The following is a 144,179-nucleotide window of genomic DNA, read 5'->3' as shown; positions in this document are numbered from 1 at the left end:
AACACAAGTTGACTTGGACTAGAAAACCTCAGTCTGCGACTACAGGTGTGCCCAGGAGTTTTTGGCATTATTTGTTCCTGTTCTGGTAACAAGTAATTACCTGATGTTTCCAAATTATTATTTTTACCTTTTCCCCAATGAAGTCTACATTGTTCACTTTTTCTTAACACACATGACATTATTAAACACACAATAATAATGAACAAAAATGATGATATTACCTGTTTGTGGCGCATAGCACACACTCATTGGAATATGTTCTTCCATCTGTTCCACAAACTGGATTAAAATCTTTTGTACACCCTGGCAACTGATATAAGTAGCATTTTGGCTAGTGTAAAAAAAAAAATTAAAAGTAGAACGATTAAACAACTCAAGCTCATTATATACATTTTCCTTTAACAGAAATTACATGAAAGAAAGGCTTATGATTATTTTAATATTATTAAGAAAGGGCCAGCTACAACTGGTATGAGTAGAATGGATTTGGCTGCAAAATAGGGACACTAACCCTATATTTTTTATTTCACTTTTGTGTTTCTCTAATGTAAATATTAAGGGATTAAAATATAACATTATTTATGTTATAGCGTTATTGTCAATCTTGACGTGTGCTAAACCTTTCACAATACAATACCTAGGGGGCATGACCTACTGGCTATGGTATGTGTGATGTGATTGGGGGTGGATTATGACATTATTGTGGATGTAGACAGGTCCAAAAAAAATATGACAGAGAGCAGGTAGTAGACACAATACCGACTTTGTCCACATCCTGTCTAAGGGCACAGCACAAAACTAGTATATACATGCCTAGAATATACATTTCCCTGTTCTAGGTTCAATTAAACAAATTAAATGTTTGAGGTTACAGTGCCTTTAGGGCTTCTATGCACCATCCTAACTAAATAATATTTATAGCCTATTTGTATGACATACCGTATTTCCCCATGTATAAGACGCACCTTTTTCCCCAAAATTTTGGGTCTAAAAACTGGGTGCGTCTTATACAGGGGTAGTAGCACTTAGCCTGTCAGATGACTCCTCTGTCCGGTAAAGTCTTCTTTCTTCTGTCCGTCTGATCCTGATGCTGGAAAGCCGCTTAAGGTCCTCTTCGCGATGACCGGATGCCCTTTCAGGACCTTGTCAATGACCTTTCAGGACCTTGTCAAGGTCCTGAAAGGACCTTGCAAAGGTCCTTTCAGGACATCCGGTCATCGCGAAGAGGACCTTAAGCGGCTTTCCAGCATCAGGATCAGACGGACAGAAGAAAGAAGACTTTACTGGACAGAGGAAGCATCTGACAGGGTAAGGTAGAATTGACTATAGCGTTGTCTCTCCTCTGTATATGCTGCACAATTACTCTGTGAAAAAATTGAGGATAATGTTTATCCTCAATTTTTTCACATGATTTATATAGGTGCGTCTTATACAGTGGAGCGTCATATACATGGGGAAATACGGTAATTTATCTTGCAAATATTTGTCGCAATGTAATAGGTGGCAAACAGTGGTGGGGCAAGTTGTTCTGATTATCAAAGGCAAAATAGACCACATTTGTCTTAATCCCACACTTACACCAAGCAAGTGAGCCCTATTATTTCCACAGTGCTCAATGCTACACAATATAAGAACTCAGTGACATTGTCTTTATGCTGATGTCTTTCTGGCTAGTGTGCCACATACATAAAGGAGATGGATGTGCCCTAAGTAGCTACATTTAATCCTTTGGGATGACCTTAGTGCCAAACAAGTTAACAAAAAAGACAAAGAACAAAATGGGACCTTTAGAAAGGGGACACAATGAGAAAACAATAAAAAGCACACTTCAGCTTAAAATAGTATTGGAACACTAGATATAATACAGCCTTTCATCTTTTTTTCCGTTTACCTTCCTCCACCCCGTAAACATCACAAATAAATAGAGAAGTAACCAATATCAATTAAATCAATGTAAAAATGGGATACATATTCACAATATGTAAGCATTGCGTATTTATTAGCACTCCACATAAAAGCAGGGACAACAGGCTGCATAATTTTACAACTGTAAACCAAAAATAATAATGGAATTTAAAACAGTTTCAACTTTGTAAAACAACCAGATTTAACATTTTAATTAGGGCAAACAGTCTGCCAAGCAACGATCTGTTTTGACCAATAGAAATAAATGTCTTTTAAATGCAAGAAAGGCCTCTATGCAAGGCATGTAGAATGGAGCCAAAAGTAATTGCTGTACTAGTTACTATTACATCTAATTTGCACTGGATTAATGCTGAGTCTTAGTTCACTCTTTATGGCATATACTGGTATAAACTAAATACAAAAAAAAACAAAAACTAAATTGCAAAGTTAAAAGTAAAAAACAAAAACACAAGACACACCATAGCTCAAAGATTGGGGATCACTTTCTGGGGTTACGCTAACTAAATCAGGAATTTAAAGCGGCAATGTTCGGTTAAGTGTTTAACCACTTGCCGCCTTAAATTTAGCTTGACACACGTCGCGATGATGTCAGGTAGCAGAGGCGGTCAGTTCTCAAATCGGAAAGCCCTCCTTTCATTATGCTGCTGTCTTCGGTGATCTCCAGCATCATCTTCAAGGTAAGTCTAATAATTTTCAAGTCGATTTTCTATTCTTTCAGGTTTTTTTTTGGAGGCATGACAGGTGTCGGAATTACCAGCATAGTTTTATCGTACCCCACCCGTCTGCCGTACAGTAGTCACACACAAATTCCCAACCAACAGCTACAATTATTATTCCGCTATCTTATTAATCAAGTGTTCCCCACATCTCTTATTTTTTCCTATAATTGTATGTTTGTGTCATGATCCCCTGAATGTACACAGCTGAGAAATATGTCAGTATGTAACAAATAAAGGATAATAATATTATTAATAAAAATAACAATAACAAATGACACAACACGAGAATAAAGTTTATGGTTGTAACAAATTAGCATTTTTCCCATCACATTTGTGTTTTTTATTCTGAGTTGTGCAATTTAAATACAATATAAATACACTGAAAGTCACTTATGAATGTGTATAAGTGTGCTCCACCAGCATATCTCGTTATGTAACATCATGGACCTATTTATATTGATAGTGCATCAGGATAGTGCCTCCTGTGGGAGTTGCATAACTAAGTTTTCATCTGCTGATATGAAGTGCAGTGCGGATCAGGATGTTTTTAGTAAAATGTGGGACAGACAAATTCATGCTCCTTATATTGAGCTGGATTCATTAAGGAAAGTTAAGCAAAAGTAAGTAAGTAAGGCAAAACCATGTTGCATTGGAGGGGAAGGTAAATTTAAAATGTGATGGCAGATTTTTAGTTGGGGTAGGGCATGTCCTATATCAACTTTAAATTTCAGTGTACACATAAGCTATCACATATTTGTGTGCTACATGAAAAAACAGCCAGTATTTTCCTTATGTACAAAATAATAAACCAATATGCACCCCTTGCATTGTAACATTGTTTTGTCCAGAAAACGTACTCATTTTTTCCTGAACTTTCCTTAATGAATCAGGCCCATTGTCCCCACATGCAAAAATAAAAATTTTTTTTTTTTGCAATACTAGAAATTCATATAAGATTCAAGGGTGGCAAAGGTGCATTAAAGAGGTGCTGCCTGTTTTGCAGGTGGCCACAGTCAGGGTCTGACTGGCCCACTGGGGGGCCGGGGTATCCCCCGGCAGGCCCCGACACTAATCGCTCCCCTCTTCATTGGTGGGGGGAGCGGGTAAAAAAAATTGAAAAAAAAAAATACTCACGTGACCGCAGCGCCGGCGCCCCTCCTCTCTGCTCCGTTCACACTGAATGTCGGGCATGATGTCGTCACACCCGACGTTCAGTGAGGAGCGGCGCAGAGAGGAGACGGCAAGAAGACAGAAGACAGAAGAGAAGGAGAGAAGAAAGAAGCCTATAGAAAAAGTAAGTGAAGGAATGAAAGCAAGGGGGAGAGCAGCATGGCAGAGAGTGAAGGGGGAGAATAGACAGCATGGCAGAGTGTGAAGGGGGAGCATAGACAGCATGGCAGAGAGTGAAGGGGGAGAATAGACAGCATGGCAGAGAGTGAAGGTGGGAATACAGACACCATGGCAGAGAGTGAAGTGGGAGCACAGACAGCATGGCAGAGAGTGAAGGGGGAGCACAGACAGCATGGCAGAGAGTGAAGGGGGAGCACAGACAGCATGGCAGAGAGTGAAGGGGGAGCACAAACAGCATGGCAGAGAGTGAAGGGTGGAGCACAGACAGCATGGCAGAGAGTGAAGGGGGAGCACAGACAGCATGGCAGAGAGTGAAGGGGGAGAAAAGGCAACATGGCAGAGAGTGAAAGGGGAGAATAGACAGCATGGCAGAGAGTGAAGGGGGAGCACAAACAGCATGGCAGAGAGTGAAGGGTGGAGCACAGACAGCATGGCAGAGAGTGAAGGGGGAGCACAGACAGCATGGCAGAGAGTGAAGGGGGAGAAAAGGCAACATGGCAGAGAGTGAAAGGGGAGAATAGACAGCATGGCAGAGAGTGAAGGGGGAGCACAAACAGCATGGCAGAGAGTGAAGGGTGGAGCACAGACAGCATGGCAGAGAGTGAAGGGGGAGCACAGACAGCATGGCAGAGAGTGAAGGGGGAGCACAGACAGCATGGCAGAGAGTGAAAGGGGAGAATAGACAGCATGGCAGAGAGTGAAGGGGGAGCACAAACAGCATGGCAGAGAGTGAAGGGTGGAGCACAGACAGCATGGCAGAGAGTGAAGGGGGAGCACAGACAGCATGGCAGAGAGTGAAGGGGGAGCACAGACAGCATGGCAGAGAGTGAAAGGGGAGAATAGACAGCATGGCAGAGAGTGAAGGGGGAGCACAAACAGCATGGCAGAGTGTGAAAGGGGGAGCACAGACAGCATGGCAGAGAGTGAAGGGGGAGCATAGACAGCATGGCAGAGAGTGAAGGGGGAGCATAGACAGCATGGCAGAGAGTGAAGGGGGAGCATAGACAGCATGGCAGAGAGTGAAGGGGGAGCATAGACAGCATGGCAGAGAGTGAAGGGGGAGAATAGACAGCATGGCAGAGAGTGAAGGGGGAGCACAGACAGCATGGCAGAGAGTGAAGGGGGAGCACAGACAGCATGGCAGAGAGTGAAGGTGGGAATACAGACACCATGGCAGAGAGTGAAGTGGGAGCACAGACAGCATGGCAGAGAGTGAAGGGGGAGCACAGACAGCATGGCAGAGAGTGAAGGGGGAGCATAGACAGCATGGCAGAGAGTGAAGGGGGAGCATAGACAGCATGGCAGAGAGTGAAGGGGGAGCATAGACAGCATGGCAGAGAGTGAAGGGGGAGCACAAACAGCATGGCAGAGAGTGAAGGGGGAGCACAGACAGCATGGCAGAGAGTGAAGGTGGGAATACAGACACCATGGCAGAGAGTGAAGTGGGAGCACAGACAGCATGGCAGAGAGTGAAGGGGGAGCACAGACAGCATGGCAGAGAGTAAAGGGGGAGCACAGACAGCATGGCAGAGAGTGAAAGGGGAGAATAGACAGCATGGCAGAGAGTGAAGGGGGAGCACAAACAGCATGGCAGAGAGTGAAGGGTGGAGCACAGACAGCATGGCAGAGAGTGAAGGGGGAGCACAGACAGCATGGCAGAGAGTGAAGGGGGAGAAAAGGCAACATGGCAGAGAGTGAAAGGGGAGAATAGACAGCATGGCAGAGAGTGAAGGGGGAGCACAAACAGCATGGCAGAGAGTGAAGGGTGGAGCACAGACAGCATGGCAGAGAGTGAAGGGGGAGCACAGACAGCATGGCAGAGAGTGAAGGGGGAGCACAGACAGCATGGCAGAGAGTGAAAGGGGAGAATGGACAGCATGGCAGAGAGTGAAGGGGGAGCACAAACAGCATGGCAGAGAGTGAAGGGTGGAGCACAGACAGCATGGCAGAGAGTGAAGGGGGAGCACAGACAGCATGGCAGAGAGTAAAGGGGGAGCACAGACAGCATGGCAGAGAGTGAAAGGGGAGAATAGACAGCATGGCAGAGAGTGAAGGGGGAGCACAAACAGCAAGGCAGAGAGTGAAGGGTGGAGCACAGACAGCATGGCAGAGAGTGAAGGGGGAGCACAGACAGCATGGCAGAGAGTGAAGGGGGAGAAAAGGCAACATGGCAGAGAGTGAAAGGGGAGAATAGACAGCATGACAGAGAGTGAAGGGGGAGCACAAACAGCATGGCAGAGAGTGAAGGGTGGAGCACAGACAGCATGACAGAGAGTGAAGGGGGAGCACAAACAGCATGGCAGAGAGTGAAGGGTGGAGCACAGACAGCATGGCAGAGAGTGAAGGGGGAGCACAAACAGCAAGGCAGAGAGTGAAGGGTGGAGCACAGACAGCATGGCAGAGAGTGAAGGGGGAGAAAAGGCAACATGGCAGAGAGTGAAAGGGGAGAATAGACAGCATGACAGAGAGTGAAGGGGGAGCACAAACAGCATGGCAGAGAGTGAAGGGTGGAGCACAGACAGCATGGCAGAGAGTGAAGGGGGAGAAAAGGCAACATGGCAGAGAGTGAAAGGGGAGAATAGACAGCATGGCAGAGAGTGAAGGGGGAGCACAGACAGCATGGCAGAGAGTGAAGGGGGAGCACAGACAGCATGGCAGAGAGTGAAAGGGGAGAATAGACAGCATGGCAGAGAGTGAAGGAGGAGCACAAACAGCATGGCAGAGAGTGAAGGGTGGAGCACAGACAGCATGGCAGAGAGTGAAGGGGGAGAAAAGGCAACATGGCAGAGCATGAAAAGGGGCAAAGGCAGCATGGTAGAGAGTGAAGGGGAGCCAAAGCAGCATGGCAGAGTGTGAAGAGGGGCGAAAGCAGAATGGCAGAGTGTGAAGGGGGCCAAAGCAGCATTGCAGACTGTGAAGGGGGGCCAAAGCAGTATGGCAGAGTGTGAAGGGGGCCAAAGCAGCATTGCAGACTGTGAAGGGGGCCAAAGCAGCATGGCAGAGGGTGAAGGTGGGCCAAAGCAGCATGGCAGACTGTGAAGGGGGGCCAAAGCAGTATGGCAGAGTGTGACGGGGGATCACAGCAGCATGGCAGAATGTGAAGGGGGGCCAAAACAGCATGGCAAAGGGTGATGAAGGGGGGCCAGGAGAAGGGGGGGAGCAAAAGCTGCATGGCAGAGGGTGAAGGTGGGCCAAAGCAGCATGGCAGACTGTGAAGGGGGGCCAAAGCAGTATGGCAGAGTGTGACGGGGGATCACAGCAGCATGGCAGAATGTGAAGGGGGGCCAAAACAGCATGGCAAAGGGTGATGAAGGGGGGCCAGGAGAAGGGGGGAGCAAAAGCAGCATGGAGGGTGCAGTGTGATCATAAGGAGGCACAGCATGGAAGGGCACAGTAATGTGTGTGTGTTGGCACAGTGGGCTTCTGGCAATGTAATGTGGGTGTAGTAGTTGGTGGCTAACTAATGGGTGCTATTTTGTTTGTGGGGTGATGGTGGGGAAATTTAATCTTATAGTGGAGACTATTAATTTAAGATGGGGTGGTTTGGGGGCTATTAATTGAATGTGGGGCTGAGTTTGAGAAGCATGAGGTCTATTTATTAAATGTGATTATGAATTATTTAATGGCAGTGACGGTTGCGGGAAATAGGTATATTTATTATACGTAAATGCTATTAATTTATTGCTAGGGCTGTCTGGAGGGAGGGAAATTTATTAAATTGGAATATTATTACTTTAATGTTGGGGCTGGAGGAAGGCCTAAGTATTAATTGTGGGTCCTTTTGATTGAACGCCGGGGCTGGTTGGAATTTTCCAAATGTACCAGGATGCAGACAAGCCGTAACTAAAGAAACCAGCAGCCACAGGTGGTGAAAGTGATATAGTAAATATATGTAATATGTAATATTAGTGTGTATGGTCTTTATTCTTGTAAAAAAAAGTACAGGCAGACCTGTCCAGTCAATCTTGTTTATAGTAATCTAAATTTAGAAGTGACGGTATGGTAAATGTAACTGAATGGATGCCTAGCTCACAAAGATTTAGGGGTTTTGATTTTAAATTAATTTTTTAATCTGATCAGACTCTACCTCAGGTTTCAAATCTTTTTATGTACTCTGACAACCACTTCCTTTCCCTTCCCATTGCTAGAGCTTTCCGTACTCCTACTGGTACACCCACAATACTACCCTAATCTAATCTCTAAACCATTTCTTGCATCATCTCTACCCTTTTTCTACTAAATTGTGAAGAGTAGGGCTCTCCCAGCCTTTTGTTTTTATGTCTGCATTTATTTTGTTTACATTGTATGTCCTTGATTTATGTATGCTCTATTTTTCCTGCTGTCCAGCACTGTGCCTTACAAATAAATAATAATAATAATAATAATAATAATAATAATAATAATAAATAATAATGTTTGTTATTAACATGGACTTGGTTTAACATGTCAAATTTGGCAAACTTCTTTATATTCCATTATGTGCAAATAATGAGATATTAAATAAACAGTGATATAATAGCACAGAGCAAGAACCTGAAATAATAAAAATAAATATATTATGTGCTGTTTGGAGACAAGTTAAAGCAGAAAACTATATGCAATGTACGTTAAATTAAAAGCTCTGCATTACCACCTAGTGGGCAAACTGTTGAAATGTGTCAGATATTTAGTAGACTAAATAATTTAGGAGACTCGGATTATGTTGTCGTAGACAACATAACTTCAATTATCTAGTTTTTGTTTCACATCAAATGCTTGTTTCACATTACCATTTTTGCATGTTGGTGTGTGCTTTATTCTCACATAGTTGCCTTATTTGCTGAACATTTAATATACATATGACATTTCTTCTCTGCTAAATGTATAATCCGAAGGTGACCACACACACAGTGATAGCAACATGATGGACCTCAACATGATCTCAGTGCCCAACAATAATAACACAAATTGTTTGGAACATTATCTGGCACATTGCAAAAAGCTGCAGCAAATTACTATTGGCTTGTGTGTGTAGTAATCTTTTGACCCAACTTCAGACAAAGGTAATCAAACAACTTGCCACCGACGCCGGACATTCACAATTTATTGAAATGAATCCTGTAAATCTGGCACGTGGACCAAGCAGCAAGATCAGCCGATATGAAGCCATCATTAGAGCTTTGAAATCTTGTACTATACTTTGTTTATAACACTACCAGAAAATATCTACATGGCCGAAAACCAAAGGGGCATAAGCTAAACCCTGAAAAACAGCCCCATACCATTATCCCTCCTCCACCAACCTTCACAGTTGGCATAACGCAGTCAGGCAGGTAACGTTCTCCCGGCATCCGCCACACCCAGACTCGCTCATCTGACTGCCAAACAGAGAAACGTGATTCGTCACTTCACCGAACAGAACACGTTTTCACAGTACAGTGTGGGTGTGCTTTACACCACCCCATCTCACGCTTGGCATTGGTCTTGGTGATGTGAGGCTTTCATGCAGCTGCTAGGCCATGGAAACCCATTCCATTAAGCTGCCAGTTTTTGTGCTAACATTAATGCCAGTGGAAGTTCGTAACTCTTCAACTAAGGAATCAGCAGAGCGTTGGTGACTTTTACGCACCATAAGCCTTAGCAGCCTTTGACCCCGCTCTGTGGTTTTACATGGTCTTCCGCTTTGTGGCTATGTTGCATAGCTCGGTGCTTGATTTTATACACCTCTGGAAACTATTGAAACACCTTTGGTGTGGCCAAATACTTTTGTCCGTATAGTGTTTATGTCGCATACCAGAAAATCAAACAAACATCCATGATCTTTGGATCATACAAGGAACTTTGTCGGGTTATACCTATCAACAACAACCAACAACAACCACCACTGTGCAGATGAGTTTCAATATAATCTGGAATCTATTAAACCTTTTTAGGGGAAGAAAAGGGCTTCCATTGAGAAGCAGAAACAGAGTGAAGAAAAGTCTCAGGTTTTGCAAACTAAAGCCCAATGAAAGGATTAGGTATAGAGTTTATACTACTTTGATGTCTATCAAAATGGCCATTGCAAGCAAGTGCTTCTGGTGCCCACTACAACTGCACGTTCAATATTATTTAATCTTTTGTCTAGCCCATTTTTGTTACAAGATAGAAAGTTGGATTGTGATGCCATCACCAGAAGAATGCCGCCACTGCTAGGGTTACAAATTGGATGTTATGTACACTTGCAACCTAATAGATGTGAATGCAGCTGGTGCTTTCAGTACAAATGTCTGCAGAGGTCAGAGAAAGAGCAAATATAGTGTGGGAATAAGGTGCACCCTGTCTAAGCTAAGGAAATCAGAATCCAGCATTGAGACAAGCAGAGAACACAATACTAAAGTAGTGAAAGGACTTTTTATATTCTAATGTAAGAGTTTTTCTCAATTTTTGTGCACTTTCTCTGAAACATATGACCTTTACAGTAACGTACAAAGAATATACTTAAGAATGAAAATGTAGTGTTAACATGCCATCCCCTATAAAACCAAAATTATGCCTTGATGAATTAAAAAAAATATAACAGATTGTAAATTAGAAAGAAAAATAATCAAAATTTATCCACCCAAAGCTGCAATGACAATGGATTTCTTTCTAAAAGTGCATATATCAATAATAATAACAATAATTAAAAAAAAAACTATAATATCATCATCAACAACATTCATTTATATTCTGCAGTGCTTTAGAATTGGGAACAAAACACGGTAATAAAACAATACTGGGTAATAGAGACAGACAGAGGGGTAATAATGCCCTGCTCACAAGCTTACAGTCTATTGGACAATGGAAGTTTGGCACATGAGATTAAATGCTATATATTGCATATTGGTACAGCCAGATTGCACTTGTAAAAGTGCTTAGTGGGGTATATGATCCAGTCACACAGCAATGCTTGTCAGTTGTCAGAGGGCAGTTGTCTTGTGTGAATTTTGTAAAGGTTGGTAGTAGGGTACCCTAGGGCGGTTAAGAGGGTGGTTGAGGAATTTTATAAGCTTGCCTGAAGAGGTGGGTTGTGTGAAGGAACGAATTCCTCAAAGTGGGTGCAGATCAAAAAAAGCCCTGTAATCGGAAATAAGAGCAGGTAATGAGTGTGGATGAGAGATGCAGATCTTGTGCAGAATGGCGGTATCGAATTGGAAAGATATTTTGAGACAATTGAAGAGATGTATGTTGGTGCAGTTTTTTGATGGACTTGTATGTTAGAAGGGCAAATCACCAACGATTTGAAAGGGAAATCAATATAGTCGATGCATGCAAATAGATTGTAGAGGTGAGAGTCCGATTCGGGGAAGGCCAGTAAGGATGGTATTGCAATAAGAAGAGTGCATGAATTTAAGTTTTTGCTGTGTCTTGTGTGAAATGTTCGTATTCTGGAAATATGTTTAGGTGTATATAACAGATTTTAAATATAGATAGGATGTGGGCAACAAAGGATAGTTCTGAGTCAAGGATCTCACTTAGTAAGTGAGCTTTTGGGGTAGGATTCATTGTCATGTTGTCAACAGAAGTAGAAATGTCAGGTTGGTAACTTCTGTTGGCTGGTGAGAATATTAATAGCTCTGTTTTTGAAAGATTGGGTTTGAGTTGGTGAGAGGACATCCAAGATGAAATTGTAGAAAGATAGTCAGTAACACGGGCCAACACAAATGGTGAGAGGTCTGGAGAGGATACATTTTATAATCATCTACATAGACGAGGATATAGGAATGAGCCTTGTTCTACTTCAACTTATAAAGGAATCAGAGAGGAGGTGGATCCAGAGAAACTAACACTGAAAGAGTAATTAGGTACTTAGGATGAGAACCAGAATAGGACAGTGTACTGAAGACCTAGGGATTGTAGCGCTAATATTAGAAGAGAGTGGTCAACAGTATCAAATGCAGCAGAGAGATCCAGAAGAATTAGAGGCGAGTAATGGCCTTTACATTCAGCAGTGATCAAATCATTGACAACCTTTGTTAGTGCAGTCTCTGTGAAGTGTTGGGAACAAAAGTTTGACTGAAGAGGGTTCAATAGAATTTGTGAGGAAAGAAAGCATGTGTAACAGTGTAGCCAATTATCTTGGGAAGTTTGCAGAGACATGGAAGCTGAAAGGTGGGATAGTAATTTGAGAACGAGTTTGAGTTGAGAGATTGGGAGTATTTTTATTTAGCAGTGTGCAGAGCATTTCAATAGGAGTGATAGATAGCAGTATATGAGAAGAAATCATTATCAATATCGGCACTTCACCCCACTGCTTGTTTAATTAACCCCCTTGGTAATCGTCATTATCACAGTATGGAGCTATTTACATAGGCCTGTATTTTGGGCTGCAGAATAATGCCTACCACCCATATTACATATCTCCCTGAATAATAAAAGGGGACACAGCCACGTCTTTTCTGAGAGAGGGGGGGTGTAGCTGCATCATGTTAGGGACATGTCACAGGTGCGGCTGGGAGAGGGATGGCCGGGGGGCACACAGGCGGCCGCATCATATGACAGGGGGTGCGGCCGCGTCATCGACGTCTGACCCCGTTGCCCCCCTGCCCCCCGGGCCAGCCCGCCCCTGCATGTACATGTCACAATGGAAACCCCTGGGGGCCTGTCTTGCATTTCTGTAGCACTAAGCCTCATCCAGCAAAATAGCTTTGAATTTCTGTGAGTTCCAGAACACCATGGACGGCAGGGACATACCTCCCAACTTCCCATGACTCAGGACAAACAAATGATATAACTCAGTCAGTAATAGAGACAAGCTCTAAACAAAGTTAATTCTACTGAAACTGAAATGCTGATGAAAAGGTCTATTTTGAAACTTCCCCTCAGCAGTGAACAAACAATGTCTGTATGTGTGTGAAATATACATTGGAATCAGGTAAAAGTAGTCTAGTTGGACATCAGACATGAATCCATAATGTGAAAATCTTACTAGATTGGAATTGATATTATGCTCTAAGAGTGCCATCAATAGTGATAGTTATAACTGGCAAACTTTTTTTTTTTGAAAGTCATAATTTCTTAAATAAATGGGTATCCTTAGATATAGGTATATGTTGATGTTTTGCTAAATTGGAAAATATTAACTTTTGGTGACAAGACCATTTAAAGGAGAACCTCCAATAAAATACAATATTTTCCGAAATTCCCTAACCCTTAGTAGAACTGTAAAGATCACATGCCGTGCTGTCTAATTCATAGACAACTATACCATGCCTATAGTTTACCCTTTTTTTCTGGCTGTCAACATGTCTGGTGATCTCCTGAACTGTTTGGATCCAAGACATGTGAAGCTTGTGGTTCTAATAGTAGGAGGGAATAACGTACTATTTGGAAGATCTAGAAAATGCTATGTGGGGTTAGTTTGATTATATTTTGTATATCCTTTAATTGAAAATTAGTAGCAAAATAACACTTACCACACTCACACCTTCAGTTTCCTGAGCTGGCCATAATACTGAAAAATAAAAGCAACTTACAACAAATCTCAAACTTTTAAATATAGGTTATGATTAAAAGTAATTTTAAGCATTGATTTGTAGTTTTGCCTCACATTGAGTTTTCGGAACTATATGATTTAGAACTATATGATTAGCAGATATGTAAATTTCATTGAAGTGCTAGCTGAAATGTAAAGTATACCTGTAGGAATAACAGGATAGGGGGTTAAATAGAGTTCATCATATAGATAATGTAATCCTACATATTATTAGCAACATACTACTAGTTGCGTTATATAAAGGGCATTGTAAAGCTCACTTTGAAAACAATGGGATAATTTATAAAAACAATGGTGGGGGGCTGTGTCCCTAGACCTGTGAAAAACACAAGCTACGTTCAAATATAGTTATAATTTAAAATGTGCCTTTGTTTTTTTGACCACATGTCAAGTGCCACTTTTCGATTCCCCAAATAGGTAAGGGTTTTGACTACTTGTTTATTGACAAAATGGGTCACCAAGACCTATAACCACTATACTGTACATTGGAAAAGTCAAACTATTTGCACTGTTGATATCTCAGATATAAGTAGAACCCTCCAAACAATAAGAGCTATGAATACATTTGTCACAATATCCCCCTTTTTTTGTTTGACCAGAGGGTTCATTATTCTTTCTTGACATATCACACAAGGTGGGGTTGGGAAGAACAATTCTGCCAGACTTAGCGTAGAGGATATAATTACTCCTATCGCCATAGAAAGAGCCAATACAGTTTGTTATATTAAACATGGCCTGAATAACATTTAAATGGCTGATACAAGATATACATTTATGAATATTACAAAACAACATTTTATTTTGGATTGATTGGATGGTTTTTTAGTTTCTATTTAAAATTAATTTTGTATCAATGCAATGCTTAATAACTGGTATTCATCTACTGTAGTATGTAGTGTGCTGCTGTATAAAGAGCATTAAACCTTAAGATAGGAGTCCTGGTCACCAGTTTCTAAACTTATTTGATGTTAAACGAGAATAACTGGAAATCAAGTTATACCAGGAAAAAAAAGTCAGTTTAAGTTTTAAATACACAATATATGTACTTGCACTTGATGGAGCTATGTTTACTATTATATAAACAAGATCAACCACCTGTCCAACTGTGTGTGAGGCATGGCTGCTACTGCCATATGTTACCCATTTATCAACTACAGGGGGTAAAAGTATTCCAGCAGGTTTGAAAAGTAGAGATGTTGCCTATAGCTACCAATCAGATTCATTTATAGTACATTCTACAAAATGATAACTAGAGTCTGATTGGCTGCTATAGGCAACATCTCCACTTTTTATACCAGCCAGAAACGCTCAGCTTGATACATTTACCCCCAGGTGTTTACTTTAGAAATGTTATTGTGACATATTATTACTGGTCACAATCCTTTTTCCTCTTCAGTGATATTGGATATTTAACAAGTAAAAAGCAGAAATAACATAATAATCCAATCCATAATGAAAATCACTAATAGCAAAAATATGAAGGCTAAAGAATAAAATAAAAGTATTTCAGAAAAAAAAATGCAGTTTAGATTAACAGAATAATTGGAAATAGAACAGTTATATTTCTATTGAATTTTTTTTCTTCTATAATTACTTAAAAAATCTACATCAAACTATCTTTATGCCATAGACTTAGTAATAGCAACAATTTATACAATTAAAAACCTTTCATATCTAATATGCAACCCCCATGAGAGCTCTCCACCCTGTTATCTTCCCTTGGTGAGGTCAATACCTGCTGCTACTATGTAAAGAAGCATGACTGATGGGAGATGCAGCTTCATTTCTTTCCTAGCGGACTGCAGTCTTTGGTGCTCAGAACCTGTGTGCTGGTGACAGCCCTGTGTTCCAGAACAGCTCTCTCCAGTATCTGCCTGCCAGCCTCATTGGTCCAGATCTCTTATGTCACAATAGAACACTGTTAGCAGTGTGTTCTCATAATGGATACTACTAGCAGTGTGTGTTCTCACTGTGGAAAGATCAAATATTTAACCAAAATTGTTCATTATTATAAGGATATATGTTTAACCTGTATGGTAAAATAAGTTTATATTAAATAGAGGGTATGTGTGTGACACTTAAGGATGCTTTATAGTAAATTAATGCAAAGGCAAATGTATGTTAAGACTGCTAAAAATGTATAGTGTTGGACCATATAACTTTGCCAGGCCATTAGAAAAAGAAAATATATTTGTTGTTCTCATAAACAGGATAAGTAACATACTACAATGGCTTTGGTTGTTATAATAATTCTATGGGTAGATTCATTTAAAAATAAAAAAATAACTTTAATTTACTACCAAAAGAAAATCCAATCTGCCCTGAAAAAAACAGCATTAAATTTGTTTGGGTAGGTTAAGAAATAACAAAAACAATTAATAATTATAAAGTATTTAAGAACTATTGAAAACTTCCACGGTTAGTAAGGCACCAACCACTTATTAATATTCAGAGTTCAAACATAACTACTGGAGAGGACTTGGGAACACTGGGACAATGTATTATCAGGGCCATTAGTTCCATGATTATGTGTTAAAAGAGCACTGCACCCAACATATAAAACCATGTGATAAGCATATTTTAATATGTTAAAGATACATATAATGTCTTACTTGTGGCTGCCTCCATCAGTCTCCAAGCTGATCCCCTGTATAATACTAATGTTTACCTTATTTAAATATGCAGAGCTGTAGTCAATGTCCCACCACTAACATAGGTGCAATTTGCATACAGCAGGGAGAAACATCAGCTACAGAGTTGCCTGATTGTATAAGGTGAGCAACAGTAGTATGCAGAACTTTCTCTTGGTAGTCTTTTTAAATATTCTTTAATTTATTAGGGTTATAAAATCTAAATTAGACAAAAGAGTATTAAAAAACAAAACACACTTTCCATGAATATATTCATCATCATTATTATAGTCTTTATTTTCGAGCAATTAGTGCACCCTAAAAAAATGTTTTAAAAAGTGTTCTCTTATTACTCCCATTTATGCTGATGCCTAATATCTGTCATGTGTGGATTTTATTGCCTATTGTTTTCTTAATTTCTATTTGTTTTCTTACTTTTATCTATTTTTATTAGAATGTCCACAACTGGGTCAGGATAGATCTTGGAGGACACACAATTATACCGTAATTTCATTTTTACATCAACAATTTGTATATATCCTTACTCGAGTTAATATTCTAGCCCAAGGTAGAGCTGAAATAACGGTTGAGTGTTTTTCGTTGTTGTTTGTTAAAAAGCTAATCAGTAGCTCTCTCTCCTGCAGGTGGGCCCTGGCTATCCTGAGTTTTGCAAAAGGGGGACTAGTTTGCTTGATATTGCAAATCGTATGAACTATTCAAATGCACTCATTGAAAATCTAGCTTTGGCAGCATCCATTGGAAGTCAAAATTCAGTTGTAGTGATTTAACTATGAGTACTGGCAAAGATATATTAGTTGTGATCTGTGTCTGTGATGCCTGACAAAATCAGACCAACGCCTGATAAAATTTCAGTATAGGTAAGGGAGCAAAGACAAGATATACACAGCAGATGTTTTATGGCGAGTTACCGCTACCTCCTAGCCTGTAATGTCACAGTTGGCACGAATTATAGCAACAAACATTTATTGTGTAAAAATAATCAGAGAGGCCACTCCTGTCTTGTTGCCTGTCTAATGATAAAGGCTGAAGATGTGAAATTGCAGTATTTAACCTGGGCTCTCGGCTTATTGTACAATGCAATCAACATGTAATAAAATTAGTCCACCAAAGCAAGTTATAGAAAAGGTAAGGCCATGTGATTGTGTCAAATGCCTAATTTGGGTCTAGGAAGAATAACATTGCTTCTTTTTTTTCTCTGTTAGGCTAGGTGAATTAGGTGTACAGTTCTCCTAATGTTATTGCTACTTGGTGCTTTGGAATGAATAGCCGAGTGAAATTTGTTATCTCATGAAAAGAACTTTTCGATGTCTATTTTTGTCACTTTCCTAAAACATTACCAAGGAGGAGTATTTGCAGTAAGTAGAAAGTCATCTTTGAGTGCATCTCAACCTCTAGAAGAATGACCTGAATGCCAAGTAAAGATTGGCTCAAACACTAGTTAAAAACATATTTTAAGAGAAGAATAGGTCTCTGTATCAAGGCTATGATCAGTCCATGGTACCAAATGGATGATGGATTGAAATACCATTGGAAAGAACCAGTGTATGGTTAATTAACAAAAATGAGTTGTGTGCATTAGAGATGTAATCCTGAGTTGTCATGTTCTGCTCCTGCTAATGATTAAACTTACCATATTCAAGAATGAGTTGCCTTCTGGCCTTATCCGATCTGAGGCTTTTCACCGTGCCGTCCAGTCTGAGTGGTGTGCCCAGACCGGGCTTTCCGTCAGGTGTGCCCAGCTTACTGTCCCAGTCGGAGACTCCTGCTCTGCTATTCCAGTCGGGGACTGCTGCTTTCCTGGGGACTCTCCAGAGACTGCTGCCCAAGTTGGGGACTCTTGAGAATCTGCTATTGAGCCAGAGCGCCCAGAGTCTGGTATTGAGCCAGAATGCCCAGAGTCTGCTATTGAGCCAGAACGCCCAGAAGATTCTTCTGAAACATCATATCCTCCTTCAGTCTTTTTTGACGGTGACCTAAAGCAATTTATTTCCATACTTCAATTTTGTATCAAACAGTTTCAAGAATGTCCGGATTACTTTATTGACCAAGTGGGTTCAATTATCATGTGTTTTAGAGGGGAGCCACAAACTTGGGCCTTTTCATTACTAAATTCACATGATCCCATTATCCATCTACAGTCAAATCTCCTAGTTATAGTTTTTCTGTTTCCATTCCGGCCTCTGTTTCAGCCCCTACACTTATTCATCTATCATCTATGCACGTTGTTTCCATTGGTCAACCTATATCTTCAAAAAATAAAAAAGAACAATAAGGAAAAACCCCTTCCCAGACTGCATCAATCACCATAAACCTTGGTTACCAGCTTCATGGGCGTATCACCATCCTATCATAAAACAAAAAGTCCCTTTCCGACTCTAGATTGGGACTCAGACTCTGATACTGAATTTGATGTTTCTAGAGACTTAGTGGATGAACTTGACAATTCTTCTTGTGCTTTCGAAGAACTGGGCGTTGTCTACAATCCATCAGAGAAGGGTTCAATTGTGTCTCCAAAAAAGTCTCAGAGGAAGAAAAAGCCTAAAAGGAACTTTTTATGGAGCATTTGGAATCCACTCCTGTAAGGCGGGGATAATGTTATGATCTGCCTCTGGAATTATTTTGGACTCTGTTGTTATATCTGTGGAACACTAGAGATGCTGCTGTTCTGTTTTTTTCCCACTACCAAGGGTTAACTAGCACAGCTAGTTAATCACCCACACCTGAGGGTCTCATATATATACCTGCCTCTTCCAACCTTCCTTGCTGGTCATGTTTATACCTTTGATTACTGCCCTGCTTCTCTGTTTCTGTGGATATCCATGCTTAGCCAGTTCCTGCTTCTTTGTACATCATTAATCAATCACCTGTATCTGTTCCTGGAGGTAACTTGACATTTGCATTACTCCTGCTATTCTGCTATACTGGAAAATCTGTTTATACTCTGACCCGGTCTGTGTTCACTGACTCACCTGGATTGTTGTTTTCTCTGCAATAAATTGTTTAATGTTTTCATGATATGCCTGGCTCTCTAGCTATAATTGCAAGACCTAGTTTGTGGAACAGTTTTGTAACATCCTAAATTTCAGTGTAAAATTAAAGTTATCAAGTATTTGTGTGCAATATGAAAAAACAGTCAGTATTTACTGATGTGCTGTCACGAGCCGCGATGGCCACGGGCACCGTCGCAACTCGCTCTCTCCTCTGCCCAGTGTCCCGGCCATCGCCATGACGACCAGGACGTCACTTCTGGTCTGTCCCCGCCGTTACCAAGGCAACGATCAGGACGCTCTTTCACAGAAGCGCCGCGTTCCGGCATCCAGGGCAGCCGGGCACGTGCGCAAAAAGAGAGAGCTAATTATACCTGCTGTGCCCCAATCATATCATTGGTCACTACCAGTATATTAGGCAGGAAGGAGCAAGCATTCCTTGCCGGTTATAGTCCCTGCTTGCTAGCATACTTCTCCTGCTTTTGTAGTTTTTGCTGTCTTCCGTATTATCGTTGCTGGATATTGACGCTGCTGATTTGCCTGTGACCCCAACCCATTGCTCGGATACTGACGCTGCTTGTTTGCCTGTGACTCTGACCCCTGGCTTGAACACTGACCCTGCTGTTTTGCTTGTGACCCTTAAACCTTTGCCTGGATACTGGATTCCTCCTCTTTGTAAATACCTGCGTTACGATCTCAGGTTATCAGCTCCTACTACTAGAGTACAAGACCTGAGGGCATCCGGGTACCTGTGAGTGTGTCTAGCTCTACGGGAAAGGCGGCTGCTATAGGCGAAGACCTCTGAAGCGGTTCTGGGAGTTGATACTTGGGGTGTGAGCCCTAACATGTGCAAAATAATAAATTAATTTGCACCACTTGTATTGTAACATGGTCTGTCCAGGAGCATACTTACTCCTTTTTTTTTTGCTTTGCTCTCCTTAATGACTCAGGCTCAGCATCTTTACATCACAAAAGTAAAATTCTAGAAGGGTGTGAAGGTCTAAGTCAGCATGGAATACATACTCTGCCATCTCCCTGTCAGAATGCAATAATTGGCTAACACCTTCAAGGCAGGGAGGTGGTTTAAGCTGTGTTGATTTTGCAGGGAATCAGTTTTTCATTTCTAATCCATAAGCATTTTTTTGTGGTGGGGGGGGGGGGGGTATAGGGGTTTTCCTTTGAAAAATTGCCCTGAAATATACTATCCTAGTTCTCTTGATGGATATCAGATATGTCTACCTTCAAATCAAGTTCTTTATAGGAACAGGAATATGTGTAAAGTTTTCAGGATTGCTTGAAATTTTTAAACATAATTTTACGTTAAGGAGTTCAGGAAAGCCAAATTTCCCAGAGACCAACATATTGCAAACCAGTATTTATGCATATAAGCAGCATATCTCAAGGGCAAATACTGTCTTCCTGCTGAAATGCAAACAAGTCTCAAAAACACAATAGCCTGGTAATTTTATTATGTACAAAGTAATAGCACACAAAGTTTCAGAGTTACTGTAAATAAACACAATACTACTGAAGGGAAAGTAGAAAACCACAAAAAACTGGAGGTCACATTGAAGTGTACACATTAAAGTCTAGGTACACACTGAAGAATTTTCCGACCAATGTGTTCTCTACAAAGATTGTACCTACGACAGTAGGCTGAATCGGTCCGTTGTTTTACCCATGCAGACTATACATGTTTTAAATGATTTTTGCAAAACCAAGCAACTGAGCACAGATATTTGTCAGGCATAACATTGTCTTAAGTCATTGCATTTCTGTACACACTGAAATGATATTTAGCCTCCCTGCAGCTAAATGCCAAATACATTTAAATACAAGGCTGAACATAACCAGCAAAAATTTCCACAAACTCAGATTCAGGAGGAGGAAATACACCATTGCCATTCATTCTATAACACATCATTGTGTATAGTGTACGTTCACTCGATACTGCACATTAACGTTTTTTTTTAGTATTATGGACACTGTTGAACAGCAAGCTTGTGGTCTTTTGCTACTCGCTATAACAATAAGACTGCAAGTACAGACCCAGAGGGAAAGAAAGAGAAAAAAAATCGATTTTGTTGGACCAAAGAATGGTTCCAGAGGAGAGACTAATTTTTTCATATGATGACTTCAGGAAATTCCTGAGGACGAATGATCCCAAATTCCAGGAACTGTTTCAGCTTGTCACACCTCTCATCCAGAAGAAGGACACCCACTTAAGGAGACCCATATCTGCAAAGCAGAGGCTGGTTGCTACCCTGAGTTTTTTGGCCACAGGAAGGACACTGATCTGAAATACAGCACAGCAATCTCACCGCAAGCTCTGAGTTTGATCCTACCTGAGACCTGTGACGCTATAGTTCTGGTCAGTATATGAAGGTTGGTAAATGAAATATTCTGTATTTGTAAAAAATATTATTTTATTAAAATAGAAAGTATACAGATTATATAAAAAAATGTGCCATGCAATTAAAACAATTAAAGGGTTTACAGCTCGTCATAGTGCAAAATTTCACTACTTTCCATTGGGGATGGACTCCCTGTTTACTGTTGCATACTTGTGCCCATAAGTGTGGAAGTCATGTAGGGTTGCGGAGTAACTGATTGTGCTCTCGTGATGGGATGTTGCATGTGGAGTGGCTGAAACATATATGATGGTGCCTGTCTGAAATGTCCTTGTTCCTGTGTGTGTGTGGGTGAATGGTGATAAAACAGTGTCTGGCGTCAGATCCTTCCAGGCTGCCCTATAAATAACATCATACACCAACCGTTCCATCTCTATTCACATTGCTCTGCTAGCACTACTCATTTTGCTTAAAAGCATTTCACCAAGCAGATCAAAATCGTCTTGTCAAGGTTTCTGCGACATCAAATGGTTGACACTCTTTTCCATCTTTTCTGTTAGGGCATCACTATGCTCAGGGGCGGGCTGGGCCAGGGGGCAGAAGGACATATACCCCCTGGGCCACACAAAAAAATTCTTTTTTGGACTGGAGGACTGACCGGTCCAACTCTCTATTTCTTGGTAGATGGCCCCTCCTCCGGGACCAGCCACCTTCCATATTGGCCGCGGATCCTAATGATCCGTCCCTCCTCAGTTATGTGTGGCCTATCAGTGAGAGCCCAGCTGTCACATGGGACGTGAACCACATGACAGGTGCCGTCCCATGTGTGAAGTGCTGCAGACCGCATGCGCACAGTGAACAAGGTAAGTGTGGGGGGGTGTTAATATATATATATATATATATATATATATATATATATATATATATATATATATAGTGTGTGTATGTAGTATGTTAATTCTGTGTGTGCGGTATGTTAACATAGTGTGTGTGTGTGTGTGTGTGTGTGTGTGTGTGTGTGTGTGTGTGTGTGGTGTGTTAAAATAGTGTGTGTGGGGACCAATGTATTAATATAGTGTGAAGGGGGGCAGTGTGTTAATTTAGTGTGTGGGAGGGGGCAGTGTGTTAATATAGTGTGTGTGAGAGTGGGGGCCAATATGTTAATATAGTGGGAATGTATGAGTGGGGGCCAGTGTATTAATAAATTGTTTGTGAGTGGGGGCCAGTGTGTTAACACCTTGGCCCCCACTCACACACACTATATTAACACACTGGCCCACACTCACATACACTATATTAACACCTTGGCCCCCACTCACACACACTATATTAACACACTGGCTCCCACTCACACACACTATATTAACACCTTGGCCCCCACTCACACGCACACACACACACTATATTAATATAATATGTAAGGGAAGGGGGTGCTTAATATAGTGTGGGAGGTAGGATATTTAAGTGCATATGGGGGCTAATTATTTGTGGGGTGATGATGGGGCTATTTAATTTAATAGTGGGGCCTATTAATTTAAGGTTAGGTGATGGGACCTTTAATTTAATGCTGGGGTGGTTTGGTGATATTAATTGAATATGGGGCTAATTTTGGGGAGGAGGGCTATTTATTAGATGTGAATATGAATTATTTAATGCCGGACATGGTTGTAGGAATTGGTTATATTTGTTAAACGTAAATGCAATTTAATTTATTAGTAGGGCTATTTGGAGGGAGGGAAATAGATTTATATATTAAATTGGAATACTATTAACTTAACATTGGGGCTGTTTGGAGAGAAATAGGTCTATTTATTTAATGTGTTTGCTATTTAGTTGGTTGCAGGGTAATATATCTATTTAGCAACTGTGAATACTATTATTTTAATCTTGGAGCTGAAGGGAGGCCTCATTATAAAACGTGGGTCCTATTGAATTAACACCGGGGCTGGTTGGAGTTTTCTAAATTTTATGAACCCATTTTCTTTTCCAAATAGGGCATCCAACATTTCAGTGTTCAGACATCCAGCAAATTAGCTAAAGAAACCAGCAACCACAGGTGGTGAAAGACCGGGTAGGAGAGAGTGGGACAGTCTGCAAACTGTCCTGAATCTGGTGGGACAGTCCCGAATTTGGGTGACTGTTTCGCTTAGGACAGTTGGTAGGTATGTCCCGCGTTACAGTGTACTGTTCATGAAGGCAGAACTGTGTGCACTTAACAGTAGTGCACACAGAATTGTCTGTGTATATGTCTTAAATGATAACCATGTTACATCATATGGGTTACCCTGTCTAAAGTAACCCAGGCCCCCCAAAGCCTTAACCCAGCTCTGGGCCAGGGTGTCGGACTGACACCTAATGCTCTGCTCCTCCTCCCAGTACTACCCCTCATTTTATTTGGTTTAGGTTAACCCTAAAACAATTAATAACCCTGTTAGTATACAGGGCAATGCAGAACCAAGCCCTTTTGCTTGCAAAAACATCAGGGGGTAAATGTATCAAGCTGAGAGTATTCCGGCGGGTTTGAAAAGTGGAGATGTTGCCTATACCAACCAACCAGATTCTAGCTATCATTTTGTAGAATGTACTAAATAAATGATAGCTAGAATCTGATTGGCTTTTCAAACCCGCTGGAAAACTCTCAGCTTTATACATTTACCCCCAGGTTTTAAAGCAAACAGGCTTTTTGCATTTTGAGAAATCCCATTATAATTAGCCAGGTCTGTACAATTTTTTTTTTTTAAAAAGAGCTATAGGGAGAAGGAGCATATAAAATAAAATGCAATATAAAGTGAGGTTTGCTTTTCTGTTTTATTTATTTTTATTATTTAAGGTTTATCATTTATAATAATAAATTATCGCTGAATTAAGCAACACTAAAATAGCCTCTTTTTATATTGATAACAATATATTGTACCGAAAACCACCCTTTAACGATGGGCCACTACTTATGGACCAGTGCTGTGTGCTTGCCCTCCAGGCTAAATTCTGCCAGCCAGCCCCTGACTATGCTTGAGATCACCCACTCTTATTTGTTTTACTCATTTGACCACCTTGTGGCCAGGGGCGGATTGGCCATTACCTTTACCGGGAAGCTCCCCGTGAGGCCCGTGGCCTAACAAGGCCGCCTTCTATTTTTTTTTTTTGTGTGTCACCCGGCGCGGTCGGAAGGAGGGCAACAATCCAAAAATTGGTGGTCAGTGGTAAGCACCAGGCAGCCTCACGCATCGCGAGGCTTCCTGGTGCTGCAGCACTGTGGGTCCTTCAGCACTGTGCACCGATCAGACAGGAAGCAGGAAGTATTCACTTCCTGTCTGTCTGATCAGGTCTGCGGAGCAACGCTGCAGAGTGCACTGGCCCTGATACTTAAGGTAAGTGAGAGAGGGCTACATATGTGAAAACTATATGAGGGGGCTACATATGTGAAAACTATATGAGGGGGCTACATATGTGAAAACTATATGTGAGGGGGCTACATATGTGAAAACTATATGTGAGGGGGCTACATATGGGAAAACTATATGAGGGCGCTACATATGTGAAAACTATATGTGAGGGGGCTATATCTGGGAAAACTATATGTGAGGGGGCTATATCTGGGAAAACTGTATGTGAGGGGGCTATATCTGGGAAAACTATATACAAGGGAGCTACATCTGGGAAAACTATATGTAAGGGGGCTGCATCTGGGAAAACTATGTGAAGGGGCTACATCTAGAAAAACTATATGTGAGGGGGCTACAGCTTTTTTCCTGCATTGCTTTAGAAATGACCCACTGTGTATTAAGTCATCATATCTAGGTTTTCCTAAATGTTTCCCCAACCAAATTCCAAGTTCTAAATCCCGCCTACCTTTGTGTTGGCCCCACCTACATTTAAGTTGGCCCCGCCCACATGAGGCCACTTCAATAATTTTTTCCAGGGCCACTTTAAGTTCCCAATCCGCCCCTGCTTGTGGCTATATTGGTACATATGTGATGTCCTGGCTGTCTAGTATCAGCTGGTTGGCATGCGTAGGTGGATCATTTTGCCCTGCCACATCAGATTACAGCTTCAGATAGGACAGCAGACTGTGTAATGAAAACAGAATGTAAAGTAGTGATTATAACATTACATGCATGTACCAATTTAATATTTAAACAATCTTTGTCTTTCAGTTTCCTACAATGGTAGAGCAATGGCAAGTTATTGCAGAAGATTTTTAAAGTCTTTGGAACTTCCCAAACTGAGGCGGTTCCATTATGGCAGACATGTATGCCACCCTCAAACAGTTGATCCTATTGTTAAAAACTATAAAGAATTATTCAGCATTATTCTAATGGCCATAGTGGATGGCAACTATGAATTCATATTTGTGGACATTGGAAAAAATGGAAAGGTGTCAGATGGAGGCGCATTGGAGCAGACTCCTTTCCATGACAAACGTTAAACAATGAACTTAATTTATCATCATGAAGTGACACAGAATATGGACTAAATTTTGTATTTGTGGCAGATGAAGGGTTTGCGTTACACAATAATGTATTGAAACCTTACCCACAATGCAATCTGTCAACAGAAAGGAGGATCTTTAATTATAGGTTGTCAAGAGCTAGGCGCGCTGTGGAAAATGCATTTGGTATTTTGAGCAACAGGTTTAGAATTTTTAATTCAGCTATAAATCTATACCTAGAAAAGGTTGACAAAGTGGTGCTGACTTGTTGTGTCCTACACAACTTTCTTAGACTTAAAAGCCCCACTGTGCAGAGTACGCATACCAATATGGAAAACAATGTAAAAGTAGCAGAAGTTGTTGGGTTGACACTATTGTGAGGTTCAGTTAAGAGAATAAAAATGTTAAGCATTTACAATGTTGTATGTTTCACTTACTGTTGAACTTAGCAGTATGTCATCTATTTGCAGATGGGGAACTGCTGTCCGTCTGCATGTTGCAGGTGGACTGTCTAGCAATATCCTCATTATGGGTGAAGCGAAGGAGGTCAAAGCACCACAAATTTGGCAAATACACTTCCTCAGCCACTGCACCAGATTTTTTTGAGGCCTCTATTTTGTTTAATTCCTTTTTTAATTGCCCATTCTACATTTGCTCTGGGGTAATGTGGAAGACATGCTTCCACAAGTCACACTCCTCTTCTGCCTGTTTGAATATTCTTTTGATTTAGTTTACCAATGAAGTCCTTCAAGAGCTTCACATTTCAGTCAGATGCCATGGCAATATAGTTTCTAAAAAATACATATATAAATTGTCATATATAAAATAAACACCAGCAAACAAAACATACATTAAAAAAATTATGTACTGTCATATTTAACATACGCATAAGTCAAGGAACATTACAGAAATTCTCGTGCTGTACATACCTTGCTGTAATAGCGATGAAAGCAGGTAAAACGTTCATGGTATCCCTGCGTATTCTATGGAAAGTTATGGGTAGATTATTCTGACATTTCAGCAAACAAGAGGTTATTATACACAAATGAACATTCACCCACAATGCTCCATTCTGTACCTATACCTGCCTATACCTACCATGATTGGTCCACACCAACTGCCTGAATCTATTAAATTTTAGATGAGCCAGTCTGGTGGTGGCGGTACGATAAAGATCGCAGATGGCAAACAGGTGCGGGAGAAAATTTTATTATTTTTAGTCTTAATTTTTATTTATAGGGCACCACAAAGGGGCCGTAGCGCTGTACAGGAACAATCAATAGGACAGTAAGATAAAACAGCACAGTACAATTAACAATAACACTATAACTCAGGTAGCTCAGAGAACAGCTAAATAGAAAGGCTGAAAGGGTGAGGGAAATTAGCACAAGTTGGAAACCTGAGGGTGGGCACGGCTGACAGGTTAAGAGCCACTGAAAGATACAGAGAAAAGCGAGTAAGGAGTCAGAAAGCATAAGGCCCAAGAAGGAAGGAGGCTGAGTAGCTGGAGAGCAAAGTTAAAAGTGGAGAACACTGGAGGAGAGAGGGCCTTGCTCAAGGAGCTTACAATCTAAAGGGAGGGGCAGACATACTGAAGACACAAGGGTCATACAGGGACAGAGTCACACAAAACAATAGACAAAGGGGGAAGAAGTGATGACAGGGAGAGATAGCCAACAAGGTGGGTAGTTAAGTGGATGACTGAAGGGCTTTTAAGAATAGGTGGGTTTCTAATGTCCGTTTGAAACTGCACAGATTGGGGAATGTCTGATGGAGCGAGGGAGATCGTTCCAATGGAGATGGACTGGGCAGAAGAAGTCTTGAATGCGTGCATGAGAGAAGATCAGAGGGGAAGACAGGCGACGATTATTGGCCAATTGCAGTGGGCGGGAGGAAGTGTGAGTAGAGATGAGATTGGAGATGTAGGGAGCATGTGAGGGTGAGGAGCTTGAAAGGGATTCTGTAGGGGAAGGGGAGCCAGTGTAGAGCTTGGTAGAGGGGGGAGACAGAGGTGGAGCGACGAGAAAGGAATATACGTCTAGCAGCTGCGTTGAGTACAGATCCAAAGAGGAGCGAGATGAGAATGGGGGAGGCCAATAAGGAGAAGGTTACAGTAGTGTAAGCGGGAGATGATCAGAGAGTGGATGAGATACTTGAAAATTAACAGTGATGAAGGAGTGGAGGGGGATGGAGATGGAGAGGAGGAAATGCAATTAACAGACATCAAAAATGCAAATCCAATGAGCCCAATAGAAATGAAGATGAGAATGCTGGTCCAGTACGACTATGATTGTCAAAAGCGAAAATAACCAAAAGTTAATCACAGCAAAAAAGTAATAATGCAAAAAATCCTAAATCAAATAAGGCAAGAGAAAGAAATATCTAGAAGGAGGGTGTGTGATATGAATGAAAATTGGGTTTGGTTCATGGTCCATACAGGATAATGGGACTATGTCATCTCTATTCAATATCGGGAAAAAATGCGGGGCCAAATAGAAAGTGTATTTTCTAGCTTCACCTTTGAGCAGGAGTTCTCCAAGAGCCGACAAGTGAATGTTTCCTTAAGGAAGAAGATAATCATTTAATAGAACTTTATTCAAATATTTTGCTGGAGAGTCCGTTACTGAGCTTTATCTAAGGTGGGATCTAATATCAAATTGAAATCACATTCAAGGGCCAAGTGACCCCTTGAATTAAAATGCATTGTTTAAATAACAGGGTTAAAAAGGAAAGCTGGACAAGATGTTGAGGATAACAGGATTTAAGAAAGTTGCACAGTTCCTAAAATTCTATTACAAGAGGAATATCCCTACTGGGTCAGAGTATGTGAGAGACATTGTAAAGTGAACTATACTCTGGTATCTGGTCCCCTCCAGGCTGAAGGCAATTTATCCGACATCTTCGGATCTTTGCTGGCGAAACTGCGGCCAGCACAGCCCCCTGTCCCAAGTTTGCTGGAGCTGTCCCAAAACCTTGCCCTTTTGGCGAGAGGTCGCAAGATCACACAATTACAATTTACATTTCACCTCACCTATTGTCTCCTGCCAAGTCTCCCTCCTGTGGACCACAGACTGGTCTGGAAACTTCAGAGCCGCATTCTCACTGCAGCTAAATTGGAATTGGAAACTGCCAGATTCTCCGCCTATCCCAGCTCTAATGAATAATATTTGGCAGAAACTCAAATTAGAACATATTACTAGCATCATAAATGTTCGACCTTTTATTATGCAAAGGCGCAATAAAACTTAGCATCAACTGTTCAAGAAGGGATTTGTCCTAAAGGAGGGTTAGGACCTGGGACAAAAAAATGGAGTCAGGGAGAGAGAAAAACACAAAGCAGCACAAGACATAAACTATGAAAATGGCAAGCAAACTTGAGCTACCGTATTTCCCCATGTATATGACGCTCCACTGTATAAGTCGCTCCTATATAAATAATGTGAAAAAATTGAGGATAAACATTATCCTCAATTTTTTCACAGAGTAATTGTGCAGCATATACAGAGGAGAGACAATGCTATAGTCAATTCTGCCTTATCCTGTCAGATGCTTCCTCTGTCCAGTAAAGTCTTCTTTCTTCTGTTCATTCTGATCCTGATGCTGGAAAGCCGCTTAAGGTCCTCTTCGCGATGACCGGATGTCCTTTCAGGACCTTGACAAGGTCCTGATTGGAAAAACACCAAATGCAGAAATCGGAAGTGTGCGTTCAAACTGCGGTTCATGCACAGTGAACAGCACAGTGAACAGTGGGCAGCACAGTGGCTAAGTGGTTAGCACTTCTGCCTCACAGCACTGGGGTCATGAGTTCAATTCCCGACCATGGCCTGATCTGCTTGGAGTTTGTATGTTCTCCCCGTGTTTGCGTGGGTTTCCTCCGGGTGCTCCGGTTTCCTCCCACACTCCAAAAACATACTGGTAGGTTAATTGGTTGCTAACAAATTGACCCTGTGTCTGTCTGTGTGTGTGTGTGTGTGTGTGTGTTAGGGAATTTAGACTGTAAGCTCCAATTGGGCAGGGACTGATGTGAGTGAGTTCTCTGTACAGCGATGCGGAATTAGTGGCGCTATATAAATAGATGGTAATAAATGCACCACCTCCGGTCATCGCGAAGAGGACCTTAAGCGACTTTCCAGCATCAGGATCAGACGGACAGAAGAAAGAAGACTTTACCGTACAGAGGAATCATCTGACAGGGTAAGTACTACTACCCCTGTATAAGACGCACCCAGTTTTTAGACCCAAAATTTTGGGGGAAAAGGTGCGTCTTATACATGGGGAAATACGGTAACTCTCAGGACAGGACAATTTATCCCATAATGTTGGGGGGATTTTATAGGTGCATATGAAAAGGGGCAAGGGTGAAGTATACATATTCTATTTGAACAAAGAGTCATGGGAGAACCAGGATCCAGCCTCTAAATTAGAAATGTATGTAAAGGCTGTTGTGGGAAAATTATAGTCAAACATTAGAGGCTACTCTTTATCAAAATGTGTAAAGATAAGAGGCAGTTAACAAGGGATCTATATTATTCGATTAACTAGGAAAAATAGAATTAGTGCTGCCGTCATCTCCTTGCCCGTGCTACAGTTATATCCATAAGCTTGTACTACGCAGAGCATAAGACCTGGGGGCATCTGAGTACCTTTGAGCGCAACTAGCTCTACGGGAAAGGCGGCTGCCATAGGTGAAGAGCTCTAGCACCTGTTCTACAAGCTTATGACAATAGCCGTTAGCCATGACAAATATAAAATTAATTAATCCTGAGGATTTCATCCTGATTTTTTTTTTTTCAGTCAATGCATACCTCAGGACGCAAAGTTAGACCCTGATTAATGCTTGCTAACAATGTAACTTTTAATGTGTCTTTCTTTTTCCAATTTCAGTAACTTGTGATCAAAATTTTTAAATTAAAAAGTTGCCTTAATGTCCTGAACGGAGCTGGATATCATACACCCCTGGAGGGAACTTATCTTCCTCTGTTGGATCTGGTCTTGGAGATCTCCTGGGGCTTTCAGCAGTCTGCAAGTTGTACACAAGCAACTTATCCCATTGTCTAGAGAGTCCAGAATACTTTGCTTATTACTTTTAGAGGTCATAGTGATTAGCAAAAAGTTGTAACAAAACTGTCCTGGAGACCAGGCTTAATAAAGGCTGGAAAACAGTAAATGTAGAAGGATCAGAAGGACATCATTTTTTGGTTACCTTTTTTGTTTTAAACAAACATTTGTAATACAAAGTATACAAAACAGAGAATCGAACATAGGTTAAAACAGTCCTAAAGCCCACTTTACTTTCAACAAGCTATTATACATTTTGCCACAACCAAAATGTAGGGGTTGGGTACTATACAACAACGCTGGAAAGCCCGACACTACATACCCCGGCATGATTACACCGAAGACCTCATCGACGTCTGGAAACAAAGAACGCTTCAAATCTCAGTCTTTACTAAATTGTGGCAGCGTCTGATGACGTCAGATTGAAAGGACAGACTGTCATTCGAGCTCTTAAGGTAGTCATTTAAGAAGGCAGCGCCTGTATTAGGTTCTTTACTAAGCAATGTACATTCTACAGGTGGCGCTTCCTTAAATTACCACCTTAAGAGCTCAGATGACAGTGTGTTCCTTCAATCTGACGTCATCGGACGCAGCCGAGATCTTTAGCTTCCGCAATTTAGTAAAGTCTCTGTTTGAAGCAGTCTGTGTTTCCAGTGAGGAGGTCTTTGATGTAATCATATAAGTTGTGTCAGGATTTACAGTTGTAATAGTGAGTACCACTGTAATTTGGAAGGTAAGCTTTACAGAATGAGAGGATAAGTCTTCGTCCGCCACTTGTTATATAAGGTGACCCTGTGCCCACAATTCCTCCAACATGCTGGATCAGAGTTACAGCACATTTTGCTCAGTTCACCAGCAATCTAGTACCACCTGTAATATACTGATGTGAATGAGTTCTCTGTACAGCGCTGCGGAATTAGTGGCGCTATATAAATAAATGATGATGATGATGATGATGTAATATAGCTTGTAGGCTGTCTCTTTAAAGGAGGTTGAAGAAATAAATCTTTAAAGGTGTTATTGCTTCTAAAAAGGCTTTGCCTAGAACACTTATCTTTAGTCCATTACATATATTTTGCCTTCTTGCTCCTCCTCACAGATCTAGAGGTAAATAAGTGTATGGGGTATGTAGAGGTTTCAACTCCACGCCAGCAATGAATGATGCAGATGTTAAGCCAAGAGTCACGACACCGATTTTGAGATTCCAAGGGCTCTTTGCCTAACCCCTAGTGAGTGGGAAAAGTTCCAAAGCTATTTTAAGGGGAATTCGTTCTGCAGCTCAGGGAATCTTTGAAAAACAGAATGTTTACAAACAGGTACGAAGCCTTGTGTAAAGTCTTCTTTAGATACATTTTTATGAAGATATTTCTAGTTTAATTTACAGGGCTGCAAGGCCCTCTGGTGGAACAGCAAAATATAACAGGATCTGAAGTTTAGTAAGAAAGCTCTATATGGTTGATGTGGAAGCCAACCTGATTGACACAATATTGACTGTTTATGGTTAATATTGAATCAATTACGCAATACAATATACTTACATTTTGAGTGTTCAGTTCTTTTATCTTCAGAGTTCAGCTGGAAGGGCTCAAAAGTTGACATGGTCCGACAAACTTGTTTATACTTAGGCCTAGGCTTGGTACATACTGCAAGAAAATTCTCTCAATGCGATGGTTTCACCAATTTTAAGCAACGACAAAGAAAAAAAAGTCCCGATTAGCATGCCGATTCCCATGTACACACTATAACAATTTTGTAACGATATGTGCTCTTCATCTGTCATTTGACTTGACGATCGTCGGCAAGTGAGCGGAGCTGTTCGAGGTACGTCATTGTGTCTGAATGCTGCTGTGTCTGTGTTGTTAAGGGGTCTGTGCTGTCAGTGTTCAGATGACAGCTGTGTTAGTGCAGTGCATTAGATGATACAAGAGGCTGCAAACAGAAGAATTACACTGATCTGTTAGGTGGTTTAATTGCTGTGCTGTCATCAGTATTTCTGTACAGTAAGGTCAATGAAGTTCTGGAAGGGGTTAAGTCCTAACTTCGCTCCCTCAGGAAATCAGTTTGCAACTTGAGTCTCTCTCTCTGGTAGGAACAGTGCACACAGGGACGTAACAGCTGCAGGTAGAGGACAGCGGACAAGTATTGAAATGAGACCTGTCACACCGAGATCCACTATTGGTCGACAGTTTTGTAAGTGCATACAGACTGCAGGATCGGAATGTGATTAATATTTTCTGACCAAACAGTACAACCAACCAAATGAAACGATGATCGGCACTTTGGGACAACTTTAGATCAATGTGTAGGTATACACACACGATATCTGATCAAATGGTTGGATGTCGTCTGATTTTGCCCGATTATTGGACGAAAATGCTGCAGTGTGTACCAAGCCTTAAGAAAAAGTCAATGACAAATAAGGTGAAGTGAGATTTACGATACCCCGACACCTGCTTTAAAGTGTGTTGATGGATGTTGATTTTTATCTCAAGGTGGCCAATGTGAATTAGGAACTTTTTCTTTACCATCTTAGGAAACTGTAACGATCATTACACTGTATAACAGATGATGTTGAAAGGTATAAAAGCATGTACTTGTCTGCACAGGGGGACACTTCTCTCTGTTTGAGAAGTGCCCACATCTGATGAGAATGCAATAAAGACTTCATATTTACTTCAGAAGACTTTGTAAGACTACGGGGCATATTCAATTGTTGGCGTTTTCCGCCGCGGAAAAAGTAATACCGTTATTACGGTAAATTATAAACTGGATTTCAGCTTACGCGCACTATTACCGTAATGACGGTAATAGTGTGCGCGCCGCGTTACTTTAGGCAGTAACTCCAACAATTGAATATGCCCCTACATGCCTTATCATGACATTGCAGCTTCAAAATAGAGATAACTGCAGTAATGCTAAGATATTATGTTTCCAATTTCCTATTTGCCAGCAATATATTCATAATTGAAAACACAGACTCAGTTTTCAAGCAGACAAGTAACATCGGGGGGGAACTGGGTTAAAACTATTACCGTTATTATGGTAGTTTTAACCCAGCTTTCTGCTCGCAACTCAGGGAGCTGCGAGCAAAAAGCCGGCTTTAGAACTACCGTAATAACGGTTATTACGGCAATATTACCGTAATAACGGTAATAATGCGCAGGCCATGTTACTTTTAACATTTACGCGGCCAATTAAATATGCCCCATAGAGTTGCAGGAAAGTAATGCACACTCATTCAGTTAGATCAACACAGACTTTTTAAGACACAGTAATGATGACCCACCTGAAATTCTTCTGCCTGCAAGTATTATTTCAGTTTTCAGCACACAAATGAGCAGGTGGCTGTCTGATTTGTATTCCGGGCTCCAGGCAGACCAAAAGTTGTGCAGCATCACTGGGTGTTCTGGGGGCTGCTATTACAGAGCTCAGTTCAGTGTTAAGTTTCAGGAGGTGAAAACGCCATACTCTATCCACAGGCTTCTGGAATGTGGCTACGCCACTAAAATGTGACAATTTTCCAAGTGGGGAGGAGCTCACTCAAACCACCAGTTTCAATGCAACTGCAGGCCACGATGCAGAAGTCATGCCTGACGCTATTAAATTCCGCACCAGATGCTTCAATAGGTAATGTTCTTCTGAAAGGAAATTTTCTGGAATCACAAGCAGTGGAGTCACCGCTGGTACAGGATTTAGTTTTGCCAAGCCCCGAGCAGGCTAGAAAAGCAACCTTCCACCACACTCCCCATGTTTTATTACAGCCATACGGTGGGACTTTAAGCTTGATATACTGTGATATACTTGATGTACTATGCTCTACTCCTTGGAAAGGCAGGGGAAGAACACCATCTGACATCAACTGTAACTCTGTAGAGGAGAACTCATTAAGATCATGCTTAAGGCAGCTTCCCATAAAAAGCTATATTTTTGTTAGAATATTCATAAAAATTGTGAGCAGCATGTAATATCCCTTGTTTGGAGATCTACATGATGATCTTATAATTTTCACTTCAGGTATGGGGATTGTGACTGGATCACTTATAAATAATTTCTGGTATAAATTTATTTAAAGGAAATAGCGCAGGGCGCTTATTTATATAATTGCCAATGCACTTATTTTTGATATTGTGTATATTTTGGTATAGGAAATCCTTCTTTCTGAGACCAGGGAAAAAATGTGTTTCCTGTTTAACCTTGCTAGAGGAAATGCATTATTTCTGGAGGTATTTATCCGATACAATAAGCCTTTGTGGATGAAAGTCTTTTGTGTATTGTGATGTGGGGAAATGGCTTGTTTGGGGGGTTTTTTACCTTTATTTGGGGAATGTGTATTCTGCAGCTGTCTGAAGAAAGGATTCATGTTAATTATATCCTTTCATTTGCCAGTAGATTTCCTGTCTCTGAAAGAAGATGCAGGAAATCACAGCAATGTTTTTAGGATATCACAGATAAGTGTAAATATTGTTTGCTTTGCATTGCAGGTAAATCCATGTTTTGGTAAACAGGTTACATCCTGAGGGGGCTGGCTTACCCAGTGAGGCAGTGTTCAAATATGTATATAAACAGCACTGTTTTGTATTAAAAGTTGTTCTTCTGATTTCATCTGACTTTAGCACTATTACCTCCAATCAGTGTGACTGCGAATAATTATCGTTTGATTCAAAGTCCTGCTTAAAAATATCTTTCATGCTGAAAATCTTGTGACCTACAGCTTAAACCCAAAATCTAATCTGTTCTCAAGGTTTGGACCGAGCTTTTCCGGTACCACCGCTCTGCCGCTACCTAGGAGCTTTGGCCAGTGCGATAGGCCAGGGGGTTTCCATCCACAGCACCCTGATCCATAGTAAGCGTTCAGGGGTAACAGCCCAAGTGTACCAGCACGGGAGTACACTAGCAGTGACAGTTACCCAGAAGGAACATGGTTCTGGGCGCCATAAAAGGAGCCCAGTGGTGGCAGCAGGCTCCTTCTACTGCGGCAGGAGGGGCATATTCGGAATAACGAAAGGGGACGGTGGCAAAGTAAGCCCAGCCCACCAACAACAGACAGGGTGGCATAGGGGGTCCATTTTGTCACATGGATAAAATATGAAAAATCGATATATTCTCTGTGAAAGTATCTTGTAAAACCATTCCCCATTCTTTACTGAATGACTGGGAATTATCAAGTTCTTTGCCTCGCCAAAAACCATGCTCTACCAGTGTATATACTTTATTACATTATGTGCATAAGGGTATAGCCATATTGCTGCTTCACAAACATTAATAGACAGGCCAGGGCAAGAAGCAACTCTCTTATATGTAAACCAATTATACAACGAATTTGTCTGCACAAAGGGACACTTCTCTCTGTTTGCATTGCCGTGCAGTGCATTGCCTGGGACTGATCGTGCATGGAACACTTAGCAAGCAATGCAGCCATGTGGCGATTACAGTCCACTCACTATTAACAACATAGACACACAATCAATATGGGGTATAGACTAACACTACAATAATTGCAAGTGTAGGCTTTAATAAATATATTGCTGTATTTTGCCTATTTTAAAATTAATTGGATCATACTGTGGCCAATCACAAGCGGCATACGATACTGGGCCCAATGCGACTGCCTGACTTGTAGGAAATTGGTTATGAATTTGCCATTTAGTAAAGGAGTTTTAGAGCGTTTATTTCAACAAGTTTAATTATTTGTTTGTTTTTTCTTTACTATAACCGCTACAGTGGAAATGCAGCAAAGACTGACTGGCAAGAGCATGCTGGTGCTTATAGTTAAAATTGCCATTTACATTAGACGTGGGTGTGATAGGAGTACCTGGAGATAGGATCTAAACAATTTTAGCATGCTGTCCATTGTCAGGAATAGGTTGAACAAGTGATAGCAGTAATTTTAGTATGTCAAGGTTTCCCTACCTCTGGCTACCTGCAGGAGTTCCTTTACCTTATAAAAGTGTATTGTTTTACCACTAGGGGGTACATGTATCAAGCTGAGAGTTTTCCGGCGGGTTTGAAAAACCAATCAGATTCTAGCTATCATTTATGTAGTACATTCTACAAAATGATAGCTAGAATCTGATTGGTTGCTATAGGCAACATCTCCACTTTTCAAACCCGCCGGAAAACTCTCAGCTTGATACATTTACCCCTAGATCTCTTGGTGGGCTTCCTTCATAAGAGTGTGATGCATTCCGTCCATCAGCAAACATTCCACAGTAGTGTCAGGTAATAATTCTTGCAGTAGATCAGCAACTGCAGATTCTGTATTAAGAATGAAATCCTCTAATTCTTAGGTTACTGTCAGTCCAGCTCCACCTCGTCTTACATCTTTGCTTGTATTTCTGTGAGGCCTATCTCTTTTTTTTCAGGAATTTTATTAATGTGGTAGTATTAGAAAATTTAATTTAAAATGAAGCTATTCTTTCCCACTTCATGGTTCCTAAGTGCAGTTTACCTTACTTATGAAATATAAGTAAGGTAAACTGCACTTAGGAATCATACTGCCATTTGGCTATATGGTGACAGTAGTTGCAGGAGACTCAATGAAGAGCTACTGGACTCATTCAAGTATTTTCAAGACTCCGTAGGAAAACTTTGTAGCTGCCATTTTGGCAGACATCTGTTTGCATTAACTTGTTTAAATCTGCCTGTTTTCCCCCATAGGAATAATTTGCTACCTAGAATTGTCCCTTCGGATGGTTGTGAACCCCTAATCAGATTTCTATGACAGTGACTTAGTGACACAGACAGTTCAATGAGCAGTGTTCTAGGAAAAAGACATGGCATGGTAAGAGCAAGGATAGTCCCATGATATCTACTACACTCTCTTTTCTCCTAAAAGCCAAGTATATTCTGCCTGTAAGAGTATACAACAGCGAGCGGGGCAAGGTTTGGTTTAGGGGGATAAGCCCAGTAGTCCAAACGCTCGACCCAGTCTAAGTAACTTATTGGAACCATGTTTGGCTTATGATATTCCACTTAATAAATCTACTTTTTCTCCCCCCATTCTTCCTTATAATTTAATAACTTCTTTGAATACAAAATATTAGACCACAGTTTATAGCCCATTGAAGCCAAGTGCTGATCATGGCTGCTGTTTGCAATGGTAATGCCTGCTACAATTTACATGTTTGGGTGTAGTATCAGCACCCCACACAAACCTGCCTTCATCAAATGGATAAAGGAGGGGAACAAAATAATATTTTGTCTTTTTTTTTTTTTTTTTAAATCAGCTAATCCCTGGTTTGCGAAACTTCTCCTTGGAAGAATGAGGAGCACACTTCAATAAAACATGAAACCAGTCACATAGAAGTTTAATTCTCAGCTATATGACAATATGAAAAACCCAATAACCATTTTAAAACACTATTTCAATTGATAGGCGTAAACTGTTTTTACTTAAAGTGAAGGTATCACTCTTATTTAAAATGCTTTTTAAATGTGCACCAAGAGAATGAGTAGGAATGCAGATATGGACAGTGTTGTACTCAAAACTGTCACAATCCATTAAAATATATTAGTACATTGGTTATTGGTAGAGTGTTTAATTTACCCACTTCCCATGTATCTTTATTTTAATAAGGCAAACTTGTTTAAAGGCTAGGTATACCCAAAGAAATCTCACATCACACATGCACATAAGTAACTGTCCAGTTTTTATACTTAATGCAGCATATCGTTTTATCATTCAAAATTAGTTGATATATTTTTTTAAAAAAGCAAGCATATACGAATGTTAGTTTCTGCATTAATGTTACAAATCTGTTATTTACAGACCAGCACTTTTATATTACACAAACCATTTTTATATTTACAAAAACGAGTAAAGTGCTAAGGAAAATGTAAACTTATACAGAATTGTTTGTAAACAAATATGCCTATGCAATAGGCTAAGCAAATTCTTTAGAAAGAGAGGGTATTGCGAGCCATGGCACTAGTGATTTAACCTTTATCACATTGATAAATACTGTGCTTAAAAGTAAATGGATATTGAAAACATATGATGACCCACCTACAAACAATGTTTTTCTTGCTTAATAATTACTTTTTCCCCATTCTTGCTTAAGTCTTTGTATTGAGCTTTTGTAAGAGCATCGCACTTCTACACTAATCCACTACTGGTGTCTTGTGACAGAATTTGAAAAGCATATTTTAGAACAGCAGTCAGAAGTGTAGATGGATATGAGGTCCCACAAAAATCCTGTGACCAACAGTATGATTGGCAGGAATGCAGGCTGCTTCTCCATTATTTCCAAAAGCAGATAAATCATTAATAACATTGACATGAACAAGTAAAGAAGCAGCCAGCATTCCATGCACCACATTGGATTCTATTTTACTACCACCAACAGCTAACCTGCATTATAGTTAAAATGGATTGGATTTTTTGGAACGCCAATCAGCATCCCTCCATAATAGTAGGTGCTGCAATTATTCTTCTGTGTGTGCCAGTAGGAGAAAACAATAAGGCAAGCTTATTGATTAAGGTTCTATGGGTGTTGGTCAAATGGATATGGAGTGGCATACTGGTGAAATGTAGCATTTTAATAGTGCTTGTGACATAAAGGGGACATGTCCTGAACATTTTAGCATCAAATGTTGTATACAATGGTCCTTAAAATTATACAATGGAGCTTGGCTGAGGCCACACTGAATGCTACAGGGAAATTGTCCGTGGGAACCACTGTTTTATAGAATAAGGTTCAAACTATAAATCGACAAAAAGTATATCACGTTCAATGACTTCCTGGAACATTAAAGGACTTGAAAACTGTAAGAGGACTTTTTGAAAACGTCTAGTAATAGAGTAGAGAAGATAGTACTTGGCTAAACAGCAGTAACAGATACAATTTCAAACATTTTAACTACTGTTGCATCAAATTTAAAAAAAAGAAAAAAATGAACCATTCACCCAACTGTAATTGTTTGAATGTTCTATAAACAGCTTTGTACTTCAACTGACTAAAGAAGCAAAACAGTTTAATAGCGACATCACATACTCGATTTGAAATTCAAGATTCAGTTCCATATGCATAAGAATTTCTAAGGCAACTGAAGCACCTGGTAAGAAGATGACGTTACCCTCCAAACCTGAGCACCTACAGTACCACTAGACAATTGAAACGGAACCATCAAAATTAAACTAAATCAATTACTTTGAGAAAAAATATGCACTTTCGACAGTTCACCAATTAGCACTCACACAACCCCAAATTACAGCTGGGGAAGGCTTTCTTGCACACCTGGCTTAACAATTAGCACTAAAGAAACTTATCACATATTTTACCATTAAAATAAGTGTAACTAAAATATGCATCACAGAATGTGTACTAAAAACTGATTCATCTGTATATGAGAAAAGATTCCAATATACTAGGAACACAGGTGTTTTAATGGCAGCTGTCTTAATGCAATGTTTATCAGTAGTGCATAACATGAGACACAAAACTGTTCTCTGAATAAAACTGTGTCCAATGCAGTTAGGACTGCAAAGCTGGGCAGGTACCCAGGAGGACAAATATAAAAAACACTACTTGCTCATATAAAGACAAGACTGCATTACCCACCGGATCACTTGGTCCTTCACCACTTCCAGAAACTTAGGGATAAACTACTGCATGGAACAGCTAACCAACAAACGTTAAGTTCAGTACTTTAAATTGGCTACAAGGATACAGGTGGTATGAGCGTGAGGACAGATTAGAAGAGAAAATCACAGTTTACATCCCCTCAGCAGTGTGACACAAGCCTGATTTTTGTGGTCAACAGAGCTTTGAGATGAACCTTGGCTCCCTGGGGAAAACTGTCGCATGGAGCAGCCCCCGGGGCTATAGGGAAGGGAAAAATTTAGCAAATGGATGGTAAAGCCCGAATGTATAAATAAAAATTTCTTTGAAATGGAAATTATTTTAGTAAGATTGGACTGGTTTATTATTTGTTCCCTTTTTTTATAATTTGAGATGTATTTATTACAAAGATTTAACAATCGAGTGACAAACAATGTATCATGTATTACAAAATTTAAAAGAGTTGGCAGCAACTGTACTAAACTAACAATGCCCTCACATGCAGCAAAGTGGCTGTTCAACTACTTAGCAACCAGATTCGTGAGCAACGTGGCACACACAAATGTTGGGCAACAGTGAAGGCATATCAGCTTGCTTCGGTCTGCTAATTAACAATTACTCACATATGACATTCAACCCGGTTTCCCACCAAACATGATCAACAGATTGTTTTCATCAAGTAAAGCATAATGAGCACATATATAGTAATTGTTAGTCAGCTTGCTTGAATTAACCACACTTACCAACCCATATCTCAATGTGTATGTGGGCAGCTATACATCGCAATACTCTCTGCACTCATTCCGCTCATCATAAAGCTAGGTCACACTTACCACAAATTCGGAAAAGCTTTGTTGCAATTACCTGAGCTGCACTGATGCTCTCATTTCCACATCCGTTTATATTCTTTTCATTGCTGTGGTTGACAGGAGATTATCTTAATCCTACCTTTCACAATATATTTTTTTATCGTCAATAAAACTATAATAATGATGCAAATAACTTTGAAGATTTGAAAATGAGAATCATTCGAAGAGTTAGTATGTGTGTCCTTTTGACAAACAACTGCAAAATAGTGATGGACAATGTAGCTGTTCAGCGGTTTTCTAAAACACAATTACCCTTGTCAAAACAGGATTATAAACCCAAAACAAAACTGTATAAAAAAAAAAAAAAAAATACTGAGAATTGGGTAAATCGTCTAGTTTAGGACATCCAGTGGATGCAACTTGTGGCTCTCAAAAACTATTCATATTTCTCTATTAAAAACTAAATATGAATCATACCAAATCATTTCTATACTAGTGGATATACGTTTCTGTGTATTGCTCTCTAATGAATCTAGCGGACATAGTGAATAGAATTAAACTTTAACTGAAGTATAAAATGCTTTGTAGCAGATCCTCTTAAGATAGCAATATATTTATCAACTACACAGGTCACTGAATTAAACCCGCTTTTCTTTTTTTTTTATTTTATTAAGGTAGCCGGGAAAAGGGTATTTAAGAAGTCATAGCTTTTTTGAGTGATGTTTCCCGTAGAACACTAAGTAGTGCATATACTCTATATTCCATAGAACAGTGCAACATCTCTTGCTAACAAATACTAAAATGTAGTAGAAGTTTTCCTATGGCATTCACATATTTGGCTTATTATACACTAAGGAATATATCCCCCCAAACATGCAGTTACCAGAGATGAAATGGTAACTCCAGGGCTAACAGCAAATGTTGAACAGAGCTGGATAATAGTCATAGTTTGGATAACTTTTAAAACGGACATAATAAAGTTATTTTTTTCTATGGTTTAAACAATACTTTTGCAGCATAATGAAAACTAACAGGCCACTGAGCCAGAGAGAGAAGCAAATATTTTTTTTTAAAAAAAAGCAAAAAACAACAAAACAGAAAAAACAAAATAAATAAACACATCTGCAGATACCGCGTCAAAAATAGAAAAGAAAAAGTATGCAAAATGTTATCTATATGAAATTGGCTATTAACTATAATCTTGTAGAGTTTAAGACCAAGGGCCCGATTAATCTTCAGAAGCAAGTCCATTTGCGTGGTGTATCTTGTGAGAAATGGCTCTGCACATGCGCCAGAACAGGACTTCCGCCAAAGGACGAAAATGCATGTCCACACAGAAATGACACATGGCAAGTAACGTTTAGGCAGAGCGTACGGTCGAAAATACAAGTTTTGTGCATGTTTTTTTTAAATGCAATGTGTGTTCACGTTATGTCCCAAAATGAATCAGGCCCCAAATCTACATTTTTATTCTATGGAATACTGTGTGAATTTTAGAAGAAAACAGATGTTCACGTTAAGAGAATAATCCATGGTGCCTTTTTTTTGCCACTTCTCCAGGTATAACCTGTGCACAAAGGTAAATTAAACTATATTCATTTTGTCAACAATCACACACAGGCCAGAACCTCTCTATAATAATCATTAGCGATCCATTAGCCATTTTTAGACACACCTAGTAGAATTCAAGTGCCAATTCATCCAGTGATGTCTTTACAAGGTAGAAATAAACAATACTGTGCACTAAACATGGAACCCGTACACAAATATATATTAAAAAATGAAAATAACAGTGTATCTAATCTGAATACTGCATAGTTTACACATTTATATAGAAATTTATACAGAAATATATTACTAATACACGGACGTTTCAGTCAAGACAATAACTTATCAAGGCAATGGCATTTCATTGATCATCTCCAAAAAGCAAAAGGTCTAATGCTCAGGGCCAAAACAGCTTTTCTCCAGCTATGCACCTCCATGTACGCAAGGGCGCCTCGAATTTCAAAAAGCACATAGGTTTGTAGAGCAACAGGACAGCATTTGCAGAGAAGCAGATTGTTTGGAGAGGCCTAGAGGATGGATTGGACAAACTGAGGGGATTCTTTGCCAAGTAAGAAAGAAGCACATTGGTGCATCTGGTGGAGAGCAGTGTAAAACAAGATTTCCTTGTAAACATCAATAAAGGGGCTTTCCTTGCTGTGTGCACAGCCATTTTTACACTGTAAAAGGAGTTCAGTTTTGAATATCTGCAACAGCTCAAAGTTGGCGATCTTTGGGTCTTCCTATACTTTTCTTAAAACCCCTTTCGCACCTCCATGTTGCAGTGTGCCTAAAAATTTACTTTCAGAAAGAAATTAATAAAGAGCTTTATACAAACACAACATACCAAAGTGCCACATGTAATAAAAAAAAAAGGTCCAGATATCCCCATTATCATGTGATTAATTTAAGCAATAAAAAGGCTAAACCAAACACTATTTTAGAAGAAAGGCTGATGAAAGTGGTAGGTAGTTGAACTTTGATGGGACGTTTACATCCAGGTTCCCCTCTTCAGACTGTTCTACCTCTGCACACCTAAGCACTTCTTATTTGCAAAGGGTTCTACTGAGAGCAGGCACCGATGTACACATGGAGGACCATCCAGTAAACTTCACAAATAAGGCCCTTTCTGAGTTAAAACACAAAACAACTGAATATATGCAGCAACTAAAAAGTAATTAACTTTGGACGTTCTAGTGCAAGTTTAAAAAAAACAAATGTTGGCTGCTCTGGCTTACTACAGTGCTTTAATAAATAACTCCCTGTGCCTTATTGCTCTATTTATTGTCATTTATACAGCACCAACCATATTACAGTGATGTACAAAATATGTAATCATTCACATTACCCCCGCCCAAATTGAGTTCGTTGTCTAAGCCAATTAACCTTACAGTTTTGTTTTGGACTGTGGGAGGAAACCTGAGCACTTGGAGGAAACTCACACAAAACAGGTGGAGAACATACAAACTTCTCACAGATAGGGCCTTGGTTGGAATCGAACCCATGACCCCAGCACTAAGGCAGCATTGCTATCCACAGTGCATTAGCTGACATGTTCATGTAGTAAATATATAAAATTATTAGACCCACGTATTTGCATTTTAATTCATTTAAAACAGTGGTGATTATTTGTAAAAAAAAAGTGTTTAATATGCAGTAACCCATAGCAACCAGACCTTAAGTTACTAATCAATGCCTTGATAAAAGTCATTGTATTGACTGAAAAGTAGACATATCTTTATAAATGTAATTGTAAAATAATTTGAACAATGTGGAACAGCTAATTAATTTTCATTTTCTAGCAGACTAAGGATAGCTAGATTGTCCGATAAATTATAATCCCCATCGTCTGATTACCAGATAATTCTGCTTTTTTGGGTCATTGGTCAACTGGGAATGTAGTGTCATAGCTATATATTTTTTTGGGGGAAGCTAGCTCCATGGATGGTATTGAATATTATACATATGAACTTGTGGATGCTTAGATTTTTTTTTATTTAGTTACCCTCTAAGGGTTTTGCAAATTTCTTTTTGTCCAACAGAATTTGCCCTCTACAGAGTATAAATTTCCTTAATAATAAAAAAAATAAAAACTTTTGCATCAATGTTGTGCCAAGGTTGATGTTGAAAGGAAAAACAAATATATCAACTGCAATTCAATACCAACTTTGTAACTCCTCTAATTGTAATTAGAGCTTACCTATATGCTTTCACATATAGTACATTACAGTGAAGTAGAGAAGCTACAGGAGCACTATGGAAAAGCATGTTTAATTACAAAGTTTAGCATCATTATGATGGGATTTGCAAAAGACAGATGGAGAGACCTTTTAATAATGTTTTAGAACAAGTAAGAAAAAAATATTTTCGATTCCAGTTATACGTATGGTGGTTTCATGTATTCAAACCTGCATAGAGAAAGATATTTAAAGGCTCGTATAGTACAAACTTACCAAACCATTCTTCACCTATGCAATCTTTGAGTCACTACTTCACGATACATGATAGAAATGTAAATAAGCAATAGAAATATGACAAATACGTCATCCATGAAACCTAGAATACCAAACAGAGCTTCTGGAATAATGTCCAAAGGTGACACTAGATAGAAAAAGGCTCCAAGCAGGCAAAGGACAATTCTTATCCGAAACATTCGAAAGAGGCCACCCACTGAAAACATCTCACGAAATGCGTGGCGTAGCAAAGTCGGCAAGTCCATAATTCTGTCCACAAGCTAGGAATACAAAGAAACTTTAATTGCACATCATATACCAATGTCTTTTAAATTAATATCTAAGAATACCATTTAAAATACATTTTCTCCAAAAAAAATATATGTAAATTATAGCTAAAATCTAATTTTTACAGTTAAATAGGATGTATTTGTTCTCTTATTTTTAATATTTGTGAGGGGAGCATGGGTTATTAGTTTTTCTATGATCATCCTTAATTCTCTATCCATGGCGGTCATTCATTTGAACCCGTTTCCTCCCTACTTTATAAACTGGTAGCTGGCTGCAAGGTGGCGTTTTCTGTTTTGTATAGTTACCTTGTTGTTGTTTTTTTTTTGCTTTGTTTACATATGTGCTGTATTTATGGTAGCAATAGTTACTTGATCCAGGGGACATATAATACTTATGCTGGCCACACACTGACAAATTGATTTGTTCAAGTAGATTGACAAATAACCAACTAGAACAGCAAGTCTAGATAATGTCCACAAACATGCTGATGTTGTCATATAATCACACAGAATGTACAATTTTATTCAATACAATTGTTTTATTCCCACACGCAAGGAGTGATGTAAGGCAAATTTCAACATTTAAATTTACCTCATTGCTCGGTGCATGGCCAGCATTAGATAAAGGCACTTAATAGGAACACAAACAATGCTATTTCTTGCCTTCCACTTACAGAACGAGGCTGTCCAGAAAATCTTCTATTGTAATTATTAACTTCCTGAAATATTTCTTGTGCATCTTGTTGTTCACGGACTTCAAATAATGGAAACAATAAGGTTACCTAAAAAAAAAAAATACATTTATTAATACAACAAACACTCCTGTCCAACATAAAGAATGCAAAAATAGACAGAGATATACTGTAAAGCTGCACAGTTAAACTAAAAAAAGACTTAAATAGATTAGTTTTGCAATATAATAATTTTGCAACACTAGATTTATACTATTGTTCTGCTATTCAGTAAATCTGTGTCACAACTCTTTAATCGCATTCCATATAATCTTCAAATTAAAAATTCAACAGCACATACGTTTAAAATTAAGATTTATGGTCAAAAAAATAAAAAAAACAAACTCATAAAACTCTGTTCATAAAACATAACTGTCATAACTTTATTGAAGTATAAAAGACCAAACAACAAAGATTATCCATAAATGTGCCAACAATACATGAATAGTAGAGACATTCCCTACAACAATGACACCATTACTGGCAACAGTAGTTACAGCTGCCATAAAAACCCAGCAGTGCTCACAAACTTTTAATACATGAATACCTGTAAAAAAGTAATAAACAAGTTTAAAAAAACTATTTTCTGTCCTGAACTTTTCTAATGGCTGTATTGAGCAATGATGTGAAAAACAGTAATTTACTACAATGCACCGTATTAAATACACCTTCAATTTGGGCAGCATGGTGGCAAAGTGGTTAGCACTTCTGACTCACAGCGCTGGGGTCATGAGTTCAATTCCCGACCATGGCCTTATCTGTGTGGAGTTTGTATGTTCTCCCCGTGATTGCACAGGTTACCTCCGGGTGCTCCGGTTTCCTCCCACACTCCAAAAAAACATACTAGTAGGTTAATTGGCTGCTATCAAAATTGACCCGTGTGTGTGTTAGGGAATTTAAACTGTAAGCTCCAATGGGGGCAGGGACTGATGTGAATGAGTTCTATGTACAGCACTGCGGAATCAGTGGCACTATATAAATAAATGGTGATGATGATATTTTCTTCATGTGGATAAACTAGGGAACATGTTTGAACCTGGTACTGGGAATACGTGGTGCAGTCCCTCATAGCCTAAAGCTGGGTACACGCTACAGAAAATTTCTCCCGATGTAATATCTTTAACAATTTTACCAACGACTGAAAGTCCCGATCAGCATGCAGATTCATGCAAGCACACTTACACAATTTACCTTCAGATCAGTGTTCTTCAACTGGCATAACCATCTGCTGAAAAGATCTCAACTCTGTAAACTCTATGGAGCTCTGCCTACACAGTTGGTCGTGAGTGCATACATACTTCCACATTTACCCCACATCGTACCATCATTTATAGAGATTTTTAGTCTGGTTATAAAATCAAATTAAATTATTCAATGCACTTTGTTACAATAAAACATGATCGTGGGAGCGTATATCGGATACAAAACTAATACAATATCGGACCAGTCAGTTATCATGTGATCGGCAAAATAATCAAGTAAAAAACTTGCAGTGTTCACCCAGCTAAATACCCTGATACAAGTGTTGCAGAAATGCTGCCCCACTTCCTTTTACAGCCAGAATCTAATCAAAGTATCAAGAGTTCCAATTGAAGGGAAAAAAGTTGCTTTTTAAATTTAATAAGTTGCCCCTAGGGTACAACAGTCTTTTTCCCTAGCACTTCAACAGTTCTTATAAATGTATTCCACTGTGCCACTTATACATACACAAGCTCAGCTACAGTTAATTTAGTTGCAGATGTAGAGCAGGTGAGCTGAACTAAATTCGGTTTCTGTGTACACTGAAATCACATTCTTTGTTGCAAAGCTGTATTATTTAGAATACCAAAAAGTCAAAACAAAGGAACCTCACTGAATCTGTTTCTTACAAAACCAGCAGCGGCTACCAAACTGTAATATTTCTTACCGTTTGTCGGCAAATAGGACAGCTGATAGCACCAAGCCATGACCCATATCTCCAGTATGCAATAATACATGAACCTGTTAAGAGATTATAATTCTGATTTATATAAAATCGATAAGGATTATGCTAAACAACTATACACAGGATAATGATAAATAAATTATACTCAACAAAAATATGCAAGAATTACAGATGCATAAAGGGGTAAAGTTTATGCACGGAATATTTTAAACACTAGAAAAACAAATCAAAATAGGGTTAAAAATTGAGGAATCGTTTTGACAAACTTAGAATCTTTTTTACCGCAGAAAAGATGTCCACAGTTTGTTTCCAATGGAAATGTAGCTTGTTGTAAACAGACTGGGCAGGACATGTCTGAGTAGAACTGATGTCGAGGTTGTACTGTTGTTTCCTGCTAATGCAAAACAAGTTCAATAAAAATTGATTTTTAAAATGTGTAACATTAAATTATTACTTTTCCAGAATTCAGACACCTGGTACATGTAGATTAACACATAATAAGTTAACTGGCTTTTGATAAAAGAGACTAGTGTGCAAAGAAAATCAGATTGTAAGCGCCAATGGAGCAGGGAGAAAGTAAATGATTACATATTCTTTGGACAATAATAATGGAGCTATGTAGATGAACAATAATAAAAAATATTTCATGTATATTTTTTGGGGCATAAACTTCTCTTTCTCATCCAACTAATATAACTGTAGGATCCCCATTGTTTGGGTGATACGAACCCTGGCATCTGCGGCTTTTCCCCAAGTGTTGCGGCCTTCAGAATTGCAAATATGAGTAGGTCTGGAATACAGCTGATTGGATGGCTGTTGGAGAGTACAGCAAGTATCCCCAGAACTTGGATGAAAAGCCAAAAGACCCCAGCTTCCAGGTGAAATAAGTGCACACTGCTCTGTACTGTATAATCCAGTGACCTCAATCACTAATAATTGTAACTTTCAGACAAGCAACAGCTTTTTTTCTTAAAACACAACCACTGTTACACATGAATGGCTGTTCCTGATTGGAATCCTTATACAGTTGACCAAGGTTAATCACCTCTTCAATACTTTGTATTAGAAGACAGAGGTAGCGAACACAATTTTTTTTTATTTTTTTTTTTAAATGAAAACATTTAGGTAAATTATGCAAATAACATCTCAGTGACTTTCAAAGGTTTGTGCATGAGCTTCAGTGACTTTGACAGCTGAACTTGCTAATGATCCACAAGTAATGATGCCTTACATGATGTCAGTATGGCATGCCGAGAACAAACCATCATCGGCAAGGGGCAACAATGAGAGGAAGCACACACTCCAGGATAATGATGTCCAACAATCAATTTGGAGTGCAACACAAAATAGGCAAGAAACGAGAGATAAATGAACTGCAAATTTCACCCCGTGATTTGAGCGGCCAGTTTAATCAATAGGGTTCCACACAGCAAGACAGCATAGTCAGGTTGCATAAACTGCTCATCAAACCCAACAATAGCCATGTTTGGGGAGTTTAGTGGTGCAATGAGCAAAGATAATGGACTATTGAGCGGTGGAGGAAGGCGATACGGGCAAATGAATCAACTTTCATCGTGACAAACAGACAAGTGCCAACATCAGCCTTAACTCTAGAGCCCTGAGTGCTTGTTTCCAACAGTAAACAGTTAGAGAGGTTGTGTAATGTTGTTGGGCACACTTTCCTGGCACTCATTCCTGTAGAAGGCAATGTGAATTGTTATTTAATGTTACCAGAATCATCTTTACCTCATGTTGTATCATTTGTTGCCTTATAGGTGCAGCATCTTCCAGGATGCCCCCCATCCACACAGCACATGTGTTTGCACAATGGTGTGTTGAGGATGACATAAATGTTTTCCTCCTTCACAATTCCTGCCATTGGTATACTGTGGTTTGCCCAACCCCCTATTAAATACTTTATATTGGCATTGCATTGTTTGTATAATCTCAAAGCCGGCAGAATTTTACTTATTTCTGTTGCCCTCAGATACAACAACAGACATGTTATGTATATACACAAGTGTATACAAAGCACAGAGCATAGTTTATGTTGCCATAGTCAAAGGAAATTTATGGAAACCAGCATAAACAATTCAAGAGCTCATTTAAAATACAACAGCTACCATAGAGCAGGGAAAGGGAGCAACAAGATAAATACTTAAGTACAGATTATGACACAACATAAGCATATATAATAACATGCTTTACATGGTTTTTATGAACAAAGTTGGTTAGATATGAAGGAAACATTTCTTACATCAGCCATAATATTTGTGCCTAACCTGCTTCCATTTTTATTTACCAGCACCCAACTCACTAATTTCACAGGTAAATTCAATTCAAATATTAGTACCTACATTTCAATATCTAACAGCCTTGAAAGTATGTAAAATAAATAAATAAATAACTTACCTGTTCATTTTGTAGCTGCTCCCTAACAGCTCTTACCCTTTCTTGGTTTTCGGGGTGAATGTTTTGCTGCTCACTTCTGTTCAACAAATGAAAAACAAACATTTGTTTTATAAAAAATAAAAATATATAAAAGTATACCATACACAGGTTTAGTGATGCATTTTAACCATACTTGCCAACTCTTCCGGAATGTCCGGGAGACTCCCGCATTTTGCGAGAGTCTCCCGGACTCCCGGGTGAGTGTGGCAATCTCTTGAATTCTGCCCACTTCACTAGGAAGTGGGCAATCGGTGACGCGATTTTGGTCGCCCTGCCCCCCACCACTGGCAGGCTCCCGGAAGAGAGCTGAAGAAAGTTGGCAAGTATGATTTTAACATGTTTTCCACGCGCTGCATGCATATGCAGTGTGGTTTTACAAAACTTCCTAGTAAAGTGGGCAGGATGGGAGCCTCAATGATGAGATTTGCAGAATTTTGGCCTGCCCACGGCAGCAGAATATGGCTTCACATTATTGCGTCGTGAGGTTGAGGCCTTTCCTCTCTGTCTGCACACTCCACCTCCCGGAGGGCAACATTGAACAGTTGGTAAGTATGACTAAATTATATATATATATATATATATATATATATATATATATATATATATATATATATATATATATATATATATATATATATATATATATATAATATAAATGTCTAGTGGCGTGTGTTAGTCTGTCTGTGTGTGGAAAATATAAAACCAAGCTGCAGCGCCACCTGCTGGGCGGAGTTATACACTGACCTACTAAATTCTTAGTGTGTGTGGGGAAAAAAATTCAGAAAGGGCTGAAATTTGGTATAGTAAGATGTTTTTAATTTGTTAATTTAATTTGTTAATTGTTAAAAGTGTTTATAAGGATTTAAAAAAAATATATATATATATATTTCTTGGAGAAGTGACAGTTGGGAGTGGTTGGTGGTTGCCGGGGGTGACGGTGGGGAGTGGTTGGTGGTTGAGGCCTGGGCTATGGCCCAAATGCATGACAAGAACCTTTTTAACACCTTAAGTAGCTTGATTTGACTAGAATGCATGAGTATCATGCACGGGTTAACTTGTGTGTGTATGTATGTATGTATATATATATATATATATATATATATATATATATATATATATATATACACACATACATAGTGATTTTGATAATATTCTACAAGATCCTGTTTATCTCAAACCTTGAATCTGACTTAAGTGTGGGGAGTATTAGCTACTGCTAGAAAAAGGGAACATAGTGAAGGTTTTTGACTATTGGCTATCCAAACTTTTAAGACACTACAAAAGTAATGGGTCAAAATAAAATAATACCTTTATATACTATGAGCAATGTTTCAGAGTGCTTGAAATAATTGCTCTTTATGACTCACCTTAACATGAAATACGTAAGTGAAGCAATAAAGGTCAAGCTGATGGCAACTGCAATAATCACTTGATTGCTTACACCTTCGATAAACGACCCATCATCTAACTGTAAGTGCTGTTGGTTTTCAGCCATTCCAAACTACAGGCATTAATATCTAAAAAAAACAATAAGATGTATAAATTACATGTTGTCTGGATATTAAAGGAATAATACAGCAAATTTAAAAAGTAGGATTTATTTCCACATTTTTCTATAAATGTTGAGAAAGTGTGACAGTGGCCTTTCATGGTTTCTTCATAGCTTGTTACATTTTGAGAGGTCACAAAACCAGAGAAGAAATAAAAGTAATTCCTCGGTTAATCCCATATTATATATGTTACCAGCTGCAAGGCAATATAAATCCCCTATACAAAACAAAAAGACAGTTGTCAGCTCTTATCCTTAACACTGCATATCTGTGTGCATCTAGCGCAATGAAAACATGAGGTATTGGTTCATAATTTGATAAAAACATTTAAGCTTGCATCAAGGGTACCTCATTGTATGCCTGCAAGTCAGTGATTATTTGTGCTGCAACTAAAATTTCTGATTTTAAAACTAGTACTGCCCCCTCTGTTGTCTATATAAAAAAAAAATCTGATAGGGACCTGAAAAATATAACATTTTGGGAGGCATCTCGAAGAGTTGTCGTCAATTTCATGTCCCACCACCTCCAGGGTGATCTATGCTGTAAACAGGACCTGTGCAATTAGTTTTCTAAGCATAATAATGCTAAAAGCAAGCATTCAATAACAGTGGGGGTTAAAGCATATTAGGTTTTTTCAGAAGGGATATTTCATGCATTTTCAAAAAAATGAATCTATATCATAAAACAAGTAATGAATGTGGCACCAAACTCACACCAAACTCAGAAAGCAGGCGCCATCCCTATTAGTTTTGTTTTCCAACTCTCGGCCTTAAAACCATTTAGACCACCTTTGAAGTAGGATGAGAGTATATTGGGGCCACCTCCAGGCCCCATAGATGTTATAACCACTGCACCCTCCATAGTTCCACCACTAGTGGATACCTTACCCATAAAGCATACCTGTTACATTTTATTTTATTAGCTTTTATATATAGGGCGCCTCTATGACGCAGCTGGAAATATCAATTAAGTAATGCGTATAGACAATCGCAACTTAATAGAACATGGATGCAACATTACCGACTTAAGCTCTATCAGCTGGATAAGTTAATATGCAATTAGAAGTAGCTAGATATTGATAAAATCATCATCATTGCATACCGTTGCTTCTGACCTATAGCACCTGCAAGATAAACACCTCCAAAAAGGCATACGTACAGATGCGTCTACGGCTAACTGTGGCACAATTATGCAAACAAACCATTAATGTATTCTGCCTATGCTTGCCTGGCCCTACCAGCACCTGTTTCGCTTTTTGAGTTGTAAGGTGACAAGGGAGATCAACGATACAGAAAAATGTATACACTGCGTACATATTTTTGGTTAACATGCACAATATAGAAATACATAGCTTATGCAGAAGAAAAAAAAATAGATGTACATCCAACTTTAAAGGAGTCCCTCGGTCTTCTCAGCTAGAGAAGCACTTCATGATCAACACCTATGTGGAGTGAATATCTTCTTGAATATTACTCAGTTCAGGAATACACAGTTTTTGATATAGATTAAGATCAAATAATGGTTTTACTTTCTCTTGGTGGCAGCAGCATATGCAGGAAAAAGGTGGTGGACAATTTCATAATAATTGGTAATATACTACTGTGTGTATTGTTATAGTGTCAGAAGTGTGTCCAATCTTTATGGACACATGTACATTTTTGCTTTTACATTTTTACAGACTGTCAAAACACACCTTAAATCCCTGCAGTAACAACTGCAGAGGAAGAGACTTACATTGTAAGATGATTGTACACTGCTGCAAGAAAAAGTCACTTCTATAAAGCACTTAAAGGGGCAGATTCAATTTGGCCACGTTAGTCTAGGATTAACGCGGCGTTAATCATATTACCTTTAATACGGTAATGTTAACCCAGATTTTTACTCGCGGCCCCGAGAGGCACAAGCAAAAATCAGCGTTAAAATAACCATAAGGGGGATTCAATTTCCCCCGAAGTACCATTGCGCTAAACCTATTACCGTTATTACGGTAGTTTTAGCCTGGCTTTCAGCTCGCAGCAAAGCAGGCGCTAGAACTACCGTAATAACGGTAATTACACATTACTACCATAATATCGGTAATAATGGGCAGGCCATGTTACTTTTAACAGTAACGCGGGCAATTGAATATGCCCCTAATACTGCACACTTTTACCATACCACCGGTAATTGTGCGCAGGCCACAATATTCCTAGAATAACGCTGCCAAATTAAATTGGCCCCTAACATTAGCAGTTTAATATTAAAGTGGGAGAAAAACTTTGCATATGTACATGAAGAGCAAAGACAAAAAGCCTGCAGTATGTACTTGGTATTAAATGTAAAGTAATAAATGACTGCCCAAAGAACAACGTTACACGATCGATTACCTTTACAGTGCTCAGGGACACAGGACACTCCAGAGATTATCTCTTTTACCACACAACACACCCACTTTCTTTTAACTTGCTTAACTAAAAACTACAAAGCACCAACAATCAGACTGTTATCCAGACACCACACAATTCTGTGAGTGATTATGCGAGACACACGCCTGCGTCTTGCGTTTGAACAAATGCGAGTTGTAGAAGTAGCATACACGTTATAAGCACAGCTTGCCTGACCTCCTCCTGCATTCAGCCAGCCTGTCAGGGACTGTGAGACTCTCATCTCTTCCTGGAGGAGGTCACTGTGCAGGAAACACAACCTATGTCATCACTTCCTGCAGCAGACACGGAGGGCTTCGCCAGTGCTGCTATGTGTCTGGGGAGTTTAGTCATTAGCATTCCTATACGTCTGGTATAATAATGTTTTTTGAAGTACAAAGGCAAGAGACTACCTTTGCATGGCCGACTACTCATATTGCTTATGAGAGACTTTAAAATTATTCATGTGGACTACAGATTTTTCTAGCAAACAATAAAGTGTTTTTCTAGTGACATTATGGATGGTCAAAAGCCATCCATATTTTGTGTCCCAACCCACAGTAGTTAAGATTTCCTTATTTACTACTAGCACTCTTGCTACTGTATTTATTAACTGGTAATTGACCATAAGCCAGATTTCACAAAATACTTAATTAGTATGTGACGACTAGCTGATAATATAGATTATCCATTTTAAGATGGCTAAAATTGCATCCATCCCAGGGACATACTTTAAAAATGTTGCAGTTTTACTTCTCTGGGAGAGATATCCCCAAATAAGAGGCTGAAGTTATTTTCCTAGTCACTACTTATTCTTACAGAAAAATATTTTTCAATGATTAAATCAAATTGCACATGGTTTTCACAACATTGGTCCACAGAGGAGTCCCTTATATAAAACCCACTTGTATTTAGAATTGCCCAACAAAGTTTTGGCCATCAAATCAAATGTGGGAACAGGATCCATTTTTACCATTGGAATAAGTAGCCAAAGTTTTTCAAGAGTCAGACCAGTTTGGGTCAGCAATTTGACTTAACAGTGGTTAGCACTTCTGCCTCACAGCACTGCGGTCATGAGTTCGATTCCCGACCATGGCCTTATCTGTGTGGTAAAGACAAATATTCTCTGTACAGCGCTGCGGAATTGGTGGCGCTATATCAATAACTGGTGACATTGATAGGAAGATCCAGTTTCAGATCGCGGATACGTTCCTTTAGTCCTAATGGCTCTAGGGAATGCCTAATGGCTTCTAAAATGGCACTGCTCATGTCCATAAGCAGGGCAGTACTTATAATTGGCCAATCCTTTGACCAGATATCTTATCTTCAGAGATCTTGCTAGCTGTTTAAGGTGGGGTAAGCAACCTAGTCTCCTGATCCAACAAATTTCCCAATTTACAATATTCGGTTAGAAAATAATTTGCAGCTCTAAAGAGATGCACTTCACACCCAAAGAATCCCTTCATAAGGAGGGTTGTTCCTTCAGAACCAGTGGTCAAGTGTGGAGAAGCTGCTACACAGCTTCCACCACCAATGTAAGGCGCCGTCCCCGCACGCACAGTATGTGCCAGGGACGGCTGCCTTCATTTCCCTCATGAGCACTTCTTCCTGTTTTCAGTCCTGCAGCGCGGGCACATGCGCAGAACGATCGGGGGCCGTTGCCAGGCAACAGAGGTGCCTACTGCCTCTTCCTTATGGTGGTCAGCTGTTTCTGACCACCAACTCGACTGCCACCAATGAGGATTCACCTTAATCTATTCAAAGCTGGTTCTGGCACCATTAGGGTGCCAGAGTGTCTGGGTCTTCCTACGCTCCAGCGCTTCTGTATAGTTCACAGCAATCTGCCTGACTTCCTGGATTTTTACCCTGTTCTGCCTGACTGGGCTTTTGGATCTCCCTGTGGCTGCATACTTCTCCTGGTTTTTACCCCTGGCTTCCTGACTCCACTTTTGCCTGCTCCTTCTGTATCGCTATTGCCCGCACGGTTTGACCTCGGGCTGCACGACAACTGCAGTTCACCACCTCTCAATTTGTATCCTGTGCTATCTGTTCTACAATCAAGACCTGTGGTATTATTGCAGAACCTCATGCCTCATCATCTGTCCCGTTCTCAACCTATTCGCTTTCCAGGGATCTCAGTGCATCAGTTCTCTGCAGTTCACCACCTCTCAGTTGGTATCCTGTGTTACCTGTTCCATGATCAAGACCTGTGGTATTATTGCAAGAAACTCATGCCCCATCACTGGCCAAGTTCTCAAGCTATTCGCCTTCTAAAGACCTCAGCGCTTCGGTTCACTACCGTACTCTTGAACTACTGCACTTACTGTCCAGCAGTCCTTCTCCACTCCATGGTTCCATCTCACCCTGCTCTATACCCCCATAGAGGACTGCAACCTGTGGCTAAAAACTAGCTAAGTCCATATTCCCTTGCGGGGATCCCTGGTGAATACCTCTACCGTTAGACTCCGCACCTCTCTGGGGGTATATCTATCTAGAGCAGGGCTGTGTGGTCTATTCTAAACTCAGGTCCCGTGACAGTTATCTTCAAAGCTCCAGATATAATAGGTTCAGGGTGCATTCTCTCCCTGAACCTATCAGCAAATATTTCAAGTTGCTCATTTCATGTATCAGTATTTGAGCAATTGCGTTTTGTCCTGCTAATTTGTGAAAGTGGAATATTATTTTCCATTTAGTTAAATGATTACTACCATAATGTAAATAACTATTAATATCCACATTTTTAATAAATGTTTTTGTCTCAATTCTATCTTCTTTTATTTCCAAAATCAGATCTAAAAATTCAACACTAGTCTCCCCCATTTTGGAGGTAAATCTGAAATTATACTGATTATCTCCTAATTAAAAAAAAATATATATCAGTTGATACATTCCAATTAATTAAAATATTATCAATGAATCTGTATCTATCAATATAAAATAATATTCTCTAAGAAAGGATTATTATTAAAAATATTATCTGCTTTCTACTCGCCCATATACAGATTAACAAAGGATGGCACAGAAATCGTACCCATTGCCGTCCCAAAGGTTTGGAGGTAAAATACATTTAAAAATGTTAAATTATTATGTGAGAGTATAAAGAGAACCAAATTACAAATAAATAATTTAACTAAGAAGAAAACCAATTTTCTTCTTAGTTTCATAAGTTAACACACCATTACAGTGTTCTCAATTACATTGTTGCCACTCATTACAGAAAGTCCTCTTATCGTTGCTAGTGTGTTACCACTATTAACTGTGGAAGCAATTTGTGTCATTTAATTTTCACAGAAATTAAATTTCCATGTCTTCTTGACTGCATTTTATTTCTCTTCTAGGCAGATTGCTATCTTCAGTCCTCCACAAAATCTGACAGGCTAAGCATGAGGGATCTCAGCAGTTGGTTCTGCTGACCACATGGCCCTGTGTTTGAAACTCAGTGACACATTAAATAATTTTATGGTTCACATAAATGTCTTCGGGAGGTTTTCACCACCCACTAGCTTTTGCTAGGTGGCAATCTCTTGTTCACTAGAACAAATAGAGTTCACAGATCATAGATTCCTGCCACTAGAGGAAAAAATATTGGCTTCTTCAAGCATACAGCGAAGCCCCATATGCTCCAATTTTGCCACTATTAACAAAAAAATGTGAATGTCTCAGGAGTCGCACATTCAGCTTCTCTGGCATAATCTGTGGTTTTATGTTCGATAGGTGTTCTGTTTTATTTTAAAGGGTTTCTGTGAGATTCTCATCTGCAAGTATATTTTTTGTACAGTCATGGTCAAAAGTTTTGAGAACGACACAAGTATTGGTATTCACAAAGTTTGCCGCTTTAGACAGTTTTGTCAGATGTTGCTATGGTATACTGAAATAAAAGCATTTCATTAGTGTCAAAGGCTTTTAATGACAATTACAAGGTCTGGGGAGTTTACTGGCCATAGAGCCAAAATTTTGATGTTTTGATCCCTGAGGCACTTAGTTATGGTAAGGTGTTCCATCATGCTGGAGAAGGCATTGTTCATCACCAAACTGTTCTTGGATGGTTGGGTGAAGTTGCTCTTGGAGGATGTTTTGGTACCATTCTTTATTTATGACTGTGTTCTTGTGGCAAAATTGTGAGTCAACCCCACACATGAATGGTCTCAGGATGCTTTACTGTTGGCATGACACAGGACTGATGGAAGCGCTCACCTTTCCTTCTCCGGACAAGTATTTTTCCAGATGCCCCAAACAATCTGAAAGGGGATTCATCAGATAAAATGACTTTACCCTAGTCCTCAGCAGTCCAATCCCTGTACCTTTTGCAGAATATCATTCTGTCCCTGATGTTTTTCCTGGAGAGAAGTGGCTTCTTTGCTGGCCTTCTTGACCCCAGACCATCCTCCAAAAGTCTTTGCTTCATTGTGTTTGCAGATGAACAGTCCTGGCAAAAATGTTTGATTTAGGTGCAATCTTACTAGTAGCAATATCCTTGCCTGTGAAGCCCTTTTTGTGCAAAGCAATGATGACTGCACATGTTTCCTTGCAGATAACCATGGTTAACAAGGAAGAACAATGATTTCAAGCACCACCCTCCTTTTAAAGCTTCCAGTCTACTATTTTAACGCAATCAGCATGACACAGAGTGATCTCCAGCCTTGTCCTCATCAACACTCTCACCCGTGTTAGCGGTGTCATCTGATCACTGTTCATGATATTCTGGAGTTTATGCAAATTGTCATCATATAAACTGAGGCAGCAGACTTTGTGAAAAATAATATCTGTGTCATTCTCAACACTTTTGGCCATGACTGTACATTCAACACTGAAGAGTATAGGATCAAGAAGACAATAAAAATCCACTGGCCGATGGTGGCCAGTATTGGATAAACTACCATTAATCTCTTACAGAAAAGGCCAAAATCTACTACTTATGCAAACCACAATACATTACAACTAAAGCCATGAATTGGCTGACAGATAGAAAACCAGTGTGTATTAAATGTATCAATTGCATAATGTGTAGAGCCATTTTGATGGGGCCAACTTTTGCACATTCACAGTGTGTCACTAAAATTAAAATAAAATATAAACTGACCTTACTATTGACCACGTTATATACACCTTAATTTGTTCTTGTGGATTGACTTATGTTGATATGACAACCAGAAGCTTTAGGGAAAGAAGGACCACCAAAGGTTCTGATTTAAATGTATGTTAATTGACTGGATGCCACCACTAATATGAGGTGAAGATAGAGAACTATCTCTCCGCAAAAAGAAAGCCATATGTATTTTCGCTAGACACCATGGCACCTAGAGGCTTAAATTAATGAAATCATCATCATAATCATCATTTATCCACTAAGCATTTTTATCAAGTGATTCAGTAATATGGACCACTAAGTGCAGTCTCCAATACCAATACCAGGCATATACTTTAAAGAACTTATGATATTCATTTTATGATTGGATATAAGTATGTAGTTCCAGCCATATCGCACACATTTTTTTAAATAGCCTTCTGTGTTAAAGTGTTTTTAACTTTGTTCATACGTAGTTTGATATTACCTTTTTCAACATATGGTTTTGATGTGGATTGCTGCCCTTTATATGTTTTTTCCCTAACTTAATTATATTAATGTATCTAGTGTGGTACTTCACGCATTTGCTATATGCTGTAGTACTATGTTAATTGCTTTCACACATGTACATTTAAAAATACTTACTGTATTAGTATAAGTTTGCTGGTGGTCAAAGTGTTGCACACTGTGTTTTTTATATAGAGAGCTTGTCTGTACAAGGTGCGGTACGAAATAACGAAGGTGAAAATTCCGACAACAGTTCAATACAATAAAATGGCAAATGCGAATATAGCGACATACACAAAATACAGACATACGTAAAAAGTGACATCCATGATTTCAAACATCGCTGTGATAATTGGCGCCAGCACAAAATGCAGGCAGTATGACTGGCGACACTTAAAACCTTGACACTTACATTGGCGGCATTAAAAGGGCAATGAAAGGAACCACCAGCTGTTTAATCTACAAGTCTTACTAAAAAATGTTAGCAAAACGAGTGGGAGTGCTTGGTATTAACACTATTAACCTTGTCAGTGCTACGGTTAATCGTGTTTATAGTGGGGCCTTCCACATTTTGTTTTTGTTCATATTTTTTAGTAAGGCTTGTAGATTAGACAGTTGAAGATTTGTAAAATGTTGCCTGGTCTGACAAATCTTGATGTCTGCTCTGACATGCAGATGGTAGTGTCAGAATTTAGTATAAAAAGCCTAAATCCATGGATCTTTTCTGTCTTGTTTTAGCGGTGCAGGGTGGTGATGGTGTAATGGTGTGGGGAATGTGTTCTTGTTCAACATTAGGTTCCTTATTACCAATTAAGCACATAGTTTAAATGCCACAGCCTACCTGAGTATTTTGATGACCATGTGCACAGGGCCTGATTAAGGTTTCTGTACGCTATAGGCCAATACACCAGTAGCGCCCCCCCTCAATGTTTACATTTATATTCAGCAATGAACAAAATATCATAGTGCACATGCATAACAACCGGTTAATGCACATAGGTGCATTCAACATATCATATATAACATATATTTGGAACTTATTAATTAATATTCAGGCATATAGGAATAGTCCTGAATATGAATATTCAGGAATATTCTTCAGCATTCATATTCCCTTACTTTTACTTGTTCTTGTAGCTTTACCTGCTGTACTCTCATGCTTGTTTTTGCAGCTTTGTTGTTGTTTTGCTGGCAGCAAATCCGACTGCTGTCAGCTGCCTGTCAGTGCGGCTGCAGGTGGTTCTTAGTCTAGTCTCATGAGATGTGGTAGTCTCCCGAGACCAAACAGCTCTGCTGGCAACTCCATGTCTCTCTTTTTCCTCCTGCTCTTTGGAGGGGCCTTGGCTGGGACAAGTGGGAAATTTCCTTCCATTACAGCTGGAACACTCACTGGTTTTATCTGGATGTTGAACAATTTGTGAGGGAGAACTATCTGGAAGTAGTTAAACTAGACTTGTGCAAGTCTATAACTATCCACAAGCTCTTTAGAGCTAAGGACACAATGGAATCTGTTCAAAGGCTTCCTGCATCTACAGCAAAACATGTTTAGGAAAATGAGGCCTCTAAGTGACTGACAGACAAAAAGACTTGTCATGGATGGCAATCCAGTGGGGTTTGTTTGCATTGTCAGCAGACAAACATCAAAGCATATATTTTGAGACTGCCTCTATGCACAGGCATTGGTGGATGCCCTGGAACATGAACACAGAGACAGTGTACCCAGGCATTGCCTTTCATACCATTTGTTATTTTCTGGATTATTTTCTGTACCCACACTTATGAGACAATCCAAGAGGCCTGGTGCCTTATGAACTGTTTTAAAGACACTGTATGACTTGCCAGGAATCTCCTCAGGGCGAATATGTATATCCAGGACTGTTGCAGGCTGATTCACAGCCTACTAAGAGACTATTCTACCATGGATAGATAGTCCTGAGGAAGAAGAGGAGCACCATGTAGGCCAAAAGGAAGGAATGTATACTGTAAAAAGCTTTCCAGGGTGGAAAATGCGATCTTTTGCTTGGCTGAAAGGATAAAAGGGACCTGCCAATATCCCTTGGTGAGATCAAGGGTGGTCAAATAATTACTACCTGCTAAGTTCTCTACCAGCTCATCTAACCGGGGCATGGGGTAGGCATCAAACTATTAATTTGCGGAAGTCGTTGGAGAATCTTATGGCCCCATTGGGTTTCAATACAAGTACATTTGGACTATTCCACTCACCTGTAGATTTATTGACCATATAAAACTCGACCATGTACTGCCAGCCATCTCACTTACGGGATACAATATGACTTCTGTTTCACTATCACCTTTTAAGGTGGTACTTCCTGGCAGGGCCAAAAAAACTTCCCTGTTCCGACATATCATGTCATCAGCTTGCTGCCTTTGCTTCGGAGACAAAGATGACCCTATTGGCTCCTCAGACTCTTTAACACAGGTACTGAATAACCCGGCCTCTGCGATCGCATTATGCCACAGTTTAAGGAGCTTTACATATAGAGCTCCTATTTCCTTCTCCTACCCAACTGCCATGCTTTGTAGTTTACTGACCCTACTGCCTTTATTACCTCATATGGACCTTATCAGTAAGAAATCAGTTTACTCTCTTGAGTTGACACCAGCACCAGGACTTTGTTGCCCATCTGAAAAGCTCAAACTACTGCCTTTTTTGATCACTTTGAACATGTTGGACTAAGGGACCTATTTTTGCCAACCTTTCATACAGCTGTGATACAAATTGAATGATATTTGGTTCTTTCAACCCTGTTGCTCCCACCCTTCTTTAAGGACATCTAATATACCTCTCAGCTGCCTCTCATATAGAAGCTTGAAAGGACTAAAGCCTGTTTGTCACAAGTCGCCACGCTACTCACGGCGGCTCAAAGTGACTCTTCTATTCCGGCTGTTGCTAAATGCTGAAGAGGAGAAAAAAAGGAGGTGATCCTGCAATGGGCTACTCCACAATACTAGTATACACATCGCAGCTGTGAAGAAGGAGTTAATTGTTAATCCCCACTAGAAACAATGAACATGACACAGGAAACAGTGCTGAGAGGTGTTTAATAGGTGGATAATCAATTGAAAGATCAATATAAATCATGGCAAAATACATATACACCAGTTAGACCAGCGGTAATATAGTAAAAATATTTAATAATTCAATATATAGCAAACTGTTGCAAAATATTAAAACCAATCAAAAATAGCAATAAAAACAAAATTGTTCAATCACTGGGACATAAGCTGTTTAAGTCAATGATATTTGATTGTCAATGGGACTTATTGCTATAATAGTCCATATAGACCTAGTAATGATATAATATATTGCTAGAAAAATGGTTACAATATGATCCTCCAGAGTAATTAGTATAGAGAACCAATGCACTGTATCATATATACTTATTGGAGTTGATCTGTCATTGCTGATATAGATCAATGTACTGATGTAATTGCACAGTAGGCATCAAATGCTGAAATGGGGCTCGTTCTGAGCAGCCCCTAGGATTGGCCAATTGTACTTTAAATTGAAGGGAGAACTTAGCCTCCCTGCTGCTTGTAGTTGTTTTGCCCTGCATTATGTTTGCCTGCTGTGTTGTTGTTATCTCATTCTGCTGATTGTCTACCCGTTGCCTGGCCACTGCTTGTTCCTGGATTCTCCTAGTCTGCTGGCCATCTCGACCCCTTGGCTTTGTTATCTCTCTTGCTCATTGCCTGTCCTGACTGTGAGGACACCGGAATTTGAACCAAAGCTCACAAGATACCCAGTCCTCTAGGTCCACAGGTCACACAGGTAAGGAGACACGAAAGAGATAATAATCCCTTTTATTAAGCAAAGTGCACACACTTAGCAAAATACAACAGTCCTCCCCAAAGAGAAACTTGTTCTCCCTTCAAATATAAGAAGTGTCAGAAAATTCCCCAGAATCTGCAAATGTCTCCCAATGGAATCGTGACAGAATCAGTTCTAGAGGCACACTATCCGATCTGTCTCAAGAAGCTCCTGCTTCAGGCATTCCTCTCTGGCCCTGAGAGAATACGGTCAGTCCAAGTCCTTGCTCTCTCTAGATTCTCCAAAAACCCCTCCCCAGACATCTCCTTATTGTCCCTTCTCACAAGACACCCGTTCCTGGCCACCTCCCTGGGTCAACCAACCATTCATTGTCCTCTTGTGATTGGTGGTGTGAAGAGTTTGGGTGGTAGCAGGGGTGGAAGTAGAGCATGACATCCCACCTGTGGTGCCATTCAGACTGTGTTGAAGAGTTGCTGTACCCTGGTTAGCAAACAGGCAGTCCACCTCCTGATTTTAGATATGGTCCTGACCCTCCTGTTTTTAACCCCTTCCACTCTTTTTTTGATGGCACAGGTTCCACAGCTGTTTCACACTTATTGTGAGCTGCCTCTCCCCCTCCCTCTCCGGAAACCACATCAATAACAGATCTGGCCACCGGGCGCCATTTAATAAGAGAGTGGACCACAGTTGTTCAATTGGCCCACTGATGACAGACGATATTCCCAATATAAGGCCCGGGTCTGTCACACTGATCTACTGGCTAGACCTTAATATTCTTGTTTGCTGCCTGCCCTCAACCAGTTGCATTAGGACTGGTTTTCCTGTGTATACTGCTGGGTGTACTACTCCCAGCCTCCATTATCCATCGCTACATGGTTACTAAGATAAGCCCTTAGTACTCTGCGATCATGACATTCGGGCTTCAGAGTACCTGTGAAAATAACACTCTCTACAGGAAAAGTGGCTCGCTATAGGTGAAGACTTCTAACTGCCTTGTTCTAAGAGCTTATCTAGTTTCCAGCAGGCGCCATAACACTGTGTACGCTTCTGGCACCTCTCGTACCGCAAAACTTTAAGTATAGTAACTCATCTGCTACTGTCTTCCTAATCATGTGCTTTAGTGTCCTATGAATGGGCTCTACCAGGCCATCAGTTTGTGGATGGTACAAAGAGGTATACCGGGCTTTTACTTTTAGGAGCTGACAAAGATCCTTCGTGAGCTTAGACATGCCCTGGTCTGTCAGGATTTCCTTTGAGATTCCTAGATTGGTATACAGTAGAAGCTGCACCTTAGCAATGGTACTGGATTTTATATTTCTTAGTGGAATGGCCTTTGGATAATGGGTGGTATAGTCCAAAATTACTAGGACATATTGGTGTCTGCAAACTGACTTTTCCAAGAGACCCACCTTATTCATTGCTATACATTCAAAAGTAACTTGAGTTACTGGAATGGGAACAAGGGGTGCCCTATATTCAGTTTAGGATAAGTCCTTTGACATACAGCACAAGAATGGTAATGCTTCTTTAGTGTCATATACATGCTTGGTGTCACACACCAGGCTCTCAGGTCCTGTTATCTACCCCTTTGCTGTCTTTCTAAGCTGTCCCTGCAGTCCACAGGCTCTGCTGGTCTCAGGTCTCTCTGTAGGATGTTGCCCATTCTATCTCTACTCCAGAGATCCCTCCAAGACCAGTACATGGTGCTGCCATCTTGGATTCAGTCACCCGCTCTCCCTCAGCCAATCAGAGTACTGGTTCAGCTCAGCTAACTGCAGCTTCCAATCAGGGGATAACAGTCTCCACTCCAGGGTTCTGTCCAAAACAAGTTCCTGGTCACAGCCATTTTGGATCTAGTCACCTGATGTATCTCAGCCAATCAGAGTACTGATTCAGCTCAGCTGACTGCAGCTTCCAATCAGGGGATAACAGTCTCCACTCCAGGGTTCTCTCCAAAACAATTTCCTGGTCGCTGCCATTTTGGATCTAGTCACCTGATGCATCTCAGCCATTCAGAGTGCTGCTTCAGCCCAGCTTACCGCAGTCTCCAATCTGGTAACAACAGTTAGTATAAAAGGACTACCTGGAGCCCCTCCCTGTTGCCAGTGGAGCGTTGATTCTCCAGACACCAACCAGCAGTCTGCAGTTTTCTCTGTCATTTCTGCTCAGACAGTGCAGTCTGCATTCCGGTCCAGCAATCCAGTTCTAGTCTGGTCCAGCAATCCAATTCCAGTCTGGTCCAGCATTCCGGTTCGAGTCCAGTCCAGCATTTCAGTTCCAATCAGGTCCCTGTCCAGTCTAGCACTCCTGTTCCAGTCCAGTACAGCATTCCGGCTCCAATCAGGTCCCAGTCCATTCTTGCATTCTGGTTTCTGTCCGGTCTACCATCCCAGTTCTAGTCCAGTCCAGCAATCCAGTTTCAATTCGGTCAAGCACTCCGGTTCCAACCTATGCTCCTCTGCTAGTCTAATCACCATCTATACCAGTCCTTTCGCTTACATGCAAAGGAACATAATCATGCCACCCAGCTTTGTGTACGTAGCCACCAGCTTAGCTCCAGAGGCACAATCCAGTCTGGGTACAGACAGATCCCCAGACTCTTGGCCATTAAAACCTCAATAAGATTCTTTCTTGGGTCTTATCCTCTCCAAAATGTCCCCCACAAACGTGTATGTGCGGCCTTTAGTTTAAGACTAATGAAACATGTATTTGCAGTACCAACAATTGTTCATCTATTATCCCCTGCATATTGCCAACTCTATACAGCAAATTATTTTTAATGATATAGTAAGGTACACCTTGAGCTGTCCACTTACCTGTGTATGCTGTGTAATGTCACCTTTGTCTAATGTCTCCTTTGGGTACTTACAATTAAGTGTTTTTTGCAGAATGAAAATGGCAGTGCATTCTGTGGTAGGGGATATAGACTGTAAGCACCAATAGATCAGGGTCTAATGGTTAAATATTCTCTGTACAGCACTGCTTAATTGATGACATTATATAATTAAATAATAACAATAATGTGCTCGTTCTCTTGGCTGCTTCCTCCAGAATACACAACAGGATATAACTTAAGGTCATATTAACATTTTCATTCATAGATACATACAGTGATTTAAAATTACATATTTTGAATATCAAACACTCTTAAATTCTTGCTATCACATGCTTTAATTCACATGTTTCTTTATTTTCTATTTTCATTTTTGTGCAGCTTTTCACTCTATGTATAAACATATGGTTGTTATGATTATTTAAATAAGGAAATGATAAGTCACCGACAAACTGCTGGAAGAAACCAATGGGGCACAATTTTTAAAATCTATTTCTTACTTATTGCGTTTATGAGAGAGGCCGGCTTGGTCTGTGAACTACTACTGCATGCAAATCTATGTATATCTGTTTTGGTGGTTTGGACAATGTAACTGCTTAAGAGAAGGGAGAGTGATCAGCTGACATCAATCGTGCTCAGGGATATGTGCGGCTGCTCTGCATGTGCTGGGTGTCGCTGTCAGTTGAGCAGAGAAGTGGAGCATGATGCATAACTTGAGAGAAAAGTATACTTTAAATTTGCAAGCAACCTTACAATGAGTATTATACACTATATTGATGGACAGCATATTATGGTCATATACATCATCATTATCCAGTAAGCTTCAGCGCTAGTAAAAATGTCAACCAGTCAGGAAAGGTGTACTTTGAGTCATTGAGCACTGTTGTGTTGTATAACAAAGACTTTGGCCAGGTAAAGATTATAACCTGGGGCCTGATTCATTAAGCATCTTAACTTGAGAAACTTCTTATTTCAGTCTCCTGGAAAAAACAATGTTACAATGCAAGGGGTGCAAATTAGTATTCTGTTTTGCACATAAGTTAAATACTGACTGTTTTTACATGTAGCACACAAATATCAACTTTAAATTTCAGTTTACAAATAAGCTATCAAGTATTTGTGTGCTACATGAAAAAACATCTTCAGCAACTGAAGTTGAGATTTCAGGATTCAAGCATGAAAAGCTGATTTGCCAAGATATTCTAGTATTTCACATTAAGTGGTGCTTAAGATTATTCTTATACAAGCAGATCCTGATATCCTGAAGATGTATTAATCATTTTGACAGTTGCATTGGAATCTCTTGTATGGAAAACTGGGAGATATTTGTGCATATGTTTAAGTGGGATTTAACTTAGAGATGTGCCTAATGAAAGTTCCGAGTTTTCTAGAAATTCTTTCTGGGCTGTTGCTTTGGCCTATTAAATACATTATCACTAAATAAAGTGGATCTGTCTCTTAAACACAATGGAGAACTGTCGGCTGAGACCTGCACACTTTGTACAGTTGTGTCTGTGTTAAGAAACTCCCTTTCCCATGTAAATACAACAGCTGAAATATTACATATTGAGTTGTTTTACAAAAGTGTAGTTGAGCAACAGAACAGACTTATTCAAGATAATATCTACAGCCCATTGTAATACATGGACATGTACAGTAGCCAACACCTGCTGTTGGTTGAATATACCATATTTAATGGGCACAGAAGAACAAGCTGGTACTGGCCAGATAGATGCCATTCAACTTGGGTTGTTGCTAAATTGAAGAAAGAACCCTATTTGCCAAGTTTCGTATTCTTCTAATATTTCTTCCACCAGCTGACAGGCTGGATCTATTTTGCATCTCATCAGCCACGGTCCTTTGCGGGTCAGTTCATCACTTCCACATATCAGCCACACGAGTGATCAGCCGGCACGGAGAAATTCTCACAAGCAGATTTATGCTATACTCTGCCATCAAACCCGGACTGTATTCATCATTACATACTGAGGATCTGCATTACAAAATAGGGATTACTAGGGTAAGAACCACTTTTTCCTTTTTTCCTCAAGGAGTTTCAGATCTATACATTATATCTCTACCAAAAGAGCTATAAACATTTCCGTTGTCTGTCAGTTTGTCATTGTTTATTGCGCCCTTCCACTATTGTTATACAATTTTTATTATAGGAGCTGCATTTTTTGATGAGCGCTCATCTTTATTTTTACTGACAGGCTAAGTGTAATGTAAATACACAAGAGACACATGAGTTTTTGGAAAACAATTTCTACTAAACTAAGAACAAAAAATAAAGAACTCAACTCTGTTTCAAATATTTTCTTTAAGCAAATGATTACTTTGACTGTAGTTAAAACTGTATATAAACATGCCCTTTCAAAAATAATATTAAGTGTATAATTCTGGACCATCTTTTTTTTAGAAACTGATTCCTTTAGAAAGAAGGCAGGGCAGCATATGCCGAAAGTTAGTGAGTGGAATATGCATACAGGGCCTGATTCATTAAGGAACTTAGGCAAGAAATTGAGTACTTTTTTTACTTTAGTTTTCTGGACAAAACTATGTTGCAATGCAAGGGGTGTAAATTAGTTTATTATTTTGCTCATAAGGAAAGTACTGGCTGTTTTTTTTTTCAAGTAGAGCTATATATATATATTTATATATTTATTAAACATCCACAAATCTGTTGCAACTTTGTTGATAATATGCTGAGCCAATCAGGATGCATTCCTGACATTACCGGTCCTTATTAACAAGTGTTCATGCTATAGAGCAGAGGTCAGCAACCCCTGGCGCGTGTGCCGGACATGACACACAGAGATCTGTAGACTGGCATGCCAGAGCTGGTTTCACTGCAGAGAATTGCCGAAATTGAACTGCTGTGTATGCGCAGCAGCTCCTCCGAGGTCCCATTACGTAAGGAATGACTTGTGTGTTTAGAATCGCACACACAACAGGCTAATGTGGCATCATATTAATTGAAGGCACTTATGTATGGCATAATATTAATTGGGGGAGCTTATGTGTGGCATAATGTGAATTAGGGATGCTTATGTGCAGCATAATATGAATTGGAGACACATGTGTGGCATAAAATTAATTGGAGGCACTAATGTGTGGCATAAAATGAACTGGGGGCATTACTATGGCATAATATGAACTGGGGGATCCACTATGCGGTATGTTATGAATTGTGGACATAACTATGAAGCATAATATGAATTAGAGATGGACGGGCTTGGTTCTCGGAGAACCAAACCCGCCCAAACTTTAGGTATCAGAGTACCGAGCCGAGCAGGCTCTGTACTCTCCCGCCTATTCGGAATTGAAGACGAGGCAAAACATCATTGTGACGTCATCGGAGCTCGGTTCTCGCGATGTTCAAATGCATAAATATCCGCCTCCACAGCAATCCAGCGCCATTTGACAGAGGGAGAGAGAAGGGTTAGGTCGCCGCATTAGAGCAGGGAGAGAACAGTTATTACAGCACTTATTACAGCAGGAAGAGAGGAGGATAGAGGAGGCATTTTTGCATACATTACAAACTGTTTGGGGTGTCATATTCCCTCCTCAAGAAACTATTTTCTGCCTGCAGAAATAGTAATATACCAGCAGTATATATTTTGGAATTTGCACTACAAGTGTTTGGGGTGTGACATATTGCCCTGTTCCAAAAAATCTATTTTCTGGTACTGACATTGTTTGATACCAGCACTATATTTTTCTGAATTTGCACTACAAGTGTTTGGGGTGTCAGATATTCCCCAGTTCTAAAAAAGCCATTTTCTGGTGTTGAAAATGAATTGTGGGCACAACGATGAGGCATAATATGAACTGGGGGCTCTACTATTAATATTAGTATCATAAAGTAATAAATAATTAAATTTTATATATTCTGATACACACACACACACACACACACACACACACTTACACACACACACACACACACACACACACACACACACACTCTTGGCACACCTGGGCTTTACTAGATTTTAGCAGACACAGTGATAGAAAAAGGTTGCCAACCCCTGCTATAGAGGATCAACAAAACTGTGAAGGGGCAAGGAGGACTAGTGGTATAACTGATAGGACTGCGAGCAGTTTGGAACTGGTTGAGTCTGTTCAAGTAGTTTTCAGATGAATTAGCAGACTCTGGGATGGGTGTTGCCACTGATGCAGAGGTCAACACATACATGATGACACCTTATTTTGATAACATTGCTTCATCATCAGGGTTTTCCTGATAAGAAACTATATTGTGTGGGCCCCAGTTGTTCTTATAAGCAGATAAGCAGCCTGGAAGCACACAGAAACCTGATTACTTTTGCTGAAGCTTTATATTTGGTGAAAAGTAGTCATTGTGGCAAGAAGATTGGGGAAAGATTAGCCATACTGCCAGATGTGACTACTCCCAGAGTATAGTTGTCAATCATATCACAGAAAGTATATAAAGTACTGTGACAGCAAGTATTGCTGTAACTTCTAAATACAAAGTTTGCACTTGCATGTCTCTGCTAAGCAACATATCATCATCATCATTTATATAGTGCCACTAATTCCGCAGCATATGGCTTTTTATAGAAGTATAAACACAAAAATGTATATTATTGAATGAAACTGCTGTGTTAGGACAAAATAGTGTGTGAGATCATAGCTATTTGGGGATAAGAAATGCAGAGGCAAACATAGGATTTCCAAATGCCTAATTTTGGAACAAAGCATAAAACAAACATGCCGTGGTAAGCGTGCAACATACACATTTTTGTACTCAAATTGTCTCGCTGCAAGTATGTATGGTTCAGTCACAAAATATTGCTTTTCACATATAATATGTTACATACAAGATTGAGATTAACACTTAAACACTTAAAACTAAAATTCCATTCTACGCTTATGGAGTAGTAAAAATAGATAGTAAGAACAAATACTTTCTTTCAGCATATAGAACAAGTGAAGTAGCGCTGTGTAGTTGTCCATACATACAGAATGAGAACATATCTATTGCAACTCAATGTTTAGGGTTAGATTTATGAAACCTTCTGAAAAAGAAAAAGTAGAGGTGTTGCCCATACCATCCAATCAGAATCTAGCTATCATTTATCTTGTACTTTCTATAAAATTATAGCTAGAATCTGATTGGTTTGGGCGAAAACTCCACTTTTGCTAAATCTGCCCCTTAGTGTACTTTAGTGCTGTAGAAAATTGAAGGATTAAAAAAAACCTGTTTAAAATCCATTATTGAAAAGCTCTGCAACACTTTGCAATAAAGTTACTTCCAATAAATTGAAAAGAAAACTTACCTGGTTCTCCATGTCTTGCTTTCTGGGGTGCCCCATATATGCCACTGTCCTCTATATAATAGTTATTATGTAGGAAGAAAGTGTCCCTGATTTTTTTTAGTTCAAGGAGGTGGCGATGGTGGAAAACATTAGTTCAGGGAGGGGGAAATGAGGGGGGGGGTTCAGTTACCCAGAAACCCTCTCTCTCTGATCATGAAACAAACTATAACACATTGTTTGCAGCCTAGGAAACATTTCCATGAGCATCTGCCTATGTTTTCATGAAGATTGGCCACTGTCACATTTGTCTCTAGTGTATTATTTTTATAGTTTTAGATCTAATGCTAATCAAGTGTTTGTCCGATATATAGAAAACATAGAAGGTAAACAACCCGTTCTCATATGCAGTCTCCTGATGTGTAGCACTGGTTAAGTAACACTAATTTTAATCGTTTTTATTATTTTATTGCATGTGAGAGGAGATTAATTTTAGTTTGTAGAGTAGTATTAATTGGGTCAGATGGTCAGATTTATGTAACGCAGTGTTCACAATATGTACAGCTTGAAGCATTATGCCTCACTCTTTTTTTTTAATTCTAGTTTTCATATCTGACTACAGCATTACTGCCTAATTTCTGTTTTGTATGCAATTCTGAATTGTTTTGCTATGCTGTATGTATGGGCACTGCACAGTATCACTTCTCTTTATATGTACAGCATGAACATGACATGAAGAGAAGTGATACTGTGCAGTGTGCATATGTTCAGCATGGACATGACATAGATAGAAGTGTTACTGTGCAGTGTATATATGTATAGCATGGACATGAAATATTTAGAAGCGGTACTGTGCAGTGTATATATGTATAGCATGAAATGGCATAGACACTGCACAGTACCACTTCTCTATATGTCATTCTCATATAGTACATTTGAGAAAATATCCGCTGTGCATGCACCACCAAAAGTTCAGCAGCTGTCATGTTTTTTTTAAAAAAAACAAAAATAATAATAATTAAATAAATTAGAATTACTGGTGTTTCAATAAATTTTCCTGATCAGGTTCAAATTTCCCAAAAAATGGGAATATATTTGCCAAGTGGCGCAAACGCCTCTCAGTAGCTGCTTCTGCACCACTTGTTATTAGATTAGGTCTTACACTCTGTCACTTAACCAAACTTATTATTTACAGTCAATTTCTTTACAAAAAAGTGTCTGTTGCCAGGTTATTGCAGCAAGTTGTTTTTTTTGCTTTGTTCCAAAATCAAACATTTGGAAAGCCACCTCTAAAAATCTTGTATGTGCCCCTAAAAGACTTCTAAATCTGAACGTGGAATAGGTTTACAACTTGGGTTACTTTTACTGCAGGGACTTGGGGGTATTTTTATTAAACTGTGGGTTTGAAAAAGTGGAGATGTTGCTTACAGCAACCAATCAGATTCTAGCTGTCATTTTGTAGAATGCACTAAATAAATGATAGCTAGAATCTGCTTGGTTGCTATAGGCAACATCTCCACTTTTTCAAACCCGCAGTTTAGTAAATCTAGCCCAAGGGCTTTAAAGAGATGCTTCATCTATTTTAGATGATCGATCAGCCCTGTACAATCTGGGCTCAATTACTAAGAAATCTCATAGTAGGCCCCATGACCATGTGGGCTTTGAGCTAACGCCCTTTTTGTCCATTTATTAAAACTAGTGTTCTATCAAAGAGGCTTCTGAAAAGTAAATGGGCCTAAACCTGGAAACTATGATGGGCCAATTTTGACTGTTGGGACTAGTTTGATGGATCTCGCTCAACACCCATCTTTCCCACTTTATATAGGATGATATTTATTCCTATAACAACAAATAATATATTATATATTCACTTTTAAAGATATCGTAAATGAATTTCCCTAGGAAGGAAACAAATGCTGCCTGTTGCATAACCATTAGTTCTTTTGTTAATCCAGCCATGAAACCTGAGCAGTCTACCACTCAGCTCACACAACCCATGCTTAAGATATTAAGCTTGATGCCTTGTTATCACCCACATAAAGATCAAGTGACTTCTGTTCACAATGTTTTATAACTTATGTTTAATGACATTCTAAATAACCTAAGATTAGCCATAGTTGGATGTCACACAGCATTTTGGTTAATGTTTTGTGGCTCAAATAAAGCTGTCAAACATGCAAATATACATAATTAAAATGAATCTGACTATTATTAATATTGTCAGGGAGACCTGACTCTGCCAGCTCCCTGATCTGATAACTTATCAAATAATCAAACAGTCAAACAATATATCACCACTGTTTTGTCAGGAAACAGCTCCTGACTACCTTTACCTGTCACAAACCGCACTCTGCGCTTTCATGACTTGGTAGTTTACTGTAAAGGGGGACACAGGATTCCAGTCTAAATCTTGTGCTCACCTATCCCTTAGGTTACAGATTTAACTGGTACCTTTCCCAACACAGGCACACACTCCCACCCCTCTCATCTGCCACCATTTACGTATAAGGCCCGTAGAACACATATGACTTAATTATCCAATTGCGCACACTCTGCGCTCTGATAGCTAAAAGAGTTAACACTTCCCACACTGGTATTTAAAGCGTTAACACAGCCTAGCAATCAACCTCTACTAAATAGGCAGGTAATTCATGTAGAGGGATAACACTTATCAAATTTTAGATTTAATATATGAAAAAGTACAATGCTCCCAGATTATAAACACAACGAATAAAATATGACGTAACATATAGCAAAACAAATCAAATAAACAGGAGAAATTTGACATTTCAGATTATAAACTTATATATGTGTTGTAAAATCTGCGCCAAGAGAAATTGGCTTAAAAAAAGGACAGCTTATCAATATTGACTGATTTCCCAAAAGTCTGACAATATCTTGTAAGTGGTCTTCTCTTTTAAAAACACTTTTTCCACCTTTCCACTCATAGTGGGTTGTGTTCTCTAGGGGAGGACCGTGACACAGTTTTACAACCACAATTTACATCTTCCCTGCTTAATACCCAATGCTAAAATGTAACTTATCTTTCTGGGAAGTGTCACATAGACCTAATTTTATTATTATTATTATTATTATTATTATTATTATTATTATTATTATTATATCCCATGCAAATTTACCAATCTACATATACCAAACAGGCAAAGGTCAGATGGATTAATTGAGCTCATACTCATTTTTCTCTCATTCCCTGCATGACATATAGCATTATTTAACATATGTGTTGCCCTTCATCATATTGTTTATGAATATGTGGTTGATCACTAATTATATTGATTGTAAGTGTATTTTGGAAATGGAATTATATTGTCCTCCCTGCTGGGATGTTCCCTAAAGTCTTTAGGTGCCAAAAACACTCCTATAACAGGACATAGCTCAACCCATGAGGTCTTTCAAGCTGTTCAGTTCCCCCTAAAGATGTTATCTTGTACTCCTTGGGTCTGCAGAGCCACAGAATACACACAGGCCACTATCTCTGGCCTCACATTTTGCACCTTGAGTTAGGTCATTAACCCTTTGCTTTGAAGTAATTTGCATTACACCCTTGCTTACAGAGAAGCAGAAATTATAAATTGATTAATTTGATATTACAGTATTTACAATGCAGTCCCTTATGCTTATGCTTTATTCACTACAGTTATATTATGGGTTAACCCTTATAATTGTAATTTCTCTTTTTTCACTACACATATCAGCAACCTTCAAATGGACTGCATTAAAGAGGAACATGCAGCTGTATTGTGGTGGGCTTGTTTTACTTAAGGGCAAACAGTTATCAGGCCCATTAATTCATACATCTGTATAATAGCAGCATTTGCCTAGGCAAATATGGAATGAGCAAAGAAATAATTTGTGAGGCCTAATTTTTTATCCTGAAACAACACACTAAAATAAACTGGTATATTATTAAATCAAGATATTCACATTCATATTCAGGGGCTTGGGATTGGCTCCACATCTCCTCCGCGGGTTCCTCCAAGTGGGCCTCTTTCAGCTGGTCCTCCTCCAGGTGTTCCTCCTGCTGGGCCTCATTACCTTGGTCTCCTGTTACGGACGGCGGTGGCCTTCTGTTAGAAAATACATTTCACACATTATTGTTAGAAATATTATCTCTTATATAATTATAGATAGATAAACATTATTTCATCATTACACAGACTTCACACCGGAGGTGTTATTAAAATTATGTCTCTTAAATTATATGTGATCACACATGTAAACATTATACTGACACATCACTATTACATACTACTCTAGGAGAACTACATGGTCCAGATAAATATCAGATTTCATATTTTATTTGCAATAGTGAACTTAAGCTTTGCTATCTCCCTTCTAATCTCCGCAAGGAGCTGTGGCTGTCTCCTGCAGCGGTCAATGCAATAGTCCGCCTACTGACCACTTTGCGGCGCATATATTTGCAGCCCTAAATGCTGCATTGCTTACATATTGGGGTGCTGATCCATTACTTTTGTAAGAGCCCACTGCTTCATTCTGGAGAATCTGGCTGAGCGCATTTTTGTAAGTGAATGAGACTCATTCATTTAATATCAGGACATGTATGGGTGTACGTACATAAGTCGGGGTTCTCTTCAAGACCATATCTAAAATGGCAGATAAACTTTCCTTTGACTTCTCCATAATGGAGTACCTGTCATTTCCCCTTCATACATAATAGTGGGTTCTACCATCCCAATTATGGGCGTCCCAAGGCAATTAGGGTCATTCCAATGACAGGGCGTTCCCACGCAACTGATGGCATAACAATACAGCTCTACAGGTACTATACAAAGCTGATTAAGTGGATTGTGTCTTGCCATTTGTGATCTATTTTGGTATTTTGCCGTCTGTTGATTTGTTAACATTTCAATCATGTCCCATTCTGAGGAAGAAAGCCTGGGCCCAGTCAAGCGTCTGCTAAGTGCAGACAGCCCAATTTTGGCTACAAAGAGGTTGAGCTGCTTGCTGGTGCAGCTCATGGTAGATAGTCTGCACCATACTACCCAGCAGCTACCGGCCCCTGCAAAGGACATCCTCTGGGAGGCAAGAATCGAGCAGCTCAATGCTGTGGCTCCTATTCGCAGATCTATGAGTGAAGTCAAAAAGTGGAAAGTGAACTCAAATGTTTTTCAAATATATTATGCTCAGAATACATTATAAAAATTGCCACCTACTTGTGTCAAACAGAGGAAACTAAAAACATACTATGGCCGGGTCCTGGTACCGGTGGCCATCTTGCCATGGTCTCTGGCACCGGGAGGGTTAATACCCGGCGCCGGAGGGGTTAAAGCCCAAGGTCATCGTGTGGGGGGAGGTAGGGTTAAGCCAGAACCAGCTAAGGTAGAGGCAATCCGAGACTGAACCCGGCCCTCAACGCAAAGACAAGTACTGGCCTTCGTAGGGACCTCAGGCTACTACAGATGTTTCGTCCTAGACTTTAACACTGTAGCGAACCCCCTGACAGATCTCACTAAGAAGAAACTCCCCAAAGTAGTTGACTGGACACCCGCTTGTGAGCTGGCATTTCAGTCATTAAAGGAAGCCCTGGTTCGTGCTCCAGTACTGTTGGCGAGCAATTATGACAAGGACGTTATTGTGCAAACTGATGCGTCACAGTATACACTGGGAGCAGTACTTAGCCAGGTGGGGCCTGTGGCCCATTTGAGCAGAAAATTGCTAAACCGGGAGGTATGCCACAATTGAGAAGGAGTGTTTGGCCATTGTTTGGGCAGTGAAAAAAACTTCAACTTTATTTGTATGGATGACATTTTACTGTGGTGACTGATCATAATCATTTAGTGGCTACAATACACCTCAGGGGAAAATGGTAGATTGTTGCGCTGGAGCCTCAAATTTATGACTTTCACATAATTCACAAGCAAGGAAAGGCTCACAGTAATGCTCATGGACTGTCTCGGTAGGAAGAGCCGGATTCCCCCGGGTCAACTCCGGTAACTCTAAGAGACTGCGGGACCAGGAGCCAATTCGTGGGGACATGGCCCGCAAGGACTAGGGGGAGGAGTGTGGCCGGGTCCTGAGTACCTTAAAATGGTCTCCGGCGCCGGAGGGGTTAAAATCCAGGCGCCGCAGGCATAGGCAAGTATTAAAATGTTTTAAAAATAAATAAATGTAGCACCCAGCGCTGCAGCAGGGGAAGGGTTATACCCGTTGCTGAGTGTAAAAATGTATTTTAGATGTAAAATGTGTATGTGTATGCGCTCAGCGTTGAAAGGGTTAACTCCTGGCGCTAGGAGTGTAACTATGTATATTTTAAATGTATATGTGTATAAAGTGAATGTAAATGTATATAAATAAACAAAAGTACTTACCCTGTCCCTCGGTCCAGAGGGGGCTGCAGAGGCAGCTGCAGAGGCAGCCCTGGATCCTTCACCCTCCGGCAGCCAGCTTCAGTGGAGGGACTTAACAACCAGCCTCCTGGAATCAAATAGGTCCAGGGGGTGCAGTGCCTCCTGGGGGTCCCAGGAAGATAAGTCCCTAGTTGGAGCTCAAAGAGCTTCAACTAGCAACAGGCCAGAGTCGTCTGCCCCGGAATCTGGCTGCTCTCCTCTATTTTCGGACAGGGAGCAGAGCCAGACCCCGGCGCCCAGTCCCTAGAAGTCCGTTTGGGCGTGAGATTTAAAAGATGAATCTCCCACCCCAGACAGAGAGGCACCAGGGGAGGAGAGTGGGTTGAGCCCCCCCTCTCCCTGGCAGCTCGTGGACAGGGGGGAAGTATACTCCTCACTGCCACTAGCAGCAGTGTTAAAGGTGTTAAACCTATCTGGGTTGATTCAAGTGCAGGCTGCATGAATCAACCCAGATTCGATAAAGGGACAGGAGGATGAATTACCTCCTGCTAAGACTAGTCTCCAGATGTGTATAAAAACAGCACTGTTTTGTATTAAAAGTTGTTCTTCTTGTCTCATCTGACCAGATCACTGGTATCTTTAACCAGTATAAGAGCAAATAAACATCACTTGCTTCAAAGCCCTACTTGGAAACTTCTCTATGCTGATTCCTGTGACCAACAGATTAGACCTAACTCTAATCCGTTCCCGGCTGTTCTGAGAGTTGGACCCAGCATCCAGGACCACCGCTCTGCCGCTATCCAGCAGCTCGGGCCAGTGTGATAGGCCAGGGGGGATCCATCCACAGCAACCCTGATCCATAGGAAGAGGTCAGGAGTACCAGCCCAGGTACACCAGTAATGGGGTACACTCGCAGCGTCAGTTACCCAGAAGAAACCCGGTTTTGGATGCCGGTACGAGTCCAGTGGTGGCAGCACTTGTAAGTCCATCCTACTGCAGTTAGAGGGCGCAATTGGGAAAACTAAAGGGAACGGTGGCAAAGCCGATTCCCAGCAGCAACAGACAGGGTGGCATAGGCGGTCCATCCTATCACACATACAAAAGCTAAAATTGATTATAATTCCATTGTGACCTCTTGTTTTTCAATATGTTTTCTGTCTCTGTAGCAGTCTGTAACTATTGTGTGACCCTTAGCCCAAAAATATTGAAACATATATATATATATATATATATATATATATATATACACACACACACACACTGACACACACACACTATATGGAAAAAAGTGTTTGGCCGCAACTGTTAATTATTGAATTGAGGTGTTTCAATCATACCCATTTCCAGAGATGTATAAAAACAAGCATCTAGCTATGTAGTCTCAATTTGCAAAGATTTGTGATATAAAATGGGTCGTTCTGAAGAGCTCAGTGACATCAAGCGTGACACTGTGATAGGATGCCAACTTTGCAGTAAGATGGTTTGTGAAATGTCATCCCTGCTGGATATTCCATGGTCAAGTTTAAGTGACACTATTAGAAAGTCAAAGCGTTTGGAAACAAAAGCAACTCAACCACGAACCGGAAGACCACGTAAAATCAAAGAGCAGGGTCAACAACTGCTAAGGCACATGGTGCGTGAAAGTCGCCAACGCTCTGCTGATTCCATAGCTGAAGAGTCTTGAACTTCCATTGACATTAATGTAAGCACAAAGACTGTGCAACAGGAGTTTAATGGAATGGGTGTCCATGACCAAGCAGCTGCTTGCAAGCCTCACATCAACAAGACCAATGCCAAGCGTCGGTTGGAGTGGTGTAAAGCACACCGACACTGGACTGTGGAGCAGTGGAAACATGTTCTGTGGAGTGATGAATCATTCTTCTCCATTCGGCAGTCAGATGGGTGAGTCTGGGTTTGCGGATGCCAGGAGAACGTTAGCTGGCTGACTATATTATGCCAACTGTAAAATTTGGTGAAGGAGGGATAATGGTTTCGGGCTGTATTTCAGGGTTTGGAATAGACTCCTTGTCTCCAGTGAAGGGCAATCTTAATTTTGATGAACTGGAACGGAAACCGCGAGCCAGGACTTCTCGTTCAATATCAGTGCCTGACCTCATAAATGCTCTACAGAATGAATGGGCACAAATTCCCACAAAAACACTCCAACATCTTGTGGAAAGCTTTGCAAGAAGAGTGGAAGCTATATTTACTGCAACTCTGTAGCGCACAGCATTGCCTTGTATCGATAAGCAATTTTTTGGTAGAACCTATTGGTAGAACATATGGGTCAATGTCTGTAATAAGTGTCAGTGGAATGTGAGAAGGATGTTAAGCAACACATTGTTAAACTTAACCAGGAACGTTGATTTATTTGTTGCATGATACAGTGAAGTATATGTAACTTGCATGTATACAGCAATCTGCAGGCAGTCAATAGTACTTCTGGATACAGAATACAGCTCATTAGATATTAACCAGTCTCAATAGGGCACTATGTACTACATAGCCGTGTAGTACATTTACTAGGTATAGGGCGCTATACACTGCACGTCCATGCAGGCTCCGTTATTGCAGGCATACAAACTCCTACGCAGCACAGTTATGCTGCTGTCACAGCCCCCTATGCAGCTTCTAAGACACTGCTAGCCAGATATACTACAGGGGAGCCGGAAACTACAAGGCATAGAGGGCGCACCTGGCGTTGCCACAGTTAGGGCCACTAGACCACCAGAGACGGACTTTAGTGCTCCTCTTCAACACAACTGGTGCAGGGTGTGAGACAGATATATACTGGCAAGAGTCATACAATGCACTCTATGAAGGTTTGCTGGCATATTGGGGGATACAAAGAAGCTGGTCATATTACACTGCAACAATACTCTGCAAGATGCTACTTTCCATGTGTACACTGAGGGGTACCAATGCTATAGGTATGCCTTTGAATAGTAGATGTTTCTACCTAGATATTCTATAAAATATCTTGTACACTAAACATAAGGGGCTATATACGTTCTCATTACTGTAGTATCAAAACTAAGGCTAATACAGAATGCCAAATGGACCACTTGCTACAAAAAACAGATCTTTTTGCTACTGCAGGCTGAACCAACGTAATGTGTCCTGGTCTAGTGACTTCTACTGACCTGAGACATTCATTAGTACTTATGTCTTGAGATAATTAGTTACATAATGTTTCAGCAGTCATGCATTCTTTCGCAGCCATTCAGTAACAAGCAGAATTCCAACTGGAGAGAATTAACAAACAGCGCTTATTTTAGCTCAAACTTACAAAAGTAAAACTATTAACCAAAATAAATAGTATTCTTTCACGAGGGTGAAATTTGTAACTTTCTGTTCAGTTTTGCAGCAAATCTGAAGCTGTAAACCAGGCAAGCATGTGCACACGTTTGCCATCTAAAACAGACTATAGCATACCAATTACCAGTCAGTTTTCACAGGATAGTCACAACTTTCAGGTTTAAAGGAGACATGGACTGTTGGAAAAGAGATGTGTGGGCAGCACGGTGGTTAAGTGGTTAGCACTTCTGTCTTACAGCACTGGGGTCATGAGTTCAATTCCCGACCATGGCCTTATCTGTGTGGAGTTTGTATGTTCTCCCCGTGTTTGCGTGGGTTTCCTCCGGGTGCTCCGGTTTCCTCCCACACGCCAAAAACATACTAGTAGGTTAATTGGCTGCTATCAAATTTGACCCGTCTCTGTATCTCTGTGTGTGTATGTTAGGGAGTTTAGACTGTAAGCTCCAATGGGGGCAGGGACTGATGTGAATGAGTTCTCTGTACAGCGCTGCGGAATCAGTTGCACTATATAAATAAATGGTGATGATGATGATGTGGTTTGGCAGGAAAAGGGGTGTGATGGAAAGATCAGGTGCTATTTACTGTTTTGCTGGAGTCCAAAGATACGGTCATAAGATCTTCAAGTGCGACTTTTAGCCTTTTACTTCACTATTATGCACTGTATTTGTATATTTGCATTCACAGGCTTTACTATCTAAACATAGAGCTGACATGACAACAGATAATTCATCCTGTTTCGTGTGGTTGGGGTAGGACTAGAAACACTAAGGGGCAAGTGGTGAAACATGCAAACTTCAGTAGCTAAATGCAGAATAGTACAAATGTTTCATGGGACAGTTTTGAAAATTTCGCTCATCTTTACTTTAGAGGCTCAATTATATTCTTCTACTACTTCCTTACTCCACATACAGCAAAAAAACAAAAAGCAAAACAAAGTTCTACACTCAGGGTAATTCAATATTAGACAGAGGTTTTACATAGGATTTTATTTAAAAAAAAAACACAATAAACCTGATAAAGGACTCAAAAATAATTGCGTAAGATCAACTTTATTCTAGACAGTCCTGTTTTTCAGGCTGGACATCATATTACTAAGCTTTTCTTTTCCTACAAATCAGAGTTTTGATGCACTTCATGATTAACATGTTCAAACAAAATTATGTTTTTAAATGCCACATCTGGTGTTGCAATACCACAAAGCTTGTAAATATAATCAATGAGATGTGGGGATCATGGTCCTGGTTGCATTGTATCTAATGCTAACAAAAATGGTAGAGAGCTATTTGAGTATCAATAAATCGTACACAAAGAAATAAAATTAATCCAAGAGACAAAAACCATGTCCCTGTTTCTGCCCTTACAACTGCTTAAGGGCACTTACCCTCTGGGGTTGCGTTTAACATGCAGTGTTTGAATTGCCCCAATATGTTAACTTAAATGGAGCAGGCAGCACCGGGAAAAAAGATTGCAATACAACTCTCCCAAACACAAATGCAATGCTAGCGGGTATGGGGTAACTGGAACCAATGGGATACGTTCTCAGAGCAGTTTACATGTTTTTACTAATGTTAAAACCCACTAGTAAAAGCATTTATTTTGACGCCCCTTGGTATGAGGTCTAAAGCCTTGATTAACTGTAAACATATTTGATAACCGTATACTCAGAAACACTACGATACTATTCAGGGTGGTTTTCTGATATTACTCTGACAAAGGAAAAAGTAGTAAAAGGAAAAACATTGTAAACTATTTTGGGGAAAATGTGTTTATTTCCCAAACAAATGGACATAAAATAGCATATTTCAATATGTTACCAAAATAAACATCTTAATGCCCCCAAAATATTAAATTGTTTGGATAGAGCAATAAAAATTTAATTTCTGATGGAACCAGTACAAAGTAACTCATGTAATGGTTTACACCTCAGACTAGACATGTAAATTGTTCTTCTTAAGTGTAAACCATCTCTACCCATTACAAATAGTAGGATACTTTTTCCATAGTTGTTTTAATGTACCTAACAACCAAATGGAAGCATTCAATAGCTTTTCTAAATTTATCTGACCCCTATATATTAAAGGTTCCTGATTACTATATTATAGTATCATGAAATAAGTAATTTTGGTATTTCTGTAGAACATGTACTGGGGTTGTCAACACTAAATAGACGTCCCTCAAATCCGCCCCTGCTCTTGGGGCTGTGGATTGTGAATTGCATTTACTCTCAATTCGGTACTATAAGCATTTAATAAAGGACGGTAAAGTGTTGGCTATCAGTAAATGTGAAGCTGTGGTGACAGGTACAGCAGCGCCTCGTACTCTCAGTGGCTAGGTAGACAGGTTAGTAAATCCTCCGAGTAACATGACAACTGAATGAAGGAAAGAAACGGGCCTCGGGGCTAAGCTTTGCAAAATATCCGGTGGATGCTACGATTGTGCGCAGTGGGCGCTGGGTGTCAGCTGTGTGGCTGCCTCATCCATAGACAGACACTGCCGAGCAGGGGGAAGAGGAGGAGACGGACCACCCATCCCCCAGCAAGACCCGGTGCAGCCCAGACTAAGGGGACGCCGCTGGGAACCTCCCGGGATCATCCCCTCCAGAACCGGACACAGCAGCCACCCTACACCAAGGACGGGGCCACCACCAGACACATAGCAGGACAGACATCTGGTTTCTACATAAGAGGTGCTGCTGAGGTGTCAGCCCCGCTACTCGTCAGCCAGTGTCATTGGCCTATACAGTATTATTGTTATCTATATCGTCACCTGTGCAAGGGAATCGTCACAAGGAGCATTGTCCACGCAACAACCCATGCAGTGGATGTGATTTATTATTTATTGCTGGTGTTCAGACTCGTTTGGTTGCTGCCGATAGAGAGGATCGCTCTGGTGGCGGAATTGGCGGAAACCGAGTAGCGGAGTGGAAAGAGGATGTTGAACGTGGAGAGCCTGGACCGAGTGGATCTGTGTGAAAGTCTGTTGACGTGGGTAAGTGTGGAAGGGCTTTCCCATCCCCCACCCCCGGGCTGAGGTTCTGAGAGGCCCTGCACTGCAAGGAACACACTGGCACATACTAGCTGCTGCTGCTGTCACATCCAGTGGTTCTATTGATACTCATTGTTTCATCACTTAAGTGTATTGGAAGTATGTTTCTCTAGAGATCAATAGAATAGGTTTCTTGATTGTAGTCTTCTTAGTTTCCTTTGTGAATCGCCAACATAATATGCAGTGTTGTACTTTGGCTAATATACCAGAGACCCATAAAAATGATTTTATTATATTAAAACACGTATTCAAATTATATATACTTAATGATGTAAAAAAAAGACTTTAAAATGTTCCTTAATTGGGATGTGGTAAGCTGTAGATTAGTACTATATCTTTGGTTGCTGGACTTGGATATAAACATGTTTCTGATACATCATCATCACCATTTATTTATATAGCGCCACTGATTCCGCAGCGCTGTACAGAGAACTCACTCACATCAGTCCCTGCCCCATTGGAGCTTACAGTCTAAATTCCCTAACATACACACATACAGATAGAGAGAGAGACTAGGGTCTATTTTGATAGCAGCCAATTAACCTACTAGTATGTTTTTGGAGTGTGGGAGGAAACCGGAGCACCCGGAGGAAACCCACGCAAACACGGGGAGAACATACAAACTCCACACAGATAAGGTTATGGTCGAGAATTGAACTCATGACCCCAGAGCTGTGAGGCAGAAGTGCTAACCACTTAGCCACTGTGCTGCCCCAGATACAGTCAAGTACATCCCATTTTACAGATTCTGTTAATTATGGGTTCTGTCAGATAAATGCTTAGCATCAATAAATGGTTTACTAATCCTGTGGAATAGCTAGCTATATGCTAGCTACTGGTACAGCAGTTACATTTTTGGTTTGCTGCTATCCATCTTATATGAAACCTCTAGTTAATGTAAGTTTTATTAATGTTCCTGGGTAAGCTAGGTAAGTACACATCACACTTTAGTAGTTTGCTATATAAACATGTGAAGTGATCAACAATGTGTACAACATTGTGTTTACATACAATGAAAGAAGTTCTTTGCATTGTCAGCTTGTTCTGGTTTGCTATTGTTCTGGTTGTCATGCTAATTATCAGGTACACTCCATATGTTTGAATGTATGCTGCCACTGTCCATGTGACTGTGTGTACAGCTTATAAAGATGAGATAAGGACCATGTATTTTGTCATGGTACAATAGAACAATCTTGATCTTTGTTGTCTGTCTCATTCTAAGCAGAATGTGTCTATCATCACTATCTCAAGATAACATAGCAATCTGATTAGATTGTTTTGTTGCAGAGTTCATATTCTTATTCTGTGCTTAAACTTTGATACAATGAAATGCATGTTAGTTTCTAATATTCTGTACACAAGAATGTTAAAATGTAATGTTTCATCATAAATGATACATTTGGACATTTTTGGAGCAGAGCTGTGGACAGTGTTAATGGGGAATGCAGCATATTTTATAAATTGGTGTTTGTAGGCTGATTCATTTAGGAATATTACAGTGCTTGGGGGGACAGGGCAATGCAAATGATTTTAGGGACCATCAATTTGACAGAGATTATTTTTCTATTTCGTATGATGTCTTATTTGATCATGCTAATAATTTCCAGGATATTGCTTAAATCACTGTTTTAGCTCTGCACGGGAATTGCAAACACAATGCTGAGATTTCTTGACCTTTGAGCCAGGCTATGTTATTAGCATAAAAGTGAACTGGAAGCTGACAGCATTGTAGAATAAAGCTAGCCACACATTTGGTAATTTTGCTGGTGGATGTAGTTACATACCAAATAGAATTTGCTGCGTGTGTGAGCCCAAATGATTGTCCAATCAAATCATATCCAACTAAACAGAAGTTAGATCAGGATGAAGAATCCAGTTTACCAGTGACCATATCGGTCTGCCTGTAAGGTCATTGGCTGAATGGAAACATTATATATCTTGCCTTGCGCCTACCCACCAAACTGTACCTGTGACATTATTGCCTTTTGCGTTACGGCCAATTTGACATCTGATCAAGTCTTTTGGTGAGTGTGTGGGTACTACGTGATTATACAGCCACCACTTGAAATGTTGTACACTATACAATGTAACATAATCAAACCATTTTGTGTTTAATATGTTGTTGCCCTTCTCATTGAGTAACTGCCATCCTGGGCACTTTAATGCTATACCAGTAAACAACCCCTGGTATCTCTGGTATTATTTCCATTGCTGCCAGCATAGTGCCCACAGCTCTTTCTATGTGGGCTTCTCCGATGTACAGTCACTAATATTGTGCAATAAAATAATGCTGGTATATTTACTACTAAACTGCTGGTTTGAAAAAGTGGAGATGTTGCCTATAGCAACCAATGAGATTCTAGTTATAATTTATTTAGTACATTCTACAAAATGACAGCCAAAATCTGATTGTTTGCTATAGGCAACATCTCCACTTTTTCAAATCTGCAGTTTAGTAAATATACCCCCTAGTGTAAGTCTGTACTGTATATGTTCCCTAGTAAGGACCTGAACAGCATGGCGGATGCCAATAGATTATAGAGGCCTCCAATACTTGGCCTTAAGGGTAAATGGTGTGAGTGCCCAGGTTGACAGTGAATCAAAAATGTTGTTACGTTGTACAGTATTACATATGGGTTGGGTACGAAATAATGATCCTCATTATTCAGAATGCCATTTCCCTCACACGTCCCCCTCTTTAGGCACAGGCTGGTGTAAGTGTCAGATACGCGCTAGTTTGCATATGCGCATTTCTTTGTTTTCTTTCTAAAACAAAGACAGTTATTGTCAGCGCTTATTTTTAACACTGCATTTATGTGTGTATCTCGCAAAATGAAAACGTGAGTTATTCGTTCACATTTTGATCAAAATATTTAAGCCTGCGTCCCAGTGTCAAGGGCACCTCATTGTATGCAGGTCCTACCCTGACCTATATGCTTTACACACCGTTAAAATTCAATGTAAATCAGATGCACTCATTTGCCAGGTACAGGGGCTTTAATCTAGCAAGGGCTGGCTTGTGACACCCAAATGTGCCTTAAATAGGCCTGATAGACAGCTGTTATGACAATAAGGCAATATTTGAAACAAAACCAGAGGAAATACGCCCATGCTGATAGTTTAGTTAGTGGGTATCATCTTGTATATGTACTGCTATTACGAAATGCTTGCCTTTTATGAAGGTAATAAGTAGGGGCATAGATAAGGTAACCCTGGCATGATTAATTTAGTATCCCCAAGGTGTATTTTGCAATATATTTCCACACCTACAAACATTGCAGGAAAAAGATTTGGCCATGCACTCATTTAATAGAGGTGGTAAGTCCTACCCCTTGGGCCTGAATGTTTGGGTGGGTGTATTTCATAGTTGTTATTGGAGGAGATCACATTTTGCAGCCAATGATTTTTGTTTAAGTAAAATGAAAATAAGTTATACATTTAAATTATACCTTGACTGGATACAGTTACTGAAGATCCATCACTGAGCACCAAACCACAGTGGGCCCTTGTAGAATATTTTGCACAGAAAACAGGAAATAAGTGGCTGTTATGTTGTATGCCGTTCTGTACTAAAATGTATATTCTGCATGAAGTTTATTATATTCAGCTCTATAATGGGCTTTTATAAATCTAATGGCCTTGATGTACCCAGTTTAAGATGTCCCTGATCGATGAAAATACAGATCTTAAATAATGAATTGAAAATAAAGATCTAAAATGCTTTCTTGCGATAAAACCTGCTGAGTTGGGAAGGAGAAAGGAATACCATTGAAAATCTGACTGTAGATCTCAATCATTATCTAAATAATGATAAATAGAAGCTAAAAAGGGTGCAAAATAGGATTCAAATCAGGATACAAGAGGGTAATATAATGTATGAATCTAGAGTATACAAATAAGTGAAACAAACTTATTAAAACCATATAATGAAATAAAGTAAAATCGAAAAGGAGATGATAAATCAAACTAAAAATAAATACATAAATATGATTAGGCAGAAAAAACAAAAATCATCAAGGCACAATGATATAGCTCTTTTAATGACAAGGTAGTGTATGGAGCCACAAGGACTGAACTGCAACACAGGAACTACAACACTGAATCTTACCCTATTAAGCCCTAAGGGTATGTCCTGGATTGGTGATGGTTTGAGCTGCAGAATAACGGTGGTTGCCTTAGATTAAAAGTGTAGTTTTGGTTCTTTGTTCCTACGTGTTTCTTCCATATCGGACTTTTCAAAGATACTTGCAGAGTGTCAGACGGGCTAATAAATATTTTGCCTCTGATTCTAATTGGATGAATGGTTTAAAATACTTTATTAGGGTTAAAACCATGTATAAATCAGCGTAAAATGTATAAATAAGAGGAAAAAATGCAAATAAGCTGATTGCAAATAGGTTAAACCCTATCCTGCTGAGCCTGATCAATCAGGACCAAGTTGGCTTTGTGTTGGGCAGGTAAACCCCAAATAAGACTCAACGGGTTCTCGATTCTGTTGCTCTTGAATGCCGAAAGTCATTCGACAGGATACATTGGAATTGCCGTCCTGTTGGCCGTCCTTGCCAGGTTTGGGTTTTGTGGTCCTTTCTTTCAAGAGATTCGAACCCTCTAGAGCTCCCCATCGGCTAGAGTTTTCATCAATGGGTTCCTTTCGGCTCCATTTCAAATTACCAATGGAACTAGGCAGGGTTACCCGCTCTCTCCATTAATTTTCGCATTGGCAGTAGAGCCTCTGGTGGAGCGGATCAGAACATCGTCCAATATTACTGGCACCCAAATTGGGGATACGCATCACAAGCTTTGCTTATTTGCAGACGATGTCCTCATGTTTCTCACCAATCCCGAGACCCCCTTGCCCACACCGCATGAAGTCCTCTGAGCATACTCTGAGGCATCTTGCTACAAAATAAACCCTACCAAATCGGAAGCCATTCTGTGGGACTTCCACAGAATATCCTTCTCTCTCTCAAGGCAGATTACAAATTTCACTGGTGCTCCTCCCCTCTTAAATACCTGGGAATTTACATCCCTTCCCACCCTGACCTTCTAGATTGTAACTACATCCCACTCCTGCACCAGTTCTTACTAACTCATGGGTGGAATTTGAGGTCTCATTGCTTTGTAGGATAGCCGCATAAAAAATGATGCTCTTGTCAAAAAAAATGTATTTGTTTCGATCCATAACAACCTTGGTCCCCCAACAGATACTCTACAAGTTCTATGCGATTGCCCTAAAGTTTGTGTGGAGAGGTAAGCACACTGGAATGACTCTGTCACGTTTGTTCTGCCCCAAATTGAGAGGAGGCCTCGCAGCCCCTGACCTGGAACTCTTATTAACAAGCTGCAAGGCTGGGACCAGCTTAAGGACTGGACAACTCCCCACCTTCGCAAACCATGGTTCTTGATCGGTGCACACATGGTTTCCCTGGTCCTGATATAAGACTTGTTTTGGCTTGGAAATAAAACAAGGCCGACTGTGGTGGTCATATTGAATAGCGTTAAAGATTCCCTGGTGGGATAAACTAGTGAAGTTGATTCAGGATTTCTCCCTTCTTTTTTCCCATATCTTCCTTTTCACAATTGCCTCCCTGGTCCTGGACCTGCGTCTGGATCTCTGGTATTCTCAAGGAGTTACTAAAGTCCTAGACCTCTTTTAACAGGTGGTCCAGATGCCCTTCTCCTGTTTCAAAAGCACTATCAGATCCTGTCCTCTGACTTCTAGAAATAACTCCAAGTGCGCCACTGGATCCAGTCGCAGAAGTTCCTCCCATCCCCACTGAAGCTTCTACTTCCCCTAGTGAAGCATCTGATTTATTTTCGCACCCACTCCGGAGGCATATCTGGCTGGTATTAGCTTCTTCTGCCTGACGTCTGTAAACTGCAAGCCCAATTACGATGGGAATCTGACCTCGCTCATCCCCTATCGGATGAAGACTGGGATAAAATCTTCAAAAATGTGTACACGATGTTGAGATGCTTTAAGATGATTCATAGATTATATTATACTCCAAACAAATTGCATACAACTTGGCCCGCAATATCTACACTTTGTTGGAGGGAGTGTGAGGAAGCCGGCTCCCTCTTCCTTATCTTCTAGACGTGCCCCCAAATTAGACTATTATGGGATGAAATGTTCGGACTAATCCGACAAGTAACCTCTATGCCAGGGGTAGGCAACCTGCGGCTCTCCAGGTGTTGTGAAACTACAAGTCCCAGCATGCTTTGCCAGTAGATAAACAGCAGATAGGTGGCAAGGCATGCTGGGATTTGTAGTTTCACAAACATCTGGAGAGCCGCAGGTTGCCTACCCCTGCTCTATGCCATCACTCTATAGCCTTCTTTGGTCCTCCTCCAATTATATCCTCCAGATTTCCCAGCACATCATAGATATGTTGCTGGCCATATTCTAATAACCGCTAGAGCTGCTATTGTTCAACACTCTAAGAACTCGGCTCCTCCGCCTCTCTCCAAAATAATAGCAAAAACTCAGTGCAGCTATGTTATGGAAACTATTGTTTTCAGGTATTCCACTTCGGTAAACTCCCCCCTGAAAAAGTGGTTCACCTGATCTGGCTATTATGCTACTCACCCTCTGAGTCCAGTTAGGGTTCACATTCTCCATCATTGGCCGATCATATAGTGGATCACATTGTGCCCCTGTCTAGGGATGATCCTGGCGATGTCTCCTTAATCCGCCCCCCCCCCTTCCTCCTTCCTTCCGTTGTTGTTTTGTTTGGAAAATTCAATAAAAATATTTTGAGTTACAAAAAAAAAATCTAAAACATATGTAGAATAATAAAAAACATGAAATAATAGAAAACAAAATAAATGTATGTTTCTTATCTACTGCAGGATATGTTTGCTACTAATTAAAGGATAATAGCAATAACTTGTTTGATTGTGTCTTGAGGACAGCTATGTGTTGTAAATTGTGCAATGTATTCATTTATCTATATAAACATCATAACTTCTCCAGTGGTCGATAGCGCTTCCATTCTTCCCTTTACGGCTGTAACATTTGTCCTGCATTCCTCTCTGTGTGTTCCGGTGCTTCCCTGTACCTTTGCTAGCTTTACTCCACTTTAGCTTTCTTCCTCTACAGTCTACTGCCAAGTTGGGGTGGGAATCTGTTATTCATTACCTTGTCCTCCTAGTACTGCCTCTCCACAGAGTGGATTCATAACTCAGCCCTTCTATGGTTTATTATTGCAATCCGTTATGAAAGAAAATCTACCGTAACAACATGTGCTATAACACACATTACAGGGCTGGATGAAACCTAGGGGCCTGGTAGCCAGTTTGACTAAAAAAATATTGCTGGTGTTTAAGTTTTGGAAATCACAACTGTTGAGGTTAATGGATGCACATGTTCCCTGGCTGCTTAACAAGCTCTTACTGGCCACATTATTTTGGCCAATAACTGTTACTATTCATTTCTGGTTCTGCAATAATTAAGTACTTAATGGGGTAAAGAGGGAAAAAAGGAAAACATAATCAAATTTCTTGTTGGTCTTAAGCAGAGCTGTCCAGTTGCTTAGTTCTTGCTTATTGCAAGATTGGAATAATATCTATCCATTTCTGTTGGCTTTAACAAAAAAAAACAACTTCCTGTTTCTGCACTTTGTAGTCTGCACATTGTGTGTCACACCCACCAAAAACCCTGACTCAGCTGTACCACGCACTTCAGAAAGGATAGATCATGTGTAATAGTTGGGTTACTACAAGTGGCTGATGATTTCAGAGGAGACATGATTCTGGACCTCTGCACCTCCTTCACCCTTCTGCCCTCCCCTCCCCCCTGAAGACAAAGTAAAATAGTAATTGGTCATGAATTGATGAAAACCCTGGGGCCATTCAAGGGGTCTTTCACTTTATTTAACTTGTATACTATATCTCCTCCTTTCCAAAAATCGATAGGCAGGTCAGCGCAGCACTGCTTCGTTTATATTGGGAAGGTGGTAAACATCCCTCCTCTCCCAGTAGCCACAGGGCTGTGAGGCTGGAGTAACTTACAAAATGAATAGACCCAGCTGCCAGGCCATGGATATCAGTTTTGCAAACAATTAAAATATTTTTAGGCATTGTCCGTTTAACTTAAGGCATAAAAAAAAAAAAAAGTTTTCGACTATGACACTGAAAAGGTGTTTAAAGGAAAATATAAACTTTGAAAAAATATAAACCATTGTTGGGAAAAAAAAATGTTAATTTTTCCTTTTACTGCACATGTAGCAAGTACTTTTTATAGAATATGCAATATTAATATGTAGTTTAATTGTATTGTAAGGCTATTATCATTTAGTTCTATATCGTGTCTAATTTTTAAGTTTGGCATAGCTAACCATTCATTTTTTTATTATTATTTATATTATAGAATTTTTTTACTCTAATTACATTTTAGATATTTAAAAAAAAAAAAAAGATTATGTTGACTAAATAATGACGATCCATGTTAGAAACATACTTACCAACATTAGTCTTTCTCCTGTGCACAAGAATACAAAAAGTTGCAGCCACAGCTAGTCCGGATAGGCCACTTCCTTGATTTCCTGTGCACACCAGTGGGCTGGCTGACACCTCGCCTCTAGGTGTTGGGGCAGTCGTGCCAGCTGTCAACAGTGTGACAATCTCCTTAAATCAGGAAGGTATATAGAGACTAAAGATTTATTTTTCCTCTTAATTACACATAGTTAACGGTTTTATTTATTATAGTAAGGCAAATATTTAAAATTTAGTGTATATTATAGGATGTTTCATTAGGGTCTAACAGGTGTAATAGTTTGTGTCTTCCCTCCAGTTAGAGGAAAAATATCTTAAAATTCAGGCTATGTTCATAAATCATTTTTTAATATTGTAACATTTAATTAATGGGTTGCCCACCAGAGCAGTTGCTGATTTTTCAAATATTCAACCAACAACATTTTCCTTTCTAGTGGGTTTTTGCGGAACTTTCACCTGTGACGCTGTTTTAAACATATATTTTTTAGAAGACCAGGACATGGGTAGAATAGTAATTTGTCTAAGCCATACTTGCACACAGAATATAAAATGCTTGCAAATTAAATATTTTTGTTTAACATAGATTTCTGTTTAAACAACAAATGATTCCTCTAGGAATGATCAGAAAATGTTACATTGGCTTTCTTGCCATTGATTCCAGGAGGAACTTTTTTGACCATTTTGAGTTTTATGACAACACCATCAATCCTTTTGTACACCTGGGGGTAATTGTATCAAGTTGAGAGTTTTTCGGTGGGTTTGAAAAACCAATCAGATTCTAGTTATCATTTATTTAGTACATTCTATAAAATTACAGCTAGAATCTGATTGGTTGCTATAGGCAACATCTCCACTTTTCAAACCCGCCGAAAAACTCTCGGTTTGATACATTTACCCCCTGATGTCTTCTTAATAGCTATATACCTTGCCACTGGACTCTTCCATGATCATCAGGAGCCCTGTGGTCATTAGCACTGGGGTTCCTGCAGACATTATAGCCCCTGTGTCTTGTAAGAAGCAGAGCAGCTTCTCCACAGCACCTCTAAGGTTAGAACATGTGCTTACATGCTTGGACATAGGCTTAGATGTCAGTGACAGACAGCCAATGCTATTACATGTCACACACCATGTTACAGATCCAACGAAGTGCTGAAAAATATTTTGTGTCCCAAACAATATGATGGAAATAATAAAAACATATTCCCATTGAAGAAACAGGGGAGGGGGGATTTTCACCAAAATCCTGATGTCTCACAAACTTTAATTTATACAGTAAAAATATGTTTAACTGCCATAGTGGAAAGTGTTGCACTTTTTAGTTATTTATTTATTTTTTACTTTTGAAACGGACACGAAATTTAAAGACTCCAGACTTCATGTATGTTCTAATGGGCAGTATGTATTGATGTATGTAAATTGTAATGTTGACATTGTTACTGCTCAATTTTTGAATGTACTTCTGTCTTCTATGCTCCGGACATATGCTCTACTTATTCCCTTCATTTCTCTGTAGGGTGCAAACAAATAAATGGAATGCCCATGAATGTTTGTATGGTTCTGCATGATATTTCTACATATTGTTTTAGGCAAAATGGTTGTCTCTATAATGTATAGGCGACATATGTTCTGTTATTCAACAGTAATTCCACACTGAACCATGGGTCTTAAAATAGGAGTGGGGTAAAAACAAAGGTAATTGTTTCTGAGTAGAAAGAAGCTTTCTTTAACACAGAGAGAGACTGTAACTGGTGCAATATAACACTTGCTGCCTGTTCGCTTCTTGAGGCCATTACAGAGCCATGTTACTGTAAATAGTACAAGGCTGATGTAAAGTGTCCATAATTACTCTCTGCAAGGCATGACGTTTGCTGACTACCATCCACTTGAGGACTGCCTGAGATATTTCGTAGCTGTCCTCAGATCACAAGAGGGTGATGTCTTCCTCAATGAACTGGGCAAATAAGCTGCCCAATTTTAGTTCTAGTGAAAGTTTGCTGCTAATTGTAAATAATGACACAGTGATTAATAAAGTGGGTGGTGAGAGTGTGTTCAAAATGTTAACACTGCCTGTCTTATCTGAGGAAGCAAGTTTATTTCAACAGAAGTGCCTGAAGCGTTTTATTTTATTTAATTTGCACAGTTACAGACTCGAGAGTGCAATACAGGATATCAAGAATAATATTCATACAGTCGGAATAAGTGAAAGCTATTGTCAGATGACTGTTTCTCACTTAGTCATCTGACTAAAGTACTTCCTGTACAATTTCCCAAATATTGACAATATACACAATACATACAGACAGACCCTGAATATGTGATGCAATTATCATAGCTGATCAAGTAATTCTACTTCATCATATAAACATTGAAACAATGTTATAAAGTAATTTTTTTCCAGCCAACGTTGGCTGGGAAATGTTGCTCATATAAGATAGCTACAAACCCTGCAACTAGAGTTGCAGTAGGTGTTTGTGCTGTCACACGCTCATGCTTATAGAAGTTTGCAAGAGGCGTAAAGCTGGGTACACACTACACGGTTTTCGTCCAATAATCAAAACAGCCGACATACGACCGCTCGTTCAAAAGTCGGGTCAGTGTGTGCAGTGACACGATGGTCGAAAGTCTGCCCAAATGGACGATTATTGCCTCATTTGGTTGGTCGTTCCGTTTAATAATATTTTCGTTCCAATCTCGTTTCCGCTGTGTAGTGTGTATAAACTTCCGACCGATCCACAGCAGTGAGTACGAAATTACAGTCATTGCTCACGACAACATGGCTGTAAAAAGTCGCTAAAGGGACGTCCGCTCTTCCCTTTATTGTTCTAAACAAGGCTAGTGTGTATGCAGTCCATGGACCGAGCGATCGTAACATCGATCGCATGTAAAATCGCTCGGCATAAAAAGTTGGTAGAAATTTCTGTAGCGTGTACCCAGCTTTAGAAAGTGTTGTACTGTTCATCACAACAGTGTGATAGCTGAGCTGAACAAATAGTGGACCTTATAGTCTTTGCACACAATGTAATTATTTTATTTTTTTTCCTTTGTTTCATTTTGAGCAGCTGAATGGAGCACAGACAGGCTCCTTTATGAACTGCAAACAAATACAAATCTGCACTGTTTTATTTATTTATTTTTTGGTGTGAACGATAACTTCAGTCTTTGGGAACACTGCAGTGTTAGGAGGATGCACTTGCATTTGCAAGCTTGCTGATACGAAGTGTGCCTAGATTGTTGTTAGTAAGTTATTGTTATTTATATAGCGCCTACATATTACACAGTGCTTTAAACTTGGTACACACTGAAGAATTGGTCAGACTGATGTGCTATCTGAAACGATTATACCTACGACTGAAGGTCCGATCAGTCTGGAGATTCATGCATATACACTGACACGATTTACCTTCAGATCTGTGCTCTTCATCTGGTCCTTTGTCCACAATATTAAGTCATTCACCACTGTCACATTGTTACACTGATTAAAACCGCCTTGTTATAGCTATCCACATGTCCTAACGAATTTCGTTCGCTTCTGTGACTCTGAAACGAAATATTTTGTCTCGGAACGAACAAATGAACTATTCCTTCTACAGCACTCTCTACATGTATTCACTCTGACATTCAGTGTTAACATCGGCTGAAAAGAGCCCGACTCTGTAAACTCTATGGAGATAGTCAGCATGAGTGCATACACACTACATGATAGTTAGGTGATTGATCGAAGAAAATTGAACGGTACGACCAACTAAATGAAGCGATAATCGTCCATTTGGGCAGACTTTCGACCATAGTGTCACTACACACACTGACCCGACTTTCGAACGAGCTGCCGTATGTCGGCTGATTGAGCCGATTATTGGACGAAAACCCTGTAGTGTGTACCCAGCTTTATAGACTATATTTAATTATCAATTAGTCACATCAGTCCCTGCCCCAGTAGATCTTTCATCAGAATCCATTTAACCTACCAGAATGTCTTTAGAGTCTGGGAGGAAAGTGGAGCACCTGGAGGGATATGCACTTTTTCGTCTTTAAACTGGTATGTGCAGAATCAAAATGCATCCTAATAAAGGTATAGGGTGAGGCATGGGGTTTGGGTGGATCCGGGTCAAAGGGTAGCCAAGCATGTTTGTGGACCTCTTGTGTACTTAAAGAGGCATGTCTCGATCCACCCATCTCCTCCCAGCAGCAAGTGCTCGCACCTCCCCAGATGCTGCTGTTTTGGCCCATTTTGCAGTTTCCATAAAATCAGATACAGGTGCACAAAGGTAGGAGCATGAAAAACACTCTGGGTTTGCACTTTTACGTGGTCGTAAATGGGCCACAGAGTCTCATGAAAGATAATGATCTCTATGTGGAGAGCCCAAGTGCCATGTTCACAGGTCAAATGACAAGCAATTTATAGAGAAAGTAGAATATGATCTACTTTCCGTCAACCCTTTTTTGCTTAGTAATGACAGCCGCATGCACTGCACCAGTGTCATTTCATAATCTCTATGCAAGTTTCTGTCCCTCCTCTATTCATATGTCGAAAATGGATCACAGAAGAATGAATGAATGAATACATACAACTTTTGGGAACTGATGCGTGACATAGTTTTCTCATAGCAACATCTGACCCGCATATATATCTAATATCTGTGATTGAATTGATCTTTATGCCAAGCTTTTTCTCAGATGGTCTACTCAATGTGCATTCCATTTAAAACAACTCGAGAAATCACTTGTGTGGAAGAGTCCTAAAGCTGTAGTTGAAAGATAACCTTCTGGCCAATCATGAAATGTTAAGAGCCATGTGTTTAGACAATCTGTTTTGTAACTTGTTAATTGCCTGAATTAAGGGGCTTTAATGTGGTTGTGTATAGGAATATATTTTAGTGAAAAATGCTAAAATAGTCTAAAAATAGTAACTATTATATTACCCTTTGTTTGTTTTCCACAATAAGTGCAATACCAGAGATACACACCTAAATTTGTCCTATACCTCAATTTATAGGCACATATATGTTTGTCTCAGATCTTGACTGTAAAGCATGGAGAAAGGCTTAGATTACACAACATAAGTTTAACTTTAACCAACTTTCTGCTTTGCTTCAGCTATTTTAAATATAATCAGGATATGTATTGCAGAGTGAGTACCACAACCGGCAATGATACCACCACTTAATTTCCTGCCCTCTTAGTATGGTTCAATGTTTTCTAAAGGTTGACTTTCAAAGACTTTATTAAAAGGTGACATGCTTAAAGGGCCACCGAACCTAAAATGCCTTATATCAAAGAGCCATTCATAGTATTCACAAAGATATAAAATGCTCCTATATTTTGGCAGAACTTGAAGTTTGGCATTCTATTCATTGAGCTTAATTTTATATAGCACCAATCTATTAAAATATGTGTGTATATATATATATATATATATATATATATGTATGTATGTGTGTGTGTGTGTGTGTAACATATATTTTTTATACATGCTGGTAATGGCTGTTTATAAAAACAGCTGTTTTTAATATCCAGTTAGAATGTTAGCGTTTTCCTTTCTCTGAATTTACTCTGCGTTCTTCCCTTCCCAGATACAGACCTTTCACGTGGATGCACCATGCAAAACCGTGGAAGACCTTACCACTGGTGTGGCAATGGCCATGGTCCTTCAGAAAATGTAAGTAGTCAACTGGGGGTATAGGCATAAAAGTAAAGTAAGAGATTTACAGTTGATGTTGAGATAATATTAGTCATTTTATAATGTTAGGCCTATACCTAAAAAATTAAAGGGTTTTACATTGTATTCAGAAGACTTCTATGTATTGTTCATAACCTCCTACATCTTTAATTTAGTGTCTTTATTTTGTGTTTTCTGGTTAACATTTTACAATTATACAGGCACAGTTCTTTTTATTTTTGGACCTTTTAATACTGCTCTGAACTTCGCACATGTAAGAAGAGCTTATTTGTGTTTTATCCAAGGGCATCAAAAATAAGTATTTCTCTATCCTCCTTTGGGGGGATACCAGGGACATTTGGGTATTGTCACGGCAATTGGGTTTCTGGAATCCGTCTCTGGACCCCTGGGACTAGTTGTGGCAGGAGTGTAGTGGAAACTGGGAGGAGGAACCACACAGAAGATAGTAGCTGGAATCTGTACACAAGCAGTTGGAATGAAGGTTAATACACACGAGGAATAAAACCAAAAGTATTTCAGCAGGCAGAATCAAGCTGAATTCACACAAGGGTTAATGGTTTGCAGCTCACATAACGGCAACAAGATGAAGCAACTAAATTCTCACAGAGGGTTATTGGTTTGCAGTTCATATAACAGCCAGCAAGATGAAGTTGAACTCGCACAGAGAAGTCCATAACACAGCTGAGGGTGTGGCTGAATTCCCTCAGAGGACAAATGGTGGCGATCTGTATACAGCAGGAGGATAGAAGCAGCAACCAGGATGAAGCTGAATTCACATAAAGGGTTGAGAGCAGGCAGCAAAACAGACAGTAACTGTGGTGATCAGAAACTAGGAAAGTGTTGCACTGGCAATTTGCTGAGTGTAGGAGGACACTCTTATAGTCTGCAGACAAAGCCAATTGGTGGATGAGATCAGGGGGTAAATGTATGAACCTCCGGATTCTTCAACTCCGGCGAGTTCAGCGTCTTCAGCGCTTAAAATTTAAAGCGGCGCTGCCTTGTAAAGGGAGACTTCCCTTTACAAGGCAGCGCAGCTTTAAATTTAAGCGCTGAAGACGCTGAACTCGCCGAAATTGAAGAATCCGGAGGTTCATACATTTACCCCCAGTTGTTCAAACTCAGCAGGATGTTTAGCAAATGTCTCACCCAAGATGGCAGCCTCAAGTACTGCAGACAGAAGTCATGCTTGTCCCAGGATAGAATGCTGCATTCGACCAGGAGGGAGATGTACGGTGATATGGTACCGCCGAGTGGTGTAAACAGGACTAAGGCCCGATTCTTGACAGGTATAGAGTAGGAACAGGGCAAACTAGCACTTTAAACTTCTGTTTAACTAAGCCCTAGCTCCTCCCCCTCTATACCTCACTTCCTGCTAGCCTCAGTTTAGTTTAAGTGCCCAGCGAACGGGCTGCGTAGCAGCCCAATTCTGTTTATTTTTTTGTTTTTGTTCTAGTCTGAGACTTTAGTCTCCTGTTCCTGACAGCCGGCGGCTCACTGAGCACTCCCCGGCTGCTGTTAGTGAGGACAGTCTGCAGAGCACAGCATGGAAGGCTGTGCGCCTTCTGGAGGGGAGGATCGGAGGTACGTGGAGGCGCCTCTGCTGCCAAAATTCATCTGCATATGCTTTAATGTCCTCCTAGGAGCCGGCCACAGTCTGCTCCTAGGAAGGCATTAACTATTAACTATTTTTAGCTTAGGGGACTGGGTCATACTAAGATAGTGAGCCCTGCTAGGCACTGGATTGGTTGAGGTGGTTGTCCTGTTGGATGCTTGCCAATCCAGTGCTTGGCCCTGGGGGAGAGGTGTGTTCCTCTATTGCACTTCCTCCTTGGTGGTCTCCTCCTCCTTTGTGTGCAGACACCAGAATTAGCAGCCATCCAGCTTCTTTCCTTTTCTGTCCTGAGTCCTGTAAGGTAAAGGGTTGGGGCTGTTGTTTTCCAGGGTTTTTTCTTTTAGTCTGTGGGGCTGTTTGGCTGTTTTGCAGGCTCACTTTCTGTTTTACATTTGTGTGCTGCTTGTCTATACTGTGTTTATTACACTGTTATTTGTGTATTTTGTCCCATCTGTTAACATGTCAGATAAGGGAAAATCAATGCATGTTAAGGCTGGTGTTACTTCTATGTAGAGTTTCACCTGTGCTGCCTGTAATATTAAGTTACCGTCTGGACAGTCAGGCGCGCAAGGCTCTGTGCGCAGCCTGTCAGTCTTCAGAGAGCACACCGTGTGAAATAACAGCTGCTGGTTTGGATACAGCAAAACCTGCCTTGGCTCGGTCTCTTTCCAATACTGTGGCTGAACCTGCCCAGTTGGTGCGGTCTCAGTCTGTGGCCGCTCCATCTTCTAATTCTGCTTCCTCTGTGGCAAATGACATGGGTTGTGGTTCGCTAAGTCAGGGTTTGCCTGTTTCTACCCCGGCGGAGTCTGTAGAACCAGCTTGGGTACGGGGACTTGCATCCTCAGTACAAGGTTTGGTTTCGGTCTCTTCCTCTTTAGAGAGGATGTTGCAATCTGCTACACCGTCTTCCTCACGTAAGCGCAATTGGGTGGCGGCACCCCTACAGGGAAATGAGTCAGATTCTGACTGTTTTTCCCAGGAGGAGGGTGAATTAGCGGTGGATTCTGACATGGATGCTCCTTCTTTGGTGGAGGAGGTTCATTCTGATCATCAGAGTGTGGAGGAGTTAGTACAGGCTGTGCATCAGGTACTTGATTTTCCTGAGGAAGAGGTTCCTGACGCTGCAGAGGCTTCTCTTTTTGCGTGCCAGAAAAATAAATCTTTCTCTTTCCCCGCTTCTTCCCAATTGGAAGATTTGTTGGCTGAGCCTTGGGCTTCCTCAGAAAGGAAGTTCCAAGTATCTCGGTGACTGCAGTCGTGTTATCCTTTTCCTCCTGAAGTTCTTGCTAAACGGGAGGTTCCTCCACGTGTGGATGCTCCTGTTTCAAGGTTGGCCAAGGTAACTACTATTCCTAATGCAGCCACTGTTAAAGATGGTACAAACCGTTAGGTTGAGGCCGTCCTTAAGTCCATTTTCGTGGCAGTATGTGTCTCTCTGAGGCCTGCCTTGGCGTCGACGTGTATAAGGCTGGTCAGAACAGCTGTCTGAAGGTTTGTTGTCAGGCAGGCCGTCCTCGGAATTGCTTCCATTAGTGGAGCAGATTCAGAGGGCGATAGATTATTTAGGCAAAGCGGACTATGGATGTGGGGCTGATTGGGGCACGGGTCTCTGCTTCTGCGGTTTCGGCTCGTCAGACTCTCTGGCTTAAGTCCTGGGAGGCTGATGTTGAGTCTAAAAAGGCTCTTGAGACCATACCTTTTTCGGGGGGTGTTTTGTTTGGCCCTCAGCTTGACGCCATTATCAGTCAAGCAACGGGAGGGAAGAGCACTTTTCTTCCTGTTAATGCTCCCAAACAAAGAATGTCCAGGTTCCAGTTCTTTCGGTCCTCAAGTAGGTTTTGGGGTCAATATTCCTCAGGCCAATCTTCCAGGGGCCAGTTATCCGCCCACAGGGGTGGTTTGCAGTGGGGCTGCCAGGTCTGGTCTGCTCGACGTCCAGCAGCAAAGCCTGCAGACAAGCAGTCTGCATGACGGGCATTTTCCTCCTCCGCTGTCGCCAGTGGTGGGAGCCCAATCTTCTCTTGTTCAGGGATCTTTGGTTTCCGTCTACCACCGATGTCTGGGTACGGGGAGTGGTGGACCAGGGATACAAGATCGATCTACTCGGTTCTTTCCCACTTGTCCACTAAAGTGATTGGCTTTACAAGAAGCGATCCAATTCCTCCTCTTTTCCGGAGTGATTATTCCGGTGCCAGATTCCCAAAAAGGGTTTGGGTTTTTATTCCAACCTTTTTCTCGTGCCAAAACCAGACGGCTCATTCAGACCCATTCTGATTCTAAAATCATTGAACACTCAGGTCAGAGTGCCCAAGTTCAAGATGGAGTCTTTGCGCTCGGTCATTCACGGCATGGAACAAGGAGAGTTCATGGTGGCTCTAGGCATCAAGGATGCCTATCTCCATGTTCCTATCTGGAAGGGTCATCAGTCCCTCTTGAGGTTTGCGGTTCGGTCAGAGCACTTCCAATTTCAGGCTCTTCCCTTTGGTCTAGCCACGGCCCCGCGTATCCTCACCAAGATCATGGCGGTCATGGCTGCTCTGTTAAGGTCCAAGAGGATTACAATCATCCCTTACCTGGACTATCTTCTTTTAAAGGCAGAATCTCCAGAGGTACTTCAGTCGCATATCCAAGTAGTGATCCAGATTCTAGAATCTCATAGTTGAATTCTCAATTTCAAAAAGTCCAAGTTTATTCCATCCCAGTGGATGATCTTTGTGGGTCTTTTATTCGACACCCGTCAATGACGGGTGTTCTTACCTCAGACAAAATTCTAGCCTTACAGAAGATGGTGAAATCTCTGTTGGCGGAAAAACAGCCCTTTGTGCATTTCGGCATGAGAATTCTGGGCAACATGGTATCAACTTTCGAGGTGGTCCAGTTTGCTCAGTTTCATGCACGGCAATTCCAGTTGGAACTTCTGTCGCAGTGGAACAACTCCCATCTAAATATGGCTGGCCAGGTATTCCGCCTGTCTCCACAAGCGCGTCAGTCGCTTCTTTGGTGGTTGCACAAACAAAATCTCGGCAGGGGACGCCCATTCTCAATTTGGGTTTGGACCTTGATCCAGCCTTCGAGGTTGGGGGGCCGTCTGTCTTCACGCTTGTTTTCAGGGTCTTTTGGACTCCAAAGGAATTCAAGCTTCCAATGAATGTCTTGGAACTGCAAGCAGTGTTTCATGCTCTTATGAGCGCGCAATGCTTGCTGCAGGGAAGGCCAGTGAAGATTCAGTCAGACAATGCCACGGCGATGGCATACCTTAATCATCAGGGCGGCACCAAGAGTCCCTTAGTCATGCGAGAGACGCACAAAATTTTTTAGTGGGCCGAAGCGCACGTTCCAGCGCTCATGGCCATTATTATTCCTGGAATAGCAAATTGGAAAGCAGATTTCCTAAGCAGGCAGACTCTGCATCCGGGCGAATGGTCCCTTCATCCGGAAGTGTTTCGTTAGTTGGTGGAACTGTGGGGTCAGCCGGATGTCGACATGATGGCATGTCTATTGAACCACAAGGTCCCACTCTTCTGCTTCCGCACAAGAGATCCTATGGCTGTCGCAGGAGACACTAAGCCGTACCTCCAAGGGACAGACATGGTGTACCTTTTTCCACCAGTAGCCATGCTCCCACGGGTGTTTAACAAAAAAATAAAATAGGTATAGAGAGAGGGTGTTCCAGTCCTTCTAGTAGCGCCGGATTGGCCGTGAAGGGTCTGGTACACCGACTTGCTCTCCATGGCAGGAGCTCGTTCGTTTGCCGCTACGCCCAGACCTATTAACTCGAGGTCCCTTTTGTCATCTAGGTTTACAACGTCTGGCTTTAACGGCATGGCTGTTGAAGCCTTGATCCTGTGAGCTAAAGGTTTTTCTGAACGTGTGGTGCAAACCATGCTTTGGGCTTGTAAGCTGGGTTCTGCAAAGATCTATCATCGAGTCTGGAAAACATATATTGGCTCGTGTGAAGAGAAGGGGTATCCTACTTCTTCTTTTCGCTTGGCCAGGTTACTTGTTCTTGCAGGACGGGTTGGATGCAGGTTTGCACCTTAGTTCTATTAAGGGTCAGGTGTGTCCTTTCGGTCTTCTTTCAAAGAAGACTCACTGTCATACCTGATGTGCACACTTTCATTCAGGGCATGCTCCATGTACAACCTCCACAGAGGTGGGCTGGGCCGGGGGGCAGGGGGGCATTGGCCCCCCGGGCCGCTCAGATTTTGCGCTTTTAGGGCCGGGGGGTAGGCCGGCCGCCCCCGATGCAATTTCTTCTGATTTTTTTCTGCGCCCGCATCTGATGTCATCAGATGCGGCCGCGTCAGCGCACAGGCGGCCGCATCACATGACAGGGGATGCGGCCGCCTGTGTGCCCCCCTGCCTGCAGCATCCCAGCCCGCGCCTGAACCTCCATATGTTCCTCCGGTAGCACCATGGGATTTGAATTTGGAGTTGAATGCTTTACAGCATCCGCCTTTTGAACCTTTTGAATACAGTGGAATTCAAATTTCTGACCTGCAACACGGTCTTCCTTTTGGCCATATCTACGGCACGAAGACTTGCAAGATAAAGCAGCAAGCTCTGAAAGTCTCCTTCTTGTTTTTCATGAAGACCGGGCAGTTCTTCGAACCAAGCCTTCTTTTCTTCCTAAGGTCGTTTCTAGAATTAATTTAAATCAAGACATTGTCATTCCTGCTCTGACGATGATTCTATTCGTTATCTCAATGTTTTCCGAGCCTTACACATTTATGTGCGAAGGTCTCAGAATGTGCGCAAGACTGAGCATGTTTTGATTCTCTATGATGCTCACAAGAGAGGTTGGCCAGCTTCTAAGGTGACTATTGCTTGCAGGCTTATAGTGGGGCTGTCCCAGATAATTTGTGGGCGCACTCTACAAGGTCTGTAAGTGCTTCTTGGGTGCCTTGCCATGGTGCCTCCAGTGAACAGCTGTGTAGGATGGCCACGTGGTATTCACTAGGTTTTACAAGTTTAATGTCTTTGCATTCAAGAATGCAAGTTTTGGAAGAAAGGTGCTTTGTGTCATTTCTTCTGAGCGTTCCCTCCCGTGAGGCAGCTTTGGGATGTCCCCGTTGTCCCCCAAAGAAAATAGATAGAGAAAATGAGATTTTTGTACTTGCTTAAAATATGTTTCTCTTAGTCCATTTAGGGACACCGGGCACCCACCCTTAACGCTCTGGTTTCTCCTACTGTTTGACATGTTGTCTTGTAGTTAAGGGAATGTTGTTGTTTTGTTATTTTTATTCTCTTTTCTTGTTTTCTCTCTTTTCTTGTTTTCTCTCTTTTCTTGTTTTCTCTCTTTTCTTGTTTTCTCTCTTTTCTTGTTTTCTCTCTTTTCTTGTTTTCTCTCTTTTCTTGTTTTCTCTCTTTTCTTGTTTTCTCTCTTTTCTTGTTTTCTCTGTTTCTTTTCTTGTTTTCTCTCTCTCTGCTTTCTGTGGGCTTTGTTAAATATAAACTGAGGCTAGCAGGAAGGGGGGTATAGAGGAGGAGGAGCTAGGGCTTAGTTAAACAGAAGTTTAAAGTGCCAGTTCAACCTGTCCCTACGCTATACCCCAATGTCGCCGGTGTCCCCCAATGGACTAAGAGAAACTAATTTTACGTAGGTACAAAAATCCAATTTTTACCTCAAAAAGCTGTGTTTTTTTTATTTTCTACACATAGACCATATTTGCGGTACATAATAATGAAATAGGACCTTTTTTATATGTTCAGTTTCAAGTGGAGATTAGTTTGTTGATATCTGAAGGATTAGGTGAATGATTTGAAAAGTCAGGGCCTCATCAAAGGATATTCAGTTGTTTAAATAGAGCTACTATTTTTTGCTTCTTGTTCAGTTTCCATTAACTATACCAGTGATTCACAAAAAGTTTTATGGAATGTGATTTTCTTTAACAGTGACCCAGCATACTTTGATGAAAACTGGTTAATACGGATTAAAACTGATGTGGGCGACAACTGGCGGCTCAAGGTAATTTTTGAGGACTATTTTGCCGTTATTGGTATGCAGTCTTGTTGCCTTTTCCTTGAATTCCAGTGTTACTTGTCCATCATGTAAAAAAAAGTACCTGTAACGGTAACATATTATACGCTCTGGCCTCAATTTTGAAAGTTTATGATGGTACAAAACACGGAAATGGACTTTGTAAATGAAAACCATTTGCTGCAATGGTCCCTTACCCACTTGTGATGTTAGACTTGCCGTAGATTTGTTGCTTTTTGAATGCCACGTGCTCCATTGAAACTTGCATTAAACAAGTTTACTGAATTGATCTCCCTGACACAAGATAACAACTGCGATTTACCTTTGGTTATACTGGATTTAAAACATTTTTAACCCTAAAGTGCGAAGGACAAGTCCTGCGTTTAATTTCATAATTCGGTAAACCTCGCTTTGTAGCAATTTGCGTTTTAATGTCAGAAAGGTAATTCGTAATGTCCTCATCATAATTCTGACACATGGGGATAGATTGAATTAGCCGCGTAGTTCTTAAGAATTTCTCTGCAGATTTTCTACTCGCAGCTCTGAGTTGCTAATTGAATCTGCCCCATAGTCTCATAGATTTAAAATGTTTAGCTACTGCTGTAGCCTTCTCACTCTTGCTCTTATAAATATCTGTATTTCCCACTCTCTCCTTCAACTTTCTATTATTTTTTTAAAATTTTGTTTTATAATCGAAAAACTGATCTATGCTCATTCTAATTTACTTTTGCGGACCTTGAATACTTTCCTACATGGGCATTTTTAATAACTTTATGCCTGTAAAATTACATATAAATAAGATTCTTCATGGAATAGAGGTACTGTGAGTTGGATGCTGCACACTACCACACTACTGTACACTAAAGTAATTGCAGAACAACTTTGGCAATTATAACCAGGAAATATCCCATTCTCTTTGGCTGCCAGTAAATGTTTATTTTTCTGTCTAGTACATGATTATCTTTAAATATTTACCATATGGAAGGTCAGCGTGTGTGCCAATATTTCAAAACGGTTTTCTTGATAAGAGGATTTATCTGTAGTGTCCCATGTAACTAATCCTCTTGTCACTTACTGATTTCTTAGAGTAGGGTTTTGTTTCTTAGTAGTTTAAATAATTCTACATCTGTGTCACATTCTAAATCATTTCTCTCCTCTCCTTTCTGGAGTGATTTGTAAACAGCCTTTTATAGGCCTGAAAGCAATGCTTACCAATAGAAGGTATGAGTTGGCTCTTAGGGTAGAAATAGGAGTGGATTGAAAACTATCCCTATACAGTAAGCTAATAGGATTTGTGTTTTTCATTAATAAATTAAAACTGTTCTCATTTCGTGTAACAGCAACATCAAGATCCTGCTGAACGTCACTGTAGGATTTTGTGCATTAGCCCAGTTACCACCTGCTTTTATTGTTTTGATTTTTTTTTTTGCAGCATTGGTTCCACTTTGGTAGGATGACCTCCTATTGAAGAAACAATTCTAATTGACATTGGACTAGCACGGCCAATAAAACTCAAATAATCCCAACAAAACATTAGGATGACCCTCAACCCTTACAACTTCTATCAGCGAAGGGGCTATTTCAACTCTTTTACCCCTCTGATGGCTATATAGTCTACAAAGGTTCCATAACAATCTTGTCCATTATACTGACATAATAAGTTAGAAATAATCACACCCATGCAGCAATATTAAATTTTAATGAACAGCATACATGCAATCCCCACTTCCTCCTTCAAAAAAAAACCTTGTTTGTTATTATAAACAAATAACAACCCCCCCGCCCCCCCTCTATTCTTGATTTGACGCAGTCTAGCACCAACTGTGCTTTGCAATAGGCATGGAAAAGGGGAACCAGGCAGCATAGTAAACTGTGGCTTTCCCTTGTTGTATACAGCTCTTCTTGATTACTGCATGTCCCCCTCTCCTTCCTTCTAAAAAAAAAAAAAGCCAAAAAAAACTTCAGAATCGCCCCCGACACCCACACTTTAAAAGAAGGTCAATGAGAAAAATATCTTCTGGTTCTTGGACCGTTCTGACATCAGCCTTTAAATCATCCCAAGGTCGAGGGGAAGAGAATAGAATCCTTAAAAAAAAAAAATAGGAGAAAAATATTGTAAGCTGATTAATTGTTGGTACAGCAGTTTTCATAAAGGATTTCTTAAGTTTGCTGGGTTTTTTTTCTACTTCTACAATTACTAGATTAATTTATCTGTATGTTTGGCTGATGGGTGAATTAGAGATGCACCCATGCAATAGTTTTTAAATTCTGGCTGACCCAGGAGCCTGTTAACTAGTATGACCTATTGAGCGAGATTCACCCAGCCTAGCAGTAATCTTTTTCTTGGCTGCTTGTGAGAATGAGGTTTAGCACAAGATTTATGTTTAAATCAGTACAGGTGCTATGTCCTCTATGTCCTTGGATTTGTTTGGGGGTTGGTGACTGCACCTTGCTTAGCAGATACAATAATAAACAAGATTAATTAATTACATATATTAATTCAAACCAATAGCCCTCAGTCTTTTTTGAATCTTATTTCACCTGAGTACAGTTTGCCTTGCTTAATTTAGGCTCCACCCTTTTTGTATGTCTCTTACAAATCGGTCACGTGTTCATTTATATATAATATATATATTTATTACACTCAAAAAAAAAAAAGCATATACAGCCATTTAACTTCTCATTTTCCTCTTGTAGATTAGTAATCTGAAGAAGATTTTGAAGGGAATTTTGGATTACAATCATGAGGTAATCAAAAAATAAATCTTGAATTGAAATGCTGAATGTCATGATATTACATATGTAGGACGGTGTTCACTGCTACAGCTGAATATCCTGGGAGGAGATGTTCAGCCATAGGTACCTTACATGCTATACTGTAACCATGGGTTACAGTGTAGCATTCATTTTCAATTGGTATTTTTGTTGAAATGATTCTGCCTTTTGTTAACATTAATATGTTTTAACATTCCATGTTAAATTGCTGTATCTTTTTAAATTTAAATGAAGCTTTTATAACACGTGTGTCCTTTTAAAATGATATAATAACAATTTAATATATACTGTTTTCAGATTTTAGGCCATCAGATCAATGATTTTACACTTCCAGATGTGAATTTGGTTGGAGAACATTCTGATGCATCAGAACTTGGACGAATGCTCCAGCTTATTTTAGGCTGTGCTGTAAAATGCGAACAAAAGCAAGGTAATTCACCTGTTGTAAGGTGTACGTGTCACCCCAAAACAGCAGACACGGCTTAGTCTAGAAGACTGAGTGCTAAAACAGAAAGGGCGTCCTACGTAGACCTTTTCTATCCTACCACCTTGCTGTTTTTGTTTTTTTATTTCTGGAATGGCTGCTGTATTTTTCTCTTCCATCTACTTTTGATTTTATAGGCAGGGTTTGCCAGCACAAAAGTTTTATGTGATTGTTTAATAGTATGTACACACTGAGCATCTGAACGGCTCATAAATGCATGCACAGTCATTCATTTCTTCATGTGTACAGGGTTGGTTCAGCATCTGTTCCAGTCACTTTCACTGTCGATAATTTTCTTTCGGTTCAAACACTCCATCTGAACAGAAGGAAAAGGTTCGAGCTGTGTTCATGGAAAGCAGCACACCGAGCTGCCTCTGCAAATGCAGATAGTAGAAGTCAGTGTGTATGATTCAATTGGGTCCATTCTGTTCTTTAATCTGATGCTTTCTACACATTTCATATGTATGTGGAAAGTAAGAAGTGCTCATGTGTCCAAGCCCTACGAGTGGGTCTGATGTAGACATACAGTAAAGAGAAAAAAGAATTAAGAAAAGTGCAAAACACATGGGACTTGTGTATCAGATCCTAAGGGGCATATTCAATTAGCTTTCCGGTTCGCGGTAACGCGCGTTACCGCAAAACATGCGCAGTATTGCCGGTAATACGGTACCGTAATAACGCAGATTTTTGTACGCAACCCTATGGGCTGCGAACGAAAATCCACGTTATTGCGGTACCGTGGATTGACTTTGCGGGCCGTTCTGGTGCGATCCCGTGAACCGGAAAGCTAATTGAATATGCCCCCAAAAATGTAAATGGAGTAATCAAAATGTCGACGAGTTAAAACAATGCTCTGTATGCTATAAATGGGAAGATTATTTTGTGTGCACCGCCTCTTTGCTGGGATGATTCAAAGAGGCCATCCCATGTGGTGGGTGTCTTGACGTCGCATCGGGAGAAAGTCATGCCCCTTACCCTGTAACACATTTTCCCCACCCCTGCAGCAACACATTCCCTTGCACACTTATGTTATTATCTTTTAATTATAAGGGGCAGCAAGGGTTACAAAAAAATATCATAAGTACAAAAGTGACACATTTTCTATAAATACAAACTACATAATTACATATTAAGAAAACCCTATGGGAGAGCGGGGCCTGCTCGTGAGAGCTTACAGTTCTCCCAGGGACAATTTGGCAGGGAGTTAGTGTGAAGTCCATTCATTCTGTTTTGTTGCTAGATTGACCTCTGTGACTAATGGCCAGATCTCAATATGGGATAAGGACATATACAGAACGCTGGGACAGAAATACCACAGTAGTATTTTTGTCCCATGATCTTTTGTCCGCCTATGTTCGTGCTTCCCTGGGGGCCACAAAGAAATGGCCCAGTGGCATGCATTTTGTGCATCGGTGCTATAAACAGCGTCTATGGCCGTGCTCACATTTGTATTGATGTGATTATGATGTGCTATTTTGATGAGTGTATCATCATCATCAACATTTATTTATACAGCGCCAACAAATTCCGTAACGCTTTACAATTGGGTCTATATGGCAGATGTTGATTTTGTTTTATATTTACACGGATGGAATTCTTCAAGAGTCACCATGGTAACAAATCTCTTTTCGGTTGACTTGACCACCCACATTTTGTTTGATGGTGGGGTATTGAAGGAGTCACTTTGGGCTTCTTTGGGATAAATTGAATAGGTGGCAATTCTCTCTGACAGAGCATCATTGCTGAGGTTATCATAAGAAAGTGCCCAGAATGTTCATGGTGACAGGTGTTTGCTTTGTAAAGAGAAAGTAAATCCACTATTTGACATTAATATACAGCAAAGGCAGTGAAGTATTGAGCTGTATAATATACATGAAATATTTAGTGCAGTATTGGCACACACAGTCATGTCTTCCATGCATCCTTTCACTCCACATCATTAAAGTTAGGGGAGGGGTTTTTATAAGCAGGCATAGTGTGATTGACCACTTGCAGACTTGCTGTGCTGAAATACAGACTGTTGATTTGGTGATTTATAAACGGGTAGGACAGTGATGTCACATTAACTCAAATGCCTGGACCTGTGTTATTTCCCCTTCTTAAAGATGTTGGAGGAGTTACAGCTGTATTTAACAGAGCTTAAAATTATAGACTGTGTAACCAATGGAATGCTAGCAGAAATGTATTCAACTTTCATATATTCTCTATTCAAAAGTCCCTATGATTTCTGCCCTTACCACTACATAAAAAGAGGGACACTTGTAAAGTGTTAGTTATGGGTTATTGAATCCCCCACTATAAAATATAAGTAAGTGAGAAGTCCAGAACATATACATTGGCTGAGTGTTCTTATACAGGTCACAGAACTTCAAGGTGACGTTTTATGAAGTTGTCTAACTATATAGATGTGCTTGACCTGAAAGACAGTTATGAACATTTTAAAAATAAGGCAAGTGACACTAGTCCCATGACATCATGGCTCTACAGAAGCAAATATTTTAATTTGTCAAATTTCATTGATACTGGTTAGGATTACATTGTGTATAAATATGTTTGCATTAAAAAAGCAGATTAAATGTAAAGTGTACATCATATATTTCTAGAATATATCCAAACCATCATGATGATGGAAGAGTCTGTCCAGCATATGGTGATGACTGCTATCCAGGAGGTAAGTTATGTTATTGATTTTGAGCTTTACCAATGCAAATTTACTATAAGTTGTGCGTTTTATTTTGGAGGAAAAACGACTTCAGAGGTTAGTTGATCTGTGTAGTGAACTGTAACAAATTGTGTGAGTAGCAAGTTTGCTCAAACACTGAAAACAGTGTTCTCCCCAGCACCTATTTCCCGGGTGCTCAACCCGGCTGTTGTTGTTGTTTGTTTTTTTTTAAGTCAGAAAAAAAAATTATTGCATTTATTTTCTTTTTTAACTCAACATAAAAGCCCAACACATTAGGCTTATGACAATTAAAACTAAACCCACGCAGGGGTGACAGCAGTGTCATAAGTTCATGTATGCATTGTCAAAACACCTCATACATCAACAAATATGTACAGATTAGGATCAAATGTCAGACATATTTAAAGAATATACAAACATATCTATACTTGGCATGCAATACAGGAATAATCTCCCCGTACAACTCGCCCACATCCAGCATACAATAAGGCATCAAAACAACAGTTTTAATAACGGTGGCTGGGTGCCCGCCCCGGACATAATACTCTCAAGATAGGTCTGCCTCCCTCAATCCCTCTAACATACGGAGATATTCTCCATCTATACCAGATCTTCTCATATTTGTCAAGCAAATTTCTGCTAATATACATGAATCGCTCATGGCCTACTGTGTCATTAACCAGATCAATCCAATCCCTCAGGGCTGGACCCTCTGGGGCCATCCACTTTCTTACCCAAACCGAATATGCATAATCTTGGTGTGATAGCGTGTACTCCCACCCCCAACCGTATTATACAAGCACCCACCTCCCTCCAGAAGGAAGACACCAATGGGCAATTCCAGAGCATGTGCCAAAGTCCCCCCTTACACTCCCTTACTTGGGGCATAGAACCAGTTGTCCACCATTAAATTTGGAAAGCCGATTGGGAGTGAAATACTCTCCATGTAAAAGAAAAATCATGACCTGACGAAATCTAGCAGAAGCAGTAACTTGACACGGACTGCTCAAAATAGTATCCCAGGTTTTATCATTAATTTCCCCCAAATCCCACCCGGCTGCACTACAGCCAGCAGTGTGTGTGACCACTGATCACCCGTGTGACCAGTCCTGGCAGGTGTGGGCAATAACATCCAAAACGTTTCATTATTATTGCAAATATTACACTTCCCCACACCCGGCTCCTTCTTTATGCCACTCGGCTGGCATAATTTTCTGGGGCGAACACTGCTGAGCATCTTTTTGTGTTCAGTTTTCATTACCTTTTATTCCATATGTACCCAATTTTGAAGTGGACAGGATAGAATAACCTGATCAGATCATTAGAAGGTGCACAGAATGGGTGTTCTGATCCAGTGTAAGGCAGTGAGCCTGTCCAATAATATGATTGTGTTTAGAGGCTGCTTGTAATAGGAGCAGTGTCAAGATATGAAGAGGGGGATTGAAGGTACACATGAAACTATAGACTGAGGGTTAGATGGTAGAAGGAACAAGGTCCACAAGCAACACATAGCAGAGATGTGAGGTCCTTGTCTGGTGTGGTAAATTTATGATGTCACTCAAGTTCATACATATAGTTTAAGATGTCATAGAAAGCATTTGAAACGTATGATCTATATAGAAAACTTAAAAAATAATGGGCCTTATTTAGTGTTCTCTCCCAACTTTAAATATGTCCATTCATTTTAAACTGGCTCCCTTATAGTGCAATATTGTTTTCCGTATCTGTATTTATTCCTAACTTTAAATGAGGCTCAATATCTGTAATAAATAAATAAAAAAAATCTGTACAGATAAAACAAACAGATGTTGTAAATTGGAAGTGCTCTGTAGGTGAAGGACTAAACACAATGCTAAAGTTAGAATATATTTGACATAAGCTATAAGTCAGTGGGGTCTTGCCAACTAAGGCTCAGTATCCACTGGTATTTGAGATGTCTTTTAGTGCTTGTAAAAAGCATATCAAATGCATACATACACATGTAAATACATTTTATTTGCATTGTAATAAGTAGCATTTAAAAAAAATGCAACACAAAAAAAACACCTAGATATTATTATTAATAATAATAATAATAATAATAATAATAATAATAATAATATTATTATTATGTTGGCGTAAATAATTGTTGGTTGACATTGCTATATAACTCTCTATTTTCAGCTGATGAGCAAAGAAACCCCGGTCTCTCTTGGGACAGATGCTTATGCTGAGCTTGACCGACAGGTATCCATCTACTTTTATGTTATGTTAGACTTTTGGGCACCAAGAGTTTCTAATACATCTCTCTCTATACTGTGAGACGCAATTCTCTAAAGACATCAGGTATTGGTTTTGTTCTTAACTGATTCATGCTTGCATCATACCAAATAGTTAAAGAAGACTACAGAAGAACTGAATGATGCATTAGCAGCAAAAGAAGAAATCGCTCAGCGATGCCATGAACTAGACATGCAGGTTAGTATTTTTGTACAATAGGAATATTTTGTTGTCAATCACATCACAAGCAATGAAATTCCTATATTCAGTCACCAAAATTATGTAGCCTACTCTCTCTACCAAATATTGTATGGTTCACTCAGCTAAAATAAAATGGAAAAATTACTCTCTCCTGTATGCATTTCCTGTTAGAAGCAGTGATCGACGTGTATACGGTGGTATGCCATGCCGCCTGTTCTCCTTCTGCTTTGATTGTCACTAACAGCTCCGCAACATCGCTCTTATCAGACTCATCCTCTCCCAGAATGCCATCAAAGCTCATATTCACTCTCTGATCATTTCTCGTCTCGACTACTGCAACCTTCTCTTTACTGGCCTCCCCTGCTTCCATCTTGCTCCTCTTTGACCTATATTTAATTCTGCAGCTAGACTTATCTTCCTCTCTTGTCGTTCCACATCTGCCCCCCCTCTGTCATGCCTTACCATGGCTCCCCTTCCCCCTACAGAATCCTCTTCAAACTCCTCATCCTCACGTACAAGGCCCTCTCCAACTCCACTGCTTCCTACATCTCCAACCTCATCCCCATACATACGCAATCCTGCCTTCTCCGGTCAGCGAATGACCATCGCCTTTCTTTCCATTTGGTAACCACATCCCACTCCCAAATTCAAGATTTCTCTTGTGTGCACCTTACCACTGGAACAATTTCCCTCGATCTATCAGACTATCCCCTAGCCTGTAGAGTTACAAACGGTTGTTGAAAACCTACCTGTTCATAACCCTACCAGTCCTCCGCTTAACCATTTCACCATAGAGCATACCTTGCCCTCAGATTTCTTTACACTGCCTCACCTCCATGTGTCAACCATTTGTCTGCCCCTTTCCCTTTAAATTTTAAGCTCTAGCGAGCAGGGCCCTCTTCTCTCCTGTTCTTACTACCTATAACTTTTGCTCAGCAGCCTCACTGTGCACTTCTTTCTTTGCCCCTTGACTCCACTCCTCCATTGTCTTTGCACCTCTTTCAGTGGCTCTAAACCTGTTAGTTGCACCCGCATTAATGGGCACAGGTTTCGGCTTGTGCTGAATATACCCTTTGAGCCCCATTACCAATATAGACTATCAGTAGCTGTGTTGAGGTTTGTATAGTTATGTGTTTACTGTATTGTACGGTTATACTATGCCTGCATTGTTTGCCCTCTATACAGCACTGTGGACCACATTATAAATAAAGGTTAATAATAATTGTAAAACTATCAAACTCCATTCACGTACATTGCCATTAGATTTTCCATACCGCTACTTCTAAATTTCCACTTTGACCATTGTTTCAAAGTGTAGGTAACGTGTAAAATATCTAAGGATTTCTTTGTGTCTTCCATGGTTTTCCTTAAAATGGAATGTTTGGGGACCAATTGAGTGGCATTGACATAGGAGCAGTGTGTTCAACTTTTTTTCCTGTTGCTTATACTGTTTTGCTTAATTCTTTTTACTTTAGTTTATTATACTTTGCTTTGCTCCATTCTACTTCCTAATCCAAATGTAGGTTATATCTTTTTATATAAAATAATTTAGTATCTGACATAAATCCTAAAATACTGCATGTGCATTATATTTGACCAGTTATCAGAGTATATGGATTCTCTAACTAATACAAAAGTTAAGTGGCCATATAAAGACATGAAAAATGGCAAAGTGAACAGGATTTGTATATATTTAACGATTCCTGAAATGTAGCCAGGGAAACAACTAGTCCAAACATTTAACTTCATGTTCCTTTAAACATATTTACAAACAGTAAATGCAATATTGCCCAGTGCACAGGAAATAAAAGTGGCAAGTTTCTTGTTTCTGGAAAGTCTCTTGCAACCGATTTAAGTATCTTGTCAGTTCGTGGTGGTTTGTTAAGAGGCTTTTTCAAAGAAAAAGTAGTAATTTAATAAGCATCCAAACCCAGTAAAATAGTGTGCAACCACCTGGTAAAAAATATCTAGCGTAGAAATCTTTATTTCTTTCTTTTACAACTGAAACCATATAATAGAATTCCACAACAAATTGCCATGTTTACAAATTTGCAACTGCTGTGCGGAACCTGTGACACGCTAGTAACCTTTCAGAGATAGGCCGTTAGTCCTGGCCACATGCCCAGTTCTTGACATGATGAGCATACAGAACATAATAGACTGTTAACCAATCTTATTTTGCTTTCTATGCAAATAAAGGTGTACTATGTCCAAGAGGAGCGAGATAAACTGAAATATGAATGTAATGAGCTAGAAGAAAGGGTAAAGTTGTGAATGTCCACACCACAGCATCACCATTTACTAACACATGTATGCTTTGGTTTGCATATGCACTGTTTTATTTCGTCTTTATCTTTTTTTCACAAATGCTAATATTACATATTATATCGTTAATAAAATATTTCAGAACATTAGCATTGTCATATGGTAGTCAAGCACTAATACATGAAGAGAGTTCAGTAGGGGTAATATATACAATAGCATGTTTTGTGCTTTCCAAATACACAGATGTTTTCATTAATGATAAACAGTGAGTTGGTGTGATGTTAGTCATTTAATAAGAAGACTAAAATAAATCAACTTTGGGTTTGGATATTTTCACTTGCAATCATTTGTAGCATAGGAGTCCAATAGACCAACCTTTTTTTTTAATACAGATGAAAGAGGTGTTTCTGGCTGTAAGTTAATTGTACAAATTTAAGGAAGAAAATGATGGTATAGTTGATCATGGTAATCTTATTCACATAATCTTTCAATATTGTGATGATGCCTTTTTGCTTTGTCACTGCACAGGGCTCTAGCCCCAGCCAATGCAGGCGTAGTTATCCAATTTTAATGAGTAGTAGTAGAAAATTGTAATCCTGTTGCTAATTTTTTATACGTCTGACGTAAGTAATTAAGAACCACAACACTTTGACGTGTATTGAAATTCACGCCTGTGATTATAACTAAAGTAAAACTCTATATGGAAGCAAGAAAGAGCGGTGTATACATATTTATTTGTTGGATTGGCTTTTTGTTTGGTATGTTTTAACCATATAATGCATTTGAAGCATAACTACACAGCAACAAAGGTCTTGATGCCACAAGATTATTGTATAAACACTTATGCCACTGACATGGCTGCTGTGTGTGGCTGGCATGCACCATGGATTGTACAGGAAACGCTATCTTCCACTATAATTTAGCCTCTGTCTGTATTGAAGGTTGCAGGCCTCCAGGAAGAGAAGAGTAGTTTGCTTGCTGAGAATCAGGTTCTTATGGAGCGCTTAAACCAGTCTGATTCTCTAGAAGACCCCAACAGCCCTGCAGGAAGAAGACACCTACAGCTTCAGACACAGCTTGAACAGCTGCAAGAAGAAACATTTAGGTATGATATGTGGCTTTGCTTTGTTATACATTTTTATTCTATTATTTTATGAGCCTATTTATGTAATCATTCAATTTTTTTTTCAGTTCCATTATTTTCTATATGATCATTTTTCTTTGTTTCCAGTTTTCTACTATTGAACTGCCCTATCTGACTCTAGCTGATATGGTGAAAGTCTGTAACATCATTGGTGGCAGTGTTTATTTATATTCATGAGTTGAGTTATCCCTCTTACTGCCTTCATAAGCATGAACTCCTTCCCCCTTCCCTATTTGGGGGCAGGTGTGCTCCAGAGCATAGCGTTGGATAATCGCACTTCCATCACTGCTACATTACTGTTGGCAGTACATATGCAATTGCTTATAAAACTTAATCGATTTGCAAAATATATTGCTATGTAACAAAAAACCATGAATCGCAAACCTATGTCCAATATATTCCGGTTTATCACGTTCTTGATTTTTAATCTATTTAATATTTCTAATTTCTGTCACTCTCCACACAAACATCAATAGGTTTCATGAATATTTAAATCCCAAAATACAGCCGTGTCATCAACAAAGCAGATTGTCTTCCAGAGATATCATATACGCTTAGACTTTTTTTCTTGACACTTTTTCATTTAATGTATTTTTGTGGATGTTACCAGTAACTCTGTGTAATTGAAGTTGTGCGTTGGGTTAAGCACTCATTTTTTTAATATATTTTGAGGGGAAGTATTAAATGTTGTAGATTTTTTATTTTTTTTAATTGCCATTGTAAACAAAAGCATTGCGTCTCTTTCATTTTTTTATAGGCTTGAAGCATCTAAAGATGATTACAGGATACGCTGTGAAGAGCTTGAGAAGGAGATCACAGATTTAAAACAACAGAATGAGGATTTAACCACGCTGGCAGACGAAGCACAGTCGCTGAAAGATGAAATGGATGTTCTACGGTATAAAACCATGTTCGATCATTTATGTCATTCACATGTGGTTTTTGCAGCACTCCTCATCATCTGAATGGTTTTCAATTGTCATCAGAACAATTTTTTTTTAATACCTTGACAAAAATAGTTATGTTTGTATTTTCTTAAATAAGCCAACTGACACTTATTATTAAAGTGCATACAGATATATAATACATTTGTCTGTACAGTGCAAGTCAGACAAGTAGGCAAATACACAATATTACATTTCATGGCTTGCTTTAAATAGTGTGGTGCCGGCCATATTCATGATAGTACTTTCTTGACTGTTTACTGTATGCTTCACTGCTTGAACTGTTTTCCATCCTCTGTCATGGTTTTATTTTTACTAGAACGATTTCTAGTAGTTCATTAGCTATATTGGATACATTTAGGGGCAGAGTCCATTTAGTACGTTTTGCCTTCACTAGGTTACAAGGCACTTCTTTATTTTGGATTAGATATAGTGTCTGTTGAAGAATTGGAACGTGTATGTGTGTTGTTGACTGCTATTGATTTCTTACAGAGACCATGTTGTGCTATTGTTTTGTTGTGTGTTGTTTTCAGGCACTCTTCCGATAAAGTAGCAAAGTTAGAGGGTCAAGTAGAGTCCTATAAGAAAAAACTGGAGGATCTTGGGGATTTGCGAAGGCAGGTGAAGCTGCTAGAGGAAAAAAACACTATGTACATGCAAAATACAGTCGGCCTAGAAGAAGAGCTTAGGAAAGCAAACGCTGCTCGCAGTCAGCTTGAAACCTACAAGAGACAGGTACATCTACAGCTTCTAGTTTTGTATAAACAATTGCGCCACTGATTTCCTTTCTAATGCAGCATGTGCCACTTGGTAAACAGGTTGTTGAGCTGCAGAATAGACTCTCAGAAGAATCTAAAAAAGCAGACAAACTGGATTTTGAATACAAAAGACTGAAAGAAAAAATTGACAGCTTACAAAAAGAAAAGGATGTAAGTAGCATTTTGTTTTTAGCAGCATTGAAGCAACACTGCTAATTTTCTTCATACTGGACAACCAGTACGCGGGACTCTTGTAATCTGTAATTAAAATGTGGTCATATTTTCACTCAGCCTTTGTAAATGATGGAATTGCTGAGCATTGTAGTGCATTTCATGACATATTTAAGTTTTCAGGTGTTGGGGTATGTAGACCTCATACCCACTTTCATTTCTTATGCATTAAAATAAATAAGAACAAATGCCAGTGAAACTGCATCTGAAATGCAAATATGCTAGCGTTTTACTAGGGTTTGGGAGGTCATTTGAGGTTACGTAGGCCTCCCCAATACATTCACTTGTGTACTCTCTGAAATGTGAGTAATATCGTGACACAGGGTCTTTGGAATTTTCCATTTTCAGACCCAGTTACATGCTTTGTACTAGCACAATGCACAGAAGAAACGCCACTGAGTTCAAAGCCTAAATATGGTGACTGCTAAAGGATTAGCCTCTGCTTATAACCACTTATCTACACTACTAGAATGAATCATGTTTTTTGTCCATCTATAAACACAAAGAGGCTGGAATGTTTGTCAGCTAGAAAAGAGCCCCAAACACCTTAAAAGCACTGTAACCTTGGATGGAATGCAGGAAGTTCGCAGTGTTTCTGGTGGCTGCAAATATTTGTGACATTTAAACATTTTTGTACAAATGTGTCTGTATTATCAACAGTACTTCACACTGAAATTGAGTTAGAAAAGAACATTATATTTTTTCCACTGAAATTACTTGTAGTAATTAATAACACAGTTCAGAGAACAGGTCCTTTTTAGGGCCAAGGAAAATATAAATATACATTACAATAGAAAATGAAAGGCTACATTTATTTCATTTCACTTTATAGTCTCAGCTGGGAGAAATGTCCAGTAGATGGCGATGTTGGCCTGTTATAGCCATAGATGGCTCAAATGTTGCGTTAACCCCCTGAATTTACTGATCTGTCCACTCTAGCAAAACTTGAGGCATGGCCATAAAATATCTAGGGTACTAAAAAGTAAAATGCAAGAGACATTAAAGAAGATAAGAATTAATAATTATTTTTTTCTGAGGTTCAACTAATTGTGCATATACTAAATATAAAATCATCTTTGCTATAAAAGCTTCTGTTCATTTGTTTTATTGGGAAAATGTCCCTATTGGAATCTTTTTTTTTTGCTTACACTACTTCAGTATAAAATCTACAAATCCATCTTCAGCATGTCTTATTGTCTGTTGTTTGTATAGCTCCATACAGAGATTTCATGCTTCTGAGTCATATCGGTTCCATTGTGAGATATTTCAGATTGCCCTAATGTATACCTTATTTATCTTTCCTTTGTAACACATCAGAGACTAAGGTCAGAACGCGACTCTCTGAAAGAAACCATTGAAGAGCTGAGATGTGTGCAGGCTCAAGAAGGTCAGCTCACCACAGCAGGTAACATATCTATGTGTTGTACATAAATACACTCACATAGTCTTATTATCTGTACTCACAGTTCTGTGCCATTGTCACACCAACATTCACTTTTTTTTTTTCAATTTGCCTGATCATTAATTTTTATTTTGGTATTTTACTCTGATAGGGTTTATGCCATTAGGTAACCAGGAACCGGCAGACAGCTTGGCTGCAGAAATTGTTACACCTGAAATAAAGTAAGTGTAATTCGGCTTTTTGCTCATTGAGAAACCTGTCTGAGTAATATCTCATTCTTCACTTTTTATGGGTTCTTTTATCTTTTCTACACTACACTAACATGCAATGTGCACACATGTCGGTCCTCAGACAAATATGCAGTAGACTGTTCTGTTGCGTATCTTCTTTGGTTGTTCTTTACTCTACTAAAGCTGTTGCAGTGGTGTAGCTTAAGGGCATTGTAAAAAAAAATCTAAGCTTAGGGTCCGTTAAATTCCCTCTACCGTCCTTATTATTATTATTATTATTATTATTATTATTATTATTATTATTATCGTTTATTTGTAAGGCGCCACAAGGTTTCCGCAGCGCCGTACATGGTAAAAACAGTAGACTATACAGGGTAAGACAGTACAGAACAATAAACACAAAGTACCAGTACTTCAGAAACTCCAGGCAGGCAGATACAGTAGAGACGGAGTGGAAGAACAGGTATGGAGACAGGAGGGAAGATGGGCCCTGCTCATACAAGCTTACATCCTAAGGGGTCCTTAACAGTATCCATGTGCACATTTTCCATCCGGTCAGCTGTGGATATTTGCCTATGTTGTCATAATTCACTAACACTCTGTCTGCTTCTCATTCATTAAACTAAGTTTCAGCGGCTGCTCAAAGTGACAGTGCAATTTCTTTGCGTGGATAGAGTTGGTTGCTGCACTATTCCTACGCCTCTGGTGATAGTTTTTATGAGTTGTTAAGCAAAGACATTAATGTTCCTGAAGCCTGTTTTGATGCAGTTAAGCTGTGCTATGTATGTTTGAAAATTTCCTTACAAGTAATTTTTTTACAATTTCATTTATCAACGTATGTACGATGGAAAAAAGCCACAATAGCCATTTAATATATTGCGGGAAAAGTACTATACGCTTTACTGCAAGTAAAGTTAATTGCAAAATGTCACATCTTTGTTTTTCATTTCCGGTTTCAGTAACAAATGTTTTGTTGATTTAGGGAGAAGCTAATTCGTCTTCAGCATGAAAATAAGATGCTAAAAATTAATCAAGAAGGATCAGACAATGAAAAAATATCTTTGTTGCAAAGCTTGCTTGATGATGCAAACATGAGGAAAAATGAGCTGGAGACAGAAAACAGGTACAAGAGACCAGATGTTGCTTTGCTAGCTTGTGTTGTTGCTGTTCATTTTCTCTAACTTTGATGTATTCACATTTTCGTGCATAGACTGGGGAATCAGAGACTGTTAGAAGTACAGTCACAAGTGGAAGAGCTTCAGAAATCATTACAAGAGCAAGGAGCAAAAGCAGAAGATGTAAGTGCAGCCCACACAGACTGAATTATAGTTTCTGGTCTATGTATAATCAATCATGCATGCTCTGGTTTAGTGCTGTCCATCTTGTCAGAGTGGGAGAGCTACATTTTGTGCACCTGTATGAAAGAGGATGGGATTGAGCCACAAAAGTAAATGGGGTGTGTTTTGGTATGATTAGTGGGTTGAGTGCAAATCTAAATGGTTAACGTGAGTAGTGTAGTAAAACAGGATATACTTGGTATGCCGTTTCTATGAAACCACCATGATTTCAAGTGGTGAAGCCACAGCTGTTTATGTTGAAATTGCGTGGCTCCCACTAGTCAAACATCAGCAGCATTTTTCACCAATTAAACAATGTGTTTGAATATCTGTAGCGAGTGTTGAGATATCAGAGGTTCACAGAGAGGATGTGGGGACAATAGCTGTGTGTCATGTTGCAGGAGAGGGCCTGTCCAGCTGTGTGTGGTGTTTTCTCGTCTTCTGATGGGGAGGGATGGATGATAGTTTACTTTATACAGATTATATAGAGTAAAATCACCTTTTAATGTTCGAGTGCTTCATTTTCATATTCTTATCACTGGTATGTTGTGATGTCAGAAGTAAAATGGGGGTAGTATCGGTCTCCCTTTAACTTCTATTATACACATTGACGTATAATCTCTCCTTCTCCCTATCACCGTTTTTAAAACCTGTGTTTTGGATTGATAATGCGCGTTTCTTTGTGGCGATGGAAACCTGCCATTATAGAACTTTGGAGGTATTGAGTGATATTTTGTTAGCACATGGCTATGACCTATTAAATAGCTATGATTGGCTTTATCGGGGTACTTATTGCCATGTAGTGGAACAAGGTAAAACTGTATGTATCACATCTAGGTGTTAAAGTCCATTTTGCATAGTGAACTGTCTGTATGCAATGTCATGTCTGGGGGAAATATAATTTGTTTTCTTGATCCCTTTGCCAATGCTTCTCTTGAATGGATTGTGCTTCACACAAGGCCATAGTAAGTATGGAGATTGTAATGATTACTTTTGATTAAATTATTACAAACTGTAAACTTTTATTTAAATTGGGGAAAGGCTTATGTGTATAGAATTTGTATCGGCATATACAATTTATATTTGAAATTTTTAATTGAATAATTAATATATAGTAATGTGTCTGGATAATTTGTAGTAAACCATATAGCTTTTCCATTATGGTCACTTATGTATTTCAAGGAAAATATATGGCTAATAATAAAGTAATGAATCGCCTCTGATAACCATGACGTGAACTCTGCCAAAGATCCGTAAACGTTGTACAGTCATAGAACTTCTTCTTGCCATTATTGTAATTATTCCAAATATTACCTGAATACATAATGTTTTAAATACATTTTTTTTTTCTTTTTTTTTTTACTTATCATTTTACAACTAGTAATGAGTCTGATGTGGATATTTCTTTTTAATTTCTTTTAGTCACTTCTTTTGAAGAAGAAACTTGAAGAACATCTGTAAGTACTTTCTCAAAATGCTTTGTATAAAAGTGCTTCTACTGCAGCAGTTTCTTTGTATATTATCGTTGTTTTCTGCATAGGGATGCTCAGGAGCATGTAAGTGCCTAAAGGCTCCTGAGATTTACTTTTTGGATTTTTTTCTACTGTAATTTATAAATATAGACAAATGATCCATATGGAGAATCACCATATAGTGCGTTGAGTGGACTAGCAGGCAGTATTTTCTTGAGCTCTTGATGCGTCATGCTTTTTCAGTAGACTCCTCTGTATTGTATGGCTGTTCTTCACATAGACCAATAATCACTATTTTAGCAGTGGTCCTGTGTGGTGAAATGCCTCAGACTATGTATTTACCTTGACACACGTGGGACACTGACTTTCCATAGGTTCTGGTGCAAAGTGTGTGATGATGCGATTTAGAAATCTGCAATGTAGTAAGTGCTAAAAACCATCTGTATTACTTTCAAACTTCCTTCAGCCAATTAGAAGACCCTATTTATTTCTCACAGTCACGCCTGATGTTGAGCAGCCAGGACTGTCTGTGTTACTTATTTCCCCATGTCTTCTCAGGAAGACCACGTAATGCTTTATTGAGCAAAAGCTGGTATTGGGCCCGTTCACATGATGAGTGTGCGTACACAGCGCTTTTGTAATGAAAAATGCACCAGCTGACCATGTTTTTGAGGTTTTAGATAAAGTTTTGTGGTCTTTAGATGAAAGGGGTTCCTAGATTTATGCACCTAATCCCATTGGCACCTGCTGATGTATGTCATCTATTAAGTTCCATTATGGACGGTTGAATTAAAAAGTATTTTATAAATCGGTATGTGTCAGCATATATATGAATAAGAGAATTTTGTGCACATTATAGCTGTATACGGGGAAATAGGACACATGTCCATCAAGTTCAACTCCTCAAAAAGACTCCAGTTAATCTCTACAAAACCCAATAAATCATAGTCTAGATGGCCGTAAGAAAGGAACAAACGTCATTACGTGTTACGTGGTGCCTACCTCTTAACAAAATAACTCATCATGACTTTTGTTTTAAATGTATGCTAGTATATCTCACTGTATCTTACTTACATATCTTACTGTGTCAATATCCCTATACTTTTCTAGTACTTCTAAAAACAAGTGTTTTGTCCTTCTAATTACAGAGAGAAGCTTCATGAAGCCAACAATGAGTTACAGAAGAAACGTGCAATTATTGAAGATTTGGAGCCGCGTTACAACAACAGCTGTATGTTCATCTTCCTTATTCTGGCATAGAAGCAATTGCTAAGATTATAAAAGTAGTACAGGCTTTACCAGTGCAGGATCCCCACTAGCCAATTAGAAGTTATTCATTTAAAAATCCTTGTATTTTGAAAATCCAGCTCATTGTTTTGGGAGTTTTTTCTTTAAATCTTGTTTGGGTTTTTTTTGCCTTTCTTAAAACATGTAAAATTCGGATGGATATATAAGTAGAATAAATAATATGTGCAAATCTAATGGACATATTTATTACACAGGCATGTAATAATTATGTATGAAAATTACGTTTTATTTTGTATGTGGACCTGGGTGAGGATTGTACCTCCTCCCTGCCCGTGCTATGCTCTGATGTTCCCATATGTCGTCCTTTACTAGAGCTGTTGGGTTGCTATGCACTCCTGTAACTTGCATAGCAACCTCCCCAGTGTGACTGGAACCTGATAGGTTGCAGTTATAATTAGCAGACCATGATTGGCTTACACTGCAGTGTGACATCAATTGGCATTTAAAGCAGAGGGGTTATATTGCAATCTCGTCCATCTAAGCATATTTATTCCGGCTTCTTAGGGTTTATTTTTAAATCAAACTGAATGACTGTTCGTTCAGTAACCCAGGAGGTTCTGCCTAATAACTTTACCTTACAGACTTTTCATCATTATTCAACATCTAATGTATAATGCTATGGCCTCTATGTTTTGTGTTTACAAGAAACATATTTAACTGTACAGCATATTGGTGTTTCCTAATCACTCCTAACATCTTGAATTTAAAAGGACAGTATAATACAACGTTGAAAAATATTTATGCTTCCGCTTAGCTTTAAGGAGGGCATGTTTAGTGCAGAATGGTATCCACACAAACTGCTGGAAGCTGCAGCTGTTATGATTGTAGGTTTTCTTCCTCAATTTCAGTTCATGGTCACTATTACCACTAATTAGCTGATGGTATTATCTAGATGCTACTTAATCTGTTCAAGTTTGATTTATTGAATGTGGCAAAAGAAACCATAAATTGAAGATGTACTGCTGTGTAAGGTTGTTATATGGGCTCAGTGTACTTGCACACACACATGCTCTTCATTTATAGATACGCGTGTGCCATAAAAATATTTGTACATCACTATGGCAGGAGCCTCCTATGACAACTCACTGCTGGCTATAGACGCTGCAATATCGCAGTCAATATCTGTGGCCCAAAACGGCTACCGACTGTTATAGATTGTGATTTCTGCAGGCATCCCTGAAATTGATGTAAAGCGAAACAAGCATTAGTCAGTCTGTGTAAGGGTCCACTTGCTTACAATATTTTGGTGCCAGAGAGTGTTTCCTAGGCTTTGCTGAAGCAAATTAAATACATGCTAAACGTCTGCTTTCAACGCCTGTGTGTACTAGCCCTTACTCTGGCTGACGCTGCTCACAGCAATGATCAAAATGTTTACTTGACTGTCCTTTAGCATTGGAGGAAGCAGTAAATTTAATCAAACCCCAGTGACACAACTCCTTGGATTAAAAATATCAACAAATAAATAATATAATACCACATTCACACTGACCTAAAAACCCGGGATATTGTCGGGGTGACCCCCAACGACCCGGGTTGTGGATCAGTGTGAACAGGGGTCCCTGCATCTACCCGGGTCTGATGACTTGGAAATTAGACCCGAGACTTTTGCAGGCTTATTCCCAGGTCCATCCCGGGTAGCCGCCATTTTTTCAACCCATGTCTCATAGAAACAAGCTGATTGGGGGGATTAGTGATCTTTGTCAGCCAATCAAAGCTCCTCTTGTGATGACTCACTTATTACCAGGGCAGACCCGGGTTCAGTATGAACAGGGTCAAAACGGGTATTTCCTGGGTCCAAGGTGTAATGGGAATGGGGTCTGATGAGCTGGGATGCTCTGTGATACGGCAATATGCCGGGTTCAAAAATCCGGGATATTGTCGGGGTGGCAGTTTGATCATGGTATTACTGCATTTCTTTTCTACTATTTTTATGTAATTTATAAAACTGCAACATATTCCAGAATGGAGTCTGCATCTCTGGTTAAATTTTCCTGTTTCCAGTTCTTTAACATCTATGTAGACTAGTTTATCTGATGGTTATGCAATTGACTTCTTTTGTATTGTTTCAGTTGTTATGCATTATTAGTTATAAGTTACTGTAAAAAGGAGAAGAGGTGCATACGCATTTATTTGTTCCTGTTATAACATTCTTTAAAAAAATAATTAACAGAAAAATACAGCTTTAAAGTAGTTAGTGGTAGCCTAGGACCATGCACAGATAGTCCTGAGGTGTGATCATCATATATAAACAATATTTGTTATGTGTTAATCACCCCCCACAGAAGTCCATTACTGTGTTTTTTGCTTGACTGTGTTGTAAAGCCTGTCCTGATTAATAACATTGTTCTCCATTTCATTGTTTTGTTTTAATAAAGCAATTAAAATTGAAGAATTACAAGATGCTTTAAGAAAGAAAGAAGATGACATGAAACAAATGGAGGAACGCTACAAAAAATATCTAGAAAAGGCAAAAAGTGTAAGTTCTGAGTAAAACTTTATATTGTATTTGTTGGCTCATGGCTTGCAGGTGGCTACACACTGTAACTAAGATTTTTGACCAGAATGTATTTTTCCACAGGTTATCCGCACCTTGGATCCAAAACAGAACCAGGGAACAGGACCAGAGATACAAGCCTTAAAAAATCAACTACAAGAAAGGGATAAAATGTTCCATTCTTTAGAGGTAAGTTTAAAGGTACTGTAACCTCAGAAATGTCTTAGTTGTGCCTAGCATAATTTCATGGTTATCCGTTTATGCAAGCTGTGAGCAAGGGGACTGTGTCTGCCACCTTTCTTGCCTGTTCTGTCATGTTTTGTGTTTTTTGTTTTTCTTTTTGTTTGTTTGGTGTTTTTTTTGGACCTGACCACACAGCAGTGATATCATGCTCTGCCCCCAATGATGTCACATATATTCCTTGCCAATAGGCCACCTTGTGTATTGTGATAGGATTATTACACCTCAATAAGAATGACCATAGAGATCTGGGAGATGATATACAGTAGATGCTCTTAGCACTTTAGTAGCTGAAACTTACTTATTTATATTTGGGTGACCCAGATAACATTGAATGCAGTTTGCCTTGAGTTTCACTTTGGGTAGCAACAGCTCATACATCATGGTTGGATATTAGTAATGGCCCAGTCAGGAGCAGATTTCTCTTTATGCATGGTAGGCTCATGCCAAGCTGAAGCAGCATTGAGGAGTAGTCCCCTACATTAGCACTAGTGCTGCAGCATTCATGTCATTTCCAATGCACTACCTTGATGTGCCTGTCATTCATGGACTGTACTTCATATCATGAAGAAGGGGTGGGCTTTAGAAGCCCTGCTTACTGCACTCCACTCTGAGAGATCAGAGTGAATTAATGCTGATATCTCTAAATGTACGGCAGTGCAGCTTCTCTGCTGCAAGGCCCTTCATGATATTAAGTACTGAGCTGTGGCTGCGTCTTCAGTCTAAATGTTACTGAACACTTTTTCTACAAATTTTAAATCGAGTGTTCAGTCACTTAGCCCTTAGTGGAACTCCTCACCACACATTATCTGGTATCATGCAGACCACAGGGCGGGGAAGGTGGAGCTCTGACTGTGTTTACGTACCAGGTGTTTTCTCATGAAGCTTGAGTGTCACCAGGGAAAATAGGAGAGTCTAACACTATCACTTGTACACAGAGGTAATCATTTTAAAATGTATTCATATAATGACATGTTGCCTTTCTCTTCAGCTGTTCAGTGGGTTTCTCAACTTATTTTTTTTCATCTGGAATAAAAAATAAACTCAGAAAAGTGGTACCCTTGCGTTCCCCTAACATACAGTCTGATACCCAGCACAAGATCAGCAAGCCTACCGTATACATTCCCATGCCACCATGACACTCCCTCACAGTCTAATGAACACCCTATGCAGTCCCATGCCACCGTAATCATAGCTGTAACATACAGTCCAATCTACACCAGAAACCGTCACATGCGCACTGATTACAGCACCACACCTGCATATACACAGCCCTGTGTTAACATCAGGCCATCATAGAGGCCCCATCTACATTTCCATATTGGTCATGTCCTATGTTATCTTAACTATAGAAGTCCATTTATTTCTACTATATTTTTACCAATTCCTAAAACATAGCATGTGGTGTATTTTATGGATGATAAACTAGCTGCTGGCAGAGGGGTGCAGCAAAATAAGTAACATTTTCCTGGGTGGCCACAGACTCCAGAGATATAAATCTGACCCTGTTTCACGGGGTGTTTCATTGCATGTTATCTGCTGACTTTTGGATCAATCTTTTCATTTAATTTTTATTGATGGATGCAGTTGTAAACTATGAAACCAGAAGTAAATTTGTTTTAACATTGGCTCCGTTCTTTTATTTTCTGCTACCGCAGTGTAATTCTTTGTAGAAACAATTGTGTGTATCTTCCTGACTGTACATGTACCCCAGAACACGCATTTCGCTCTCTGCGATAGAGTGTAGTGTGTCAGTGTAAATCTTCTTTTTTATGACTTACAGATAAACATTACCAAAGGCAATTAAGTATTTAATTTTAGTTCCTCATTTACATTTAGAAACAAAATTCATGGGAAATCTCCTCATCTGAATGGGTTATAAGATTTTGCATCCTGTGTTATAATAAAATCTGCAACTAACTAGTAAACCCTGTGTTTTGGCTTCTCAAAGGTTGTAATATGTGTTTGTTCACAGCTGCTAAATATGTTGGCTGTGCAGAAATCAAATATTCAAATGACTCTTCTTTTATATGGCTATATATTTATGTTTTCTTAAAAAATTATTTTTTCATCAGTCATATGCCGAACACTTTGCCCTTAGGGGCATATTCACTTAGCTTGGTGTGCCGCGACTGACGCGCCAGAACTGCTGGTGACAGTAATACGCGGTACCGCAATAAAGCGGATTTTTCTTCGCACCACATAGGGTTGTGAAGGGAAATATACAGTACCGCATTACTTTTTAATTAAAGCGCAGCGGGCGCGTAATCACTGACCACCAAGCTAATTGAATGTGCCCCCTAGTGTTGTTGTTGCCATTCAAGCAGCACTCTCATTCAAGTTTACATACAACTGAGTGCACAGGTTCTGATCATACTAAAATACCCATACTCCAGAGAAACTAGAGAGGGTTCAACATTCACTAAAAACGTGGAAATCGCTGTTTAGCATTTTGCAGGCATCTTTGCTGTTGTTTATCTTAACTTCTAGGATTACTAGCGGTTCCTGTCCCTGCAAAACTGTAGACTTTTATATGACTCTGTGTACACTCTGATCACGTAGGGGTTGTGTACCATCACAAAGAATCTCGGGAATCCTTAAATATATGGTTTATGCATATGTTTATAAAGGTTTCGGGGGGTTGTTTTTGCAACCATGCTCCTATGCTAATCCAGGCAGAATTAGTCTAACTGTAATTTTTAGTCTTTTTGCCTCTTTGGCCTGTTGCTAGAGGGAGTACAGATAAGTGGGGTAGTTACTTGCAGGAAACCCCCCCCCCCCCCCCTCCTTTTTTTTTTTTTTTTGTTTGGTCATTTGTGGTCCCTTTTCTGCAGCCGTAATGTCAACTTTTGCTACGTTTTGGAGGTAAAGGAATTTGTTTATGTCCAAGTTGCAGGATGACTTCACAGGGCTGATATAGATTGATATATAGATATACAGTGAGCCAGTCTTGTTAGGGCAGCATTCATCTACCTGGCAATAGATATATTCGTCAGGCAACAGGAAACAAATGTTTCTAAAAACAGAACATTCAGCTAAAAACTGAAATTGTTTGCTTTCCTTTTTGTTTGTTTTGATTTCTTTTGTATGCTTAAAACATCTGTCCATGGAACAATAAAAAAAAGCATTCTAGCAGGCTAAGAATGTGAATCCAATTCTACTGATTGTCAGTTCTGATTCCACTGGATCCTTCTAGTTCCCCTCAATGTTATTTTTCATGTGAATATGGCAGTACTCCAGACTGTATCAATCTACTGTCCAAAAGTGGCTTCAAGCCTTTATGTCAACCAAGTTTGTTCCTACTGGGCCAGATTCATTAAAGAACTTAAGTAAGGAAACTTACTAATTTTCTTGCCTAAGTTTTCTGGACAAAACCATGTTACATGCAGGGGATGCAAATTAGTTTATTATTTTGCACATAAGGAAAATACTGGCTGTTTTTTCATGTAGCACACAAATACTTGATAGCTTATTTGTCCACTGACATTTAAAGTTGATATTTGTGTGCTACATGAAAAAACAGCCAGTAATAACTAATTTACACCCCTTGCACTGCAACATGGTTTTGTCCAGAAAACTTAGGCAAATAATTTGAGTAAGTTTTCTTACTTAAGTTCCTTAATGAATCGGGGCCCACTGTCATTTTTTTTTTATATCCAAACTCCACACCTGTGGTCTAGAATTTATTCATCCACATGAAAGAACAGCTCCCTGTTACTGCCTTTTGTCCTTTCTGGAATAGGGTCTGAGGAAAGGTAAAGGCATACTTTCCTACTCTCCCGGAATTCCCAGGAGGCTCCCCAATTTTGGGGAGTCCTCCTGGAAGAGTAGGCAAACCTCCCAGATTCGCCGAAATTCATGACAATGAATGGTGGGGGCGGGGCTTAAACGTGTCATTAAGCCCCGCTATTCAATGCCGTGAATTTCGGAAGTTTATAGTGGAGGCGGGGCTATGACCACGCCCCCTCCTACCCCCTGTCACATGACTTCTCCCCCGGTATCTCCCGGGTGAGAAGTTTTGAAAGTTGGCATGTATGGGTAAGAGTGATTTCTAGCCAGTCTGTCTCTCGCTGGGTTAGGTCAAGTTTCATGCGAGCTTAAAGCCCCATTAAGCTTAGTGTTTTTTGTCAGCCTTCAAATGTCTCTTCTAGTTGCTGTGTCAGCTGACCCTGCCCAGCAGTAACAGATCTATCAGTGTCCTGTCTTTTAGTCAGATTTTAACCAATTATTCTCTGTGTCCCCCAGTGGCTTTGAGGAAAAAAATGCATGCAACTATAAGTGAAAAAATAACTTTTTTTGCCCTGTATGTTGTTGATTTATAACCTATTTGTCAGGGCATAATTGTATTTCTTACAATATTACAGTATCAGCAATGTGCCATAGGAATTTAAGAGTAGTGGGTAAAGTTCATGTGAAAGAGATTAAAGAACTGAATGATTATTAATACAGTTATAGTTTTATATTTTTTTATTTGGTCTTGCTTTTCTGCGTGTAAGTATTTCAACAGTGTTATTTAGCTAGAGGCCAGATGCAACATATCATATCATTTTGGGAGCAGTTGCAGTAAGCAATATATATTCTATACAGTGTATATTATATTAACTTTTCTGATGTATTTCTATTTTAGAAAGAATTTGAGAAAACAAAGACACAGAGAGATCAAGAAGAAAAGCTGATTGTTTCTGCTTGGTATAATATGGTAAGAATCATCAAAATAGTGGGCTGTAAAAATGTAAAGGATAAGTCTATTTTTACTGGGGATTGTTGGGATTTCAATGTACAAATAGAACTCCTATTCTACTTGTAGTTGTTTGCTACATACTCTCTCTAAGATTGCACTTTCCTTTACTTCTGTGTCTCTATACTCAATGAGCTACACATATGCAGTTTCTGTCTGCAGCCAGCCCTTACTTCTGCTACAAACCGCACGTCGTCCGGTTTCAACAGAGTAACACAAAGAGCTATTTGCACCGCTCAGTGCAAACTGCTGAAATAGTAACCTGACAATGCAGTGGGGGCCACGTGTAACCTATTAAATACTTGTAGATGGGTCAGGAGTTATGCTTGTAAAATAGATCCTTTCATCATTTAACCCCCCCTAAAAAATGCAACCAAAGGGGAGGTCTAGTGGTAAGTGTGGGAGGGGGCGAGGTGACACGATTACAGCACTGTGGCCCCCACACCCGCAGGGTTTTCTAGCTGCCTGTGAGCGCACACTACATAGACGTGCCAAAGGTTCCAGCATGAAATGGGCAGACCTTCGCCTGCTTCTCAGCTGCCAGACACAACCATGCACACCCATTAGCACACTGAAAGGTGGATGCCGCTAACTATTCATTCAGTGGAGAGTCTTCACACTCTGATGGTGGATAGCTGGAGTTATCCACCAATCAGAGTGTAGGATGTCATGTGATTTCTGTAATATCTTGACCCTTTCATTAGCAGAGGAGCCTGTCATGTACTGCCACCAACTGCAATGGTGGACCTTTAGGTGATGATGGTATTAAGTAAGCAGCTGAACTTCAGAAATTAGGAATCACATATCAAACTAATAGGACAGAGTACATCCCTTCAGGTTGCATACACTGGATTGGATAAAGTACAACATATACGTGCCAACAGCTTGTAAAAAAAAAGCACCATCTTGTGTTCAACAATACTGCCTGTTTGTTTATATTTTGAAAGGTTTTAAACATTAGTGAATTATTTTGCATTAATGTGAACCTGTCGTCAAGAAAAAGATGTATGTGTAATTAAACCACCCTGTCTCCGCTAGGTTATTTGAATAGAAATATGTTTTACTGTACCACTAAAGTAAGCAGCTCAATTTTTCGATGTTCAGCATAACATATAGACAGTACAGAATCCTATAAACTAACAAATTAGGGAGGGGATGGGGGACTCTGCTAAACCACCCCTGCCCCTGTACATAAAAAGTCTAGATCCACCCCTGTGAGGACCAAGAGAGAACAGTGCTGTGAAGGCCAAGGGGAGTGTAGGATGATGAGAGAAAATAATGCACTGCACATTTTGACTGAAGCATAAACACATTATTCATTGTTTATCATTTAGCTTAGCGTAATACATAGGTGTTAATATATTGTGTTTATATATTGTGTTCTATAAGTAACTTTACTTACTCATTAGTATATTTAGCACCCATTGAGCAAAATAGTATAAAGTCAATAGGAGCTGGGTGAGATAAGGAAAAAAGTGTGAACTACATAATAAAAACAGTCAGAAAAAGTACAGAATGTGGTATTTTCATTAATGTATGTAAACCAACGTTATTCATGGGAAAAATGTTGAAAGAACCTATGGGTAACTGATCTCATCTGTCAACCTGTATGGCCCTGTTACTGATGTTACACAAGCGGGTTGGTGCACTTTCGGGAAGTGAGGTAAAAACATGTTCTGCTCGTCCATCAGCATATCATTCATTACGGGGATGGCACTACAATGCTGAATGCAAGGTAATGTGTAGTATGAAAACCAGTTTAGTAGCTATATGAAACGGGCTCCAACTGACTTGGCAAAAAGTACTATGATGCCGGGGCTGATGTCAAGTGCTCATTAAAATAAATCTTTCTTTCTGGTATTTTCTTATCTTCAGGGCATGAACTTGCATAAAAAAGCTGCAGAAGACAGACTAGCAAACACAGGCTCAGGACAGTCGTTCCTTGCAAGACAAAGACAAGCCACAAGTTCAAGAAGGTCTTACCCAGGGCACGTCCAACCAGCTACAGCGAGGTAGAAGAACCTTATGCTGGAAAATCTGCACCATAAACTTGGGCTGCATATAACTACATTTCAGGAAATGTCACCATTGTGCTTTTAATTTGGTTCTTCTCTTTATAAAACCCTCTTGTTCAATTTATAGATATTGTCTATATTTGGCCATTTTGAGTTACATTGAAAGTGCCAAAAAGTTCTACACTTCAAAATGAGGTGTAAAGTTGTTGGTTTTTTTTTGTTTATTTTTGTTTTTTGTTCCGAGGTCAGAACATCAGAAATGTTTCTTAAGCAAAACATTGATTTAAAATAAGAAACACAAATCTTTGATTTATCTTTCTATGTGGTCTTACGAATGATGTGTCCAGGCAGTCTTATCTTATCTAGGTGGAGATGAAATGTATTCGCTATGTGTGCTTTAATGAGCAAACACCACAGTGCTATCGGGACAATTACTGTTAATTCATTAACTTCCTGACTTAATTTAGGGAGGAATATTACAGCGCAGCCAGGTGCCACAACACTGTCAGACACAGTACGCCAAGGACTTTCACAGTCTGGGGGGCATGTAATGTGCCTTCAACTATGGAAGAGTAGGGCATGTTGTGTTGTTTGATGAGGACGAACAGAGCACAGGGTGTCCACCACCACACGTCCAGGCAGTATTTAAGTACAGTCATGCTATCATACATTGTGATTGTTGGTACATGATGTCTTAAAATCACATGTTCATTTTGCACAAGCCCTCCAAATGTACATATATGCAAGTGTGTGGTCACATTTCATTGTGGTATTTACTTTTATGTTATTCAACAGAGGTTGGTTAAACTGACTCCAGAAAAGCCCTTTGTATGCACAGAATGTTAAACTGGATTTTCAGGAATATGTATATAAACCATTTACGTGCTGCGATAGGCTAGGCAACTTACTGGAATGCTCTGTGCTGTCTGACTACATATATTTACCACTTCTTGCAGCACGCCAAACCACCACCAGGGGTAGAGTAAGTGTATCCTCCTAAGTCAAAACCAAAACTATTTTTGTGAGCTGCAAATAAGAATGAAATATTTGCAATCGTTTATATGACTGCTCTCCAAAAATGTGGAAAAATAAGGGAATAAATTTGCAGATTTTATTACGACGGGAGGCATTTTTAAAACTTTTCCTTTTAAAATTTCACAAGAAGTGAATGTAATTTGTGCCATTATAATTATTATTTAAACTCAATTTCTATTTAATTAGTTGACTTTAGTAATATTATATAAATAATAAGGTAGCACTTTAAATTGTTTTAAACATGTATGTTCAGTGTTTTAGTTTTTAATTGTGAATTTGGGCTACATTGAAATAACTTGGAGGGCAATGAATTGTTTAGAATTGAAATGTAATGCAAACATTTTGACACATGACTACAACTTGAGCCATCTAAAAGCAGGAAATAAGGTATTATCGTTTTCCAGTCTTCTGCACACAATGGATAGAGCTATTATGGTCATCTACATTTAGGATCCAATTCAAAATGACTAGTTCCTAGCCAGTTTATTGGATGCGTCCATAGTGGTTCAGTCTGAAAAATAGTTGCCTCCATTGTGAGTAGATGATGGGTACACTTTGGTACAATAGAGCGATAATGTAACTAGATTACTATTTTTCATTGAAGCATGCACAAAGCAGAGGCATATGTCAATTATCATGTAAGCTTTAATTCTTTTTAAATTATTCCTATTGCATTTATGCAGCTTTGGAACCATTTGTCATTTTCATTATACAAAACATTAATTTGTGAAATAGCAGTCGCAGTCTCTTCCTTGGGACATCACTGTAGAAATCTTCATGAATAATACCGTAACATGGGTGCAGTACTGTTAACTGAAAAATTGCTAGATTGTAGCAGGCTGTAATAGCTATTTTTAAGCCAACACACCACATTTAAAAGGTTTTTGAAAGTCGCTGTTCACTTTGAAATGTTAGAATGCATGCCAAAACCATTCATGGGATTTTCAATTGTAAATACTTTTATAAATATTAATTATTTTGTTGCAGAGCGAAATTAAAGTATTGTCATTTGAAAGTTAATGCAGAGCAAAATCCCATATTTGGCTAGATGATGGTTGTAGTGTTCTACATGGTAGATGTCTTATTGTTTTTATGTAAAGCAGGCCGGTCCAACCTGCAGCCCTCCAGGTGTTGTGAAACTACAAGCCCCAGCATGCTTTGCCAGTAGACAAGCTGTTGATGGCTGGAAGGGCATGCTGGGACTTGTAGTTTCACAACATCTGGAGGGCCGCAGGTTAGACAGGCCTGATGTAAAGCTTCCATGTTTGTGTCAAGATTAGCCCAGTTGTATGGGAGGATTTACATTTTTTGCTGAGAGGAAACAAATGCTGAATATAAAAAAAAACACATTCAAAGCCAGGCCAAGTCCCCTCTTATCAGGCTGACTGGCAAATTTTAGCCTCGGGGGCGAGACTTTCCTCAGCAGCCTATTGGGCACAATTTAATGGAAAAAATGCCCACTATGGGACTTGCCTGTGGGTTAGATGTCCACCAGCCCCTGCCTCTGATAATTAAGTATCATAATAGAACATTATAAAATTATTTAAATTCAGCTTGAGAAACCAAATATTTTAAAATTCAGCTACTCATATTAAAGAGTCAAATAAGCCTAAAATATAATTAATTATATGAAACAACTGCTAGAAGCATCTAAACACATACACTGTCTTCAAACATTCCAGGAACTTGTCGGAACTGAACATATATGAAGTAATTAGTGCTGTAGAAACACTTTTTTTTTTTCCTGTACACATCAGACTTCATTTGTGACAGTCTATTGAAGGGAACTGCAGGAAGCTATTTGAAACGTGATTGAGTCCAATCAGTTAGCTAACAAAATTAATGATAGGTTCTTTGGTTCATTCATTTGGGTTATTGTAATATCAGATCCACTTGTACTTGGGTCTAGTGATCTTTTAAAGCAGACGTATCACAGGTCATGTAGTGTTATTTTATTTTTTGCTTTACTACATAGTATCTTGGCATTACATAGTAAACGGGGAAAAAAATTGCCTTACCTGGAGCATTGTTGACACAGGAGATATAATTTTACTCTTGGTGTTATGCTCTCTTCTGGGCAGGCTTCATTCCGCCCATGGGGTCAGTGGAGTATGGAGGAAGCTGGGCCAGGAGCGAGCATATCAGACTAGCGTGCTGGCTACTTTACACCGCTTTACAGACTGGAGAAAGTATGCCCATGAGAGAGCATAATGCTTTCAGTAAAATGATCTTTCCTCCATGAACATGGTTCACTGGGCACTATCTAGTAAAGCAAGAAAATAATGGTACCTTCAGTGTCAGTGAAACCTTTTTTATTCACTTGCTAAAATTATAATGTAATTGAAAATCATTTTTGACTATCCAGTAAAAGCATCTGCTCCCAGTGTCTAGTGTGTTGGTTGAGATTAGATTATGTGCAATTCTTTCTTTGTGTTGTAACTGGTTTTTTCTCTGCCTGTCTCTTTTGTTGATAAAGACTATTAAGGGGGGTGACCACTTTTGGTTTTTTTTTTTTTTTTATTGAACAAAAACACACGCCTGCCCCCATGATTTCGCATTCTTAAGATTTAACGTCATGAACATGGTATCCTTACACGGCGATGCTCCAAAATAGAGGAAGCCATCTTCCGTGACCAAGCTACCTGTCCCAATCTGGTGTTGGCATACCTTGAATATATTAATGCCTGAAGGATGGTATATTTGTCATGCAGGGACTTTTTAGTAGATATCCTCCCATTGTTTACTAAAGGGGGGGGTAAACACTCCCTTTTAAGGATGTACAAGTGGTTTGTATGTGTGTTACAACTGATGGTGAAAACTTTATGGGGGGAGGGGACTTTAATTAGCCTAACAGGAAGACTTTACTAACAACATAACTAATCAACTAATGTTATTGATTAATGCATTATAGGATTCATATTTTGATAACTAGATCTTCATTAGATATTATTAGACTGACATGAAAGTTAGAATAATTGCAGAAGAAAAATGTATTCCTAATTTTAGTACTTTCAAGTCTTCACAAAGTAATAATGAAATTAATACTGATAATACGGTTAACATTTCTGCACCAAGGGTTACATGCCTTGCATTGGTCAAAATGAAGGTCAGATTTGTCAGTAAAATACCCTGTTTTATGGTATTGGCACTTTGTGGTCTGACTGTTTTGAAGAACTAAATAATTTAAACTGGCATCTCAATATCAAAGTTATGACTTAATCACTTTACTTCTATATGTAACACTCCTATATAAATATAATTTATAATCAGACAAAAGATTTTAAAGCGCAACCGTAGGGTAAGATGTTAGAATAATGACGACCGTTACATATTTAAACACCACTATTGTAATACATTTATATGCATTATTCACATGCCGGAAGTTAAATATTATTAACCCTGTTAAATGCTATTGTGCATGTAACCTGGGCTGGTAACCTTACGTTGGGCAGTGTATCAAACTTCAGTCAACAAATCATTTTAGTGTATATCCCATTTTTCTTGCCGATGGTGATATAGCGCAAATACACATACACCATTGTGCAACAGGTTTACATGCAGATAGATTTAGATATTTTTCCTCAAACCGTATATATTTTTTTTTATCCAAATACACATATTAGATCTTTTATCCAAAATGTTACAGTATATTAAAAATCGGAGTTCTGTATGAGACTGTAGGCAAAGTGCTTAAATACAGGTCACTTGTAATATCTGCAGTCATTTATAGTAGGGAGTGCATTATTCCTCATAATAATCACATTTTCCTAATGATCACTGATTTTAAGCATTTACATTATTTACTCTTTATACAAGTATATGCAGGGGTAACTTGTATATTTTATATAATTATGTAATGTAATATAAACAATAATGGTGATCATTATATCACTACACCTATAATTAAAAACATCTACAAACATGATCCTGAAATGTTTTATAAGTTTGTCCTTCTTTGACTTGGTAATAAACTTTTTGCATAAGGCCAGGTACACACTTGCATTGCAGTTGTGTCTTTTTAACAATAGCCAAACGCATAGGGGTAGAGCCAGTAGTATTCGAAAAACCTTACCGCTACGACAATGCTAGCAAAAGTTAGTAACAGAGTTAGTGAATATGGTGAACCTACAACCAATGTTTTCTAGTGTCATATCTATTTACATGCTTCTAACTGGCGTGAAAACCGCTAATAAAACACATGAATGGATGCAAGGCTTATGTTTGACACAGCAAGCTGTGTGATTGACTTAATTTACATAGTATTGTGGTGCCAGTTTAAATGATCTACACATGCAAGTAGTAATAAAAAATATTTCCTATTGATTGTGTTGCCTACTAATCAACAGGTGGCTTTTGGCAACTGGCTGAAAGAAGATGCTATGCACATAGTTATGGCTGTAAATGTTTACCAAGTATCCGTTGTCTATTGTATATTCTTTTAGCTGCTGATGCTCCTATTTAAATGATAACTCAACCCAAGGCTGAAAATGTTAGTTTTGTGTGCAGTGCCATTACCTACATTATCACAGAATATTACTTCCATGAGATCCGGCAGTCTGATGATGTTCCTCTCACGCCTGCTGGTAGTATGTTGTTGTAATAACACTGTGCCTTTATGAAAATAGGCTGCCTTGGAAGGAGTAATGATAACATTGCCAGAACATAAGGGACTTGCTGGATCATTTGGACCTAGATTAAGTAGTAATTTGTGAAAATGTATAATTTATGGAACTCCACCCAATACTGAATTTTCAGTTTTGGGTTGAAATAGTCTTTTAGGTCACAAATATGCATCATAGTAAATTATCTTAAAGAGAAATGTATGCAGGAGGTTTTAGATTGAGAATATTAGATTTATGTATGTTTGCATACCATTAATATATTCTCCTTGCTATTTATTTGCAGTGATGTGATTGCATGATCGCGGCATGGTTTTGCAGTCAGATTTTGCATGAAAATTATGGTCGGATGGCCTAACCTGCAGACTAACCAACTTTAGGGGCAGTGGTCTAACATATATATGTTTGCTTTTCCCTTAAAAGCTTCTATTTTAAACACTCTGTACTGTTCTCACAGCTTCATTTACAGTTATTGTGCATTTAATTTTTGTCTTTTAATAACTAATCACGCATCCATAAGCATCAGACTACCTACCACACACAGGCTACATTCTAGCTGGCAAAAATAGGCATTAATGTCATTGAATCTTCTCACATGCAAGAGTTGGGTATTTGTAAATTTAAAACAGAAAAATGGCATCCATTATGTTGATTGTATTTGGTGAATGATAATAGCATTTCCTGCATGAGGCCCTCAGTGGTTATAGCCAAGGCTGCCTACAAGCTTGTAAACAAGGAGTGTACATTTAACCACTTATACATACCAGAATGGCAGCCAAGAATGAACTGAATGAGTACATAAATAGAACTTATCGAATTCTGTTTTACACTTTTTATTGTATAATTGATTACAATTTGTAATTAGTTCTTTTTGTGCATATGACTGTTTAACTACGAAGGAGCTTTTGTTTACATTTTCATGTTATAATTTTCTTAACAATAAGACATTATTATAAATTATATTATACCGCTTATTGTATGTCATAACATGTTCTTGATTTTTTTCTAATATACTTTTCTATGTAATTAATTTGCATATACTGGCTGCCTTAGTGTTTATTTAAATAAACCATGCTTATACTTTAATGTATTTCTACTTACACATCTTGTATTTATATAAATATATTTGTATTTAGACACCGTGAGCTCCAGGCTCAACTTTTGCCTGTTTTATTGTATAGATTAAAATGCAACTTTTTTTTACAGCAGTATTATAAATATAGAGCCTGCAGTATAGAACCTTTTTTATTAGTATTATTTAAAGGTGATACTGGTGCAAGCTTTAACGTGAGTTTTGTTTGAGAAAGGCTGTTTTTATTCAGCTTTCATCCCATTATAAACTAAATTAACCATGCAGAGTTCAAATGCACATTTAGATATATCAGATACACATGCATAATGGTCACTGATTAGGAAACCGTTTTCTAGGAATAGCAAATAAATTTAAAGACTGGCTTTGTACTGTAGCTGCAACTTCCGTCCATTTAGAGACATTAACAGCCTTGTTGTTGTCGTACCATAGTCTGTCATGCGTGATAGTTTGTCTACCCAGCATGCACTACTTTCCCTTGGTTCTTTAGTTGCTTGCCTCCTTTCTTCCTTTTTTTTTTTTTCTTTTTTTTTTTTAAATCTTGCCTCTTTTAAAATGGACAGCAACTACAAAATTGTATAATAGTTCCATTTCTGGAAGTTTATTTCATAAAACTACTATGAATACAAGTCTGCAAAATAATATCCATAGCAGTGCCTCTGTGGTCAGCAGTACTTAGCGGGGCAGGTTGCAATAAACGGTGACAAGACTCGTGTATATAGGATAAATGGTTATCATTTTGAATATGAAATGTAAAATTTCTAGACAATTCTTCCAGTGTAACCAGAAGTGTACTTTTGTTAAGGAACTTGTAAATAAACTATTTTAAAAGAAAAGTGTTCTGAATCTGTGTCCCCTCTAAAAATGAGAAAACTGGTTCTGCTGTTTGGATATTGCATATACATTGTGTTAGTATACATCAAAACAAACTTTGGATACAATGCAGGACACTGCTCCATATAGGGATATGCAAATTTATTCAGCTGTGTTTACAGTATAAAAAATTAGGTTTTTGGGACAGCAACTTCATTCCTCGGATAATTTAAAAAGCATCATAGTGGACATCTCTTTCCTGACATTGGATGACACTGTGAGATATTGGGTTATAGTAGGTGCTACAGGAGTGTAGCAATTGATACATAACTGTTTTGAACATAAGCTCCTCCCTTACTATGACTAAGACTCCGTTTTAGATAAAGTGCTCAGGAGTTAGGGCAATTTGGGGGGGTGGAGGGGGGCTCTTGTCCGTTTAAATTGTTTTGGATATTTTTTGACATTTTTATTTAGCATTGCAGAGATCCTTAATTTTTACCCAGAAGAGTGAATAGCCTTGCGCCTGCCTTCACTCTGGGCCCATGCAGGTGGTGTGCAGCCTCTGGGCTTCCCTCACCCTAATGCGTCGGCAGCTGCTGGGTAACTAGTGTGGTGCGGGTATTTTTTACTTGCTCTCTGCGGATCATGAGAGTGATGCTGTGAGCCGCTCCTCTCAGCTGGTCGTCATTCCCCTGACAACGAGCAGTTCCTCAGAGTGGAACCTATCAGCAGCGGAGATGGAGAAATATGTTTGTGCGACGTGACGACTTTGAATAGTAACTGTCACTAACGGTCAGGATGAGGAGGAAAGCAGCAGAGAGCAGCTAAACATATTCCATTATATTAACAGCACCTACATATAAAAAACAGACGCATCTCCCTTAGAGGAGGCATCCGTTTCTGGGTAGGAATAGATGAGGGGAGTAATGCATCCGCCTCCTTAGTTGGTTTGGCGGGTTCTCCCTCACGGACTCCGACATTTTGCCCAGTGACAGGCCGCGATCACCTCCGACTGCAGCTTCT

The 144,179-nt window shown here is 39.6% G+C and overlaps 2 protein-coding genes and 1 long non-coding RNA gene across 6 annotated transcripts in view; 1 reads left to right on the top strand and 2 right to left on the bottom strand.

Annotated features, from left to right (window-relative positions):
• Positions 1 to 15,381, bottom strand: part of LOC142107519 (uncharacterized) — a 17,093-nt gene extending 1,712 nt beyond the window's left edge. The window contains exons 1-3 of the long non-coding RNA XR_012679968.1: positions 15,227 to 15,381; positions 13,412 to 13,449; positions 222 to 331 (exon numbers count right to left, since the gene is read on the bottom strand). This is a non-coding gene — a long non-coding RNA (uncharacterized LOC142107519). The remainder of the gene's footprint in view (positions 1 to 221; positions 332 to 13,411; positions 13,450 to 15,226) is intronic.
• Positions 15,382 to 45,133: 29,752 nt separating this feature from the next.
• LOC142107498 (E3 ubiquitin-protein ligase RNF170-like) lies at positions 45,134 to 54,951 on the bottom strand. 4 transcript variants are annotated; one of them, XM_075190965.1, is made up of 7 exons: positions 54,881 to 54,951; positions 52,098 to 52,247; positions 50,692 to 50,767; positions 48,562 to 48,673; positions 48,262 to 48,335; positions 46,299 to 46,406; positions 45,134 to 45,615 (listed from the first exon to the last, which is right to left on the bottom strand). In XM_075190965.1, exons 2-7 carry the CDS (start codon positions 52,223 to 52,225, stop codon positions 45,346 to 45,348), a joined length of 768 nt encoding a protein of 255 aa, XP_075047066.1. In that variant the 5' UTR covers positions 52,226 to 52,247; positions 54,881 to 54,951; the 3' UTR covers positions 45,134 to 45,345. The 4 variants fall into 4 exon arrangements, with proteins under 4 accessions (XP_075047066.1, XP_075047075.1, XP_075047058.1 ...); XM_075190974.1 differs by having other exon boundaries at positions 54,856 to 54,932; XM_075190957.1 differs by lacking the exon at positions 54,881 to 54,951 and adding an exon at positions 54,647 to 54,849.
• Positions 54,952 to 84,654: 29,703 nt separating this feature from the next.
• Positions 84,655 to 135,600, top strand: LOC142151852 (protein Hook homolog 3-like). Its single transcript, XM_075207915.1, has 22 exons — positions 84,655 to 84,794; positions 98,918 to 99,003; positions 106,535 to 106,607; positions 109,317 to 109,367; positions 109,692 to 109,824; positions 112,482 to 112,549; positions 114,725 to 114,787; positions 114,935 to 115,018; positions 118,228 to 118,391; positions 119,188 to 119,328; positions 119,908 to 120,109; positions 120,193 to 120,303; positions 121,681 to 121,768; positions 121,917 to 121,986; positions 122,978 to 123,118; positions 123,206 to 123,293; positions 124,755 to 124,789; positions 125,953 to 126,035; positions 128,488 to 128,588; positions 128,691 to 128,795; positions 133,474 to 133,545; positions 135,460 to 135,600. Exons 1-22 carry the CDS (start codon positions 84,738 to 84,740, stop codon positions 135,598 to 135,600), a joined length of 2,157 nt encoding a protein of 718 aa, XP_075064016.1. The 5' UTR covers positions 84,655 to 84,737.
• Positions 135,601 to 144,179: the final 8,579 nt, after the last annotated feature.

The sequence above is a fragment of the Mixophyes fleayi genome, chromosome 1 (genome assembly GCF_038048845.1).
Source record: "Mixophyes fleayi isolate aMixFle1 chromosome 1, aMixFle1.hap1, whole genome shotgun sequence".
Classification (NCBI taxonomy): Eukaryota; Metazoa; Chordata; class Amphibia; order Anura; family Limnodynastidae; genus Mixophyes; species Mixophyes fleayi.
Note: the sequence above shows the minus strand (reverse complement) of the source record. Positions and strands in the feature narration are given on the sequence as shown.

Coding starts and splice junctions, on each gene's coding strand:
- LOC142107498 (XM_075190965.1), bottom strand. CDS start 52,225: ATGGCTGAAAACCAACAGCACTTACAGTTAGATGATGGGTCGTTTATC. Junction 48,674..50,691: donor AGCAGCTACAAAATGAACAG/GTAAGTTATTTA, acceptor GTTTTGCATTAG/CAGGAAACAACAGTACAACC. Junction 45,616..46,298: donor TTTCTGGACAGCCTCGTTCT/GTAAGTGGAAGG, acceptor TTGTATTCCTAG/CTTGTGGACAGAATTATGGA.
- LOC142151852 (XM_075207915.1), top strand. CDS start 84,738: ATGTTGAACGTGGAGAGCCTGGACCGAGTGGATCTGTGTGAAAGTCTG. Junction 109,368..109,691: donor TTTTGGATTACAATCATGAG/GTAATCAAAAAA, acceptor TACTGTTTTCAG/ATTTTAGGCCATCAGATCAA. Junction 120,110..120,192: donor TTGAAACCTACAAGAGACAG/GTACATCTACAG, acceptor CTTGGTAAACAG/GTTGTTGAGCTGCAGAATAG.